At 40.1% G+C, this 144,179-nt stretch overlaps 1 protein-coding gene across 13 annotated transcripts; it reads right to left on the bottom strand.

The window, feature by feature from the left end:
• Positions 1-62,315: 62,315 nt before the first annotated feature.
• Atp6v1h (ATPase, H+ transporting, lysosomal V1 subunit H) lies at positions 62,316-142,551 on the bottom strand. Of its 13 annotated transcripts, none has more exons than XM_030255224.1 (14): positions 141,904-142,551; positions 140,966-141,112; positions 136,418-136,520; positions 132,036-132,166; positions 129,801-129,914; positions 127,396-127,500; positions 124,406-124,459; positions 108,042-108,139; positions 101,060-101,252; positions 92,267-92,445; positions 89,592-89,717; positions 81,678-81,779; positions 75,468-75,581; positions 62,316-63,424 (listed from the first exon to the last, which is right to left on the bottom strand). In XM_030255224.1, exons 4-14 carry the CDS (start codon positions 132,054-132,056, stop codon positions 63,364-63,366), a joined length of 1,167 nt encoding a protein of 388 aa, XP_030111084.1. In that variant the 5' UTR covers positions 132,057-132,166; positions 136,418-136,520; positions 140,966-141,112; positions 141,904-142,551; the 3' UTR covers positions 62,316-63,363. The 13 variants fall into 13 exon arrangements, with proteins under 13 accessions (XP_030111084.1, XP_006495496.1, XP_030111067.1 ...); XM_006495433.3 differs by having other exon boundaries at positions 132,077-132,166; XM_030255207.1 differs by having other exon boundaries at positions 132,077-132,166; positions 140,949-141,112; positions 142,251-142,551.
• Positions 142,552-144,179: the final 1,628 nt, after the last annotated feature.

Here is a 144,179-nt window from a genome sequence, read left to right as displayed (position 1 = left end):
TATGCATAAATAAATAAATAAATAAAAGTACCTGATGCTCTTATATGGCAACTCAATTAAATTACAAGGAATTTTTCTTCAGAAACCAAGAATACAGTCTATAAGTTGATGTGTAAAGTGTCAGGAGAGGGGGATGTCAACTAAAACTTCTGAATCAGGTAAACTTTGCCTTTAAAGCTAAAAAATAAGCTGGATGTGGTGGGAAAATCATTTAATACTTACATTGAAGAGTCTAAGACAGGAGAATTGTGAGTTCAAGGCCAGCCAAGCTACGTAGCAAGATTCAAATATAAAGCTAAAAATTTGTTAACCAAACAAATGAACAATAAACGTATATTCCCAACAAACAAACTTTGAGGTAGTTCATTTTTAGAGATGCCCACAAACAATATCAACCTGCCCCTGTTGTGGTGTGAAGGAGAAATGCCCCCAAAACAGACAGCTGCCAGTACTGTTTGGGAAGGTTATAGAACCTTTAATAGGTAGAGCCTGGTTGGAGGAAGCACATCGCCAGACTGAGCCTTGACCCACTGCCAGTCTGCTTCCTGCTTCAGGTTGACAGTTCTGACCTCTCAGCTTCCTGCTTTGACTGTTTTCTGCCACGCCTTTTTTACCATTACAGACTCTCCTCTGGAAAAATGAACTGAAATAAACTCTTTATTCAGTATCACTTTGCCCATGGTGGTTTATCACAGCAACAAAAAGAAATTAATATATTCCCTTCAGATGTAATGACATGACAATATACAGTTACTTGAATCCATATTGAAAAAAAAATTAAAGCACAGTAGTAAAAGCATTCCTACATAGGCAAAGATAAAACGAATACTGGCTGGGCATGGTGGTGAATGCCTTTAAGCCCAGAGCTAGAGAGGCAAAGACAGATGAATCACTGTAAGTGAGAGGCTAGCCTAATCTACATAGGAAGTTCCAGGCCATCCAGGTATATACAGTGAAACTTTGTCGGTGGAGGGAGGGGGGGGGAGACAGAGACAGAGAGAGAGGGAGGAAGGAAGGAAGGAAGGAAGGAAGGAAGGAAGGAAAGAGAGAGAGAAAGAAAGAGAGAGGGGGTAAAGAAAGAGGAGAAAGAAAGAAAAAAAGACAATAACTTTTTATTACATTTTTTACTCGAACTTCTTTTTAATTTCTAAATTATCTAAAACAAAAATATTATAAGCAATAATTGTAACCATATGTTAATTTGGTACATTGCTTGCCTAGAATGCACAGGTCCAGTGTTCCGTTGCCAGAACTGAAAATATGCATGCATAAATTTGTACATATGGCATCAACATCTAACCTAAATGGGTTAATTGTGATACCAAAAACATCAAGAAGGGATTGTGGAGCTATATGAGTGAATATTTTTAATATGATTGAAAATGAGTTCATTTCAATTCAAACTAGAGGATCATACATTTCAGTTATTAACTGCTATACTTAGAATAACTACTCAAAAAAAGGACCTCTAAAAATATACATAAAAGATAGTGAGGAAAGAATGGACATAAAAGTCTAGAAAGAATCCAAGCACAAAGGAATCCAGAGGGAGAAATTGAGGAGCAGAAAAGATATAAGGCAGAAGACAAAAAGCAAAAAACAGAAGAGCCTCCCATTCAGTCTAAGTCCACTGTTTAGACTCTTCCATTTACATAAATATGCTGCCAGACCAGGCAAAAAACATACCCAACTCCACGAGGTCAGTTGAACATTTCCTCAAGCAAACAGTGTAAACAATAGAGTGTGCATGGCCATGCTAGCATCACCCAAGAAACTAAAAGTCACAAGTTGTTAAAAAACAAAACAAACAAACAAAAAAGGACAAGATGCATGGGTAATTGCAAACACATGCATATCAAACAGCAGAGCCACAAGTACATGAAGTGACCATTAGCAAAATTGAAGGAAGGTGTCTTAGTTAAGGTTTTTATTGCTATAAAGAGACACTACAATCATGGCAACTCTTATAAAGGAAACCATTTAAGTGGGGCTAGGTCTCAGTTTCAGAGACTTAATCCATTATCATGATAGGAAGCATGGAGACAAGCAGGAAGACATGGTTCTGGAAAAGGAGTCAAGAGTTCTACATCCAGATCCTCAGATGCATTTGGAAGCTCGACCATTTCAAACCTCAAAGCCCACCCCTAGTGACACACTTCCTCCATCAAGGCCACAACTTCTAATAGTGCCTCTCCTTATGAGCGAATGCAGGCCATTTTCATTCAAAATGCCACAGAAAGAATAAATAGTTCTAACCTAATAATTTCAGACTTAAGTGCTTCACTTTCAATAACTGGACAGAATGTCTACACAGAGGGTCACTTAGGAAATAGCAGGTTTGAACAATGGCACAAGCCAGCCAGGCATATCAGACCTCTGTGCAACACTCCATCTAACAAAAGGAAAATAAACAGTCCTCTAAAACACACAGGGAATGTGTCCAAGAAGAATCCATTTTAACAGACTAAAATCAGGCAAGCATTTTTCTTGTTTTTTGGTTTTTGGGTTTTTTTTTTTTTCTGGCCATAATTCATCAAAGCAGAAAATAACAGAAAGAAACTAAAAATTATATAGATATGCAAAAATTAAACAACACAGTCTTAAATCAATGGTTAAGGAAGAAATCACAAAAGATTTAAATAATTCTTGGAGGCTCGCTAGCTTCCAAGGTGACAGCAGATTAGGGCACATGTCACTAAGCTAAACACATGAGTTCAAGCCTCAGAGCCCACATAGGAGAAGAAAAAGAAGCACTCCCTCAAATTGTCCTCTGACATTCACACATTGCTGTGGTAGGAGCACACACACATCTCTCTCTCTCTCTCTCTCTCTCTCTCTCTCTCACACACACACACACACACACACACACACACACACACGGTGGGGGAACAAATAAATGTAAAAATAAAAAACTTATAGAAGATTAAAAATAAATGTACAAATACTTGAGTGAGTTTATGGAATGTTTCTTACAAGCACAGTGCTCAACAGAGAAATTTATAGCTTTGAAAACATATACTAAAGAGCCCAACTCACTAGTTAAGCAATCTAACTTTTCACCTTAGGCATGAGTGGGTAGGACAGAAAACAAACTAGATATAGAGCCAGCAGACTGAAAAGCACAAAGATCAGAGTATTTAAAAACAGCATATATTCACAAAACCTAAGTTGGCTCATTGGGAAGAGCAACAAGGTCACCAGCTCTATAGTGATGTTCAACATTCATGACTTTCAACACTCTGTTAAAGGTCATGAAGAAATAACTAATGGAAGGACTTTGGGCCAAGACTATTGAAAGTGCTAAAAATGAACATGCTTCTAGGCCACCTTGCCTCTCAGTGTCCAAGACTTGAGAGGCCCATGACCTTTTGTCCTGTGTACCCATTATTCCCTAAGTCTCCAAAGGGAAAGTTAGCAGTTGACTTGGCAGCATATGCTTTGAGATAAACTGAGGGACTGAGAATGAACAGAGCACACATGAACAGAAGGGACCCTTAATCCCTGCTACCAGAAGAACAGCAGTTCCTGGCCTCATCACTGGGTTTTTTTAAGTCTGAGTTTCTGAGACTAGTACCCAGGTTGCTGTATTTTAAAGAGTATAGAGAATCTTTTAGAAATAACAGTGATATTCACCAAGACATGAAGATTTGATATTTCTGTTTTGAATCAAATATTAATTTGTTTTCTGTGATTTTAATCCCTTTAGATAAAAATTCTGTGCCCTAAACCTCTGACTATAATTACCTCAACTTATAAGTTAAAAGAACATATATATGGTTTCCTCTACAAATTCTTTTATTATAGAGTGACATGAAAACTATGTGAAATGTCTGGCTTTAATCTAAACAGTACTTGAAGGAAGACTTAGGGGCATCATTATTAAAGGAAATTAAATCAACCGAAAAATGGATGTGTACAATAGTCAGAGAAAAGGAAATGTACACGTATTGTGTTGATCATTGTTTATGTATATATGAGAATACCCCTGTTCACATGTAATATAGATCATATTTAAGCCTTAAAAATCATGATGTATTAACCCTAATGAATAAATAAAAATGAATCCTACATTAAGCCAACAGACAAGCCAGTTGAGAACAGAAGATGTTGATCATACACACTATTTTGTGGTATTTTAGTTCCAGCTTCTCCAGAGGACTGGGTGGAATCACCTGGATATCAACCTATGAGGACTTTCAACAGTCCTGGCTCAAAGCCTGATCTGTTTAGTTGAGCTGGAAGACCTGCCCACTATTCCTCATTTGCATCCTGGACTGGGAAAATGAAGAAAGAGAGCAGCATGGGTTGAGCATGCTCTGTCTCTGATAGTGAATGTCAGGAGCTGTTTCATGCTCCTGCTGTTTTTTGACTTGCTCTCCAGGATGAACTGTGAACCAGAATAAATCTTTTCTCTCAGAAATGTAATGATGTGTGTCCCGAGTGAAAAGAGGAAGTCGAATCAAAACAACTTTTAAACTTCATCTTACCGCAGTCAGAATAGCAAAGATCAACAAAACAACTGACAGAAAATCATAGAGAGGATGCTGGGAAAAGAGAGCCCCCATTCACTGTGAGTAGGATTGCAAGCTGCTAAGCAACACAGAAATCAGAATGGAGAATTCTCAAAAGGCTAAAAATAAACCTACCATGTGAGCAAGCTATACCACTCCTCAGCATGTGCCCAAAGGACTCAGCATGCTGTTCAGAAACTTGTTCATCAATGCTCAGTGCTGCTCTGTTCAACAGAGCTAGGAAATGGAAGCAGCCTAAATGACCAACTGATGAAGGGACAATGAAAACATTGTATATACAAATAAATACACTTGCAATACTATTCAACTATTAAGAAAAGTTAAATCATGGATTTTGCCAGCAAATGGACTGCATGAAAAGATCATACTCAGTGAAGAAACCCAGCCCTCGGGAGACATACATTGATTGCATTTTCTCTTTCATTGAAAGATCCTTGCTAAAATCTTCAGATATAAGTATAGTCTTCACCCTTCATCAAGGAAACTTCTCTTTGCAACAGACAGAGACCATTACAGAAGACAACAACCAATCAAAAGGTAGAGTTGTGTCAGTGCCAGTGAGAACATCTATCAAACGCTCTCACGCCTAAGGTTAAGGAAGCATTGCAGCAGAAGGAGAAGAAACAGTGTAAGAGCCACATGATCAAGAACGGTGCTGTGGGACTGTGTGTCCTGGTAATATTAGAAGCTACATCTGTAAAGTCTCACCAACATAAGTGCCCAAACATGAGCTGAACCAGTGGACACGTTAAACTCAACAGCGAAAAGCCAACAGGGCCTCAACCTTACACAAAGAACTATTGGCAAATGAGTAAAATTGTCTTCTCTTCAGGGAAAAGATAATTGGTTATTCAGTGACAACTGGACAACCCTGAAAACATACATATAAATGGCATTATATAGGCTGAATAGGCTATATTTAGAAATACCTTTGTATATACATATACACATGCAATAACAGTGCAAAAAGAGGCTATGGACTTAAAGCAGAGTAGAGAGGGGTGTATAGGAAGACTTGGAGAGAGGAAGGGGAAGAGAAAGTATTTTCATTATTTTATAATGTCAAAAAATAAATGTAAAACTCCTGATGTGTACAATTTACAATCATACTTCTAGCGGGGAATGCGGGGGTGGGGAGGAAGCTGGGTGTGATGCCTCATGCCCACTATTACAACACTTGGGAAACTGTGACAGGGGGATTATTAGTTTGCGGCCAGCCTAGGCTAGTTCTAAGCAAGTTTTAGGCTTGTATGGACCCTGTGCGTGTATGGACCAAGTCTCAAAAAAATTAAGCAAATTTATGTTTAAATTTTGCACTATTTTTATTTCACAACTTTTTATATACTTGAAGTTGTTTCCAAAGAGAAACTAAGGGAAAACATTGATTACCTGCTCAGTAAAGCAGCCTTTTGCATCAGTTAAGCTTTTCACACACTAAGTACACTCATACTTATTTTATAGTCTCAAAAAAAATAAATTTAAAAATCACGATGTATATAATTTACCATCATATGTTTAGGGGCAAAACAGGGTGGGAAGGAAGCTGAGCGTGATGGTTCATGCCTAGTGTCTCCATTCTAAACGGACTGGCTGAAGGAACCCACCGGTAGTACCTGAAAATACCTCCAGAAGCAAAATAGTTACAACTCAAGCACCTCGCCCTAACAAAGTCAAGCTTTCCTTATCCCTTTCAAAACCCATCTAAATAAAACTAGTTTATATACTTCTATTTTCATATTATTTATGTTCAAATCCTCCTAAGTCTTTCTCTAGTTAGTTTACATTTTGTCCAAATCATCGTTTGCCCATAGACTACTGTAGACAGGAGCCTACATTCGGTGCACGCAGCAGGAGGACTATCAGTCTAGGGCATGTTTGCTTTAGGTCACCTATTCAGACTGCTTTCTCCCTAGCTGCAACTGTTAGACCTTCAGGAGCATGGGTAGACATTCACCTGTGAGACAAAACACAGACAGGCAGACAGACAGGCAGATAGGCAGACAGACAGACAGACACTAACACACCATCGGAGAATATTTTTGCAAGGATTAGAGAACAGCCACTGCATTTCATTAAATAAAGAACCTTGGAAGGACCTGGGTAGCTAAGAAAGCAGCTTTGGGCCTATTCAGAAAACACTGATTGGTCCTGGAGCCAGGGACTGGCAGGGAACCATCAGTTCCTGCACATGTGCATGACCCAGGCTCTCTGCAATCTCTTCCCCTCTTCTGGTCTCATCCAACCCTACCAATAGCCTATGAAGTAGGCATCATTGTAATGAAGGGATAAATGAAGTTATGATCAATCTAAACAACAATCAGATTTTCCACAGAATGTTGTTCATGTTAAAGGGAACTTGTGTGTCATAGTTAACCTCAAGGAGAACTGAGGCTAGGGACATTGTCAGGGACATTAATTTCTTTAATCTACTAGGATACAAGTTGACTGGCTTTAGAAACTTTGAATCAGAATTGGCATCACCTTGTGAACAGAGGTGACCCTACTAGAGCAAGAGTTGTTTTAGAGCATCTCCTCTCAATTGTGACAATCGTAAAGGATGTGAAAAACAAGCCCCAGAAACCTTGCATGGGTAGAAGTGTACAGGGTATGGAGAGCATTTAAAACAAGGAAAAATATTCCTGGAGCCTGTGAGAAGTCCTGGAGAAGGTATTTATTTCAGACAAATAGACATGAACCTGTCCCTTTCATTTCCCAGTTCCAGTTTTGTCTGACTTTGATAAGAATATTTTTGTTTTGCTAATCATCGGCCTCCTGGAAACGAAGTTGAAAAGGAAGAGTTTCGGCTTCTCTCACTTCCGCAGCCCCAAATTAAGGGGGGTGGGGATATTTGGGGGGAGTTGTTTTGTTTTGTTTAGTTTTTTCCTTTTGAAAATTTTCTAAATATTTCACCACTTGGATTTAACTACGAAACTATAGCATTGGCCAGGAAGGATTATGGTACATTGCCATAACCCCAGTACTCAGGCAGCAGATACAAGAACATTGCCACAGGTTTGAGGCCAATCTAAACTACACAACAAGCACTAACCAGGCCTGCATAGCAAGTACCAATGTCAGAAACAAAAACAAAAAAACCCAAGCCAAAACAACAAAAACCCTCTATAGTTTAGCAATACTTTTCCCCCCTTCTTAACAAAATGCCCTTAGAATCTCAACTCATATTGTAACCTGAAAGATCACACTCAAATTGCTGTCAGGAATTTCTCTTCTTTCTTGGGTTTATTTTACTGTCCAAATTAAGTGATATTACTGCAATAGGAAGTTCAACTGAATACTGCTGGTGGTACAGCCTTAGGAGTCCTCCTCAGAGTCAGCCAATTCTGAAGGAGGGGTGTCACACTGGAACAAAGTCAGCCTGTGTGCTGACTGAGCAGACAGGCAGGATACCTGTCATGGAGTCAAGCTCGAGCCTTAGAAGAGCGACACACTCAAGTGACAGGATCTGCAGCTACTTAACATGAAATAAGTTCAGATGTTGAGGGAAACACTGCACATAAATCACACTAAAGCTGGGCTTGAGCCACACTCATTGCCGTTTGAGTAAGCTCATTTGAGATGCTACTTAGAACAGGGAATATAGGTTTTTTATTTTGTTTCTGTTTTTGTTTGTTTTGTTTTGTTTTGTTTTGTTTTGTTTTGTTTTGTTTTGTTTTCAGGTGGTGTAATCAGTTGTTGAAATTCCTGGATGTCTGTCAGAAAGATGAAAATTGTAACTTGGAGAATGAGGAGCCTCCTTATTCTCTGTTGTTCGTGTGATTCTTCACCAGTTCTCCATCCTCTGTGTCACTCCCAACCACAGGAAGCTCCATCTCCAGCATCCTTTCTGTTGCTGGCTTCACCTCCATCATCCTGTCTACATGCTGGCTTATGTCCTGGTCCTTACGCTTTTCCTGTACTGTCTTTGCTGCCTCGATATAGGCTCCACTTGTCATGCACCTCACTTCACTCCTTCAATAATGCTTGGGCTCTTATAGTTTTTGACACATCCATTCTTGATTGGCTTGCAAATGTCCTTCAAAAACCCAATGGCCCTTCTAGGAGGGCTGCAATGAATCTACAGTCTGACGGGAAGTCAAAATCACACATCCTCTGACCCATGGGCATGATGTAACTCCACCTCATTTTCATTTATTATCTTTCACTATGGCTTTGTGGTTATACTGCTTAGCATATATATTTTGTTTGATTTTGGCAAGTATTTCATACTTTAAGTTAAATTTTAATTTCTAGTTATTGGTTGCTACAGGAGAATGCATTTGTTTCACTATATTCACTCCTTTACTAGCCCTAAAGTGTCTATATATTTCAGATTTCTACATATGTGAATAAATAAATTTTCACATATTTTTATTCTACAAGCTTTCTTTCTCCATATCATGTGTAAACTAGGACTCATTCATAACACGATGTTGAATACACAAGAAATAGCACTGACTAATTTTGAGGAAAAACCATTTCCACCATTTAGCTTGTTATCTCTAATTTCTCCATAAGTATTTCTTAGGACATTGGAAAGTTAATTGTGTCCATAGTTTGTAAGAAGTTTTTATGGTGAATAGAAATTGAATATTGAGCCCAATTTGGAGAAAATTTCCGTGCTCTTTCAGAGGCCATGCAAGTGACCAGAAGTACAGGTAGGCTGCCTACCTGTGACATACCCCACTCTTTTCAGTCTCCCCTTTCTTCAGTCTACCCCCTCATCACCATGTCCCAGCTCACAACTTAGATAGATACTCCCTGCTTTATCACAGGCCACATGAATCAACCGCCAGAAGTCTAAGCAGGCCGCCCACCAGCAGATTGCCCCAACTCACTCTGTGCCCCACAACCCTGACCCAAATCCCCAGCCATCTGTGTCACTGTGTCCTAGCCCTCAAACCAGGCAGAGATCCCTTGCATGGTAAGAGACCACCAGAAGTTTAATCCCCAACTCAGGTAAAAACCTTGTGCTCAACCACAGGTCCCACCAGCCAGAAGACCTGAGGAAAGAGAAACTGAGGAGCAAAACACCGCTCCAATGAAGAGGAACTCAGAAATTGACACACAGACCTATAAACATCTCAAAATCTCAATGCCAGCATAAGAATACATTCAAGAACAACCAGGGCAGTATGGCACCACCAGAGCCCAGCTATCCTATTACAGAAAGCTCTGAATATTTCAACACAGCTGAAGCACAAGAAACAGACCTTAAAACCAAGTTTATGAAGAAGATCAAGGTCTTTAAATGTTAAATTAATAAACGCTTTTAAAAAAGAAAAGACAAAAAATTAGAAATTTTTTAAAAAGCAAAACCTTTAAAAAGGCCAAGAACAAGAAAAAAAAACAAAAAAACAAAAAAACGCAAATAGATGAAGGAAACAAAACAGCCCAAAACCTGAAAATAGGCCAGGTGTGGTGGTGCACGCCTTCAATCCCAGCACTTGGGAGGCAGAGGCAGGTAGATTTCTGAGTTCGAGGCCAGCCTGGTCTACAAAGTGAGTTCCAGGACAGCCAGGGCTATACAGAGAAACCCTGTCTCGAAAAACCAAAAACAAACAAACAAACAAACAAACAAACAAAAAACCCTGAAAATGGAAAGAAACTAAAAAGAGAACACAAACTGAAGAAATGAAAAATCTAGATAAGTCTGGGCTAAAACCATCTGGCCTTGAGCTGGTTTTGGTTGGGAGACTTTTAATGACATCTTCTATTTCACTGCAGGTTATAGGTCTGTGTAAATTGCTTATCTGATCTCAATCAATTTTGGTAAGTAGTACCTACCTAGAAAATCATCCACTTGTTTAAGATTTTTCCAATTTGGTAGAGTACAGGTTTTTACAGTATGTCCTTATGATTGTCCAGATTTCCTCAGTATCTGCTGTTACATCTCCATTTTCATTTCTGATTTTGTCAATCTTACTGATTTTCTCAAAGAACCACCTCTTTTTCATTGATTATTTTTGTTTGTTTGTTTGTTTCTACTTTATAGATGTTGGCCCTGAGTTTGATTATTTCTTGCCCTCTACTCTTCTTGGCTGTGACTATTTCTTTTTGCCCTGGAACTTTCAGGTGTGCTGTTAAGTTTCTAGTATGAGATATCTCCAGTTTTCCTTTGTTTGTTTGTTTGTTTGTTTGTGAATACACTTGGTACTGTGAATTTGCTTCTTAGAATTGCTTTCATTGTTTCTCAAAAATGTGGGCAGAAAGTCTTTTGTTTCCTTCTTAATTTCTATCTTAACCCATTTTTCTATGATCAGAGACATGTGTAGTTTCCATGAGTTTGTAAGCTTTCTGTGTCTCTGTTGTTGAAATCCCACTTTAATCTGAGGTGGTCAGATCCTCTCTTCATATCTATTCTGTTAGTCTTGGTCGTTTTATTGTGGAATTGAGACGATTGTTGTTGAGAGATATCAATGACCAATAACTGTTGATTGTTGACTTCTGTTATTTTGTTGATAGTGGTGGTGTTAGGGGACAGGGTGTGTGTGTGTGTGTGTGTGTGTGTGTGTGTGTGTGTGTGTGTGTGTGTGTACTCTGCCTCCATTCTTCCCTTCCCAACCTGATCCCTCCTGTTCCCATTCCACTCTCTCAGGGAGATCCATGCTTTCCCCACTAGACCTCTCTTCTTTATCTAATGACTCTGGATGTTTGCATTGTAATGTGTTAATCTTTTCTTAACAGCTAATATCTATTTAAAAGTGAGTACACAATATGTTTGTCTTTCTATATTGTCTGTGTTGCCTTGCTCAGGATGATTTTTTTCTAGTTCCATCTGTTTGTATGCACATTTCATGATATCATTTTTTTCTAACAGCTGAGTAATATTTCACTAAATAAATGTGCAACATTTTCTTTATTCATTCTTTGGTTGAGAGACATCTGGGTTGTTTCCATTTTCTAGCTATTATAAACAAAGTAGCCATGATTATGGTTGAACAAATGTCCTAGTGGTAGGATAGGATGTTTTTTGGGTATGTGACCAAGAGTGGTATAGATTCTATAGGTAGATTGGTCTTCAGGTAGATTGATTCTACATTTTCTGAGGAACTGCCACATGGATTTCCAGAGTGACTGTACAAGTTTTCACTCCCACCAGTAATGGAGGAGTGTTCCCCTTGCTCCACATCATCACCAGCATAAGCTGGTGTTGTTAATCTTAGCCACTTTGACAACTATAAGACAGAATCTCAAAGTAGTTTTGCTCTGCATTTCCCTGATGGCTAAGGATGATGAACATTTCTTTTAAGTGTTTCTCAGCCATTCTAGATTCCTCTAATGAGAATTCTGTTTAGGTCTGTGGCCCCAACTTTTTAATTGGATTATTCGGGTTTTTGATGTCTAGTTTCTTGAATTCTTTATATATTTTTGATATGACCCCTCTATCGGATTTTTGAGTTGGTGAATATCTTTGACCATTCTATAGGCTGTCACTTGATCATCTTGACAGTGTTCTTGCCTTACAGAACTTTTCAGTTTCATGAGATGCCATTTATTAATTGCAGATCTTAGTGCCTGGAATATTGGTGTTCTGTTCAGGAAGTTGTCTCTAGTGTTGATTCCTTCAAGACTATTTCCCTCTTTCTCTTCTATCAGGCTCAGTGCATCTTCTTTTACATTGAAGTCTTTGATTCACTTGGTCTTGAGCTTGGTGCAGGGATAGATATGGATCTACCTCATTCTTCTATGTGCAGTCACCCAGTTAGATCAGCACATTAGAGAAGAAGATGTCTCTTTTCCCACTCTGTATTTCTGATTTCCTTATCAAAAATCATATGTCGATAAGTATGGATTGATGTCTGGGTCTTCAGTTCAATTCAATTGATCCACCTCTCTATTTAATGCCAATACTATGAGGTTTTTATTACTGTTGTTCTGTAGTAGAGGTTGAAATCAAAGATGGTGATACCTCCAGAAGTTCTTTTTTTTTCCCCAAAACAGGGTTTCTCTGTGTAGCCCTGGCTGGCCTCGAACTCAGAAATCTACCTGCCTCTGCCTCCCAAGTGCTGGGATTAAAGGCGTGCACCACCACTGCCTGGCAAGTTCTTTTATTATACAGGATTTTTAGCTATCCTAAGTTTTTCTGGTTTTCTATACGATTTTGAGCATTGTTTTTCAATGTCTGTAAAGTGTTGTGTTGGAATTTTGATGAGGATTGCACTGAATTTGTAGATTGCTTTTAGGAGATATATTTTTACTATATTCTTTCTACCAATTCATGTCCATGGAAGCTCTTTCCATTCTCTGATATCTTCTTCAATTCCTTTCTTCAAAGAGTTGAAAGTTTTGTCATATAGGTCTTTCACTTGCTTAGTCAGGGTTACTATAAGACATTTTATGGTGTTTATGACTTTAGTGAAGTGTGTTGCCTCCCTGGTTTCTTTTTCTTTTTTAACTTAGGGTTCTTTTACAGCTTATTTGTAAGGATTTATTTTAAAAGATTTATTTATTTATTATATGTAAGTACACTGTAGCTGTCTTCAGACACCCCAGAATAGGGCATCAGATTTCATTACGGATGGTTGTGAGCCACCATGTGATTCCTGGGATTTGAACTTGGGACCTTTGGAAGAGCAGTCAGTGCTCTTAACCACTGAGCCATCTCTCCAGCCCACTGGTTTCTTTTTCAGTCTGCTTATCATTTGTATATATGAGGACTACTGATTTTTTTTTTAGTTAATATTTTATTCAGCCAAATGACTGAAAGTGTTTATGAGCTGGAGGAGTTTCCTGGTATACTATAATATCATCTGCAATAACAATACTTGACTTCTTTCTTTCCAATTTGTATCCCTTTGATCCCTACTTTTCTTATGCTTATTTTTTTTTCATAGTGTCCCAGGTTACCTGGATGTTTGGTGTCAGGAACTGTTAGATTTAACATTTTCTTTGTAGAATGTATGTATTTTAGCTATCAAATTCTTCAATGACTAAGGTTCATTATTTCATCTCTTGTATTCTCTTAGTGATGTTTGTGTATGTTACCAAGACTTCCATCTCTACAATTCCTTCAATTTGTGTTTTCTTTATTGCTCTTATTTACATTTTCAGGTTTTGAACAGTTTTATTTGTTTCCTTCACTTCTTTGTTTGTGTTTTCATGGATTTCCTTAAGGAATTTGTTCATTTCCCCTTTAAAGTCCTCTATCGTCTTCATAAGATTGGATTTAGGATCATTTTCTTGAACTTCAGTTTTATTGGAATTTGCAGGGCTTGCTGTAGTAGGGCTGCTGGATCTTGATGGTGTCATATTGCCCTGGCTGTTCCTGATTATATTCTTAGCTGGATGTTTTCTCCCTTGCTTTCTGTTTCCTCTCTAGACTTCTTGCCTGAGTGCCCTATGCTTCCAGTGACCAGTGAATCTTCAGGTCCTGTAGTGTATCTCCACTGGGGTTTTGGTATCCTGCATGACCTCTAAGGGTTTTGGTGTTCATATTGCCTTTGGTGTTCTGGGAACTGGTGTCATTCTCTGGGGTTCTGCAGAGTGGTCTCTGCAGTTCTAGGTACCTGGGGTTCCTGGAGTTCCTAGTACTAGTGTGACATCCAGGAGAGCAGGAGTCTTCTGGGGATCCGAGTACCTGCATGGCTTCTGGTAAAGCAGGAGTTGTTTTCTCCTGGGGTTGTGGGCCAGTATTTGGAGCCCCAAAAAGGAGGTGCTTTGGGGGACTTCTGGGATTACTAGTACCAGCTTGGCCTCTGGTAGAGTTGGAGTCTTCTTCAAGTGTTGTTGGCCCAGATATGGAGCCCAAGGGAGGGGCATTATGTTCTTAGGCTAGCATCTAGGCCTTAGGTTCAGGAGGTTATATGTCTAGGTCTCAATTTCTGAGTTTGTCTTCTTTTTTTTGGGGGGGGGAGGATATTTTGTTTGTTGGTTTCTGTTTTCTTTCCAATATTCTCGCTTATATGGACTGTAGTTGAGCAGATATTCTCCACTGGCCTTGGGGGTAGACTTTTGGTAGCTGGCATAGTCTCTTGTAAAGCAAAGGGTCTCTGCCCAAGTAGGGGGCAGGAGTTCTGGTAGGCTGCTTGGCTTCTGCTCCAGCAGTAAGTCTCTGCCCAGGTTAGAGGTTGATGTTCTGATGGTCTTTGTGGCTTGTCATCCAGCAGGGAGTGTCCTTGCAAGTTTTTGACTGGGGTATGGCCATGAGGAGGGGACGGGAGGAGTAATGATCAGGCAGGCAGCTTAACTGGTTTTCTATTAGGTGTGGCCAGTGATTTGACAGGGAGTGTGTGCCCAAGGAAGCAGAAAAGATAGTGTCCACAGTTGGCATGCCTATCTGATCTGAATAACTCCTATTCATTCCCCACTTAATTCCAATACATTCCAAGTTTCTCCTATGTACATGTTCCTAACATGTCCTTCATAAAGTTACTGTCTAATTTTCTATTTTTCTGTCCATTTTAATTATTTAAACAACTTTGTCACCTGTCAATTTCATGGTCAACTAAATTTGTCCTCTGGTACTAAGCTTTAGTTGGAGAATTTCCGAAGATCTGATGAGCAACATGATGACCTCAGTCAATAATAGAGTATCATGTATTTCAAGATTCCTAAAACAGAATATTTTAAACATTTTACTGCAACAGCAGTGCAAAGATAAGAGCTCCTTCAGTGCAAAGGCACGAGTGCTAAGAGCTGCCCCTCCTCGAAAGCGAGCAGCTCACCCACCCCCTTGCTGCTAGAAAAGCAAGCTTCTGCTTAGCTTGAGTCTGCTTGGTTGTAACTGTCAAACCATTGCAGAAGCAAGAACATTGTGAGAGAGAAACTGTGGCTACATTTTTATTAATTATAGCCATCTGAAACTGGTTGACTAAACTTTACAAGACCCACTAACAACTACATTCCAAGCAGGCACAAGCAGTGCACTGCAAGCTCTAATGCCTGCTTAGCTGTGCTAGTAATTCCACAGCATCATGAAAAATGTCTCAGATATGTTCACTTACTTTCTCCACCCTGGTGCTATCTCCAGAAAACCCACAACTTAAGTATCACCTTCTTCTGGTTCCCGGGTCCTAGCCCTGAGGGAGAACCCCTACTTCCACTTCTTACTTGCCCAATGATCACTGTAACCACCACTACCTGCTTTCTGAGTTCAACAACAAGTGTAGACCTCTTGCTCTGAGTTGCTTTGTTTCACAGAGTCCCATCTATCTAGTTCAGTAAGGTCGACAGCTTAAACACCTTGGCTTTACTTATAACTCTTTCATTGTGAAGGGGCTCAGTGTTCCAAGATGCACCATTCCAGGCTCCACTAATGAGAAGTCCCAGAACCTGGAAGCATTGACAAAGTTAAGCATATGAGATCTAGAGAAATCAATGTAACAAGGGCAGCATGGACAGTGGGGGCTTTCATAGCTTTCATAGGCAGCGAAGCACTCTGCCTTTACCTGCCTACTGTGGTGCAGCTTCCAGCTTCCAGGAAGTTAAACCAAAGCAAGGTTGTTTCCTGAAGCTCCCATCAGAGAATGATCCTGCTGATCATTTTAAAACAAACAAACAAACAAACAAAAAAAAACAGAAAAGAAAACAGAAAAGAACAGAACTGAACAAAACAAAACCCATATCCTTTCATTTTTCTTAATCCATGCTTTCCACAGGCCCCAGGAAACCTACCACCAAAGTAATAAATACACAATGTTGTTTTCTGAGTGAGTTGGGCACAGTTCTTCAGGAAGTCTTACAACACATCTTTCCTGTAAGTGTGGAATCAAGGTTCCTTTTTGTGAATTCTTAGTTTTGTTAATGGAATATTAAAAAGCAGTATTAGAAGGAAGCTTGAGGTCCCCAGAGGAAAACAGCAAAATAAGCAAGTTGTAAATCTCAGCAGCTCCTGGGAGGAGAGATGGATTAGAGGAAGAGATAATCATGCCTTTTGAGTCCAAGAAAGGACACAGCTTCAGGAACAGAGGTTGGCAATCAGCTTCATTGGAAAGGAGTGGAGGGACTTCAGAGAAAGAGGGGATGTCTAAAGCCCCAAGGCTACCATGCTGAGATTTGAGCCTGTGTCCAAAGAGGAAACAGAAAGAAGGAAGATAAACAGTTACTACTTTTGAGATACAAGTCAGAAAAACAGTCAGCTCTAGCCATAAAGACCTGCAAGAGAATGTGAAGGAGAAGCTTCTAGAAGCTGTAAGCACATTGTCTCACTAAGGAGATTATTCTGCCTTCCATCTTCTTATAAATTCAGGATAAGACCCTTTGCTTCTAGGTGGTCTTCTAGCCATGTGGCTGACAAGCCTACTTGGACAAATTTCCAGGGACAGGACAATAATATACACTGTTTTAGACCATTTAGAATGTTCCTTCTAATGTTCATGCAGCCAGGTCAGTGGCACAATGCAGATTCTATTGTAGCTTTCTCTTAATGGGTCTAAACAAAGCCCTCACACCCCCACCTTTTTATATGGTGTTTTAAATCTAAGAAAGGGCAAAACTGATAATGAAGTAAGGTTCTATTCTCAATGGACTCCAATCCTGCTAATGTCTTGATCATTGCCTAATATAGACCAAAGACTGTGACAGAAGTCATAGAGATTGTGCATTTGTACTTACATGTTAGTACAGTTATTAAATTATCTTGCCTGAGAAGTTAAGTGAGACTGAAGTTCACTGGGAGAAAGTAGGACATAGAGATCTAGAGGCAAAAGATAGCAAATGAGTCAGAGCTGAGAATTCTGAGCCACTAGGCACTGGCATCCCCTTTATCATTAGAAGGAGTAAAGAGCTGGTCTCTGGCAGAGCTTTCCACAGCAATTTATTACCAAGAATATACTTAAGGCACAATGATGTGCAATGCAGCCTCAGCAGCAGCCTCTGAACAGCCTTGGAACATATGGAGACCCCATTTTGTTAGCTTTCTATTCACAATAAATGCTTGATATAAGCAATTTGTAAAGAGGAAATTGTTATTTTGCTTAATAATTACCAAGGGTTCAGTCAGTGGTATGGCCTAATTTATTTAGGCTCTGTAGCAAAGCAGCACATTGTGGAAGGCCAACCATAGCAGAACAAAGACTCTCCTCATGGCTGAAACATGAAAAGAAGTGGAAGAAGTGAGCAGTACATACCTCATGGTCCTCTCCAAGGACACATGGACATTGACCTAAGACCTCCCACAAGGCCCCACTTCTCACAGGCTCCACAACTTCCCACTAGCAACATCCTTGTGGGGCAGTGGACCATACTAGGAAACTTGGTAAGATTGAGTGAGTTCAGAGGTCCAGGCACCCATCTGCTGATGGTAGGCGTCTCCCTGCCCCCTACCAGATCTCTGGCCTGGACCATGTGACTGCACTCCACACAAAGGGATGTGACCAGTGGTCACATGCATCAGAACAGAGGTTTCCATGCTAATAAGGAATCTAGATGGGCCCTGAGGATTTAGCCAGTATGCTTCTGTTCCTGGTCATTCGGAAATACCTGAAAAAGGTAATCTCTGGTCTACCCTGAAGAAGTGATATGCACTTCCCATTTTTCACAATAAACAATCAATAAACAGTTTGTAATGAAGGATTATCTCTCTCATCAAGAACCACCATGGGAGCATAGAGAAAGCCTTCATCTATATTGCTGTGCCACCTAAGTCTCCCTCAAATGGCCCCTCAGTGCTCCTGGACTTGCTGCTTCCGAGTTCCCCATTCTGGCCCTGGGCTTGTTTGTCATCCTCAGCCCGTAGGCTCCCTCCATTCCCAACTCTCTGTGATATCCAGCGGCATCTGGATGTCCTGGAGTTTGGGAACCTCCAGTCCCGGGTTCCTCCTTGTGGGCCCTTCCCCTTCCTGACTCAAAGGCTCCAGGCTCACCATTCTCAGCCTTCAAACTGCTCTGTTCCCATTCCAGACTCAAGATTTCCAGTGGTGTCAGGAGTCAGGGAGTCAGGGAACCCCAGCTCCAGCCTCAGCTTGTGTCACTTGTGTCACTTGGGCTGAGGCTCCAGCCCAGGCTGCATTCTCCCATCCCCTACATGGTGCATTGGCACTTCCCACGAACCCAGAACCTAGTGGCAGCATAGGGTAAATGCAGTCTAATGTCTCCCATTTTGCCTGCCCAAGCGTGATGTTGCAGGACCACACACTTGAGGACTGTTTACCACTGTGGTGGTTTAAATATGCTTGGCCTATAGAGAGTGACACTATTAGAAGGTGTGGCCTTGTTGGAATAGGTGTGGCCTTGTTAAAGGAAGTGAGTCACTGTGGGGGTGGGCTTTGAGGTCATATGGTTAAGTTCCACCCCAAGTGTGGAAAAGTCTCTTGCTGGCTGCCCTCGGATCAGATGTAGAATTTCTCCAGCACCATGTCTGCCTGGACGCTTCCATGCTTCCTTTCATGATAATAACAGACTGAACCTCTTAAACTCTAAGTCAGCCCCAATTAAATATTTACCTTTATAAGAATTGCCATGGTTATAGTATCTCTTCACAGCAAAGGAAAACCTAAGATAACCACATAGGCTTTTGAGAGAAAGAGATACTTCACTACCTGAGGGTATGGCACCCAAGTTGCCAATGATTCCATTCAGAGATGAGTCGTTCAACATTACTTTCTTTTGTAGTCAATATACTTACATGATAACTGTTCAGGGACTTTTTCAGAGTCCAATTATAAACTAACAAAAACTTCAGCATACTTTAGTGACTAGGAAAGATAGCTACAGTTTTGAGGGGTTGCTTTATTATTAAATACAGCTGTCAAGATGGCTCAGTAGGTAAAGGCTCTTGCCTCTACGTCTGATCACCTGGGTTCTATCCCCAGAACCCACATGGCAGAAGAGAACAGATTTCCATAAGTTGTCCTCTGACTTCTACACATATAATGAAGCAACCACAAACTCACACAAATAATAATAATAGCTTATTGTTATTATTATAAATGTAAAAATGTTTTAAAGTAAGTTTTTGTTTATTGAGATTATGACAATTACATCATTTTCATCTTCTTTTCCTTCCTACAAACCCTCTCTGTACCCTTACTCCCTGTTTTTCAAGTTCATGACCTCTCCTTCTTTGATTATTGTGGCGATTTGAATGAGAATGGCCCTGAATGCTGGCCCCCAAGGATGGTAGAACTATTTGGGAAGGGTTAAGAGGTGTAGCCTTATTGGAGGAGGTATGTTACTGGAGGTGGGTTTTGAGGTTTCAAAAGCTCATGCCCTTTCTAGTAAGTTCTCTCTGCTTCATGCTTGCTAATAAAGATATAAACTCTCACCTCATGCTTCAGAGCCATGCCTGCCTGACTTCTGCCATGCTCCTGGCCATGACAGTCATGGATTTATCCTCTAAACTTTAAGCTCCCAATAAATTCTTCTATTAGTTGCCTTGGTCATAATGTCATATCACAAATCAATAGAAAAGAAACTAAGACAATTGGTGGTGGTGTGTGTGCATGTGTATTTAAAATACAAGCTGCTCTCTTGTATGTATATGCTTTCATGGCTGACCGTTGGTACTGCCAAACAAATCAGTGTACTCTTCCCTAAGGAAGAGAACCTCTCCTGCTCTTAGCATTCCTTAGTTGCCTGTAGTTCTTTGTGTCATATTGAGGCCTCCTGAGCTTCTTCCTTTTTCAAGTTTCACATGGCTCCTGGTGTCACTCATGTTCAGCTCACATTTTGGCAGTCGTGTTGGTAAGGCTTTATAGGTGGAACTTCTCATGTTACGATGAGACACACTCTCACAGAAAACTCCCTGATCCTCTGGATCTTACAGTCTTTCAACCCTTTCTAATGTTTATCTGAGCCTTAGGTTCAGGAATAGTTATATAGATGTATCCATTGTGATGGGCTCCATAACTCTTTTTTCATTGCTTTTCTAAAGTGGAAACTTATAGTTTCTTTGGAAAGTCAGTTATGTCAAGTGATGTTTTGCTGGGGCTCACAGGTGAGAGAATATCTTGCTAAGGCAGACAGGAGAAAGAATGTTTTCCTGAAGCAGCGACAACTGAAATGATGTTTTCATATACCAAACATGTGAAAGAATCCCTGATGAAAAAATATAAATGTGACCCCACAGACAGTGGGAGACAAGCACTAAAGCACTAAGCATTGGTTTGGTTTCTTCTACCTCACTGTTCTTTGCTAAAAACATGCATGTATTGGTTTGCCTTACATAGTGTTGTTGAGCTCAACTTGTGGTAATACCACCATTGAAAGAAACTTGCCCAAGAACTGCTCATGAGGTTCCTGCAGCAGCTTGCTGCTTCCTCAGCCTCTGGCTGGTTGGCAAACCTTGGGGTTTCTTCAGGATTGAGCTATAGCTTCCAGTTTGTGCCTGATGTCTGCCTGCTGAAAGGACTGGACTATAGGTGCCAGTTCATGTGTTAACACATGCCTAGAGGACAGGTATGCAGCTGCTGGGTAGTATTTGGTGTTTGCTACAGAACTGAACTGTTGAGAAAGAAAATCGAACTCATCCCCCAAAGAACTATTGCTGTTGACAAAGACAGACATTTAGAATGTAGTTAGGAATTATGCTGGCTAGTAAAGTCATGGTTGTGGGTTCTCCTCCAAGATCTATTTTTCCTGCCCAAGTTTTGTTTTTAATATCTGTTTTGTTTTTGGCTTGGGGTTTTTTGTTTTGTTTTGTTTTCAGCAAATTGAATCCCATGAACTGGTTCACATTTACTCTAGTGCACTATTTCTTCTGTGGTGGCTTCCTTTTTCCTTTGGCTAAATTCTTTTTAAATGCTGCCTTCCTGGGCCAGTAAATGAGATTAAAAATAAAACTTATGGTTAAACCTTTATAATTTAAATTCAAAGGCAGCACTGAAAACATTCCGGGCCATTTAGAGAAGAAATGGCTAAAAGGAAAGAGTATAAGACCATAGAGAGCTTCAAGAGTCAGCATCAGTTCCCATGATTCCACAGTGAAGGACAAGAACATTCAGTGCATCCAATGCTTTCCCAGAGACTGAGAGAGGCTAACATAAACTCTTAGTGCCAAGCTAATCTAGAACAGTACTTAATGTAACCTTAAATAATAGTATCTTTGTGCTTACATTGGAGGTCTAATCAAGTGCCTAATTTCTGCATACTTGCCTTGAGATTACCAAAAAAAAAAAAAAAAAAAAAAAAAAAAAAAAGATAAATTGGGTTCCCTCTTTGGTTTCTTAAACTTGGTAAAAAAAAATTAATTAAATAGATTCAGAAGGAAGCTTGAGGGCAATATTATTATAGTTTGAGAGAAAATCAATAGGGCATTAAAGCTATGAATCTCAGCAACTAGCTTCTGGGTAGAGAGATGGAGAGAAGGAAGGACGAAAGCCATGTCTTTTAGGGTTAGGCTCCAATAAAGTCAGCACATTCAGCAGTGGAAGTTGTCAAACAACTACATGGCAACGTGGAAAGAGGAGAGCTCAGAGAAAGTGAAAAGGCCCAGAGAGTCAGTCAAGCAAAGCATGATTAAGCTTTGGCTAGTATCTGCAAAAGAGATAGCTAACACCAAGGGCCTTCGGAAAAAAGTCATATGAAAAATTACTGCTTTGGAAGCTTTCTAAAATATACGTGTGTGTGTGTGTGTGTGTGTGTGTGTGTGTGTGTGTGTGTGTGTGATGGTATTACCTCCAATAGAGTAACAGTGCCTCTACTTGACATACCAGAGGTTAACAAATAAGAAGTCCTCCAAATGTCAGGGATGGGTTACCTTTGTTGGAGTTTTGGCCCAGTGAGGTCCCATAGATCCCAAACAGTGAAGAATATTAATACGTAGTCTGCAAAATTTATCAATAAGACACTATTGCCAAAGACATTCCATAGTTGAGTCTTAGAACATGGAGAAATCAGGATTGACTTTACCTGAATGTTTCATCCTTACTAGTTAGCTTTCATAGTTTTGGAAATTGCTATGCATGCTACCAAAGGAGAAAAGTAAGCATGAGTCTTATCTATCTGTGAACCCTGAGAGCTATTATAACAACCTGTTTGGCAAGATACACCCACTGGTACAATAGTGACACAAATGGCACAGGAGTAACCAACTACTTTCTGATTGGATTTAAGGAGGATCCACAAGATTAAAGTCATGCCAAGGCAGGTATCATGGCCAATAACCTGTAACTAGAAATATCATAACCTCTGGAGAAGGATTTCTCTGCTAATGGAACACAGTATTAAGCCAAGTCCTATGATTATTCTTATAGATGTATACATCTCTTAACTTGCGTCAAAGAATCTTCCTTTTACGGTAGATGGCAGCTAACATAGAGATCCACAACTCATCAAGGTACAGAGAATATGTGATCAGGGAGATTATTACTCTAAGTGGAATATATACATCATACCATATCCTCTCAAGGCTTGGTGGAGATGGTAGTGGAAAAATATTAAGAGCCAGAAGCAGTGGATGATCAAAAGGAAACAGTGTTTTCCTGGCATAATAAGGCAGTTGCACTATGAAATTACAGAGATTGTGACAGCATGCACAAGACTTGCACATGTTCAAATCAGACAAAAATCAAAATGCAAAATGTCCTTAGATGAGGAGCTATTGGTAATCTATAGCTGCTAGGAGAATGAGGGTTAAACTTTCTTTAAGGGTCTATTCTCTGGTAGATCTAACATGCTCCAGAGGATGAACACATCCCCAAAAGTATATAGGCTATACTAATTGGATTCAATGGTTTTCTCTTTTTTTATTAGACATTTTCTTCATTTACATTTCAAATGCTATCCGGAAAGTCCCCTATACCCTCCCCCTGCCCTGCTCCCTAACCCACCCACTCCCTCTTCTTGGCCCTGTACTGGAGCATATGATCTTCACAAGACCAAGGGCCTCTCCTCCCATTGATGGCCTACTAGGCCATTCTCTGCTACATATGCAACTAGAGACACAGTTGTGGGGGAGGGGGTTACTGTTTAGTTCATATTATTGATCCACCTATAGGGTTGCAGACCCCATTAGCTCCTTGGTTACTTTCTCTAGCTCCTTTATTAGGGGCCTTTGTTCCATCCAATAGATGACTGTGGGCATCCAGTTCTGTGTTTGCCAGGCACTGGCATAGCCTCTCAAGAGATAGCTATATCAGGGTTATGTCAGATAAATCTTGCTGGCATATGCAATAGTGTCAGGGTTTGGTGGTTGTATATGGGATGGATCCATGGGTGGGGCACTCCCTGGATGGTCTATTCTTCCATCTCAGCTCTGAACTTTGTCTCTATAACTCCTTCCAGGTGTATTTTGTTTCCAATTTTAAGAAGGAATGAAGTATTCACTATTTGGTCTTCCTTCTTCTTGAGTTTCATGTGTTTTGCAAATTGTATCTTAGGTAGTCTAAGTTTCTGGGTTAATACCCGCTAATCAGTGAGTTCATATCATGTGTGTTCTTTTGTGATTGGGTTATCTCACTCAAGATGATATCCTCCAGATCCATCTATTTGCTAAGAATTTCATAAATTCATTGTTTTTAATTGCTGAGTAGTACTCAATTGTGTAAATGTATCACATTTTCTGTATCCATTCTTCTGTTGAGGGACATCTGGGTTCTTTCCAGCTTCTGGCTATTATAAATAAGGCTGCTGTGAACATAGTGGAGCATGTGTCCTTATTAAAAGTTGGAGCATATTCTAGGCATAAGCCCAGGAGAGGTATTGCTGGATCTTCCAGTAATACTATGTCCAGTTTTCTGAGGAACTGCCAGACTTATTTCAAGAGTGGTTGTACCACCTTACAATCCCACCAACAATGGAGGAGTTCCTCTTTCTCCACATCCTTGCCAGCATCTGCTGTCACCTGAATTTTTGATCTTAGCCATTTTAACTGGTGTGAGGTGGAATATCAGGGTTGTTTTGATTTATATTTCCCTGATGATTAAAATTTTTGAACATTTTTTTCAGGAGCTTCTCAGCCATTCAGTATTCCTCAGGTGAGAATTCTTTGTTTAGCTCTGTACCTCATTTTTTAATGGGGTTATTTGAATTTCTGGAGTCCAGCTTCTTGAGCTCTTTGTATATATTGGATATTAGTCCTCTATCTGATTTAGGATTGGAAAAGATCCTTTCCCAATCTGTTGGTGGCCTTTTTGTCTTACTGACAGTATCTTTTGCCTTACAGAAGCTTTACAGTTTTATGAGGTCCCATTTGTCAATTCTCGATCTTACAGCAAAAACAATTGCTGTTCTGTTCAGGAATTCCATATCTTCAAGGCTTTTCCCAACTTTCTCCTCTATAAGTTTCAGTGTCTCTGGTTTTATGTGGAATTCCTTGATCAACTTACACTTGAACTTTGTACAAAGAGATAAGAATGGATCAATTCACATTCTTCTGCATGATAACAGCCAGTTGTGCCAGCATCATTTGTTGAAAATACTGTCTTTTTTCCACTGGATAGATGGTTTTAGCTCTCTTGTCAAAGATCAAGTGACCATAGGTGTGTAGATTCATTTCTGGGTCTTCAATTCTATTCCATTGATCTACCTATCTGTTGCTATACTAGTACCATGCAGTTTTTATCACAATTTCTCTGTAGTACAGCTTCAGGTCAGGTATGGTGATTCTACCAGAGGTTCTTTTATTATTGAGGATAGATTTTGCTATTCAAGTTTTTTGTTACTCCAGATGAATTACCCTTTCTAACTCAGTGAAGGATTGAGTTGGAATTTTGATGGGGATTGCATTGAATCTGTAGATGGCATTCAGCAAGATTTTCACTATATTAATCCTGCCAATCCATGAACAGGGGAGATCTTTCCATCTTCTGAGATCTTCTTGGATTTCTTTTTTCAGAGACTAGAATTTCCTATCACACAGATCGTTCACTTCCTTAGTTAGAGTCACACCAAGGTATTTTATATTATTTGTGACTATTGTGAAGGGTGTTGTTTCCCTAATTTCTTTCTCAGCCTGTTTATCCTTTGTGTAAAGAAAGGCCACTGATTTGTTTGAGTTAATTTTATATCCAGCTACTCCACTGAAGCTGTTCATCAGGATTATGAGTTCTCTGGTGGAATTTTTAGGGTCACTTATATATAGTATCATATCATCTGCAAATAGTGATATTTTGACTTCTTCCTTTCCAATTTGTATCTCGTTGATCTCCTTTTGTTGTCAAATTGCTCTGGCTAGGACTTCAAGTACTATATTGAATAGGTAGGGAGAAAGTGGTCAGCTTTGTCTACTTCCTGTTTTTAGTGTGATTGCTCCAATTTTCTCCCCATTTAGTTTGATGTTGGCTAGTGGTTTGCTGTATATTGCTTTTATTATGTTTAGATATAGGCCTTGAATTACTGATATTTCCATGACTTTTATCATGAAGGGGTGTTGGATTTTGTCAAATACTTTCTCAGCATCTAAGGAGATGATTATGTGTTTTTTGTCTTTCATTTTTGTCTTTCAGTTTGTTTATATAGTAGATTATATTGATGGATTTCCATATATTAAACCATCCCTGCATCCCTGGAATGAAGCCTACTTGATCATGAGGGATGATAGTTTTGATGTGTTCTTGGATTCAGTTTGTGAGAATTTTATTGAGTATTTTTTGCATTGATATTCATAAGGGAAATTGGTCTAAAGTTCTTTTTCTTTGTTGTGTCTTTATGTGGTTTAGGTATCAGAGTAATTGTGGCTTCACAGCCACAATTGAATTGAATTGAGTAGAGTTCCTTCTGTTTCTATTTTGTGGAATAGTTTGAGGACAATTGTAATTAGGTCTTCTTATAAGGTCTGATAGAAATCTGTACTCAACCCATCTGGTCCTGGGCTTTTTGTTGTTGTTGTTGTTGTTGTTTGGGAGACTGTTAATGACTACTTCTATTTCTTTAGGGTATATAGGACATTTTAGATCATTAATCTGATCCTGATTTCAATTTTGGTACCTGGTATCTGTCTAGAAATTTGTCCCTTTCATCCAGGTTTTTCAGTTTTGTTCAGCTTTCTGTAGTACGTTCTGATGGTGTTTTGAATTCCCTCGAGTTCTGTTGTTATGTCTCCATTTTTATTTCTGATCTTGTTAATTAGGATACTGTCCCTGTGCCCTCTAGTGAATCTGGCTAAGGGTTTATCTATCTTGTTGATTTTCTCAAAGAACCAGCTCCTGGTTTGGTTGATTCTTTGTATAGTTCTCTTTGTTTCCACTTGGTTGATTCAGCCCTGAGTTTGCTTATTTTCTGCTGTCTACTCCTCTTGGGTGTATTTGCTTCCTTTTGTACTAGAGTTTTTAGGTGTGCTGTCAAGCTGCTAATGTGTGCTCTCTCTAGTTTCCTTTAGGAGGCACTCAGAGCTATGAGATTTACTCTTAGGACTGCTTTCATGTGTCTCCCTTAGTTTTGGATACCTTCTGGTTTCATTTTCATTTAAGTCTATAAGGTCTTTAATTTCTTTCTTTATTTCTTCCTTGACCAAGATATCATTGAGTCAAGTGTTGTTCAGCTTCCACGTGAATGTTGTCTTTCTATTATTTATGTTGTTATTGAAGATCAGCCTTAGTCCATGGTGATCTGATAGGATGCATGGAATAATTTCAGTATTTTTGTATTTGTTGAGGCCTGTTTTGTGACCAATTATATGGTCAATTTTGGAGAAGGTCCCGTGAGGTGCTGAGAAGAAGGTATATCCTTTTCTTTTAGGATAAAATGTTCTGTAGATAACTATTAAATCCTTTTATTCATAACTTCTGTTAGTATCCATGTGTCTCAGTTTAGTTTCTGTTTCCAGGATCTGTCCATTGTTGATAGTGAAGTGTCAAAGTCTCCCACTATTATTGTTTGAAGTACAGTGTGTGCTTTACTAAAGTTTCTTTAATGAATGTGGCTGCCCTTGTATTTGGAGCATAGATATTCAGAACTAAGAGTTCCTCTTGGAAGATTTTACCTTTGATGACTATGAAGTGGCCCTCCTTGTCTTTTTTGATAACTTTGGGTTGAAAGTCGATTTTATTTGATATTAGAATGGCTACTCCAGCTTGTTTCTTTGGACCATTTGCTTGGAGAATTGTTTTCCAGCCTTTCACTCTGAGGTAGTGTCTGCCTTTTTCCCTGAGGTGGGTTTCCTGTAAGCAGCAAAATGTTTGGTCCTGTTTGTGTAGCCAGACTGTTAGTCTATGTCTTTTTTATTGGAGAATTGAGTCCATTGATATTAAGAGATATTAAGGAAAAGTAATTCTTGCTTCCTGTTATTTTTGTTGTTAGAGTTGGGATTCTGTTCTTCGGGCTGTCTTCTTTTAGGTTTGTTGAAGTATTACTTTCTTGCTTTTTCTAGGGCGTAATTTCAGTCCTTGTGTTGGGTTTTCCCTTTATTATCCCTTGAAGGGCTGGATTTGTGGAATGATATTCTGTGAATTTAGTTTTGTCATGGAATACTTTGGTTTCTCCATCTATGGTAATTGAGAGTTTTGCTGGGTATAGTAGCCTGGGCTGGCATTTGTGTTCTCTTAGTGTTGTGTCTGGCCAGCAGACCAAACCCTGGGTTCTAGCCTGGAAAGGCATTTTAGAAACCTGGAAGAGAAGAGGGGCTAGGTGGCGAGAGAAAGAAATGTAGCCAAGACAGTTATTCTGATCAAAGCTCCATTTTACTAGTTCCGACATTTCAGTTATAAAGGAAGGGGGAGGGAACCCGATTCCCGCCGAATAATCTCGGGTCCAGTAGTAGGGTGAGCATGTGGTGGTACCAACAGCAAAGCGGCAGGTTCCAGCAATGGGCGTGGCAGAACGAATGAGCAGGAAGCTCCACCCCTGAGCAAGCAGGTTTCAGGCTGGGGGAGGGGAGACTACATCTTAGGGTCTGTATAACATCTGTGAGGATCTTCTGGCTTTCATAGTCTCTAGTGAGAAGTCTGGTGTATTTCTGATAGGCCTGCCTTTATATGTTACTTGACCTTTTTTCCTAAATGCTGTTAATATTCTATCTTTATTTAGTACATTTGTTGTTCTGATTATTATGTGTTGGGAGGAATTTCTTTTCTGGTCCAGTCTATTTGGAGTTCTGTAGGCTTCTTGTATGTTCACAATTATCTCTTTCTTTAGGTTTGGGAAGTTTTCTTCTATAATTTTGTTGAAGATATTTGCTGGCCCTTTAAATTGAAAATCTTCATTCTCAACTACTCCTATTATCCGTAGGTTTTTTCCTCTCATTGTGTCCTGGATTTCCTGGATGTTTTGAGTTAGGATCTTTTTTTGCATTTTGCATTTTCTTTGATTGTTGTGTCCATGTTCTCTATCGAATCTTCTGCACCTGAGATTGCTGATGCTCGCATCTATGGTTCCTGGTTTCTATCCCCAGAGTTATCTGCTTTTTGGTTTTCTCTATTGTTTCTACTTCTCTTTTTAGATCTTGGGTGATTTTGTTCAATTCCATCACCTGTTTGGTTGTGTTTTCCTGTAATTCTTTAAGGGATTTTTGTGCTTCCTCTTTAAAGCCTTCTACCTGTTTAGATGTGTTTTCCTGTATTTTTTTTAACATGAGTTATTATTGTCCTTCTTAAAATCCTCTACCAGCATCATGAAATATGATTTTAAATCTGAATCTTGCTTTTTGGGTGTGTTTGGGTATCCAGGACTCATTGTGTTGGTAGTGCTGGATTCTGATGAAGCTGAGTGGTCTTGGTTTCTGTTAGTAATATTCTTATGTTTGCCTCTCAACATCTGGTAATCTCTGGTGTTAGTTGTTATAGCTGTCTCTAGGTGAACCTTGTTCCTCTTGTGATTCTGTTATCCTCTGTCAGCACTCCTGGGAGTCCAACTCTTTCCTGAGTCTCATTGGTCAGCGTACTCTCTACCGGCAAGCTCTCTCTTGCAAGGAGGGTGCACAGAGGTCTGGAGCTCAGCACTGCCTCCTAGCTGAAGATGTAGGCCCGAAAAGGACCCTGCCCCAGAAGCTATGTTGCTTCTGCTGCCTGCATGCTCTCCTGTGCAGACTGGTCTCTGAGGGACCCAGGATCGGGTTTTCTTTTTTAAAAAAATAAAAAAATAAATTTAAAAAGATAGGAGAAAGATAAGAAAAAAAGTTATGCATTTTTACATAGGAATTCAGAAAAGGAGGTAGGCTTGGCCATACTGCACTGGGAAGGAGCATCTGGCAAGTCTGAGGACATTATTTTGCTAAGGTGGTCATTATACCTCCCAGTTCCTTCACATGTTCTCAGATAAGTCAACTTTTCTGTGGGATTGTCAGGCCCAGTTAGATTCGCCCTCACAGGAAGCAACAATAATATTTAATGTTCTAATCTTTGGAGCAGATTAGAATGTCATGCCTAGATAGGCACAGAGGAAGAACTCAGTTTTCATTCTTCTGATCAGGCTTAAACAAAGACCTAGGTAGGTTTCAACAAAGACCTGATATCTCCACCTTTTTTTTTTCTTTCCATTTTTTATTAGGTATTTAGCTCATTTACATTTCCAATGCTATACCAAAACTCCCCCCATACCCACCCACCCCCAATCCACTACCCGCCCACTCCCCCTTTTTGGCCCTGGCATTCCCCTGTTCTGGGGCATATAAAGTTTGTGTGTCCAATGGGCCTCTCTTTCCAGTGATGGCCGACTAGGCCATCTTTTGATACATATGCAGCTAGAGTCAAGAGCTCCGGGGTACTGGTTAGTTCATAATGTTGATCCACCTATAGGGTTGCAGATCCCTTTAGCTCCTTGGGTACTTTCTCTAGCTCCTCCATTGGAGGCCTGTGATCCATCCATTAGCTGACTGTGGGCATCCACTTCTGTGTTTGCTAGGCCCCGGCATAGTCTCACAAGAGACAGCTACATCTGGGTCCTTTCGATAAAATCTTGCTAGTGTATGCAATGGTGTCAGCGTTTGGATGCTGATTATGGGGTGGATCCCTGGATAAGGCAGTCTCTACATGGTCCATCCTTTCATCTCAGCTCCAAACTTTGTCTCTGTAACTCCTTCCAAGGGTGTTTTGTTCCCACTTCTAAGGAGGGGCATAGTGTCCACACTTCAGTCTTCATTTTTCTTGAGTTTCATGTGTTTAGGAAATTGTATCCTATATCTTGGGTATCCTAGGTTTTGGGCTAATATCCACTTATCAGTGAGTACATATTGTGTGAGTTCCTTTGTGAATGTGTTACCTCACTCAGGATGATGCCCTCCAGGTCCATCCATTTGGCTAGGAATTTCATAAATTCATTCTGTTTAATAGCTGAGTAGTACTCCATTGTGTAGATGTACCACATTTTCTGTATCCATTCCTCTGTTGAGGGGCATCTGGGTTCTTTCCAGCTTCTGGCTATTATAAATAAGGCTGCTATGAACATAGTGGAGCATGTGTCCTTCTTACCAGTTGGGGCATCTTCTGGATATATGCCCAGGAGAGGTATTGCTGGATCCTCCGGTAGTACTATGTCCAATTTTCTGAGGAACCGCCAGACAGATTTCCAGAGTGGTTGTACAAGCCTGCAATCCCACCAGCAATGGAGGAGTGTTCCTCTTTCTCCACATCCTCGCCAGCATCTGCTGTCACCTGAATTTTTGATCTTAGCCATTCTGACTGGTGTGAGGTGGAATCTCAGGGTTGTTTTGATTTGCATTTCCCTGATGATTAAGGATGTTGAACATTTTTTCAGGTGCTTCTCTGCCATTCGGTATTCCTCAGGTGAGAATTCTTTGTTCAGTTCTGAGCCCCATTTTTTAATGGGGTTATTTGATTTTCTGAAGTCCACCTTCTTGAGTTCTTTATATATGTTGGATATTAGTCCCCTATCTGATTTAGGATAGGTAAAGATCCTTTCCCAATCTGTTGGTGGTCTCTTTGTCTTATTGACGGTGTCTTTTGCCTTGCAGAAACTTTGGAGTTTCATTAGGTCCCATTTGTCAATTCTCGATCTTACAGCACAAGCCATTGCTGTTCTGTTCAGGAATTTTTCCCCTGTGCCCATATCTTCAAGGCTTTTCCCCACTTTCTCCTCTATAAGTTTCAGTGTCTCTGGTTTTATGTGAAGTTCTTTGATCCATTTAGATTTGACCTTAGTACAAGGAGATAAGTATGGATCGATTCGCATTCTTCTACATGATAACAACCAGTTGTGCCAGCACCATTTGTTGAAAATGCTGTCTTTCTTCCACTGGATGGTTTTAGCTCCCTTGTCGAAGATCAAGTGACCACAGGTGTGTGGGTTCATTTCTGGGTCTTCAATTCTATTCCATTGGTCTACTTGTCTGTCTCTATACCAGTACCATGCAGTTTTTAATCACAATTGCTCTGTAGTAAAGCTTTAGGTCAGGCATGGTGATTCCACCAGAGGTTCTTTTATCCTTGAGAAGACTTTTTGCTATCCTAGGTTTTTTGTTATTCCAGATGAATTTGCAAATTGCTCCTTCTAATTCGTTGAAGAATTGAGTTGGAATTTTGATAGGGATTGCATTGAATCTGTAGATTGCTTTTGGCAAGATAGCCATTTTTACAATATTGATCCTGCCAATCCATGAGCATGGGAGATCTTTCCATCTTCTGAGATCTTCTTTAATTTCTTTCTTCAGAGACTTGAAGTTCTTATCATACAGATCTTTCACTTCCTTAGTTAGAGTCACGCCGAGATATTTTATATTATTTGTGACTATTGAGAAGGGTGTTGTTTCCCTAATTTCTTTCTCAGCCTGTTTATTCTTTGTGTAGAGAAAGGCCATTGACTTGTTTGAGTTAATTTTATATCCAGCTACTTCACCGAAGCTGTTTATCAGGTTCAGGAGTTCTCTGGTGGAATTTTTAGGGTCACTTATATATACTATCATATCATCTGCAAAAAGTGATATTTTGACTTCCTCCTTTCCAATTTGTATCCCCTTGATCTCCTTTTGTTGTCTAATTGCTCTGGCTAATACTTCAAGTACTATGTTGAAAAGGTAGGGAGAAAGTGGGCAGCCTTGTCTAGTCCCTGATTTTAGTGCGATTGCTTCCAGCTTCTCTCCATTTACTTTGATGTTGGCTACTGGTTTGCTGTAGATTGCTTTTATCATGTTTAGGTATGGGCCTTGAATTCCTGATCTTTCCAGAACTTTTATCATGAATGGGTGTTGGATCTTGTCAAATGCTTTTTCTGCATCCAACGAGATGATCATGTGGTTTTTGTCTTTGAGTTTGTTTATATAGTGGATTACCTTGATGGATTTTCGTATATTAAACCATCCCTGCATTCCTGGAATAAAACCTACTTGGTCAGGATGGATGATTGCTTTAATGTGTTCTTGGATTCGGTTAGCGAGAATTTTATTGAGGATTTTTGCATCGATATTCATAAGAGAAATTGGTCTGAAGTTCTCTATCTTTGTTGGATCTTTCTGTGGTTTAGGTATCAGAGTAATAGTGGCTTCATAAAATGAGTTGTGTAGAGTACTTTCTACTTCTATCTTGTGAAAAAGTTTGTGCAGAACTGGAATTAGATCTTCTTTGAAGGTCTGATAGAACTCTGCACTAAACCCGTCTGGTCCTGGGCTTTTTTTGGCTGGGAGACTATTTATAACTGCTTCAATTTCTTTAGGGGATATGGGACTGTTTAGAAGGTCAACTTGATCCTGATTCAACTTTGGTACCTGGTATCTGTCCAGAAATTTGTCCATTTCGTCCAGGTTTTCCAGTTTTGTTGAGTATAGCCTTTTGTAGAAGGATCTGATGGTGTTTTGGATTTCTTCAGGATCTGTTGTTATATCTCCCTTTTCAGTTCTGATTTTGTTAATTAGGATTTTGTCTCTGTGCCCTCTAGTGAGTCTAGCTAAGGGTTTATCTATCTTGTTGATTTTCTCAAAGAACCAACTCCTCGTTTGGTTAATTCTTTGAATAGTTCTTCTTGTTTCCACTTGGTTGATTTCACCCCTGAGTTTGATTATTTCCTGCCGTCTACTCCTCTTGGGTGAATTTGCTTTCTTTTTTTCTAGAGCTTTTAGATGTGTTGTCAAGCTGCTAGTATGTGCTCTCTCCCGTTTCTTCATGGAGGCACTCAGAGCTATGAGTTTCCCTCTTAGAAATGCTTTCATTGTGTCCCAAAGGTTTGGGTACGTTGTGGCTTCATTTTCATTAAACTCTAAAAAGTCTTTAATTTCTTTCTTTATTCCTTCCTTGACCAAGGTATCATTGAGAAGAGTGTTGTTCAGTTTCCACGTGAGTGTTGGCTTTCTGTTATTTTTTTTTTTTGTTATTGAAGATCAGCCTTAGTGCATGGTGATCTGATAGGATACATGGGACAATTTCAATATTTTTGAATCTGTTGAGGCCTGTTTTGTGACCTATTATGTGGTCAATTTTGGAGAAGGTACCATGAGGTGCTGAGAAGAAGGTATATCCTTTTGTTTTAGGATAAAATGTTCTGTAGATATCTGTCAGATCCATTTGTTTCATCACTTCTGTTAGTTTCAGTGTGTCCCTGTTTAGTTTCTGTTTCCAGGATCTGTCCATTGGTGAAAGTGGTGTGTTGAAGTCTCCCACTATTATTGTGTGAGGTGCAATGTGTGCTTTGAGCTTTACTAAAGTTTCTTTAATGAATGTGGCTGCCCTTGTATTTGGAGCATAGATATTCAGAATTGAGAGTTCCTCTTGGAGGATTTTACCTTTGATGAGAACAAAGTGCCCCTGCTTGTCTTTTTTGATGACTTTGGGTTGGAAGTCAATCTTATCAGATATTAGGATGGCTACTCCAGCTTGTTTCTTCATACCATTTGCTTGGAAAATTGTTTTCCAGCCTTTTATTCTGAGGTAGTGTCTATCTTTTTCTTTGAGATGTGTCTCCTGTAAACAGCAAAATGTTGGGTCTTGTTTGTGTTGCCAGTTTGTTAGTCTATGTCTTTTTATTGGGGAGTTGAGACCATTGATGTTAAGAGATATTAAGGAAAAGTAATTGTTGCTTCCTGTTATTTTTGTTGTTAAAGTTGGCATTCTCTTCTTGTGGCTGTCTTCTTTTAGGTTTGTTGAGGGATTACCTTCTTGTTTTTTCTAGGGCATTGTTCCCGTTCTTGTATTGGTTTTTTTCTGTTATTAACCTTTGAAGGGCTGGATTCGTGGAGAGATAATTTGTGAATTTGGTTTTGTCGTGGAATACTTTGGTTTCTCCATCTATGGTAATTGAGAGTTTGGCTGGGTATAGTAGCCTGGGCTGGAATTTGTGTTCTCTTAGTGTCTGTATAACATCTGTCCAGGCTCTTCTGGCTTTCATAGTCTCTGGTGAAAAATCTGGTGTAATTCTGATAGGCTTGCCTTTGTATGTTGTTACTTGACCTTTTTCCCTTACCGCTTTTAGTATTCTATCTTTATTTAGTGCATTTGTTGTTCTGATTATTATGTGTCGGGAGGAATTTCTTTTCTGGTCCAGTCTATTTGGAGTTCTGTAGGCTTCTTGTATGTTCATAGGTATCTCTTTCTTTATATTTGGGAAGTTTTCTTCAATAATTTTGTTGAAGATGTTTGCTGGTCCTTTGAGTTGAAAATCTTCATTCTCATCCACTCCTATTATCCGTAGGTTTGGTCTTCTCATTGTGTCCTGGATTTCCTGGATATTTTGAGTTAGGATCTTTTTGCATTTTCCATTTTCTTTGATTGTTGTGCCGATGTTCTCTATGGAATCTTCTGCACCTGAGATTCTCTCTTCCATCTCTTGTATTCTGTTGCTGATGCTCAAATCTATGGTTCCAGATTTCTTTCCTAGGGTTTCTATCTCCAGTGTTGCCTCACTTTGAGTTTTCTTTATTGTTTCTACTTCCCTTTTTAGGTCTAGTATGGTTTTGTTCATTTCCATCACCTGTTTGTATGTTTTTTCCTCTTTTTCTGTAAGGACTTCTACCTGTTTGATTGTGTTTTCCTGGTTTTCTTTAAGGACTTGTAACTCTTTAGCAGTGTTCTCCTGTATTTCTTTAAGTGATTTATTAAAGTCCTTCTTGATGTCCTCTACCATCATCATGAGATATGCTTTTAAATCTAGGTCTAGGTTTTCGGGTGTGTTGGGGTGCCCTGGACTGGGCGAAGTGGGAGTGCTGGGTTCTGATGATGGTGAGTGGTCTTGGTTCCTGTTAGTAGGATTCCTACGTTTACCTTTCGCCATCTGGTAATCTCTGGAGTTAGTAGTTATAGTTGACTCTGTTTAGAGATTGTTCTTCTGGTGATTCTGTTACCGTCTCTCAGCAGACCTGGGAGACAGATTCTCTCCTCTGAGTTTCAGTGCTCAGAGCACTCTCTGCTGGCAAGCTCTCTTACAGGGAAGGTGTGCAGATATCTTGTTTTTGGGCCTCCTCCTGGTCGAAGAAGAAGGCCCAAAACAGGGCCTCTCTCAGAAGCTGTGTTGCTTTGGCAGTTCCCAGAAGCTGTCAGCTTCTGTGGTGCAGACTCTCACCTGTGCAGACTAAAATCCTAAGTTCCAGGGAGTCCTGGAACCAAGATGGTGACCGCTGCTCCTGAGGCTGAGGCCGCCTCCCGAGCCAGGCAGACACCTGTCCTCTGGTCTGGACGGTGGCCGGCTGTCTGCAGCCCGCAAAGTGTACTGCCTCAGCAGCTCTGTGCTTCCGCCCGTCCCAGAAGCTGTCCGGTTCTCTGGTGCACCCTCTAACCTGTTCAGACTAATTTCCTAGGTCCCGCGGAGTCCCGGAACCCAGATGGCGACCGCTGCTGCTGAGGCTAAGGCCGCCTCCCAAGCCAGGCGGACACCTGTCCTCTGGTCCTGATGGTGGCCGGCTGTCTGCGGCCCGCCAAGGGTGCTGCCTCAGCGGCTCTGTGCTTCTGCCCGTCCCAGAAGCTGTCCGGTTCTCTGGCGCACCCTCTAACCTGTTCAGACTAATTTCCTAGGTCCCGCGGAGTCCCGGAACCCAGATGGCGACCGCTGCTGCTGAGGCTGAGGCCGCCTCCCAAGCCAGGCGGATACCTGTCCTCTGGTCCGGACGGTGGCCGGCTGTCTGCGGCCTGCAAAGGGTACTGCCTCAGCGGCTCTTATCTCCACCTTCTAATGTGACAAGTTAAATCCTAAGGTGCATCAATGGAGATGCTTCTCTTTTTAATATTGCCAGTGAATTCAGGATAGGGGCTCAAAACCCAACTATGGAGAAGGAATCCATTCTCAATATCATCCTCACTCCAGGGCTACTGTGATGGTTTGAATATGTTTTGCCCAGAAAATGTTGGTATTAGGAGGTGTAGCCTTGTTGGAGGAAGTGTGTCACTGTGGGAGTGAGCTTTGAGACCTGCCTTCTAGTCACATGGGACCCAGTCTTCTGTTTGCAGTTGGATCAAGATGTAGAACTCTCAGCTCCTTCTCCAGCACCACATCTGGCTGTACACTGCCATGCTTCTGGCCTTGATAATAATGGACTGAACCTCTAATCCTGTAAGCCTGACTCAATGAAATGCCCTTTAAAAGAGTTGCTTTGGTCATGGTGTCTCTTCACAGCAATGAAAACCCTACGATAGCTACTAATCCATACTTAGCAACTAAGAGACCCAGGGTTAAGTACACGGATAAGAGAATAAGGCAAAGCAGAAGGCCTATGACTCTTGTCAGCTAAGCACAGCCTCATGAGGAAAGCACCTCTCTCTGACCTTACCTGCAACTTGGACTAGATAATGCAATATGTCCATCATACTTAGTAGTATGCTGAGAACATCCTCCTATATTTATGATAAAAGCAAGAAAATACAAAATCAAAATTTTAGAACCTGACAAAAATATTCCAAATTCAGTAAGACATTATTTAAGGGAATAAATAAGCATGAACTAGTATTTGGAAGGTGAGGCATGGCAAGCCAAAGGCCTCAATGTGCTGGATTGACTCAGTCCTGCCAGAACAGCGCTCCTGGACAGAAGGGGGAGGGGTCTGTGATATGCAAATCAGCTGTGGTTTCATGTCCTCCATTTCCTCCCTCAGGGTGTCCAGGTACAGTAGTGGCTGCACACAAGGCTAGAAGGATTAAGCTGAATACAAAAATGGGTGGGGTCTGCAGGACCCTAGTACATCTGTGAGTGAGTACCAGAGGGGAAAAGACCTTATCAGAGAATTTTCGTGTCACAACTCTTGTAGAATATATTCAGTGAAACAGCACTCTTAGATGACAATTAGTAAAACAACTAGTACACATACACTTTATTCAGGGTGACCAAGGGTTATGTATAACCCTTGGAAAGTGGGAAGAGATTCTTCTTAGGATGAAGTTTCATTGTCTGGAGTTTAGTGAGGCTGTGAATGCCTCATTTCTATGGAGAGACATTCAAGTACTTGCTGGGCAGGTTCTTACCAGAAAAGAGAAAGTTGAACTTCTAAGCTTAGCAAGGGCTACATGATCTTCTTTAAGTAGACGGTATGGAAGGAAGTTGGGCTCCCCAGACAAGATCAGAGAAGAGAAATCCCTGCTGGAAAAAGGGAGTCCCCCATTTTGTGCTCACCTCAGAGAAGCTATCTTGACATTGTAGATTTTGACCGTAAGTAGCAGAGTTTCCTGAAAAGGTCCATTTATGGATACTAAATAGAAGGACTCCCTCATTACTCTAAAAATAAACAATGTTGTCCCTGTGTGTAGACTGAAGTGTACTGGTCACTTTGAGTCTTATGCTACATTCTGAGCCAGGATACTGCAACACCAGCCATGGCCCCTCAAACTGGAGGAGCCTCTATGAATGTGGGTCATTCCCTAGCTCTCCCAATACTGCAAAGGGAAAAGAAGCCTAGCTGATTGTTTTTCTCTCTGAATAAGCTACTGCCCTTTGCACACTTCACAACAGTCTGGGAAGAGTAATTATTCCCTATTACTGAGAGTCTCAGAAACCACATTTGAGCTGCTGCTAGCTCTCTATCTCATTTTCCTGGGGCTCCTCACCTTCTTTCTCCATCTTCTAGATACCAAAGACTCCACTCTTGCCACTCAACCCCTTCTCTTAGATCTATGAGAATCTTTTCTCCCCCAAATTAAATTTGACAAGGACAGCCTTGGTTGGCTCTTTCTCTAATTCTGCATTTCCCTGACTCTCATTTCCAGCTCCATTAAAGCAGCCTTATTGCACTACCTCCCTCTTCCAGTTCTAGTATCCAATGAATGCATCCCATGAAAAAACTGCTCAAAATCTTGGCATCCCCTTCCTTAAATCAACTGATCAGTTCCCAGTTCTATAAGTTCTCTTTTAAGTATATAAACAAGTAAGTATTTAAAGCAGTGGTTATCAACCTGTGGGTCATGATCCCTTTGGGGGTTGAATGACCCTTTTGTAGGGGGTCACCTAAGTCCATCAGAAAACACAGATATTTATATTACAGTTCTCAATGGTAGCAGAATTACAGCTATGAAATAGTAACAAAATAACTTCATGGTTATTTTAAAGGATAACAGCATTGGGAAGATCGAGACCCACTGATCTAAACATATTTGTTTACCAAGGGCAAGACAGTGAACAAATAATTTAAGTGACTGACTTTCCCATCTATAAAATGAGATAAACAGTTTTATGTATAAGCTTATTGTGAAACAGAGTTACACAATGTGCTAATAAATCTTGATTGGCAACATGATATGTTTATAATCACCAAGGAGACACAGCTCTGGGTGTGTCTGTGAGAATATTCCCTGCGAGGTTTAACTCAGTGGGGAAGACAGAACATAGATGTGGTGACCCCATCCCATGGAATGAGATCCAGGACTGAAGTTTTTTAAAAAGAGAAAGGAGCAGAGCTGAGCACCAGCCTTCAGCTCCCTGTTCCCTGACTCCAGCCTCAAAAACCAAAGCACAAGATGGAGAAATAGCAGTCAGAAGCTGTTTTCTAGGCTCATACCCACCTTATCTACAGGCAACTGGTATAGGACAGCCCCAGACTCAACATCACCATCTTTATTCCAGGAGCCAGCAATATGTAACTCCATGAACTGAACTAAACAAATTAGTTCTGCCAGGAAGCCATCTAAGGGCAGCTGATACTCATGAGAGATACCTTTGTGACCATCCTCCTATACTGTATGTGTGGGGGAATGATGATACTCTTTGAGAAAAGTTACAGAGATAATGAAGTAATTTTAATGTATAGAGTCATTTCAGCCATCTTCCTCTTACAAAAAACATTTTATTATTTGACTTGAATGTCTATATTCTGAGAGTGTGTTAAAAGATTGTGTTCCATAAGTATTGTTTGATTTGAAAGACCACAGCACCTGAACTTATGAGGACACAGTCCCTCTTGTTCCATCTGCTGACCCCCTCTCCATCTGGACTCACAGTGGTTCAAAGACCCCTCAGATGTAGGGCCCAGACTGATGGAGGAGGGATGATTTTGAAAATGACAAAAAAGTCAAAATTATACTCACCAAGAACATTATGTGTGCTTTTTGCATTTGAGGATGTTAAGAACCCAAGTCCAGGAAAATATCTTAACATATATGAATTATACTCTCCTACCTGAAATGCACCATAGAGTTCGTTCCTAGAATAGATTTCCCTGAATATGAGTACTTCTTGTATAAAAGGATTTAGAAGCTAGAATAATTTGACATATGCACAGCCTCCGCCTTGAAAGCACACAGCACCCTGCTCTGCCCTGCCTTTTCCGCAGTAATAAGATGTCATTCATTGTGCTGTCCATATTGGTGGGATACACAGAATGATCAATGGAAAAAAAGAGAACTACTATGGGATGAGCTCAGGCTTCTTAGAACCAGGGAGATCACCTTTGGAGGGACTGTACACAGACAGCCTCTTTGAAGCTCTCTTTATTGTTGCACAAGAGGAACCATGGCAAATTTCCACGAACCAAAATTTCTTATCTGATCAAGGGACTGTGTTGAAAGACCAATCACTTAAGTAATTCTCAGCCACAGGTGACTTCCTGATTTGCCAGGCCTGTCTCCAGACTAAAATATACAAAGTCTCTGAGAAAACTTCACAGGAATAACCCATAAAATGTTAGATACCAATCACTGACAAAAGGCTACTTCAAAGTTTAGGTGCCATCAGTCCATATTCATGCCAGATACAACCATCTGCTAAAATTCTGCAGTACTGTGTCAAGAAGAGTAAGGCCCTTGGGTACTAACTTCTAGAGTCTTCCTGTGCTTATATGGGGACTCAGTATTGCATTAGCAATGCTTAGAACATTGTAATTATACTAAGGCCTTTTTTTTAGGGGCTGGATATGGGAACTCATCATTGGTCTCTGGGTAAAACCATCTAGGCAGAAAAGAACAACAGCAAGTACTAGAGAAAAGCCCAAGGCCAATGAGTTCTGGCTATTTTTCTATGATCATATGTGATCATTCAAAACCACAAAGTTATATTAGCATTAGGAAATATGCAGATTAATTCGAATTCACCTTAAGAGATCAGAAATGGGTCAAAAATGAACTTCTTTGGTATAATTCTAAAGGTGTTGCAGGACCTTGAAAACTTAACATTTACTTACTGGAAAGAAATGTAGAGTAAATCATAAGCTGTTGTGCTCTTCTTCACATGACAACAAGCCAGCAGCTCTGTCTTACACAAAGAATGTAGCTCTAGGGAGCAAAGAACATACTACTAAAGAGTAGCGTTTCAAGGGTTCAGACCAAAAGACTCCTTAGTAAGGAGCACCTTGTCCGGCAGTGGGCACACACGCCTCTAATCCCAGCACATGAAGAGGCGGGTGGATCTGAGTTTGAGGCCTGCCGGGTCTACAGAGTGAGTTCCAGGATAGCCAGGGCTACACAGAGAAACCCTGTCTCAAAAACAAAACAAAAAACAAAAAACAAACAACAACAAAAAAAAACAAAAGTAAGGAGCACCTTGAGTGCTTAGCCTTTCATTTCCATATTTCAGGGGGTTCTATTGTTTTTATTTTATAAACAATGAAGCTAAAGTCCAAAGAAATTGGTAGTGACTGGCAAAATAAGGCAGAATATATAGATAACCTGGATTTCTCTATTAATGACTCAAAAAAAAAAAAAACGAACAAACAAACAAATCAAAAAAAAAATCTGTTGTAAGAAAGGAAATGGAAGTGTCATCACTTTAAGCATATGTGATTGTATATCAAGGAAAACACCAAAAATCTGTTCAATATCATGCACAGGTGGTAAAATGATTAGATCCTAGTAGTTATCCACCTATAGTACTGAAAAGTATATTAGAAGATCATTTTCACAGCAAAATTTTCAAAATAAGAATCACTTCAGCAAGAATTTATAGACCCTATATACCAAAGCTGGAACAACTAACAGGAGAGACATTACATTTGAGGGTTGTATTAGTTGCCTGTCTAAAAAGGCAGCTGAAGAAAGGACCGGTATAACTTGCTCTCAGACCCAGGAGATACGCTGCATCACAGCAGAAGGGATAGGAGGTAACATTGTGCCCACTGTAGTGAAGGAGACAGCAGCGAACGGTGGTGCTCAGCTAGCTTTCTACATTTTATGCAGCCTGCAACCCCCAACTCATACAATGCTGTCACCTAGTGGGAGTGTGTAAAATCAGCCCACAAAGGCAGGGAGACAAAAGAGGTCCTCTGCAGAAGCAGGTAACCCTGAATCAGAGCCCACAAAGCAGCAGAACGATTCTCATCAGCTGCGGTGTTCTAGACATGCTGCTGGCTTTTCACCAGGCTTTGTGTTGGTTCGATTCCCTTGTATCCCTCTGCTGTTCCCACTGAGTGTCATGTAGCTCCTCTCCCCTTTTGCTTTTCTCTGTGTATTGCTGCTTGTGATTTCTATTGCCTTTCTCTCAATGGATCTCTTGTGTCTCCTCATTCCAGTCTGACTGCCTACCACTTTCAGCTAAGGAAAAGGCTGAAACCAATGTCGCTGAGGAAATGGCTGATTAAGCTGAGACATCTCACCTGCATGTATCCCTGACAAAATGGTAGTTCTGTTTGCCGGCTGTCAGGCTTCAACCAGGACCCATCTAGAGGTGCCAGTGCAGGGGGTCAGTGGGCAGCAATGCCAATGTCTCAGCACAGTCTTGACAAGGCCAGTCTTAAGGCAGTGCACGGTGGTCTTCACATCTCTTGTTGTAAAGCCATTTTGTGGAGTACTGCTTAAAGTCTACTTCTGAAGTAATTTCATCAAAGAACTCAGGAGAAGCATCATGCCCACATGCTTTGACTGACAGCACATGACATACAACTTTGTCTCACCTTTATATGTCCAAAGATGACCTAAACTTTTTAGTTCTGAAATAGAAATATTTCAAATGACAAAAACAAAATCATAATAAATGTTTTAAAAGAAAGCAGAGACATTAGGTTGAAACTTTTTCTATTTAATTCTAAAGATAGATTTGAACCCCAAAACTGAAAGTCATAAGAAACTAATACAGGCTCCAAGCAAAGAGCTTTCTAACCAGAACTGTTTACAATAAATTAGGATGCCTGCCACTGGTGTGTGTCAACTAGAAGATATGTCTCCTGCCACAGTGCAGGAAATAGTTACTGTATGTATACTTCTAATAGTTTCAGTCTACTTGCAGCCTTTTAAGACATGCTAGAAGCTAAGCATTGTTAGTATGCTTAACGTCTTTCCAACTCTGCATCCATGTACTCTAATATATCTGCCTCCTGGTTCCCAAATTTATGCTAGGCCTATCCTTACCTGGATCTAGTATGACAATATTAATTAAAAACTCCACCTTTGAGACTCAGCTGGACCTACATGTGAACACACATGCTTCTTTCTGCTCCTCTAAAACTCTACTTGAGAAAATAGAGAGTTCAAAGAAAAGTAGACACATAGTAATAGCACAAAACCAAAGATTGAAGAAGTGATTACATATGCTATCAGCCCATGGGCAACAGTGACAGACAGGTTTCTTTCTGCTTTTCCACTCTGCTAGGAGCCTGCAAAGAAGCAGGCTCCAGATCAGTGGCAATCCCAATTCTTGAGAGCTCCTAGGTGTGGGAGGGAGGCCTGGAGCTCACATGCTTCTACCACCATTGTTCTCTCTCTTTTCTTTTTGCAAGTACTGGGGATTGAGCCTAGGGCCTTGTGCTGCTAGACAAGTGCTCTCTCACTAAGCTACAGCTACAGCATTGTCACTACTGTTATCGTGGGAGTAAGGTCTACATTCAATTCTTGATTTCATTTTTGTCTCATCTTTTCTGGTCTTGGCCTTAAGTAGTTTCAGTATTTCTGTCACTCCTAGAGACTCCCAGGTTCACGATCATTGTAGTAATGATGGGTTTAATAAGTATGCACCCTGAACTCACTGCCGTCTATTTTATGGTAATGTTATTTCACCTCAGGTAAAACATAAGACAGTGGTCACTATTTTTTTTAATTGGATATTTTATTTATTTACATTTCAAATATTATCCCCTTTCCTGGTTTCCCCTCTCCAAACCCTCCATCTCATCCCCTCTTACCCTGCTTTTATGAGTGCACTCCCCCACCCACTTAACCACTCCCTCCTCACCTCCCTAGCATTCCTCTACACTGGGGCATCAAGCCTTCACTAGACCAAGGGCCTCCCCTCACATTGATGCCAGATACGGCCCCTTCAGCTCCTTCAGGATCCCTGTGCTTGTCCGATGGTTGGCTGTAAGCATCTCCATCTGTATTGGTCAGGATATGGCAGAGCCTCTCAGGAGACAGCTGTATCAGGCTCCTGTCAGCAAGCATTTCTTGGCATCAGCAATAGTGTCTGGGTTTGGTGTCTGTGTGTAGGATGGATCCTCAGGTGGGACAGTCTCTAGACAGCCTTTCCTTTCTGTCTCTGCTCTACTCTTTGTGTATTTCCTTTAGACAGGAGCAATTCTGGGTTAAAATTTTGGAAATGGGTGGGTGGCCCCAACCCTCAACAAGAGTTGGGGGGAGAGGAGCATGCCTAACCTCTGTATATGGTCTCAACAGGTTCTCCCTCCCCTTTGTAGGGTATTTCAGCCAATGCCATCCCTGTGGGGTCCTGGGAAGCTCTTGCTTTACTGGCATCTGGGACCTTCTGGTTGCTACCCCCAGTTTCCCATTCCCCATTACTACATACCTCTGTTCAATTTCCTGACCCATGCATCTACTCCATCTCCTCCCATACCTGATTCTTCCCCTTTTTTCCCCGTCACATTCTTCTCTTCCTCTCAAGTCCCTCCTACCCTCTACTTCCCTTGATTATTTTGCCCCCCCCAACATTGAATGTTTTGTAGGTGGGTTAGTATCCCAATCCCTCCACTGGGGGGGGGGGCTGTCTGACTACTGGAGGTGGTCTTCTCAGCTTCCATATGCCCACTGTTGGAATTTCAGCTAAGCTCACCCAAAATGAGTCCTGGGACCCCTCACATCCCAGATCTCTGGGACTTTCTAGTGGTTTTTGTCACTCCCATGCCCCCATTTCCCACCCCTTTCAGCTCATATTTCCATTGATTCTCCTGGCCTTCCTGGCTTCTCTCCTGTCTCGTGCCACACCTTTTCCTGCCCTCCTTTTTCCCCTCCCCTTTCCCACTCAGGTCCCTCCCTTCCTCCTTCTTCCATGATTATTATGTTCTCCCTTCTCAGTGAGCCTTCCTTCTTGTTTAACTTCTTAGGGTCTGCAGGGTGTATCATGGGTACTCTGTACTTTTTGGTTAATATCCACTTATAATGGTATATATTGTACCCCTTTTGGGTAACCTTTGGGTTACCTCACTCATGATGATACTTTCTATTTCCAGCCATTTACCTAAAAAATTCATAACGTCCTTGTTTTTAATAGTTGAATAGCATTCCATTATGTAAATGAACCACATTTTCTGTATCTATTCCTCAATTGAGGGTCATCTGTCTGGGTTGCTTCTAGTTTATGGCTATCATGAATAAGGCTGCTATGAACATAGTGAAGCACATGTCCTTGTGATATGGTGGAGCATCTTTTGGGTATATTCCCAGGAGCAGTATAGCTGGGTCTTCCTGTCAAATTATTTCCAATTTTTTGAGGAGTGACCACAGTAGTTGTACAAGTTTGCAATCCCTATGCTGTCACTTGAATTTTTGATCTTAGCCATTCTGACTGATGTAGAATTTCAGGGTGGTTTTGATTTGCATTTCCCTAATGACTAAGAATGTTTAGTGTTTCTCAGCCATTCAAGAGTCCTCTGTAGAGAATTCTCTGTTTATCTCTATACTCCATTTTTTAATTGGTGTTTTGGAGACTAACTTCTTGAGTTCTTTATATACTTTGGATATTAGCCCTCTATCAGATGTAGAGTTAATGAAGACTTTCCCCAATCTATAGGTTGCTGTTTTGTCCTATTGATAGTGTCCTTTGCATTACAAAAGCTTTCCAGAGCTCCTATTTATCAATTGTAATCTTAGAGTCTAAGCCATTGGTGTTCTGTTCAGGAAATTGTCTCCTGTGCCAATGCATTCTCAGCTATTTCCCACTTTTTCTTCTGTTAGATTCAGTGTATATGGTTTGTGTTGAGGTCCTTGATCCACTTGGACTTGAGCTTTCTACAAGGTTATAAATATGAATCAATTTACATTATTCTATAAGTAGACTGCCAGGGAGGCCAGCAACATTTCTTGAAGATGCTTTCTTTTTTCCATTGTATAGTTTTGGCTTCTTTGTCAAAGATCAAAGTATTCATTGGTATGTTGGTTTATTTCTGGGTCTTTGATTCTATTTCATTGATGGCCCTGTCTGTTTTGCTATCTTTGATTCTTTGTTTTTCCATATGAAGTTGAGAATTGCTATTTCAATGTCTATAAAAAATGTGTTGAAATTTTGGTGGGAATTGCGTTAAATCTATAGATTGCTTTTGATAAGATAGCCATTTTCACTATGTTAATCCTACCAACCATGAGCATGGGAGATATTTCTGTCTTCAATTTCTTTCTTCAGGGACTTGAAGTTCTTTCACTTGCTGGGTTAGAGTTACACCAAGATATTTTATATTATTTGTGGCTATTGTGAAGGGTGTTGTTTTGCTAATTTCTTTCTCATATCATTTATCATTTGTATAAAGGAGGACTACAGATTTGTTTGAGTTAATTTTGTATCCAGCCACTTTGCTGAAGTTGCTTATCAGCTATCGGAGTGCTCTGGTAGAATTTTGGACATTTCTTCTTCCTTAGAGTGGAGACATGAAGTAGAACAGTTTGGACAGATATTGCTTCCAACCAATAAGGGATTTCTCTCCTTACTGTATGTGATAGGATGCAGTAAAACACATTGAACAAGGCCACTCAGTTATTAGGGGAAAGGTTTTTATTATGAATGAGGGAGAGAAAATACCCAAAAGCATCTAGAAAAGACCAGTACAGAAAGAGGAAAAAAAAGTAGATTAGACATTAGACATGGCCAGAGCTAGGAAATTGTGAGAGCCAGAGAGAATCTTGTATGTAGATATCTCCATTTTGCTGTAAGGAATAGATAGAGATGGGTTATATGGAGGATAAGTAGGTGGGGAGGGCAGCAAGGACTAAGTACTTGTGAATAGGGACTGTGGGAGCCTGGAGGCCTGCATGGGCTCTGATCTGCTGAGAGGGGTCCATGCATATCCCATATGTCCATTCTGCCAGAGGCAAGGGAAATGTTTTCTTTTAGCAGATGGAAATCATTTTCACAAGTTCCTGAGGAGTGCTGACTTTGATCTAACTGCCAGAAATCCTCCTCTAGATGGCTTGAGCTCATTTCTGGGTATACATTGCCTGGGACCTAACAGCCATTTTTATCCTGTTTTGAAAGAATAATCAACATTTTTTGAAGTGCTGGAAAACAGTGTGTACCTGTTATAATATTTGCATACAATGTTTTAAAAAACACAAAAGTATTCAGAGCTCTTTTATCATTCCAACTGACTTTGCCAGGGGTAGCTGGTTAAAGACCTCTTAATCAAAACAGAACATCCTATGCAGCAAAATGAGAGAAATTTCAAACTGAAAAGATTAGATCACAGAGTTTAAGAAACTTTGCAACCTACTAATAGTGATTTCAAATTTTAGTCTCAAATATTCTCCATTATCAAAGGCAAATAATGAGAGCAGAGAAAATTTTAAGTAATTTTCACACAGATCAAAAGCATTAATAATTAGCACTGTGCTTTCCAATTTTTTACAGCTGGAGGTTACAAACTTATTGAAATTTTAATTATATGAGAGTTAAGATCAATAACTTAGAAGTAGATAAATGGGAAGAAAAGGAGATGATTTTAAGTGGAGACCGTCTGTTATCTAATATTCATGATGGCCAGGTACAATGTGGGGGTGGAAAGATCATTGCATGCATCTTTTAACCTAGGAAAGTCAACAAGACCCAGCAGGGCCAAGGAAGGAAGCAAGACTTGATTTTACTTTTCCTCCTGTGTGAATGCTTGTCTCTTAAATTTTAAATCCCAAAGCTGTCTTCCTGGAAAATAACTGTGAATCCTTGCTCAAGAAAATGTTATTATAAATGATGGGTGACATTTTAAAAACTGGCTTTTCTTGAGTTTCCTGTCAGACTTTAAAGAATCTATTATGTCTTTAACAGGAAACAATAAAATGCCTAAATTCTTGTCTATATGTGGAGTATATGTGCAACGGCTAGAAATTGACTTAAAGTGTCTTCCTCTATCACTATACATCTTATTTTTATTGTAATGATCTCTAGGTTATTTTTAAGGCAGGGTTTCTCTACTCAACTAAGTGGTCAACAAGTTCAGAAACCAGCGACTCCCCTTGTCATCCCTACCTTCCTCCCAAAACTCCTAGGATGATTATACAGGCCAAGTAGTGTACTGTTTCTACATAGATGTTGGAGACAAAAATTGAAGCCCTCCTGCACAGAAAGTACTTTACCCACTCAACCATATGTCTAGCCTCCAAATACCAAATTTTATATTTAGTTTTTTTTCCAGTAAGGCTGGTAGTCAGAAACACAAAAGGATTTTAAGATTAGAAGTGGAGGAAATGTCTCCTAATAAGGAAGGCATGCAGCACCTAATCCAGGGCAAAAATATCATGGAGATGGATGATGCCCAATTACTTGAAAAATCTCATGAAATACTAGGCTGCAAGGGGATGGGAGGACTTAGATTCTGATTAGAGACCAACTTTAAAGCAGGAATTTAAAAATTCAGTAAGAGCCAGAAATTGGAAAGCTCGAGGGCAAAACAGTGTCTTCTGGATATAACGAGACTGTTGCACTCATGAACTCACAGCAGCTATGGATGGCTGCACAAAACCAAGCCAACCAATATTCTAGCACTGATGGGGGGCACATAAGTCCCTACCCATAGCTGAGAAGCTTAGATGATAGGCACTACAGGAAAGTCAGTCTTGTTTAAGATGTAGCCCAGGTAGGACTGACCATATTCCAGTATATAGCTCCACATTATGTATATATGGGTAGCATTAATTGAACTGGTTTTTGTGGTTGCTTGTGTCTTGATGAGATTATTTGCCAAGATGGAGGAGAGCCATATGATTGCTATTTAAGTATTTAAATAGCAATATTTAAAATATACCTATTTTGTTAAACAACAATTCAGCACCATATGAATAAAAAAATAAATGAGGAAGAAAAAAGAAATGGAACATGACTGTTCCTAGGTATGGTGAAGGAAAAAGTTTATTAAACATAGGTGGTAAAGCATAGACAGAAGCACACACAACTGCTAGAGTTCAGAGTGGACATGAGCAGAAGGAGCTGTGTCATGTTGGGAGAAGAGGAAAATAGAGAGGAGAAAAAGGGTGACCAGGTGCAGCAGCCAGGAGGCTCAAAGGTACAAAGAGAGCAGGTAGCCAAAATGGTTGAATTATACAGAGAAGAGCAGCCCAGTTCCTGGGCTAGAGAGTTCAGGGTAGTGGGTGGGGTATCTTAGTCAGGGTTTCTATTCCTGCACAAACATCATGACCAAGCAAGATGGGGAGGAAAGCATTTATTCAGCTTATGCTTACACGTTGCTGTTCATCACCAAAGGAAGCCAGGACTGGAACTCAAGCAGGTCAGGAAGCAGGAGCTAATGAAGAGGCCATGAAGGGATGTTACTTACTGGCTTGCTTCCCCTGGCTTGCTTAGCTTGCTTTCTAATAGAACCAGCCCAGAGATGGCACTGAAGAGCTCAGCTCAGAGCTTTAGAATTTTCCAAAATTCCATTGGACCCCTCCCCTCCTGGAAGAGACAGGTCAGAGAGCACATAGGCCAGAAGGGAGAGGCTGAGTAAGCCCCTGGTACCTCACTTCCTAAAGACCAATCAGTTTAAAGGGTACACTATTCCACCCACCACATTGTGCCTAGTTGCTGATGCTCTATTCTGCCCCTGGAAACCATATAAAAACTTGCTGAATGGGTCACTGGGGGGTCACCGCCTCTCCTTTGGGTCTGGAACGACCCCAGTGCACTGGAACAATAAATTCCTCTTGCTTTTTGCATCGATTCTGGCTTCTTGTGGTTCACTCGGTCCCCAGTAAGCTAAGGCTCACCAGAGTCTTACAGCACTACCCACAATGAGCCACAATAATCTCTGATCTTTGATCACTAATTGATCTTTGATCTTTGATCACTGATTGAGTGATCAACTAATTGAGAGATCAACTGGATCTCATGGAGGCATTTTCTCAAGAGAGGCTCCTTTCTCTGTGATAACTCCAGCTTGTGTCAAATTGACACACAAAACCAGCCAGTATACCGGGTATGCCAGCCAGAAGGTCCCTGTAACAGGTAGGGACTGAAGGATTGCAGGAGAGCATGGTGGCTGGGTCTACTTTGATATGTTAAATAAGACCCTCAGTAATTTGTTCCGGGATTGAAACTTTGCAAATATGATCAAAATATATTGACTCCATATATCAAATTCTCAAAGATTAAAAAAATACTTAAAATAAATTTAAAATCTCAATTTACAAACAAAAGAAAAAAGTCTTGCCACAGAAAGGTCAGTGGTTGGATTGTCATATGTTTATGATTTACTCATGGAGGTCAGCCTCAGGCATTCAACTTGTTTTATGATTCTCAAAGACTTAAGCCAACCTAAAATATTAGGAGCCTGTTACTCCTGGTTAGATGCATATTCATGAAATGTCTAGGAAACATAGACATGAATCTACTGTTCCACAGCAACTGATAGAATTAATCATTCTTGCTTGGGAGGTAAGAAGCTGTTCAGTTCAACATTAGTTACTTCAAATAGACTCTCCAAAAAGGACCAGAAAGAACCAGTTTAAACTAGACAAAGCTACTCAGACCCTACTTATGTAATGCTAAATTCTTATTCAAGAGGAATTTTTGCTAATGTTTTATTTTTATTTATGTGTATATGTGTACAGTGCCAACCTGGTGGTTGTGCCATCCTGAAAAAAGTTCTAGGACCCCTACTTGGTTCCTCTGGAAAAACATCAAAGTTTTCTTAACTGCTGGGCCATCCTCTCCCCAGGGGAGTTCAAGTCTATCATTTCTGAACTTGCAATGAAGCAGCATGATCTACAATTGTATGGGTGGGTACATGCCCCTGTACATGTAATGACAAGTCTCTGGAGCATGTGGTAATGACAAGTCTCTAGAGTATGTGGTAATGCAGTATTTATGAAAACATCTCTTACTTTCTACAGATTGTAACTTTTCCTGGGCCTCACAGCCAGAGTTAATAATATACCCAAGATTTTTATCCTACTATGTACTTAAGCTGTTTGTTTAACCTGCCTTTAAGGTAACAATATAACAATCAAGCTTGCTTTCCTTGGATTTCCAGTGTAATCAACCCTTACAAAACTAAGCTAATGCATAACTGTGATCTCAAATTACTCTTCTATGTCAATGATCTAATTGTTAAATGTAAAATTTATAAGCACAGTGAAGACATAAAAAGAGGTTGAAGAAGCAGATAAGGAATGTTGATGGGGATTACATTGAATCTATAGATTGCTTTTGGCGAGATAGCCATTTTTACTATATTAATCCTGTCAATCCATGAGCATGTGAGATCTTTCCATATTCTGAGATCGTCTTTGATTTCTTTTTTTTAAAGATATTTTCTTTATTTACATTTCAAATGTTATCTCCTTTCCTAGTTTCCCCTCCAAAAATCTCCTATACCCTCCCCCCAACCCCTGCTCCTCAACCCCACCCACTCCCATTCCAGGTCCTGTCATTCCCCTATACTGGGGCATAGAACCTTCACAGGACCTAGGGCCTCTCCTCCCATTGATGACCGACTAGGCCATCCTCAGCTACATATACAGCTAGAGCCACATGTCCCACCATGTGTTTTCTTTGATTGGTGGTTTAGTTCCAAGGAGCTCTGGGGGTACTGGTTAGTTCATATTGATATTCCTCATATAGGTCTTCAGACCTCTTCAGCTCCTTGGGTATTTTCTCTTTCAATGGGGACCTTGTGCTCCATCCAATGGATGATTGTGAGCATCCACTTCTATATTTTCCAGGCACTGACAAAGGCCCTAAGGAGACAGCTATATCAGACTCCTGTCAGCAGGCTCTTGTTGGCATCTGCCTAGTGCCTGGGTTTGGTGGTTGTTTATGGGATGGATCCACATGTGGGGTAGTCTCTGGATGGTCATTCCTTCAGGCTCTGCTCTGAACTTTGTCTCTGTAACTCCTTCTATGGGTATTTTGTTCCCCTTTCTAAGAAGGATTCTGAGATTCTGGGCTAATATCCACTTATCAGTGAGTGCATACCATGTGTGTTTCTTTTGTGACTGGGTTACTTCACTCAAGATAACATCCTCCATATCCATCATTTGTCTAAGAATTTCATAAACTCATTGTTTTTAATAGCTGTGTAGTACTCCATTGTGTAAATGTACCACATTTTCTATATTCATTCCTCTGTTAAAGGACAGTTACCTAGCAATAGCCAGGTAGGCCTGACTTGCCAGATGAGGCACTTGGAAAAATGGGTAGCGTGATTTCTAATACCATAGAGGAAGTGGCAATGGAAGAAGAGATGAATATTCTGTTTCAAGATGTCAGCAAAAAGTTTCTTGTGGCTGCTGCCACCCCACCCACACGGCTCCCACTTTGCTCCCAGAGGGGATTTTCTATTTCTTTTTTTTCATCTTCTTATACTCAGTCACAAAAATAAATAAATAAATAAATAAATAAATAAATAAATAGGTTAGGAAGAATGGTTGAACAATTGGAAAAGTTGCAAATGGGTATGGAGGGATCTGAGAAACAACAACAACAACAACAAAAAATGGCTGAAATGGGAAAACCAGAAGGGCCGTTCTATTCTCTTGTGTTTGAAAGGGTTTCACAATTGGCTGTGCAGCTGGAGAGGTTACTAGTAGAGGGGGAAGTGCTTAGAAAGCAAATAGTGCCAGAAAAGGGAAAACAAAGGGGCTCAGACCCTGTGATTGAGAGCAGAAGCTTCCTGAAGGATTAAAAAGGGAAGCCAACTGGGCAAACCAGGGCCCTGCCTGGCACCACACACTTTCAGTTTCAGGTGTGCAGCCAGGGGTGGGAGGGTGGAGGTAGTGAAAGACCCTAGTGGGGAGAACCCCACTCAAGTCCTGAGATGGCATGCACCCAAAGAATCACGAGAGACCGTCTTGATGCAAACACACGAAGTAGTTTAATTGTCCCTGAAACTCTTCCCAGGAGTATACATGGAGTGTACTGCATTAGTCATAGCTCAGGTCTTGCAGCTTTTGACTATTTCCTCTGCCAAGTCAGAGAGTCCTATAACATAGTAGTCAGAAAACCTAACCACACCTTTTAATTTCTTGGCCCCCAAGTGGATCAAGTAATGTAAGTTGGTAACATACTTGTGTCCTTCTTCCCGTGGGAGAACTAGTTTTCCTTCTTCTGTTTCTACTACTCCATACAGGATTTCTTTTACCAGTCTTAATTTGTCCATAACTTGATAGTCTTCAGGGGTGTATCTAAAGCTGGTCTCTCGGACACCATAATAATGTAGGCTCATTGACTGCCAGAATCATTGTTCCTTGGGCCGCCTGTTTGGCGGTTAGATTTGCCATCTGATTTCTTTTAGCCACGGCATCTTAGGTCTTTCTATGCAGATGTCAACAACCCTCTTTTTCTGTATATTGCTCCGTACAGTGGCAAAAGCATACCTGCTGTCAGTGTAAATGTTGATAGACTTCCCTTTTGCCATTCGTAGAGCTTGTATCAAAGCCACAAGTTCAGCTTTCTGGGCCGACGTCCCTTCAGGGAGGCTGCTGGCCTAGATCACTTGCTTTCTGTCCACTATGGCACTGCTGTCCCCACCTTCTGCTTATCTTTAACCACGAAGCTACTGCCATTGGTGTACTAGCTCGAACTCTCAGGCCAAGGCTGATCTGATCCTTCAAATCATCTCAAGTACCAGTTTCTTCTGCCAGAATGTCAGCACAGTGATGATTAGGTGAAGTCTCAGGCAGTAGGATAGTGGGAATGAGGACAGCAGGGAGAGCGAAGGCCACTCGTTCAGTCAACAAAAGCTCTGATAATGTGTCATATGAGTGTTGGTCATCTATCGGTCAGGGTGACTGTTGGATAATGCTTTTAAGAGTGTGGGGTGCCACTACAGTTATTTGCTATCCCAGAGTGAGCTTATCAGCATCCTTGACAAGCAGAGCCATGGCAGCAATAGCTTTTAGGCAAGAAAACCACCCACTGGCAACAGGGTCTAACTTCTTGGATAGGTAAGCCACTGGCCTTTTTCAAGGTCCCAAAGTCTGAGTAATGACTCCTCTGACAACCCCTGCTCTCTCTTCCATATAAAGAGTGAAAGGCTTGGTTAGGTCAGGCAAGGCCAAGGATGGACGTCAGTAGGGCCTTTTTAATTTCTTTAAAGGCTTTCTGGTGATCTGGGGTCCACACAAACACCTCCCCTTCCTTGGTTAGGAGGTACAATGGGGCAGCTAAGGTCGCCAACCCAGGTATCTAGAGTCTGCAGAAGCCAGCAGTGTCCAAAAGTTCTCTTACTTGCCTTGGTGTAGTTGGGGTGGGAATCTGAGTTACAGTCTTTTTTCTGACTTCTGTAATTTCCTATTATCTTGGTCAGATTGTTGGGGCACTTTTTAGCCCCACAGAGACAAGATCTCCATTAGAGCCTGGTGGTTAGACTCGCAGGTGCTCCTTACCTGGTATAGGAGAAGCCCCAAGTGGGCGGATGCCTCTCTCGCTGGAGCTTGGAACAGACTCACTGCCAGCAGCAGGGCCGCCAAAGAAGAGAAGACACATGGTGCAGGGAAGGGAGCCCAGCTCTAACGTGGTGTTGGGCCACTGACATCTCAAAGTGAAAGCACTTCTGCTAACAAGAGGCACTCTGGTACTGCCAAAGCCTGGAGATGGGCAGGTGGGATGCAGGGGAAAGGGAAACACAATTAGGCAAGTATGAGAAGCAGCCAGGGCAGTGAACATGCAGTGCTCCTGGCTGGCCACTCTCACAGCCTCCTCCTCTTTGTCCATCCGTATTGGTGGTGGTGGGCCCGGAGTCAGGGGTGGGGGAGGTCAGCTCTCAGCTCAGACTCCGGGGCGGGTCTAACCCCGCGGGGGTTTGGAGTGGGAGGAACCAGGGGGCCCCAAGGGGGGGGGGCGGACATTCGGGGGTGGGGCAGCAGCTGCGACTCTGACACGAACCAGGCCCTTCTCATGGATCGCCTCAGCTGCGGTGGGCAGCCCTACAGGCCTCTCCCCGGGAGGTGTGCGGCGGTGGTGGGTAAATCGAACTATCAGACACAGCTTGCTCACAGGGCCCAGCACGCTGGGGCCGCAGGGCCGCACAGCCAGCCTCTGTTCAGCCAGAAGTGAACAGTATGTGACCCAGAAGGTTTGCGTGCCGCACTGAGCCCCAGCTGTGTGCTGTGCGCTGCCACCACAGTCTGGCCTTGATCGGACCACCGGGCTCAGGGCTGTGGCCGAGTCCCAGAGCGCCGGTAGCAGTGCCAGGTCCGTGCAGGCCAGGGGCACTGGGGAATGGGCCCGCCTGCAGGAAAGAAGCGCTGAGTTGTTTTTCTTAACTATCACTGACAAATTCTATCCTCTCGCCCTAACTTACATCAGTCCAATAGTCTACAGTCAGAGACAAAGGGGTTGACACAGTCTGTCCCATAACAAAAATCAGAAAAAAAAAAATCAGAAACAAAACTAAGACACAAGACACTAGTACATCTAAACACATGTGTCTGCAGAGCAGGTGGGATTCCACATCCACTCCCTTCCCGGTAGAAAGAGCACTCTGTCTCCTTCGTTCTGAAAGACAACAGCCAGGCTCTCCTGACTTTCTTGATGGGCTGTGGGATTCCACATCTACCCTCTTCCTGACGGGGTGGGATTCCACATCCACCCCCTTCTACCCGTGGAACATCTTCCAGGGTTGCAGCCTGCTGCCCTAGGACATCTCCTTCCGCAGCCATTGGGTCCTTACAGCCCACAGTGGCAGCTACCAGAAAACCAAAATCAAACACAAACTCAGCAGCTCCACACTCAGACAACAGACAACATATAAGACTCACACAAACGTACCTCCAAGGGGTCTTCAGGGTTTCTAGGTATCATACAAATCTCGGTGGGACCTCCAAATGAAAGGCCCTAGTGGGGAAACCCCCACTAAGTCCTGAGATGGTGCGCACCCAAGGAATCACGAGAGACAGTCTTGATGCAAACACATGAGGTAGTTTAATGATGGAGCTCCGGCCAACATATATCTCACACAGGAGACAGAGGAGTCGACCACAAGGCTCAGAAGCTAGGGGTTTATATACAAAAAAGTTGGGGACAGGGGAAGAATTGGCGCGGTAACACACAATTGGACAGTTTAAACATCAGCAAATTGTACATGCAGAGCAAGGTAACAGCTGAGATAGTCCAGATGTCCTTGTATGCCTCTCTTATCTTTATGGCTAGCCAGTTCCTGGAATGACTTAACAGCAACAGCCTTTGTTCTTTGCCCTTGGCCCCAAAAGCCCTCCTAAATAGTAAGCCGCATGAGTCATGGACCTTGAATTTAATTTTCTTTCAGTAGGGGCATGCAGGGATACGGGTTCAAAGAAAAGCTGAAACAGCCTGTTTTGAGAGAAAGAGTTCATCTTGAACCAACTATGCTGTGCCAAGAAGTGTTAGTGAATCCCAAAAGACCACCAAGGAACCCATTCCAATTCAGTCATGATAGGGTCTTTTCATTCAAGCTTGAGCTTGGGCCACACCACAATCTCAGAACAGGAGGGTACAGCCCCAAGTCTAATTTTAAATGGATACTTATAGAGGCAAGAAGTGGGTATCTATCCTAGTACACATCTGACTTGGGGGCCATTGTGGCCTTTAGCAGGAAATGAAATAGGGGGCCCAGTTTGAGGTAAAAGTAACTTTTATTCCTGCCTAACAACTGTCAGTTAGAAGGAAAGCAGAAGTTAAGTTTATGGTCTGGCTCTCAGCACAAGGCAATTATGCTAAAGTCCACAATAACACCCCAATTAGATGCTTGCCAGACTAGAAACATCCACCCCTCACTTGTCATTTCCTATAAAACCTTGTCCAGGTGAGTGTTCAGGGCTTTTATCCACTAGAACCATCCTGTGGTTTAGCAAGTGATTTAGGCCCCAGGTTTGAGCTTGTGAATAAAGATCCTGGTTTGCTTGCATTTTATCAGCTCTTGATTGGTCTTTCGGGATTCACAAACACTTCCTTGGTACTACAGGGACTCTTGAAGGAGTATGAAAAGGCTAGAGCCCTGAGAGAAAAGAGACAGTGAAAGGGATTAGGGTGGAGAAGGGTGGTAGATAAAAGAACCCAATAAAGTAGCCAAAACTAGTTACAAGTCCAGGACCAGATGGTTCTAACACAGAATTCTACTAGATTTTCACAGAAGACTTAATGCCAATACTCCTCAAATTATTCCACAAAACAGACACAGAAGAAAATTTGCCAAATTCATTTTATGAGTTCACAGTTATCCTGATACCTAAAAGAATTACAGACCAATTTCCCTTATGACATAAATGCAAAAATACTCACTAAAATACTGGCAACTTGAATCCAAGAACACATAAAAGAAATATGAAAGCTTCATTCCAGAGTTGAAGGGATGTTACAATGTATGAAAATCAATAAATGTAATCTACCATATAAAAAAGCTAAATGATAAAAATCATGTGATCACCAACATCCCTTCATGATAAAAGTCATAGAGATTAGAAAGATAAGGGACATATCTAAATATAATAAAGCCCGTTTACAACAAGCCCATAGCCAACATCAATTTAAATGGAGAAAAAAAAAAAACTCAAAGCAATTCCTCTAAGATCAAGAATAAGACAAGGTTGTCCACTTTCTCCACATCTATTCAATATAGTACTTGAAATCTTAACTAGAGCACTAAGTGAAGAAAATCACGGGAATACAAATTAAAAAGAAAAAGTCAAAGTATCTTTATTTACAGATGGTAGTTAGTATACATAAATGATACTAAAAATTCCACTGAGGAACTAATACAGCTTATAGACATTTTCAGCAAAGTGGTTGGATATAAAATTAGCTCACAAAAAAAAAAAATCAATTGCCCCCACCGTTTACAAATGACAAATGGACTAAGGTAGAAATCAGGGAAATCCTATCTTTTACAATAACCTCAAATAATATAAAATATTAGTGGGTAACTCTAAGCAAATTTCCTGAACAGAACACCAATGGCTTATGCTTTAAGATCAACAATCAACAAATGGGACTTCATAAAATTGAAAAGCTTCTATAAAACAAAGGACACTGTTAATAGGACAAAACAGCAACCCATCGATTGGGAAAAGATATTTACCAACCCTACATCTAATAGTGGGCTAATATCCAAAACATACAAAGAACTCAAGAAGGTAGACTTCAGAGAACCAAATAATCCTATTAAAAAGTGGAGTACAGAGCTACATAGAGAATTCTTAACTGAAGAATCTTGAATAGCTAAGAAGCACCTAAAGAAATGTTGAACATTCTTAGTCATCAGGGAAATGCAAATCAAAACGATCCTGAGATTCCACCTCACACCAATCAAAATGGCTAAGATCAGAACCACAGGTGACAGCAGATGTTGGCAAGGATGTTGGAAAAAGGAACACTCCTCCATTGCTGGTGGGAATGCAAGCTGGTAAAAACCACTTTGTAAATCAGTCTGGCAGATCCTGAGAAAAATGAAAATAGTTCTACCTGAAGACCTAGCTATAACACTCCTGGGCATATACCCAAAAAATGCTCCAACATATAACAAGGACACATGCTCCACTATGTTCAGAGCAGCCTTATTTATAACAGCGAGAAGCTGTAAACAACCCAGATGTCCCTCAACAGAAGAATGGATACAGAAAATGTGGTACATATACACAATGGAGTGGTATGCAGCGATTAAAAATAGTGACTTCATAAAACTCGCTGGAAACTGGATGGAACTAGAAAATATCCTGAGGTAATTCAGACACAAAAGAACACACATAGTATATACTCACTAATAAGTGGAAAGTAGCCCAAAAGCTCACAATGCCCATGATACAACCCACAGACCTTTTGGAGTGTAGAAGGCAGGAAGACCAGGGTGTAGATGCTTCAGTCTTGCATTGGGGGGAGGGGGGGTCAGGAAGATGGAGGGAGAGGGGGACCTGGGAGGGAGAAAGGAGGAGGAAATAAGCGGGGAGGGGGGGCAGGAACTGGCGATGTGAGAGGGGTACAGAGGGTCAAGAAATTAAAAAAAAAAAAAAAACATGTAGCAGGGGAGATGATGAACTGGGGATAACCACTGGAGGGTCCCAGACACCAGGGAAATGTCAGGCTCCCAGAACCCAATGGGGATGATTTTAGCCAAAATGCACAGAGAAGGGGGAGATAAAACCTGTTGAGAACACCTCCGGAGGACAGGCATGGCCCCTGGTCAAGGGATGGGGCCACTCACTGACCTCCAAGTTTTTAATCTAGACATGTCCCTGTCCAAAGGAAGAACAGGGACAAAAAAATGGAACAGAGACTGAAGGAAGGGCCACCCGGGGACTGCCCCACCTGGGGATCCATCATGTCTGCAGACACCAAACCCAACACTGTTGCAGTGGTCAAGAGGCGCTTGCAGACAGGAACCTAGTGTGGAGGTTCCTTGGGAGGTCCTGCCAGCAACTGGCCAGTGTAGATGTGGATGCTTGGAGCCAACCATCAGACTGAAGGAACCTGTTTGGGGAGCTGGTGGAAGGACTGGAGCAGAGGGAGATTGCAACCTCACTGGAAGAACAATATAGGCTGGCCTGGCCACCCAGATCCCCCGGAGTCTAGACCATCAACCAAGGAGTGTACCTGGAGGGATCCATGGCTCCAGATACATATGTAGCAGAGGATGGCCTAGCCTGGCAGCAATGAGAGGGGAGGCCCTTGGTCCCAGGGAGGTTTGATGCCCCAACGTAGGGGGATGCTGAAGCGGTGGGACAGGGGAGTGTGGTTGGGTGGAGGAGCACTCTCAAACAAGCAAAGGGTGAGGGAGAAGGGCAGACGTAGGATGGGGGTTTGGTGGAGGGGTAACTGGGATGTGGGATATCATTTAAGATATAAATGAATGGAATGATTAATAAAATATTTTTTAAAATAATAAAGGACAAAAGGGACCTCATGAAACTAAAAAGTGTCTGTATGACAAAAGACACTGTTGGTTTGAATATGTTTGGTCTAGGGAGCGGCACTGTTAGGTGTTACCATGTTGAAGTAGGTGCAGCCTTGTTGGAAGAAGTGTCAATGTGGATGTGGGCTTGGAGACCCTTTACCTAGCCACTCAAGAACCAGTCTTTTCCTGTTTGTCTTCAGAATAAAATATAGAATTCTCAGTTCCTCCCACACCATGCCTGCCTGGGTGCTGCCATGATCCCACCTTAATGATAATGATCTGAACCTCTGAACTTGTAATCCAGCCCCAATTAAATGTTGTCATTTATCAGAGTTGCCTAGTCATGGTGTCTGTTCATAGCAATAAAACCCTAATTAAGACAAACACTATCATTTGGACAAAGCAGCAGCCTACAGAAATGGGAAAAGATTTTTACCCATGCCACATCTGATAGTGAATTAATATCTAAAATATATAAAGAACTTGAATAATGAAAAAATCCAATTAAAAAGTGGGGTACAGACTTAAGCCTAATTCTCTATAAAGGAAATTCAAATGGCTGAGAAACATTTATGTTCTTTAGCCATCAGAGAAATGAAAATCAAAACTACTTTGAGGTTTCATCTTACACCTGTCAAAGTGCCTAAGGCTAATAACACAAGTGCCAGACAGCTCATTCTGGCAAAGATGTGGAATAAAGAGAACACTGCTTTATTGTTTGTAAGAGTTAAAAACCTATATAGCCTCTATGGAAGTCAGTATAGCTGATAAGAAAGTTAGAATTCACTCTACCTCACGATCTAGCTATACTACTCTTGGACATATACCTAAAGGATGCTCCATCCTACAACAAGGACACTTGCTCAACCATGTTCTTTGCTACTATATTCATAATAGACAGAAATTGGAAACAAGTAGTTATCCCTCGACAGAATAAAAAAGCAATGTGGTACATTTATACAATCAAGTATTAAACAATATGTATTAAGTATTTTCACAATCAACTATTTAAAAAAAGGTATGGAATTTGCAGACAAACAGGGAGAACTAAAAAAACAAAAAAAAACAAAAAACAAAAAACAAAAACAAAACAAAACAGAACATCCCAAGACCCAGACCCAGAAAGATATGGTATATACTCACATTACCCAGTAAGCAAATAACCAAACAGACCCAAAGAGTTTAGGTACAGAGGAAAATACTGGAACAAATTATATACCTCCCTGCAAGGGGAAAACAGTTTATGGGTAGACTGGGAGCAGAGGAAACTGGGAGAACTGGAGGATCTGGTGTGGAGGGGGAGGAAATGTGGGAGAACAGCTGGAACTGAGGGATATTTCAAGGGTGGTATGGAAACTGAGGGCAGTGATTCTAATGAAAAATCTTCAAAAATTCAGGAGACAGAGAATCCCAGCTGGCTGTCTCTTATCACAAAAGAAAACTTCGAATACCAGGACTGGGTTACATATAATTTAGTTGTTGGCCATAGGGTACCATGGAAACCCAAATACAACCCAGGCTGTTGTCAAGATAATAGTTTGTTTTCCACAAACTGATAGCAAGGCCCCATTGCTTAAGCCTACACTCATACAACTCATTGAATATGAAGAAGTCGATCTGATGCCTACATAGAACCTTCACCACTATGTTCTAGTGTCTTTGAAATGGGAAAGTACTCAGTAGGCTACTAAGAAAAACATATACACCAACCCAGCTAAAGCCTAAAGCTTTAATCTACTATGCTGTCCTGCCTACAAAATATGCCAGGGTTATGGTGGCATATAGCTTGTGGGTAATTTGGCTTAAGGCACACAAGATAGGATTCATTCCAAACACTGCTTGTGTGCCAACTATAGCCCAGAGACCTAAGGTAAAACCAAATACTACTGGTCTTTGAAATAAAAAAGCATGCTAAAATGACTCCTAGTGATATTCTATTCAGCTATCCTCATGTATCAGTGCCTTATAGAGCCATCATCAGTGAAGCTTGCTCCTGCAGCAAATGGGCACAAGTACAAAGATCACAACTAGACATTATGAAGAGAGAGAGAGAGAGAACACTCAGCCCTAAATGGAATATCTCCATCAAATCCCTACCCTCAGAGCTCAGAGGACCCTGAGGAAGAGAAGGCAGGAGTGTAAGAGCCAGAGGAGATGGATGACACCAGGAGAACAAGGGTTTCTAACCAACTTGAGTACAGATCATATAAATTCATAGAGACCAAAGCAGCACAAGGCCTGCACATGTCTGCAGCAGGTCCTTTGCGTATATATTATAGCTTTCAGTTTAGTGTTTTTATGGGAGTTCCAAGTACATGAAAAAATGGGTCTCTGAGTTTTGTGCTTTCTTTAGGGCTCTTTTCCTTCTTTTAGTTTGCCTTGTCCAACTTTAGTGTGATGTTTATATTATTAAATTTTAGTTTCATAAAAAATAGATCTTTTTAAAGTCTAAAAGAAATAAAATATACAAAGTCTAACAAAATTTATTCAAGGTTTAAATTTTTTAACTTCACAGTCATTCATGAATAACACACTGCATATACCATGATAATGCCATAAAAATCACAACGGTGCAAAATGTTCTAAACACAGCAATGTTGTAGATACTGGTACTGGAGCACTTGGTCTTGCTCACCTGTGTGATGCTGCTGATAATGAGAGTTAAGTGCTGACTCGCAGTGGTATAAGAATACAAAAAAAAAAAAAAAAAAAAAAGAAAAAAAGAATACAGAACAATGTATAGTACACTACAGTGGGTAGTGGTAATAACCATGTGTCTATTTACTTATTGTTACTATATTAAAGTGTACTCCTAAAGTTTACTGTGAAATAATCTCCCATATTTTGACAGCAACAGCCTCATCCACCTTTTACTGTCTTCACTACATCAAGAGGGCAAATCAAGAGCAGGCTTATGTACCTATATTCTGTAATGTTTGCAAAGTGACTAAATTGCCCAAAAAATGTATTTCTCAGGACATACCTGTTATTATGTAATGTCTTGAAGGTGTAGAATGTATGTGTGCATATGTGTGTGTCCGTATGAGTGAAAGAGTAAGAGAGAGTGAGAGCAAAAGACAGAGAGAGGGGGAGGGGGAGGGGGATGGAGATGATCATTTCAAAACATTTACTTCTCATCATCACCTGGGAACACTTCTCCCAATTTTTATTTGAAATAAATGATGTTTATTCAAAGTCCACAATAGGAATAAGCAAAATTTAAGAACATGTTTGGAGTGAGAATCCTTTAATTATATTCATTTTCAGAGGACAATAAATACAAAAATCATAAAGAATATAAGTAACAGTAATATTTCTCTAATACAGGCAGTATCTAATTTTATACAATTTAACAAGCAAACACTTTTATTCTCCCAGGAATTACCATAGGGAAAAGCTATACAACAGAAAAGAAGTAATCATTAAATTAAAAACTATTTGCTTTTAACCCTAAAGACTGAGGTTCTCACTCCACTGGTCCATGGGAAGTGCAGAAAGGCTGAACAGGTCAGCTCAGCTCCGAGCAGCAGCAGTCTGAGGCTGCTCTGACTGTAGTTGTTTACCAAGATATTCCCTAGAAAACAAGAACATGGTAACATGGCAAATTAGTATTTCAATATAAAGAATCACTGACAAGACTCAAATTTATTAATAAAATAACCCCTGGAAACTACACATTTCCAACTTTCAAAAGCTTGGTTCACAGAGATGATAGGTCTTCATGCAATGCCATTTGCAGGGTTGACTTCCCTCTTTACATGAAGGACTTACTCTAACATCTGCAGTCTGAGCTTAGCAACCAACTTAAGATTCCAATGGGCTTCTTTATACCATAGAAAACACATTTCTTAGTGTTAGAAAATACACACATGTATAGCCTGGGATGAACACAAGGCAATAAAAATAAATCCCTAACAATAACAGCAAAAGTCAGGACTCTATCAGGAGCTCCTCTTGTGGCCTACAAAGACCACAGTATTGCATGCCCAGCTATCACAGAGGCTAAGGAGTTTTCTCATTCTACATACGGGGGTAAATGAATTAAAGTGATAGTCTCCAAACTGTCTAGATCCTTCGGGAAATAAACTGACAGCAGGTTAGAGGTACAGTCCTACAATCACAGCACTCAGTAGGCAGAGGCAAGAAGATTGTGAGTTCAAAACCAGCTTGAATTACATAATTAAATACGAATTTTAGGTTACATGTGAGAAAAGAAATAGAACATGTACCTACAATATGCATAGCTTTAGCTTAAAATCACATATAGGAACCACTGAGACAGAGGGAATGGGTATGTTCTTTACTCTTCCTGCCCTCTCCCACCCCATGAATTGCCTAAACTTTTTTTTACAATCAACAAATAAGGAAAAGAAACTATTTCTAAAGACTTCTAAATTGTCATTTTCTCCAGGAAAAAAAGAAAAGAGCTTTAGTTAAGAATCAGGTTTGCACTCAAGCCCCTTCCTACTCTACATTACTCTGAGACTGGAGGGTGCATCTTCCTGCAAGGACTAAGGTAGACATTTTGTGTGAGGTACATGGCCTGACAAGGAAGCAGCATACCCAGGATCAGAAACATCTTCCCCACCTCCTACTGCATCGAATGGTCACTCAACTACTCCTTGGGTGAGCACCACCAGGAAACAATCTTTGGGTGTCACCAAAAATGTGCTTTATTACCATTTTTGCCCCCAATCGAATGTTCTTAAAATTTACTTTGGATGTTAAAAGCATGTATTATTCTTGTGGTCTGAGGAACTACTCTGACATATGAGGTTATTATTTCCAACAAAAGGCAGTTGTGTACCACTAATATAAATAAAGGCAGCGACACAGGAATGGCTTTGAAAGAGCTTATGCTGAGGTCTTCATGACCACAAATGTCAATGCAATCTACATGGTCCTAAAATCAGGTCCATCCAGGTCAGCAGGGGTGGGGGGGGTTTATTGTGATTGGTATATACAAGGGACAATGTCACAAAAAGTGAATTGCCTTTCATTTATTTGTTCAAAGGTCTTCTCTGGTTGATACACTCTTTTTAGTTATATAAGGTAGCTATTTGATCACTTTGGGAGTGATACCTTCCTGAGCTACACTGGTGGTACAACAAGTTCAATAATTCTCTCAAGTGATCTTTTCTCTGCTTTTGATCTCCTTAGTGGTGTGAGCTTAGCAACTGATTTGATATGATATGAAAGACAGGTGCTATAGCAGCAGAAGTAGCTGGAAAATTCTGTAACATAGCCAGGTATTTGTCTAGCAATGGCAGAAACAACTAAGAAAAGCAGAAGTAAAAAGAAGGCAAGAGAGAGTTGAGAGTTGACAATAAAGAACAAAAGACTATTAAGAAGAGTAAAGGACAAAAAAATGAAAAAAACCCTGGAAGTTGGCAGAGTTTTAGGGAGCTGCTGGGCATTAAAGGTCAAGGATTTCAGACTATGGCCCAGGAGCTAAATCACTAGTCATTGTCAGGGGCTAGGGACTCCCACTTCCTTGGCCTGCACAAGAGTTTAACACTACCATGGTTCCCACAGCCCAATTCAAACCTGTAACATTCACTGTCACATGTTGCTGTTTACAGCTATTTTTGGTTGCCACCAACTGCTGCCAGAAACCAAGGGTGACAAGAGCTTGTTCTCACCTACCCCCTATGCCCATGTGGAGAGAGTAAAGGACCCCAGCTAGTTTATAACAAAGTTAAGAGAGTACTAAAGTACAGCAAAGGTGAATTGTTCTGACATCTGACAAGTTCATACAGTTTCCTCTTTGCTTCTTTCCTGTGACCATCTGTCATCAGGAAAGCTATTCCATTCCTAATTCTCACTTTTTCATACATATAAGTTGACTGGGAATCACCCAGTTCCTGACTTTTAGTCTGACAGAGATCAACTCTCTGAGCATGGCAATGCCTACCTTTAATCCCAGCTCTTGGGAAGCAGAGATTTCTAAGAGTTTGAGGCAAGCCTAGTCTACATAGTGAATTCCATGCCCACCAATGCTACACAATGAGAACTTGTCTCAAGAAAAAAAGGAAGACTGACAACCAGTGATGCTTCCTCTGCCATCTTCTGAGTTTTCGTTGTTTAGGACTTGGGGAAGGATTAGGACATGTACAGATCTAAAGGCCTTGGGAGGATCTCATAAAGGCCTCTAAGCCTCCTGAGCCATACCCAATACCCTACCCTGCACAAGGGAATGTTGTGGTAAATAATAACAGGAACCAGCATGTTCCTGCATTTGTGCCTCTGCCCCGGTGGCCTGGCCAGCCTTGCACTGGAGGGCAATGGCCGACCTGTTTTTATCTTGTGGAGACTCTCTGGTCCAGAGCTTCTGAAAGATGTCCAACCAGCTCACTAAATTCCCATTGGTGGGTCGCTACCAGCCAACCTCAAGCCAACCTCATGCTTCAAATCCCCCACAGCCTTTGTGGTGCATCTCAGGCAAACCCAAGCTTTGCCACCTTACCTTTCTCTCTCAAACCCAGACAAGCCACTGACACGTGAAGGAAAACGCAACACAAACTTAATTCAGAAATGATGGTATCTCAATCGCTGGGCGCAACAACTAAAATCCTAACTTGAAAGCCTTATTAAATCTAAATCCTCTGTTGGCGAATCCTGACAGATCCTACTGAAACTAGGAGACACTTGTAGCTACATCTTGTGCTCATGCTACCCCCATCCAAAAGGACCCCTCTCTCCTCTTGCCTCCTCCTCTCTTCCCCACTCGCCCAGTGATTGGCTCCTTTATTCATTAAGGGGATTGGTTCACAAGAAGTCACCTGACTCACTCCTTGTCTGAAACCCCTCCCAGGAGAGTGGAATTAGCATCAAAGTACAAACAGCACCAGGCCCATTCACAACAAGGGAATGTTAATAGGCCTAATCAAGTGAGGGTCTCTTGCAGGTGTTCATAGCTAATCTAATTCAAGAATGCAAGGGTCATGCCCAACCCAGAGGAAACAGATCCAATATACCATATGCTCCATAAGACTTCACAACAGACTAAGAAATACTAGAAACTGTGTTTAGAAATGAGGTATTGGGCTTCAACTTTTTGAACTTCAAGAGGTCCAGGTCATGTGAACATTCACAATAAAAATCCCTTTACTTTGTCATAATTAAAGCATATTTATTTGTTTCCAGGAGCACTGTTCTTTTTTTTTTTTTTTAAAGTAAAAACAACTTGAATATACTGATAGCTTTTTAAATGAATTCAATATTTTTAAATACTTTTAGTTTTTGAGAATTTCACACAATATATTTTGATTATATTCATCCTTTCACCCCTCCTCCTCCCAGACCTACCTCTATCTCCCTACTCCCTCAACTTCCTGTTATCTTTTCATCAATAATCTATTTAGTCCAACTTGTACTGCCCATATACTCCCAAGGTGGGGTCTATCCAACCATATGGTGGTTTACCTACCAGGGTCATACCCTTAAAAGATCCCAACTCTCCAGAAGCCATCAACTGCCCATGCTTCCTCAGATGGGGTGGAGGTTCAAAACAAGCCCCAGCCCCATCCTACTCCCACCACAATGCTATAATGTTGGCTAGCAAGAAACAGTGTCTTCTGGAGTTCTGAAGATAATAGGGCATCTGCATACAACCACAGCAGCTGTGGTTTCCTGCACAAGACATATTTTTAAATATAATTTATATTTTTATTTTTAATTTCGAGTATGTGTACCCAACATAGGCATTAGAAACTGAACTTGTGTTCTCTCTCCGAGCAGAATGCATTCTTAACCTGCTCACCATCTCTCCAGCCCTACTCTGGCAATTTTGACCACACTAATTTCTCCTATATAATTGGAAATACTTGTAACCTTACCTATACAAATTAATGCCAGGGAAATGAAATTTTCACTATAAGTGAGCAGTAATTATAATATACTTCTCACCATTTACCTATCCTGTTTGGAGAATTAAGCAGAAATAAATGTTAATAAAATGTTCTCTTCTGTCTATATAAAAGGAAATTTGTCTTAAATAACAATCTTTGGAAATTTATCTTAGGCAACAATCTTTATTGTTGTAATGCAGGTATCTGTAATAAAAAGAAAAATAAATTTGAAATGTTTCAAGTAGTCTTTTGATTACTAGATTGCTATAGTCACAGAGTGATTTTCCAGCCTTTATAATGATTTTATTTGTTTGCTAATCATGATCTTGAATGTCCTCAAACTTGCTATGTAGACCAGGCTAACCTCAAACTCAGATGTCTGTTTGTTTCTGCCTCCTGGTCCCCACCAAACATTCAGTGTTGTTATTAAGAAGAAGTGTACTATAATGTTTTTTTTAAGTGTATGGGTATTTTGCCTGTATATACATCTGCATACCATATGTGTGTGGTGAAAGTGGAAACCAGAAGAGAGTGTTGGTTCCCCTGGAACTGAAGTTAGATGGTTGTAAACCATCGTGTGAGAACAGACTCATGGGGTGTATTACTAAAGCAAGACCCATGGAAGGACACATGATGTTTTGAGGGCTTATAAATAGGACTCAATGGACAGTAGCCTCTGGCTTGCATAGCTAGCTTTGTAATGCTTCATTTGTCTCAAGTTTTCATCTTCTCTGAACTTCTCCTGTCATCCCAGCTATTTCTGGTCACTCCTGGTGACTGTTTCAGATTCAGCGGAGGCCTGGCTGGTGCATACCACCACTGCTGATTCTTGTTTGCTATCCTAAAAATTTGAGATTAAAATTGGCCCCAAGTATCTACTTCTAAACAACATATAACAGAGTCTCATGGCTTCTTCTGGATCAAGCTGCCACTGCTGATATCCTAACAATGCAGATTGGATTTGCTTCAAAGAACTATTTCTAAACAGGTACAGTTCCCCCATATCCTAATAATCTTTCTTTTCCACTACCTCTGGTGGGTGGTAGGCTAGAAGGGATGTTAAAGCATTTAAGAACCCTTGTTAAAAGTAGAGCCGGGCGTGGTGGCGCACGCCTTTGCACTCGGGAGGCAGAGGCAGGCAGACTTCTGAGTTCGAGGCCAGCCTGGTCTACAAAGTGAGTTCCAGGGCTATACAGAAAAACCCTGTCTCGAAAAATTAAAAAAAAAAAAAAAAAGTAGATTTTGAAAAATCTAAGCCTACAGGAACTCTTAGCTCCTTCTCTAGCACCAATGTCTGCCTGGACACTGTCATGCTTCCTACCATGATGATAATGGACTAAACCTCTGGAAGTGTAAGCCAGCCCTAATTAAATGTTTTCCTTTATAAGAGTTGTCTTGCTCATAGTATCTCTTCACAGTACTAAAACAATAATTAAGACACTGTTCCACAAATTAGAAAGAGGAATATCACTGAACTCATTGTATTAAACTAGTACTACCCTTCATGATAAAGGTCATTAAAAAAAAATTGCAAAAAGAGCTGAAGGATGTTTGAGTGGTTAGGAACAATTGCTGTTGTTCTAGAGGACCCAAGTTGGTTTCCCAGCAATCACGATCATGCATCTAATAACCTGTAACTTTAGTTTTAGAGGATGTGGATATTCTATTCTGGCTTCCAACATGCGCGCACCTCCCTCAAAATAAATTAGGATTAGATAGAACTTCAACATAATCAAGCCTATATATGACAATCTTACTACCAATAGACACTAGATAGATAGATAGATAGATAGATAGATAGACAGACAGACAGACAGGCTGACAGACAGATAGACAGACAGAAAACATGAAAGCACTTCTTTTATAATCTGGAACATGGCAAGGATGTCTACCCCCCCCCCATTCCTATAGTGATTGTAGTCTTATCTATAGCAATAAGACAAGTGGAAAATATAGAAAGGATACACAGGAAAAGATGAAGTCAAATCATCCTTATTCGCAGATAACATGATACTGCTTAAGCAAGGTCTTATAGATTTCACCAGAAAACATTTCTACATGATAAACATTTTCAGTAAAACTGCAAGATACAAAACCAACATGCAAATGAACAATTCATATTTTTAAAGTGGTCTACTTACAGCCATAAAGAAAATGCAAATTAAAAATACTCTAAGAGTCTACATTATCCCAAGTACAATGGCTTTCATCAGGGGAAAAAAAAGACAAATGCTAGTGAGAATGGAGGAAAAGAAAAACCCCCATTAGTTGGTAAGAGTATAAAGCAGGCATAACCACTATAGAGCTCACTTTGGAAGCTTCTCAAAAACAACTACTGTGTGTAATCATACTACTCCTGAGCATATAGTCAAAATTTTCCATTTCCTACCAGAGATTATGGCTGCTCTATTCACGATAGCAATGAAATGGATAACTGAAATGTGGTACATATAAACAATAATATTTTCATTTAGCAGTAAGTAAAGAAAACTAAAATTTTCAAAAAGCCAGATGCATCTGGAAATTACTATATAAAGTAATCTATACTGAGAATGATAACTCCTACATGTGCTCCCTCACATGTGGATTCTAACTTTCCGTTTGTGTATGTGTAAACATGTAGGTCATGATATTAGAAAAGTGTCCTAGAGAAGAGACAGAGATGCTTTGAGGAAGAGTGTGAGGGGTTGTAATAGAAAACAAGAAAGATATGAAAAAAACAAAAGCAACAACAACAACAACAAAACTTACACTGCGTGTAGAAGAATGCAAAAGTATTCTTCCCCTGAGTACTTCTAATTCTGGACTGCCCAGCCCACAGTTTTTTGTGTGAGAAAGAAATAAGAATCCATCTTGTTCAAGTTAGGTCAGGCATTGTAGTGTACACTTTTGATCTCAAATTGCAAGTTTGAACACAAAAAGTTAAAATGTTTAGTTATGAAAAAAGCAGATTTGGTATGAACTAGACAGTCTATCTACCCAACCTCACTTTATGACTACATTTTAATAAATATTTTCTAAAAATTACTCTAGACAGATATTCCATATATTAAAATAACTGGGAAAGAAACTGCTCATTTACTGGTAGAGAATCCCCAACTTATTTCCCTTCCTGTTAGGAATTCCACTGCCACATCTGGGCTTTCATTTTATTTATTGCCTAGTCTTGAACTCTCTCATTTCTCCCATTCTAAATCACTTCTGCAACATTTAAATCTCTATCTTAAAACAAATGATAACACAAATTCAGCAGAACTCTCCCATCTCTACCTCCATGAATCTCTTATGAAGAGCTACTGTTTTAGGATTTACTGTTGTGAACAGACACCATGACCAAGGCAAGTCTTGTAAGAATAACATTTAATTGAAGCTGGCTTGCAGGTTCAGAGGGTTAGGGTTAGGGTCCATTATCATCAAGATAGGAGTATGGCAGTGTCTAGGTAGGCATGGTGCAGGAAGAGCTAAGAGTTCTACATCTTCATCTACAGAATCATCCAATATCTTCATCTACAGATTCATCCAATCACTTAACTATAATCCCCAAAGCAAGACAGGAAATCAATTAGGCAAACTCAAAACTCTGCAGTTCCATATCTGATGTCAAAGTTATCTTCAGATCTCACAACACCTTTTTCATTTGTTGACTGCAACAAATTTTTTTCTCCAGGGATGGTTCCACTCCCCATTACCAGCTCTTGTCAGCAGATATCATGGCTTTGGCATATTGAACATCTTGGGGTTTCCAAGGCCCTAAGTTACACCTTCTTGGTCCAATATCTGGGATCCACACATGATCTGGGCTCTTCCAAAGGGCTTGGGTCAAATCTCCAGCTCTGCCCTTTGTAGCACTTTAGGCTCTAGTTGATCCACTCCACTGCTGCTGCAGTTCTTGGTAATCATCCCATGGTACTAGCATCTCTAATATGCTGGGGTGTTTTGCTGCAACTAGGCTTCAACAATAGCCTCTCAGGCTCTCTTCATGGTGCCAAGCCTAACCTTTTTTACATGATCCTTTCTGTCCTGGGCAGTCAACTGCAACAGAGGCTATACCTTCATCAATGGCCTCTCATAGTGCCGAGTGTCAGCTACTCTCCATGACTCCTTCATATCTTCATAAATCAGAGTATCACTTCAGTGATTCTTACATATTACTAATTCCAACTGCAGCACAAGGTACAACCTTAGCTATCTCTGGAACACAGCTTCTTTGTGCTCTAAGAAAGCACTTCTCAGATTTCACCTCAGTGATGCTGGTCTTCTAAATCACTGCTAATTTCTTAGCTCCAGCTAACCAGCATAAATTGTTCCAATAGTCCTTTCTACTCTGAACTCTAAAGCCAGAGCCACATGGCCAAAGCTGCCAAGTTCTCCTGCTTCTGGGCCTAGAACATGCCCCCTCTTATTCTATTATCAGCTTTCTGTTTTCCAACTCTCTCACTGCCTAAGCTTGGCTGTCCTGGAACTTGCTCTGTAGACTGACTTTGAACTGAGACATCTACATAGCTCTGTCTTATGAGATTAAAGGTGTATACCACCATACCTGGATTTAAGCTTTTCTTCACCTAGAATTTGCTCTGTCCCCTGCCAGCCTTGAACTCAGCGATCTGCTTGGCTTTGTCTCCTGGGATTAAATGTGTATACTATCATGCTGGGAACTAAACTTAGCTTGGTAAAATCTAGCCCCAAGTTCACCACTCCCTTTATCTGTTATCTCCTTGAACATAGGATTAAGGAGATTCTACTTACTGGTGACCTTTTAATAATTGAACCATATATTTTGTACTTTTCCTTTCTCAGCTTGCTTTTCATTAGAATGCTCTTCATACAACATAACCAAAGAACAAAGACTCTGCTGAGCATTTCTAAAACTTCCTTTGTCAGTGCAATTAATCTGAGTCTCTTCACCTTAGCCTCAGCCAGACTCTTCAGACAAGGGCAAAAAGCAGCCACATTCTTCACCAAAATACCACAAAATCAGTCTCTCTGCCATATATTAAAATTATTCTCCTCTGAAACCTCTAGAGCCAGACTTCCTTAGTTCAAATCACCCCCAGAAACAAAGTCTTCCATAATCCTACTAAGATGGCTATTAAGCCTCACTTAAAACATTCCAAATCCAAAATCCCAAAATCCATATACTTCCTAACAAAAGCATGCTCAGGCTTATCACATCAATACCCCACTCCTGGCATCAACTTTTAGAATTTTACTGCTGTGACAAGACACCATGACCAAGACAAGTATTATAAAGACAGCATTTAATTAGGGCTGGCTTACAGGTTCAGAGGTTCAGTTCATTATCATCAAGGCAGAAGCATGGCAGCATCCAAGCAGGCATGGTTTAGGAAAAGCTAAGAGTTCTACACCTTCATCTGAAGGCAGCTGGGGGAAGACTGGCTTCCAGAGATCTAGGATGAAGATCTTAATGCCTATGGCCACAATAACACACTTCCTCTAACACGGCCACACCTCCTAATAGTGCCACTTCCTGGGCCACCATATTCGAACCACCATGAATGACTTGACTTGACTTTGATACCATCTCCAACATGCTACAATCATGGTTGCCAAGGGCCCTGGTCTAGGTCACCAGCAGCATTTATGCTTCCATGGACCTCCCTTTCATGTCTCCTCAGCTTTGTTTTAACATTGCTCACCTCAAAGTCTTTCACCAAATATACTTTTTCTTTTGCTTCTCTAATACCACGGTACTGGTTTTACTCCAAATTTCAAGTTCACTGCTCTTCCTATGTAATACTCTCCTAGTTGGTTTGCCAACTTGGCACAAACCAGATTTATCTGAGAAGAGGAACCTCAATTGAGAAAGTGTCTCCATAAGACTAACAAGTCTGTAGTGGAATTTTCTTGAGTAATTATTGATATAGGAGGGCCCAGCCCAATGTGGGTGATACCTCCCTTGGACACATAGTCCTGACTTGTGTAAGAAAGCAGCAAGTCACAGAGAACAAGCCAGTAAGCAGCCTTCCTCGTGGCCTCTGGCTTAGTTCTTGCCTTCAGATTCCTTCCTTGACTTGCCTCAATCATGGAGTATGAATAACGTGAGATTTATAAGATAAAATAAACTATTTTTCCCAAAGTTGCTTTTAGTCATGGGGTTTATCACAGCAATAGAAAAACCAACTAAAACAAAAATTGGTATCAGAGTGGGGTACCACTATAACAGATTTGACCATGTTGTCTGAGAGGATTGTTGAAATCCAGAGGACCTAGGCTGAGTTCCCAGAACCCACATAGCAGCCCACAACCTTCTGAAGCTCCAATTCCCTTTAACATCCCCTTCTGGCCTGCATGCACATATTTACACAGACAAAACACTCATACACATAAAGTAAAGATGAATAAATCTTCAAACAACAACAACAAAACCCATTTCAATTGCTTTAAATTCATCTAAGCCTCATACAACAGCATACAATAAAAAACACCCTGCAGGTGCACCCCTAAATGTAGGCTTCATTACTGGTGCTTACTCTTTACCTTCAAGTTATTTCCTCAGTCTTAATAAAAACATAGAGCACCACAGTTTTCCACTGTGGGAGCTGTCTGTGCCCTGAAGAGTATTTCCAGCACCCAGTATCTCCTTGCAACATCTCAGTACCATAAAGGTACTAAAACCTTTCTCCATGCATTGCTTTAAACAAGTGATGCTCATTTCTGCTTCTGTATTTTCTGTCTCACCCCTCACACCTGAATTACTAATTAATCCCAATAAAGAGGCTGCATAGCTGGCTCCTAACCACTGTCACCTCAGCATAACTATTTTGACCTATCAGAGAAGCCTGTATAATTTACCTATGTAAACTTGCACCCACTTCTAGTCTATCTTCAGTCCAACACTTAACAGAAACAATGTAAACACTCAAAAAGACACTGTTGTAAGCCTGGATAATGTGTTTATGGGAAAACTGCTTGCTGGCAGGACTGTAACATTTCACATACAAGGTAACAGCAGCACAACTAGATATTATTCTGTACTGTATTTGACTGAACCATTCTAATGTACCATTATTCTTTCCTCTGAAAATATTGATGACATTTCTGTCAGTTATAAACAATTTATATTTATTCCTTGTACTTTAACAAAAATAGCCTCAAGCTAGAACACTCTTCAGTATAGTACAACCATGTGATGATGTGTTCCAAGTGCTGAACAACCAACCCACAGCTGAAACTAGCTGTTCCAAAAGGGAATCATTACTTTTTCTATATAGTGCCCTAAGGGCTGACCATTATGTTCAGTCTTTAGAAAGAATACAAAAAGATCAATAATGTGAATTTAAAAAAATAAAAGGACAGGAAAAAATATGACTGCTTACTTCAAAAGCAAACCATTGTCATTAATGAAGCATGACCACGGAATTTGAATAAATCAAAAAGCTTCCAGTGTCTTTCTATGAACTGGTACAAGGCAGTCTAGTTAACTTTACACTTTAAACATCTGGAGAGGCATCTGCAGTCCAGCTGTGCCCACACAACTCCAAGGAATCCGCATTTGTTTTGTCACAAGGGCCTCAGTTACAGCTGAAGTAATTTTGGGGTATCAGAAATCTGTACCTTTCATAAGACTATTAATGCAGCTCATCTCTTAAAAATTAAGTCTTTGCTCTATACTAGCAGTATGTGCATAGACTTTTTTTATAAAATCACTGATAAGTCACTGAGGTATTTATTTCCGTAAGAGCTTGTAGGATAAGCATGTGAAAGTTCACAGAGCAATGTGCAGGTGAGATAGACACCAAGACATACCAGTTGTGCACCATGAGCTTCTGCACGGCCAGAAGAGCATTGTAGCGAACCTGCTGGTCTTCATGGTGCATGTGGTTCATCACCAACTGCTTTCCACCAAGCTGCTCAATAACCCTACAGAACAGAAAAGACTTGGTGAAGATGTCATTCTTTGACACAGGTTACAAGTGTAAAGTCCAAATACTAAGTGCCCAAAGGATTTCTAAAATAAAAGTTAAAACTAACTGAAGTAAGCTAGCATTACATCTTACATCACTCTCAATGAATTATAGACTGTAGTGGGTTGAATGAGAATAGACTACGAAGGTTCATGAATCCACAGCTGATGAAACTATTTGGGAAAGATAGGAAATTTGTCATGAGGAGCAGGATTAAGGTTTCAAGAAACTTGTGTCATTCCCACCATGCTCTCTCTGCCTCCAGTCCTGAATGAAAAGGTGAAATACAATACAAACATTGAATGCCACTGAAATTTGAAATGTTAGATATATCACATTAAACAGGTAATTTTCTGTAATTACCAAATACAGAGAGCATGTATAAATCCATTATAGCACCATTGGTATTGATCAAATGATACACAGCCCGTGCTCTTTAGTATGGCAAGCCCTGCTGCTTGGCTAATAATGGTAGGGGCTGTTCCTGCTCAATCCACTCTCCACCCTGTCATCAAAGCAATCTTTGCAAAACCTTTAATATAATTTTCCCCATTTAAAGTTCAGTGAGTCTGCTCATTAACAAAGGTACCAAAATCCTTAACACTTCCTTATCACATATTTTGAGCTCCTATTTAGTTTCAGAGAAAAAGGCCTTATAGCCCTGTCCTGTGGCCTTGCTCTGCGCCCTGAGCTCATAACCAACTGGAAGTACTATTATTCTGGCCTGAAAGCAGCTTATCTGATACATGCGTTTTCTCCAAGTGTCATAGCCTCTTAAACTTGGAAACCTACACAGCACTTTAACACCATACTCACAAGCCATTTTAAACAGCAAAATTAAAAAAAAAAAAACCAGTGTGGTGGCACACACCTTTAATCCCAGCACTTGGGAGGCAGAAGCAGGCAGATTTCTGAGTTCCAGGACAGCCTGGTCTCCAGAGTGAGTTCCAGGACAGCCAGAGCTACACAGAGAAACCCTGTCTAAAAAAAAAAAAAAAAAAAAAAAAGGAGACAGAAGATGCAAGCATGGAAACAAACAGACCATGTAAACAGCTTTTGTTTTTTTTAGAAGAAGGGAAAACACAAGAAAGCAGAACTCAGCCTTGTTCTACCTCAGCTAGAAATGTGTCTTTCAGGGACTCCATGTTTCCCACAGCTCTACCCATGTTCATGAGTGACTGCAGAAGTGGCATATTTTTATGAGCCTTCAAATGATGTAATTTTACCAAGTAAGCAAATTCACTAGTTTGGAATCCATGAACATGAAAATCAGCAATATACTTCAAAGAGCTGACATATTACCTATATAATTATAAGCATAATGAGCATAATATGAGGCACTGTGCTAACTGCCAAAGTAGAAGAAAGCACTTCATGTAGGTTTCTGTGAAGAGCTCCATGAAGCAATGCTCAGAGCCCAGGTCAAAACCAACATTCAAGAGAATACCCACCCTTAACACATCTCACTATTATTCACTAATGTATGATAAAAAGCATAAAAGCTAATTTAATGTATGTCTAATTTAATATAATAATTGTAACACTTGACATATTGCAAACAGCAAGCTTTACCAGTGTAAAAGTGGATTCCTAGCCTATCTTAAATAACCAAAATATAAGTCAAAGATGTAAGATGCTATGTTTTCTTTCTTACAAGATTAAAAAGAAACAGTCACACTTCCTGATGCTGCTGGTAGATCATGAAAATGAAATTCTCACATACTAGTAGCTGGAAGTCTGAACTCATCTGCGCCATAATAATGTTTTTAAAACCTCATAAATATACACTTTCTCTCCTTTTGTCTATTTCAGGGGATGGCAGAAAGTAATCAAATTGTACAACAGTTCATTCTGTTTTCACAACAATGAGAGATCAGAACCCAAGCAAATGTCGGTTTAACAAAAAAATTAAAGTAAAAGAAAATGACAAAGCATGAGCTATGATATGACCAGTTTCCACAGAGCTAAACAAAGAATTCTCAACTGAGGAATACCAAATGGCCAAGACGCACCTAAAAATGCTCAACATCCTTATCATCAGGGAAATGCAAATCAGAACAACCCTGAGATTCCACCTCACACCAGTCAGAATGGCTAAGATCAAAAACTCAGGTGACAGCAGATGCTGGCGTGGATGTGAAGAAAGAGGAACACTCCTCCATTGCTGGTGGGATTGCAAGCTGGTACAACCACTCTGGAAATCAGCTTGGCAATTCCTCAGAAAATTGGACACAGTACTACCTGATGACCCAGCTATACCACTCAAAAGATTCTCCAACATGTAATAAGGATACATGCTCTACTATGCTCATAGCAGCCTTATTTATAATAGCTAGGAGCTGGACAGAACCCAGATGTCCTTCAACAGAGGAATGGATACAGAAAATGTGGTACATTTACACAATGGAGTACTACTCAGGTATTAAAAACAATGAACTCATGAAATTCTTAGGCAAATGGATGGAGCTAGAAAATATCATCCTGAGTGAGGTAACCCAATCACAAAATAACACACATGGTAAATAAGCACTCACTGATAAGTGAATGTTAGCCCAGAAGTTTGGAATACCAAAGATACAGTTCACAGACCAATGAAGCTCAAGAAGAAGGAAGACCAAAGTGTGGATACTTCGATTCTTCTTAGAAGGGGGGAACAAAATACCCATGGAAGGAATTTTAGAGACAAAGTGTGGAGCAGAGACTGGAGAAATGACCATCCAGAGAGTGCCCCACCTGGGGATCCATCCCATGTATAATCACCAAACCCAGACACTTTTGTGGATACCAACAAGTGCTTGCTGACAGAAAAGTCTGTTACACCTGTCTCTGTCAGTGCCTGACAAATATAGAGGTGGATCCTCGCAGCCTACCATTGGACTGAGCACAGGGTCCCCAATGAAGGAGCGTGAGAAAGGAACCAAGGAGCTGAAGAGGTTTGCAGCCCCATAAGAGGAACAGCAATATGAACTAACCAGTACCCCTCAGAACTCCCAGGGACTACATCACCAACCAAAGAGTACATATGGTGGGACTCATGGCTCCAGCTGCATATGTAGCAGAGGATGGCCTACTTGGTTATCAATGGGAGGTGAGGCCCTTGGTCCTGTGAAGACTCTATGCCCCAGTGTAGGGGAACGCCAGGGCCAGGAAGTGGGCCAGGAAGTGGGTGTGGGTGGGTTGGTGAGCACGGGGAGCAAGGAGGGGGTAGGGGGTTTTCGGAGGGGAAATCAGGAAAGGGGACAACATTTGAAATGTAAATAAAGTAAATATCTAATAATAATTTTTTAAAAAGACAATCTGAGAAGTCACTGTCTGAGACTATGGTGCTAAAAGCCCTGCTTCTCTTCACACTTTCTACAAATTAGCATCTGTAATGGTCAGAACTATAATTTTTAGGTGTGCTAAATAAAAAGTGTGTGCCACTATAAAAATAATTTATGTGCTTTGCTAAGCGTTGCATACTGAAGACCCGTGTATCTGATGTAAAAATCTTTTTTTTTTTGAGAGAGAGAGAGAGCAAGCATGAGTTCTCTAGATAACTCTCTCCAGATTGACTGTGCCCTGCTGAATGGTGAATACTTTTCCTCAGCAGATAATCATTTTCAGAAGTTTACAGTCTAATTTTAAGAAAGAACAGAACCAGATCACTACTGTTATTGTTATAATAAAATTTAACAAAGACTTGGACACTAGTGTTTTAGTTTCAAGATAGTATATTGTGATTTATCAGCTTTTTAAAAATAATCTTATATATCCATCAGTATTTCTACTCACATCTTACAGAAACCTGAGTCTGATTCAGCAGCCAAAAAACCGACAAGAAAGGCAGGAGCAGTTTCGAAGCTGGAGAGGCATCTTTGAAAGCATGTCAAGATTAAACCGCTAATTCAGACAGCCATGATGCAAGTGTTGTTCAAGTCTACTCATGCCCAGACCTGAGCCTCAAGCCTGCTGCTTCTGTTTCCTTCCCCAGCCATTCCTATGGAAGACTTAAGCAGGAACATCTACTGTGATGAGCTCAGGCCATGGGAGTGTGCCTAAGTTTATGGATTTGGAAAAGGGAGCACTGCCATCTTGACCAACTACAGTGAGGGTACAAGATATACACTTATTAAAATGATTTCTTCAACTCTAGGAAGATGAGTTTTGATACTGAATTGTTTTAAGAAAAATAAAATTAAAAGCCCATTATGGCATTCCAGGTTTTTCAGCTACACTAGCCCCTTGTAAAGAATTTGAAAGGGTGTTCAAATTGCTGGCACACTGCTGTATTGACTGGATAATACTAATTATGCAAGATATGAGTGGAGGACTAGTTATGTCCAGCAGTTAATGCTATGTGGATGAAGGGGTGCCTAGTATTGAAACTGTCCCAAGTATAAATATGGCTAATCTACTATTTCAATTTATTGAGGACATTTTGCAGTGGGTGGGTGCTATAGATGGAAACCTTATATGCTAGGTATATGTTCTGTCACTAAACCCCACAGCTCAATAACAATTATTAAATTTGTAATTTGGGAGCAATAACTACCTGTTATGTTTTCTATCTGAATACACAAAACAGGCTACTGTTTCAAAAGTATACCTTCTAACCACAAAAGCAACTATGAAAATAACATATAAAATATCAAGAATACCCAGAAAACAAGGGCCTCTAAATCAACATAATCAGAGCTCATATAAACTCACAGAGACTAAGGTACCATGCACATGGCCTGAATGGGTCTACACAGGTCCTTGTGTATATATTATGGTTTCCAGTTCAGTTTTTTTTTATAGGATTCCTAAGTGTCCCAATGAGTGGGTTTCTGTTTCTGTACATGCTCTTGTGCTCTTTTTCTTCTGTTTACTTGATTTGTCCAATTACGATGTGTTAATTTTGTTTTATCTTATTATATTTTATTATTATCCCTTAGTAGCCTGTTAGCCTTCTACTGGGAGAAAAAGGATTGGATATGGATGGGAGGCAAGGTGCAGAGCAACTGGGAGGAAGAGAGAGAAGAAATTATAATCAGGACATTATATGAGAAAAAAACTATTTTCAATAAAAGGAAAAAATAAAAATAAAACAAACAACCATATAAAAGAGGAATAAGCAGCAATCCACATTGGCTCCTGTTAGAAACAGTGAATGCTGTCTGAAGGGTTGGGAGGTGTGAAACTGGACCTTTCTAACCAAACATGTAACCGATTTCCTCTCTCTCCTTCCTTTTATTTCTTCTGAATTTGATTCCCTCAAAAATTCAAGGTCTTTGCTGAGATTTTTTTCACTGAACCAGGAGAAAATGTCCACTTCTTGTTTTTTATGGCTAGCTAATAAATGAGGCAACTATCTTTTGATAATGACTAGTAAATGAATCCTGGCATTTTATGATGAGATATCCTAGCAGCTGTGATTACCTTAGTAAGTTAAGCCCATCACCCAAATGTCAGCAAATGTGACATACCAAAGCAATTTTCTTTTCTTTTCTTTTTTGTCTTAAGTGGCATAGCTATTTATTTATTTACAGGGTATTTATTCTTTTTGTTCTTTTTCTTTTTAAAGAAAAATAAAGTACTGAAAGTCTTCAGATTCTACTTTGGCAAATAAACATATATATCATTGTTTTGTTGTCAGTATATCTAAGTACATTTAATTATATAACCACACCTCAATATTTTGAAATGCATGATTATATTACTATGCATCTACTGTAACTTTTCCTTACAGACTCTGTATTTAATTCTATGGTTTGTAACTTCCGTCAATAACAACCTCTCATTCATGTCCCTAACTATGAGTAGTAGGGGAAAACAGTGTTCACAAAATGGCTATGGAATTAAAGTTTGTAAACAAAGGAAACTTTTAATAAGAAACTTCTAATAATCTCCACTGATAATTACACAAAAGTATTAATGCAAGTGTATTTATATTTTTATAGTAGTCATTTTAACTGAGTTCATTTTCTTCATTAGCTTCTCTCCTGAATTACTCTGATTTGGTAAAGAACATTACTTTGGATTGTTTCAAGAAACCAAAATGAAACATAGGTTTGTCCTTGTCTTTTACCGTTTTCCCCGGGGATAATGCCGGACATATTCTCCAACATCGTGAGCAGCAACAGCTAAGACTTGTGGATCATCTGATACCTCCAGAAGTTTTGTCAAGATTCTGAAATAAATTTAATTCCAACATATCAAGCTGTTTATTTTTCTACAGAGTACAATTAACATAGGTATAATATAGACATCATAAAGCAGACATTTCTAAGGATTTCACCATTATATCCATGTTAGCACTTTTCAAACCTTTATACATATATACAGATTACCCTCCCCCCAGCTTTATAAGCAGTTGTATTTATATACAATTCTAAAAGCATAACCTGAGTCTAGATAGGTCATGGGTCTAGGAGAAAGCCTACTACTATTATTCTGCTAAAGATATATGGCAATAAAATGACTCCTAATAACATACTATTATACTCATAAGTCAGTGCCTTGCTCCACTCACATCAAAGAAGCTTCTTTTAGTAGTAGATGGAAGTTAATAGAGACCCATAACTGCACAATGTGCAGAGAATGAGAGACTTTGGAGCACTAAGTCCTAAATGGTATGTCTTCATCAAACTTCTTTCCTCAAGGCTCAAGAATTTGAGGAAGAGGAGGCAGAAACACCAAAAGAAACGGAGGTGATGTATGATTCCAAGGAAAACAGTATCTTCCAGATACAGCAGGACTGATGTACCTATGAGGTCACAGAGGCTGTAGCAACACACAGAAGACCTGCACAGATTCAAGCCGGACAGGGTGCCAGCAACGACAGTTAGGAACAGACACAGGGTCCTACCCCTAATCAAAAAGCTACTTGTAATTAATACCTTCTGGCAAAGGGAAAAACCTACTCCTAACATGTTTTAGGTCCTGGTCTTTATCACAGGGATATAAACCTAACTGAGACACGCACACACACACTCACACACACACACACACACACACTCACACACACTCACACACTCACACACACACACACTCACTCATACACACACACACTCATATACACACACACACACACACACTCACACACACACACTCACACACACACTCACTCATACACACACACACACTCATACACACACACACACTCACTTATACACACACACACTCACACACACTCATACACACACACACACACACACACACACACACACACACACATTTTTTTAAAGGTCATCTAACTTTTCTAAGATACTCAACTATTACTCTCCCTTAAAAATTGCTTCTTAAAGGAGGGCTCAAGAAATGACTCAATGGAAGAGGTGGTCCTCCTCTGAGAAGAACACAAAAGTAAGTTGTCCAATGACCATCAGCTCTGCAAACAAACTTGCAAGTAACATTATGAAGACTGAAGAGATAATATTTAGTACTATTATCTCTATATATATGCATGCATAGCAACTTAGTAAAAAAGAAGCTATTGAGTTTGAGTATTGGAAAGGTTTTGGAGGAAGGAGTAGGGGGACGAAATTATATCATAATCTCAAAACCAAGTGTATTTTTTAAGAGATGGCTCAGTGTTGAGAACATTTACTGCTTTTGCAGAGGACTGGGTTTTAGTTCCTAGCATCCACCACATAGCGGCTCACAACTCTCTGAAACTCTAGTTTCAGGGGATCTGACACCTAATCTCAACAGGCTTCTGCATGCCAGACAAACATATAGGCACAATTAGCTCACAAATAAATGTTTACTTGTAATAAAGTACTAAGATTTCTAAAATTTTCTGTTATTCTAAACTAGATGTAATGCTCCATCTCTATAATTCTGTCACTGGAAGGGAGAAGCTAAGACTAGGAATGCAAGAGTTCTAAGTCAGCCTATGTCAAAAAAACAAACATGTTCAAATCTACAAAAGCTGCTTAGTTTCTAAATCCCATTATATCTGACATTTGCTAATACTAAAACTTAAAAGTCTACCCATAAAACTTTTGCAACCATCTCAACCTGTCATCTACCTGAAATCTGTAAATGATAGGAGTACAAATGAAGACGCTGTCAATCAGAGGATCTTTTTGTTATGCACTAATTACACACCTTCTATCTTCTGAATTAACTGAGAAATCTGGATTCCCAAATTACCAAGAAAAAAGAAGCATGATGGTAATACATATTCATTTTCATATTGATGTGCATACATTCTTCACAAATGCATGCATAGCAACTTAGTAAAAAAGAAGCTATGAGTTTGAAGGAGAGCAGCAAGGAGTATATTTTCATTTTTGATTAAATGAAACTCAGAAGTTAATGTGTCTCAGGATATTACAAGTTTTGAAAATGAATCAAATTATTTGCTGCCTGCCTATCCATATTCTACATACAACAGCACATTGATAATAACTCCTTCAGTGTAAACACATGAAAATCTAGAAGATAAAAACAAAATACACATTCAGCTTTCCAAAAATGTATTTATATTTTGAATACTCTAAACTGTCCATGTTCCTCTTTAAATTATTCTATTTTTTTTCATTTTATGTGTATAGATGTTTTCCCTGAATGTATGTCTATATACCATGTACATTCGAAGCCTGTGGAAGCCATAAGAGAGAGACAGAACCCTCAGAACTGGAGTTTTAGAAAGCTGTAAGCTGCTAACCAAAAGGAGGACTCCATGATACAGTTTCCATAAGGTCATCAGCACTGATGGCGTACCCACACTCCTAGAAGCAACCTCTCTTCCTATAATCTATAGGATTCTAGAGATGGGGTATTAGCCCATGCTGAGTAAGCCAACAAAATGAACTCATCAGTTCACTATGCTAGACTTTGATGGAATGGTACTCTGGACTGTCACTAGAACACTATTTGGCGTGAGTAAATATTTGTTTGCATATCACCAAGAAAAGTTAGCACAACTCTGCACCCAACACACAGGGTGTGATAAAACTAAAGGTAACTTTGGGAGGCGCAATTGCACTGTCCTTGCTTTAGACTGCAAGCTGAGGGTAGACCACCCATGAAGGCAGTCTCAGCAAGTAGCTTCTCTCTCCCTTTATGGAATATAATATCTTGTTGTTATGGCAGAATTACATGGGCCTTCCTATGGGGAGAAAGACATATAACTAACACTAAGCCATCTGAAGTTGGAGTGTCTACTGCAGGAGGCATAGATGGTTGTCTTTTATGTAATATCTGGTAGTGTCCCTGCTTGATGAGTAGGGTCTGTTCTGTGAGTATGGGAACACGCTAACAGTTGTTCAAGGTCTACACTATATGATACATTCTTTGAAAATAGCAAATACGGGACAAAACTGCCAACAAGCACTAGTTACCCATGGCAGTTGCAAGCTGCTGCTATGTGTAATAAAACATACAACTGAACTTGGCATGGCTACCAGCAGAATCTCCCTTTATATAAGGAAAGAATTCCAATGGCAAAAAGACATATGGCTGTCATCCTCTACTTCAGCCACTGATTTGATGGGTAAGCTGTAAAGGAGAGGATGAGATATAGGTACTAGCTTGACATTTTCTATAGCTGAAGATTTCTGAGGGACCAAAAAGGAAAGGATACACATCAGATCTGTGGTCAAGATCTCCCAGGGTATGATGTGGTACCCAGTGGAAGAACTGAATAAAGAAGGGAAGAAAGCAAAGTAGAAGTGATAGAAGATAATCTTCAACTTTTAATACAGAAAAGGAAAAATTACATGATTCTTCGTGCAGGTGAAAACCTTAACAATGGGCACATGCAGGAAATCATGATAATTAGAGAAGATTTTTGCCTCTGAACTGCTTAATTAGGCAAAGCTTATGAAGTAAGAATGGACAGAACCACTCAGAGGCAGACTAGTGAGACTGTGGGACGTGGGAACAAATGATAGATTTTATCTGTGTACTGTAAAAGCAGAGAAAATAAGCACTGTGACTACTCATCCTTCACTGACTGTAGTGAATGCATCACACTAATGCGATATAGGAAATTAACTGGGAAAGGTGGCACATACCTGTAATTCTAGCATTTGTGAGGCCAAGGGAAGAGACTCTTAAGTTCAAGGCTAGTCAGAATTATACAGCAAGACTGTTTTAAAAGTACAAAATATGCTAGCAGAAACTGTGTGCTGACGATGAAGAGAATTTATGAGGATATTCTTTGTGCTCAATTTTTATAACTTAAAACTGTTCTAAAGTTGAAGTCAATTTTAAAAGCGTATGTATTATATGACACTCTGTGTGTGTGTGTGTGTGTGTGTGTGTGTGTGTGTGCATTTGTGCATGTGCAGAGGAGGGAAGAAATGAAAGGAAAAAGAGAAATTCTTGGAAACATTTTTATAACTTGAGTTTGACCATAAATCCTTTGTGATGATACCAAACGTAGAAGGAACCAATACAAGTCAAAAGTAAAGTTTGATTTTAAAGATTTTGTCCTTCAAAAGACACGATAAGAAAATAAGAAGGCAGCATAAAAAATTAGACAAATATTTCCAGTCAAATATGATGGGTATTTGCAGCCAAAAAGTTCAGATGTCCTCCTCTCAAAAAAAAAAAAAAAAAAAAAAAAAAAACAAACTTACAAGGGTCAACTCATCATTTGAGCTTTTACTTATAGCCTTTGTCAGGCTATCAGCATATACTAAGACATTCTGCTGTAAAGTGGGTCAGACAGAGAACCACAGCTTTCTCATGATCATAAGGGTAACAACTGACTGTCAACAGTGCACTGTGTTACTAAAGCTATAATGACTGGTGCTTAAGTGTTTAAATAAATTTTCAACATACAATGAAGTTTCTTAATATGCAACTCCATTATAAATTAAGGGGCATCTGTATGAAGAACTCTTACAACAAAATACCAAAAGGCAACCCAATTTTAAAAGAAGAAAAAAAAAAAATAGAAGCCAAGATTGAAATAGGTGCTTTTCCTTAGAAGACAGACAAAAGATCAGTAAAAGATACTTGAGATAATTAACCACCAGGCAATAAATCCCAGTGTGTGTGGGAGGGGGTGGCAATGAAATATAACTACATATCCTAAAATTCTTAAAATATAAAGCCCATATCCAAATAATTATAAGTCTCAGTGTTCAATAGTACAGAGCTTGCCTAGTATGAATAAAGCCCTGATTCAATCCCCAATTTTGGTTAAAAGGTACAGAAACCAGAATCCCTTTTTATTTATTCATTTATTTATTTTTTAATGTATGCAAGTATACTGACTGTTGCTATCTTCAGACCCACCAGAAGAGGGCATCCTATCACATTACAGAAGATTATGAGCCGCCATGTGGTTGCTGGGAATTGAACTCAGGACCTGTGGAAGAGCAGTCAGCCCTTAACCACTGAGCCATCTCTCCAGCCCAGAAACCAGAATTCTTATATAATGATGGTAGGAATATAAAGCTGTACAGCCACTTTGGGAACTAGTTTGCCAATTCTACAAAGAGCTAAATAAGACTCAGCATCCCACTACTAGGCTGGAATTCTGGATTGCATAAAAAATGGAAAAGTAGGCTGAACAAAGAATTCATCCCTCTCTTTTATTTTGTTTTCTGATTTTTTTTTAAATGTGTTTGGGTATTTTGTCTACATGTGCACCCACTGCCTGCAGACACCAGGAGAGAGCAGTCAATCCTCTGGAACTGGAGCCATTATGTGGATGTTAGGAATTAAATCTGGGTCCTCTGGAAGAGCAACTAGTGTTCCTAAATATTCAGCCATCTCTCCAAGCTCCCAGTCTTCCTCCTACTTCTTGACTGCAAATGCAATATGACTAGCTGCCTCAAGCAAAATATATGAAAATATATGTTCCCATATCAACTTGTACAGTAAGTACTACTAGTGGAATCAAGCTTGTGCATTAAAATAATCAACAGTCTTGTATGTACACTGGAGTACTATTCATCTATATGAAGGAATACGTACTCACAAGCGCTTCAACTTGGATGAACCATGAATACACGGTTAAATGAAAGATACCAGTATCCAAAGGACAAAAAGAACATGATGGGGAGAAAGGGATTTGTACAAAGGAGATAGGTGAGTTAGAGATGAGAGGGAAAAAAGACAGGGTGATGGTATGAGCAATCAGAATGCACTAAATATGTACAAAATTTGTCAGATATTTAATAGAAGATTTTAAAGACAAATAGATTCTTACATTTACATAAGATTTCTGTAATAACCAAATTCATAGAAACATAAAACAGACGAAAGGTTAGTTAAGGCTAAACAAATGAGTTGTATGGAAAGGTAATAACTAGGGGCACTGAAATATCTTTTTGAAGTAACAAAAATGTTTCAAAACTTTGATTACTAGAAGTCCTACACTATTGTAAATATACTAAAAATTCACTGAATTATATTTTTAATAGATTATAGTATATAAATATTTCAATTCAAAAGGAAGGAATATACATTTAGTCATGTTATCATGAGAGAACAAAGCTACAGAACCCAAACGGAAATGCTATTTTGGTCTTTTAATTGTGTGTGCATACAAGCCCAGAGACCAGAGACAGCCATATGGGTATCTTTCTCTTATCACTCTCTGCCTTATTCCCTTAACAATCTTTCACTGAACATAGACTTGCTGAGCTTTTGTTTTGTTTTGTTTTGTTTTGTTTTGTTTTGTTTTGTTGGCTACATTGTCTGCTGGTAAGTTCTAGGAATCTTCCTGTCGGTCCACCCTGCCACCCCTGATCACACCACAATGGAGGTTAAAGGTGCATGGACCACACCCAGCTTTTTATGTATGTGCTAGGGATACTAATGGCTGTGCGGCAAGCACCACTTGTAGCCATTGAGTCAGACCCCTAACCTAAGAAGTACAATTTTCAATTAGATATTACATAAAGGGTAAATGTTGATTTCTACTTCACAACCATAATTCATGACCATAACTTTGGATACATTGGAGACCAAAATATAAGGTCAAACAACAAAGCTATGAATAAAATAGCATAAAAAGGTACCTTCGCCGGGCGTGGTGGCGCACACCTTTAGTCCCAGCACTCAAGAGGCAGAGGCAGGTGGATTTCTGAGTTTGAGGCCAGCCTGGTCTACAAAGAGAGTTCCAGGACAGCCAAGGCTATACAGAGAAACCCTGCCTTGAAAAACAAACAACAAAAACAAACAAACAAACAAAACAAAAAAAAGGTACCTTCATTGTGTAAATATCAATTAATAGGTTGTTTCAATGTAGAAACTGTTACATAATTAATTAATTAATTATTCATTGCCATAGCCAACCTTGGAAATACTATTTAGTAAGGATCTTCCAAAAGAGAAAGGAAGAGAAGAACAAGCAGGCAGAGATCCGTAACACACACTTGTAATTCCAGCATGTGGGAGGCTGAGTCAGGAGAACTGTCATGAGTTCCAGGTCAGGCCTAGGCTACAGGAAAAAAGGGGACACTGAGGAAAAGGGGAAAAGGAAAAAAAGAAGAAAGGAAAGAGAAAAACTTTTTTTTAAAAAAGATGGAATATAGCCTAGTGAGTAGAAAACTTACCTGGCAATGGTCTAGGTCCTAGGGTTAATCCCAGTACCACAGAAAAAAAGATCAAAACAAAAAAATACAAGGATATCTCTTTGCCCTTGGTAGGCAAAATCTTAACCAAGACAAAGAAAAGCACTAGCCATATACAGAAATATTAGGAGATTGACTCTTAAAATCAATAGCTTGTGTTTATCAAGATCACAGTTAAATAGTAAAATGGCATGAAACAAAAGGTAAAATAGTCTCAATGAATACATGACAAAAAATCATGCTCAGAATATCACATTCTCATTAAAAAAAAAGTTTATCAAATTGACAGGTACTTCTCTTGGAAAAGATTAACACCTAACTGATCAAAAGCATAAAAAGTATTCAACACATTACTTAGCAAGTAAACATAAATGAAAATGACAGAGCACCTAATAACAAAGCTAAATGTTAATGAAGATCTGTATAATTATAGAGCAGAACATGGGATCCTAACTTACTTCAAGAGTTCATAGTTCTTCTCATTCAACCTCACGGCATTTTCTCTCCAAAATTTCTCAGACTTGTGTACAGGGCTCCATTCCAATCTTCCAGATTTAAGTTCTGAACTGTATTCATCAAATGAGCTATAAAATTATTTTAAAATTCCAGTTATAAGAATCTAAGGGCTACTACAAAATTAAGCAAATTAAAATATGACTTAGTTACAAAGACTGAGTCTGGTCTTTATACACACTTAGAATCCCAGCACTCAAGAAGCAGAGGCAGGCAGACCTGTTAGTTCAAGGCCAACTTGATCTATGTACCCATTTCTAGGTCAGACAAGGCTACATAGTTAAGACCCTGTTTCAAAAAATAACAAGAATAACAACTACAATGACTCACTGCCCTCTAAATATTAACCACTACTATATAAACTTCAACAGTTTAATCACCAACAAATCATAGAAACTAAGGTCCAACATTGCCAAAGTTGAATGTTTGGTGTGAATATTAAAATCTTTACTTGCTACCAAAATCTTTATTCCCAATTAATATATGAATATGTATTCGTATATTTTAGAAAATAGACAATTTCTACCCTGAGAGTCATAGCAGTGTAATTTGCCAAGTCAGTAGATATATTATTGTAAATATATGTAAAAAGCAGATATCTTATTATATCACAAAACAGTATCACACATGTATTCATATAATACTAAGTATGACTATTAATATAAACATGACTTGTGGAAATAATCTTTCAAAATTAAAACAAAAATTCTATATGTTAACAAACTCAATACATTGTAATTCAAAACTCAGTAACTAAACTTGTATGTAACTTGGTTGTTTTTAAGTGTGGTTTATTTACTGTGGGTGGATTTGTCAACTTGATTTGAAGTTTCTGGTGTGAATGTTAAACGGCCCATTTAGTCTCATCTTTAACACTTGGTCCCTAGGTAGGGGTGCGGTCTGAGATGACTGTGGGATCTTTACAAGGTGGAGTCTTGGAAGAAGTAGGTTACTGAAGATGTACCTAGAGGCTTTTCAGATTCAAATTTCCTGTTCACTGTCTGCTTTCTGAATGCAGATGTAATGTGACCCACCAGACGCCTGTTGCTGCCTTCCCAAGTCGTTCTCATCATTGACTTTCTTATCCCTTGACAACTGTAAGCTAACATAAATAAATACTTTCTTCCTTAAATTGCTTTTGTCAGGGTATTTTATTACTTTATCACAGCAACAAGAAAGCAATGAAGACAAGGCACAAAGATGTGTGCATTTTTAAATGGCACTCATCCCTATGCTGGGTCCTGGACTGCATAAGGAGGAGAAAGTGACAGAAGCACAACCATTCATCCTTTCCTATTTCCTGACTGCAGATACAATATGATCAGCTGTCACAAGCTCCAGCCACCATAACCTCTACACCAGAAAAGAAGGCACACACTCTGGAACTGAGTTAAAATAAACAAACTTTTATCCTTTGTCAGGAAATTTTATTACAGGAATTGATTGACCAGCCTGACTCCAACTTAAGGATGGACCATTTTTGTTATAAGATTAGGTAAGTTCATTTCTTTGTACAGCAAAATTCAAGTTGACTGTGCTTTAGCCTGTTGCTGGAATCTGACATGACCCCCACCCTCTGGAGTTTGATTCATACCTTGAATGTACCCAGATGCTAAGATGTTCTGCCAAATCATTCTGCAATGTTCAGCCAAGCTCTGGTGTAACCAAAATCCCTCTGGAAATCTCCCAACCCCTGAAAATTCCCTAGCCTTGTAGTTTTTTAGACTATATAAAGCCTACTTTTCCTATGTTAAATGCTATTTTTTTTTTTCAAACCCTGCTTTAGGAAGTTAGCCATGTCTGACAGAAAATAAAGCTTGCTTAATTTGGCCAAAGATTTTGGGTAATGATCTTTACTCTCATTTGCTGGGATTAACACTACTGACATTCAGTGTGAGTAGCAGAATGAGAAAAATAGCTAATAGAGCCACTAAACAGACTGTATCAAGACATGCTTGGACTTACTTTCAAGTAAAATTTTAAAAGATGGAACCATTAATGTTGACAGACAATTCAGTTTAACCAGGATAGAGAGGGTACATTGACAAGAATATCCTGTTTGAATAGTTACTTAATGCAGACAAGTGAGTTTAAGTAAACTAGCATTTTTAAATAATCATATCCTAAGCCTAATAATGAAAACAGATATACATATGATATGATAAAATATACATATCACTCAACTAGTATTCTATAAAGAATGATAGGAATCTCTCCAAGTAAGAATAGCCAAATGCTCTAAGCTACAGTTAACAATGTAGAATGTTTCAGCAGAAAACAGAATTTGTAGGAAAATATGATTTTCATACTTTGTAATCAATTCAAAGTTTCTTTAAAAGTTATATAACCAACCACACACACCAATAGTGTCCAACCACTAAAGAGACTGAGGCAGAATCACTTCTGTCCAGGAGTTCAAGGTCAAACAAATCTCAAGAGATTTAGTATATGGCAATTTTAAAAAGCATGTTAATGCCAGGACAGGTGGTACACATCTTTAGCCCAGCAGAGGTGGCAGATCTCTGAGTTCCAAGTCTACACAGGGAGTTCCTGGGCAGCCAGGGCTACAGAATGAGCTATCACAAGTAATTATGTGACAATGATGAAGATGATAACACACCTAAGGTCCTGGACACTCTCACCAAGTTTTTCCAAAAGAAATTTGATGTCTTCACTGATATCTTCATCATCATACTTCTGCTGCTCCAAATTCTCCAACTGTTTCAGTACTTTGCATTGAATCATAGCCAGAGCATACTCTTGGCGAGTTTCTCTTTCCGTTGATTTTTCTAAGAAATTCTGAGTTAGACAAAGAGACATGAAGAAAGTACATGATATTTGCAAACATCCATACTTCTTTACACCTTTCTTTGAGTTTCCCATTTAACCAGTACTCCACTCTGGAAATCAATCTAGCGGTTCCTTAGAAAATTGGACATAGTACTACCGGAGGATCCAGCAATACCTCTTCTGGGCATATATCCAGAAGATGTCCCAACCGGTATGAAGGACACATGCTCCACTATGTTCATAGCAGCCTTATTTATAATAGCCAGAAGCTGGAAAGAACCCAGATGCCCCTCAACAGAGGAATGGATACAGAAAATGTGGTACATTTACACAATGGAGTACTATTCAGCTATTAAAAAGAATGAATTTATGAAATTCCTAGGCAAATGGATGGACCTGGAGGGCATCATCCTGAGCAAGGTAACCCAATCACAAAGGAACTCACACAATATGTACTCACTGATAAGTGGATACTAGCCCAAAACTTAGTATACCCAAGATATAAGATACAATTTGTCAAATGCATGAAACTCTAGAAGAATGAAGACCAAAGTATGGACACTGTGCCCCTTCTTAGAATTGAGAACAAAACACCCATGGAAGGAGTTACAGAGACAAAGTTTGGAGCTGCGACAAAAGGATGGACCATCTAGAGACTGACTGCCTTATCTAGGGATCCACCCCATAATCAGCTTCCAAACGCTGACACCATTGCATACACTAGCAAGATTTTGCTGAAAGGACCCAGATATAGCTGTCTCTTGTGAGACTATGCAGGGGCCTAGCAAACACATAAGTGGATGCTCACAGTCAGCTATTGGATGGATCACAGGGCCTCCAATGGAGGAGCTAGAGAACATATCCAAGGAGCTAAAGAGATCTGCAACCCTGTAGGTACAACAACATTATGAACTAACCAGTACCCCGGAGCTCTTGACTCTAGCTGCATATGTATCAAAAGATGGCCTAGTCGGCCATCACTGGAAAGAGAGGCCCATCAGACACACAAACTTTATATGCACCAGTACAGGGGAACGCCAGGGCCAAAAAAATGAGAATGGGTGGGTAGGGAAGTGGGGGGGAGGGTATGGGGGACTTTTGGGATAGCATTGGAAATGTCATTGAGGAAAATACGTAATAAGTAAATAAATAAATAAATAAATAAAAGGTGACTATCTATAATCATACAATCAGAAACCTACCTCTGAATATGAAATACCTCTGTTTAAATCTGAAATGTCCTCCAAAGTTTACTATTACATAGTTTAGCTGCCAGCCTATAGTATTTTTGTGACATGGTAGAATTATTAGGAGATGCAATCTCCTTGAAGAAGTCAGCTCAGTCACTGTCTCCCCAGGTTCCCATGTCCCCTTCCAGGTTTACCCTAGTGAGTCCCCTTACCTCCACATACATGTCTTTCCCTCAATAAGCTAGATACCTAAGTCCAACAACCTGTGTGCCAGGCTAGTCTGATGTCCCAAGCCTATGCCGCAGCCAACCTGGAGGCTTCCTGCAGGACACACCCTCCTGTATCCATTTATACCACTCAACTCAGAATCCAGGCATCTCAGTCTCACTCAAGCCCAGCTCCCTCACCTGCACAACAAAGGAGTTCTAGGCTTCAGCAAGGATCCTTTCTGCCTACTCCCCAAGCCATAGAACTCTTCATATCACAGCCAACATTCCTATCCAGCAAGATCTACCTCTCCACACGTGAACTGTCAAACAAGGAGTACATCCTGTACATCAGACCAGTACCTTCTATCACCTGACTTCATTTCACCCAGTTCATTTCTACCCTCCAGACACAACCCATCAGAATATCCACTCTTCTGGCCACAACCTGCTCCGTCTATAAGAAACTCAGAACTAACAAAAGAGGTCCACATGCCTCAAGTCAATTCTAAAAGTATGAAACATGAAATATTTCAGAATATTCAAAGAAATAAGAAATATGAAAGAGCAACCAAATATCTTCTCTCCAAAGCCTACCAGTCCTGTAGAAATCAATGTTTATCAATGATCAATACCTAGGTAAACTCCAGGACACGGAATTAAAAGATTATAAACCTCCTCAAAGAATTCAGAGTTTAAATGAATTCAATGAAATCAAGGAGAAAGGACTTGAGAATAAACACCTGAGTGATGCCCAAGAAAACACAAACGGAAATTTGAGATTTGGAAAAGACTAATCAAAGACTTGAGAACTGAATCCAATCAGGACATAAAACCATTGAAGCTAAAGCTTAAATGAAGATGGAGCTGAAAAACCCAACTGTCCAACCAGAAAATTCAAAGGAATGCCTCGTAATTAAAATGAATCAAACAGAAGACAGAGAGAATCAGGACTAAAAGAAAAAAAGGGCTTTAGAGCAAATAAATAAGAAATATTAAAAGAAACATCTAAAAACACGGAAAAGAACAGATAGGGAATGTGAGACACCAGAAAAAAAAAAAGCAAACCTCTGAATTATAGACATAGATGACGGAGAAAAATCCCAAGTCAGTGGCATAAATCTAAAATAAATGGATAAAATTAAACTAAGAACAAGTATATTTAAATAGACCCATAATATATGAAGAGACTGAAATAAAAATAAAATCTTCTAGCTTAAAAAAAGTCCAAAGTTAAATAAATTCACAGCAAACTTCTATCAGACATTCAAGGAAGATCTACAATAAATCCTTCTTAAATTATTCAAAATACTAAAAACACAAGGAGCATGCCCAATCTCCTACAAAGCATCATCACTCTAATAACCAAACCATGTAAAGACACAACAACAACAACAACAACAAAAAGGAAAACTTCAAGCCATTGTCCCTGATGAATACTTAAAATACTGTGAAAATAGCCATTCTCCAAAAGCTATTTACAGATGTAATGCAATCCCAATCAAAATTTCCATCTCATTCTTCATAAAAATAGGGGAAAAAAACCTATCCTAAAACTCATATGGGAGCCGGGCGTGGTGGCACACCACACCTTTAATCCCAGCACTTGGGAGGCAGAGGCAGGCGGATTTCTGAGTTCGAGGCCAGCCTGGTCTACAGAGTGAGTTCCAGGACAGCCAGAGCTACACAGAGAAACCCTGTCTTGAAAAACCAAAATAAAAAAAAAAACAAACAAACAAAAAAAAAAAAAAAAAAAAACACAAAAAAAAAAAACCAAACCTCATATGGAACCACAATAGCCAAAATCCTAAGCAAAAAGAATGTGCTGGAGTGATTACCATTCCAGGCCTTAGCATCTGTCCTGACATAGAGTTACTCATAAGCGCACTACATATATACTTGCATGTATGTACCCACAGCAGCTAGGATGATTCCAAAAGACACCTCTTTGGAATGTTAATAGCATTATAAGCATACACAAACATGAAGGCTTCCTGGGTGAGTCACACCTCCAGAGGCAGCCTTTACCCTTCAAAGCCAACACTGGTACTGCTTTTGCCTGAGCTCTTTACCACCATCTGCATTCCCTTGCCATGGGGACCTTGGTTGGGTCTTAGGGCTCTTGCACCTCAACTATGGCCAGTCTTACATCTCTCAGTCTGGTCTATCTTGGCCCTTAAGGCTTTGACAACTCCTAGGAATTTCTTCAGTGACCATGGTCTTCAGGTTCTCTTCTTTGACTCCTAATAAACATTTTTCAGTTCTTGCCATCTATCCTCACAGATGCTGCCAATGCTGTGTTATTTATATGGTTTCTTTCTTGGTATTACCAATTTAACCCAAACTACTTAAAGTGGGCAAGAAAAAAAAAAAAATCATTCAGGTAGAATAGCCTTTAATGAACCTGGGCTACAATACAACAGAATTACCACAGGAGTTGGAGGCCCAAACAGTTTGCTTATTTAGTTCGAGAAGGAGTGCTCTAACCAATCACCAACCACAAAGATTGGTGCAATTTTCTTTGCACTAGACACAGTCACTTACTTGGACTGTCACTTGTTTGGTCCAATCACAACCTTGCTTCCTAGCATCAATCACAGTAGTCCTTCCATCAGAATTGTACCCACTCTAGCCAAGACAGAAAATGGTTCATCTGGGCTGGTGAGTACAGTGCAAAACTGCTTCCAACAGCCCTGGCTGTGGTTGTAATCAGCTAGGCTCTTTGCCTCTTAAGACAATCATGACATATTTTGTTTAAGTGGCTGGTACTGGCATAAACTGTGCCAGCTGTTTTGTCAACTTAACTCAAAAATAGACATTTCTGGGAAAAGAAAATCTTAACTGAGAAAATGCCCCCATGAGACTAGCCTGGAGGCAAGTCTGTAGGCCATTTTCTTGATTAATGATTGCTATGGAAGGGCCTCTGGGCAAGTAGTCCTGAATAGTATAAAAAGCAAGCTAAAACTAGCAAGGCAACACACACCTTTAACCTCAGCACCTGAGAGGCAGAGGAAAGTCGATTTCTGTGAGTTCCAGACCAGCCAGGGCTACAGAGAGACCCTATCTCAACTTGCACCCTAAAATAAACAAGTTGAGCATGCCAGTTAGCAGCACTCTTCCATGCCCCCTGCTTCAGTTCCTGCTTCCAGGTTCCTATGTTGGCTGAGGCCCTGACTTCCTTTAGTGATAGAGTGTAACCTGACAGTTGTAAGCCAAAATAAACCTTTTGTCCCTACATTGCTTTTGGACATTGTGTTTACACGGTAATAGAAATCTTAACAAAGGATAAGTCCTTCTATAAGAACAAATCACCAACAACTGCAAGAAGTTCTTTCTTCACTTAATATTAAGCAATCGCTCCTAAGTTTTGAACTTCTCAACAATTATTCATCCTTCAAAGGTCTTCAAACCCTCCATTTTTTTCTGTAACTTTCACTCTTGCACACTACTTAACACTGTATGCCACCAATATTTATTTACATCATCTGTCTTCAGACTATATAACTATTAAGACCTTCAATGGCAAACTATATTTCATCTGTATTCTCCAACAATTATCAAAGTGTCTAACACAAAGCAACTCAAAGAAAGTCATTAAGAAGAAAGGACTTAAGGATAATAGGACAATTCTTATATTTAAAAGGATGTAACTTTTTGCACCCTCAATTGGTCAAGAGAGCATTACAGATCTTCAGCAGGTCACCATTAGGTTTCATTGCCCACCTCTCCAACAGTAAATACTACAGTGAAAGACCCTCCCCACATGACCTCAATTTTCCTTAGACAGCTTGGAAAGGCACTGGATTTAACACAGCTAGTGAGCATGATAAGCAAAAGTTGTCCATTCATGTTAAAGAAACCAAAAGACAAAATAAATGAGAGAAAGAGATGGTAAACTACTTAAGAAGGCTTTATATATTTATATCAAACTATTTTTTTAAGTAAGTAATGGAGGTTGGGGAAGGCTGACACATGAAAATGACTCAAAATAAAATAAAAAAAAATATTATGCTTGGTTTAGCAGTTAAGTGTATGAATCATACTGAGTTGAATCCCTGCTCTGTGTTTCCAGGATACTTTGGCAAATCAATTTACTTACAACGGAGTTCATAAATATGTTAAAGTGATTAGGTCAGTACCTGATACAGAATAAATTCTAAAATAAAGTGTAGCTATTATTAACTCCAGACTTCTAAGAAAGGAATTCCTAAACCAAGTTTTAAATTGTTAAGACTGACAAATGCTATGAATAGATAATATAAGATAGACAGACAGACACACAGACAGTGAATATTAACAGATATCCAGCCTCTTTTCTTTCTGTATCCTCACCAACTACCTGAAGACCATGTGTCCACTGGCTGTCTTCCTGCACCCCTTCTGAATCCTCCCTTAAGGTAGGGAAACCAACCTTGATTTACTTATTAACCTTGTTCATCCATGCTAGTGCCCTTGTCACCCCTGTCTCTATGCAGGGAGACAAGCGTACATTTACCTCCACTAACCCCACCCATCTCTCCCTTGCACCCCTCTCCAATTAGAAATACTAGACTTTCTTTGCAAACTCTACCTATCCTGAGGACTACTCCACTATAAAGAGGGACACTAGGCCTAGACACTTCGAATACCATTTTGAATAAATAGGGAGAGAGTGGACAGCCTTGCCTAGTCCCTTATTTTAATGGGATTGCTTCCAGTTTCTCTCCATTTAGTTTGATGCAGGCTACTGATTTCCTGTATATTGCTTTTATTATGTTTAGGTGTGGGCCTTGACTTCCTGATCTTTCCTAGATTTTTAACATGAAGGGATGTTGAATTTTGTCAAATGCTTTTTCAGCATCTAATGAGATGATCATGTGGTTTTTTTCCTTTGAGTTTGTTTATGTAGTGGATTACATTGATGGATTTCCATATATTGAACCATCCCTGTATCCCTGGGATGAAGCCTAATTGATCATGGTGAATGGTCGTTTTGATGTGTCATTCTCCAACATATAACAAGGACACATGCTCCACTATGTACATAGCAGCCTTATTTACAATAGCCAGAAGCTGGAAAGAACCCAGATGCCCCTCAACAGAGGAATGGATACAGAAAATGAGGTACATTTACACAATGGAGTGCTACTCAGCTATTAAAAACAATGATTTCATGAAACTCTTAGGCAAATGGATAAAACTAGAAAATATCATCCTGAGTGAGGTAACCCAAACACGAAAGAACACACATGGCATTCACTGATAAGTGGATATTAGCCCAAAAGCTCAGAATACCCAAGATACAATTCACAGACCACATGAAGCTCAAGAAGCAAAAAGACCAAAGACTGGTGATTCCCTTAGAAAGGGGAACAAAACACTCATGGGAGCAAATTCGGAGACAAAGTGTGGAGCAGAGACTGAAGGAAAGGCCATCCAAAGACTGCCCCACCTGGGAATCTATCCCATATACAGTCACCAAACCCAGACACTATTGTGAATGCCAAGAAGTGCATGCTGACAGGAGCCTGATACAGCTGTCGCCTGAAAGGCTATGCCAGACCCCTAGAGCTCCCAGAAACTAAATCACCAACCAAGGAGTACACATAGAGGGACCAATGACTCCAGCCGCATATGTAGTAGAGTATGGCCTTGTTGGGAATCAATGGGAGGAGAGGCCCTTGGTCCTGTGAGGACTTGATACCCCAGTGTAGGGAAATTCAAGTGCCGGGAGGCAGGAGTGGTTGGGTGGGGGAGGGAATACCCTCATAGAAGCAGGAGGAGGGGGGACTGGGTGGGGGAAGAATCTGAGAAAGGGGACAACATTTGAAATGTAAATTAAAAAAAATATCCAAAAAAAAAAAAAAAAAGACTAGGAAAAAAAAAGAATAAAGTCATAGAGGCTGCAGGTGTAACTCAGAGGTTAAGAGCATTTGCTGCTTTTCTAGAAGACAGGCCCAGGTTCAGTTCCAAGCACTAACACTGGACAGCGGACAGCCTGTAATTCTAGCCCCAGGGGATCCAATGTACACTTCTGGCAACCTACACATGTACAACCCCTCTCACGTATACACATAATTAATATTTTTTAATTAATAAAACCTGCATAGCGGGCCAATAAGTGGGAGTGAGTGGGTAGGAGAACAGGTCGAGGGAAGGGCATAGGAGACTTTTGGGATAGCATTTGAAAAGTAAATGAAGAAAATATCTAATAAAAAAATAAATAAAATTTAAAAAAAACTAACCTGCATAGCCCCATAATATGCCATCTTTATGTTTAAGTCGAAATCATACACTTATTTATGTATTTATCCCTACATGACCATAAATGCCTAAAAAATATTAGTGACTATTATTTGACAAATCTGATAGTAATACTTCTTAAATTTTTTTTATTTTTTTATTAGGTATTTTCTTCATTTACATTTCAAAAGCTATCCCAGTTTGTTTTTGACTTCTTGCTGTTTACTTCATCCAAACACAAAAACAAATGGTCTAAAGCAAAGATTCTGAAGCAAACCACCTGCATTTGCAAACTGGATGCCTACTGGAAATGCCACATCTATCTAACATTGCCATTTGCAAGGCGAAGACTAACCCAAATACCAAAATTCTCACATGTTGACAATAACATTATAATAGGGCTCTGGTTAACTAGTTAACAAATAAAATCCCCGAGACTACCTGCCACCACCAAGTAATAAGCAGCACATGATACATGTTCAGCAATATCACTTGGGTAGAAATCTCCCAGAAACCCATCTGAATCCTAAGGCAACCAACAACATGACTAATCAAACAACTGATTAGCAGAACATAATGGCTTTGAGAAACCTTACATGATATAACAAATCTCCTTTCTTGCCCTCAGGCTTCATCATCTTTTGTTCATTTTTATAACTGAAAATTCTAATATCCTAACAACTTAACTGTACTGTTTATAATAACTGGAAGTCTCTGCTGTTGACTCAACATACTGCTAGCCAGGAGACCCAGAATCTGAAACAACTGCAAACTAAAATATGGACCCTGAGTGATAAACTCCAGTAGTCCTGTAGCAGGCACTGTAGCAGGGTACTTTCTCCATCTGAATATAACCAAAGTACACTTCTCTACAAGTATTCACAATTCACACATTCCATTCACTTACAACACTTCCCACCTTTCAAAAATAGTTTACAGCAAAAAAACTCTACACACACACACACACACCAGCAACAATAACAATCTCCTTCACTGAGCACTTACCCGGAATGCTGCAAGAATGATTCTTGTTACTTTCTCTTTGACAGATTCTTGAAGGATGTCTGATAGAACAGGAATGATATTATAGCGACGAAGGTGCTCACACATTTGAGGACTGAATGCCAGGAGCCATATTGAAAAAATCATTTGGTATTGAAGTTGAAAACCACACTTGTTACTCAAAACGCCCATTATACTGAAAAAGAACAGAGAAAACATTTTACACAACAATAAAACACAAAATGAGAGTACATTAAAAGAGTAAATCTCTATACTAAGTCTTCAATTTCTTTTATACCTGCCTATAGCACTCACATAGCACTCAGCTAACTCATAGCTAAATTATAAACCTCCCTCTGGAAGGCATGGAAACTTGGGAAGATGAGGGACAGGAAAACAATGAGAAATGAGAACCAGAACCAAGATTAGAAGACAGAATGGTACAAGGAATGTAACAATTAAAATCAACAGGAGTGGTGACAAAAATGAATGTCTTTGTGATTTTTATATCAATGTTTTGAGTTTAGACAACAAAGGGAAGAATTTTTAAATTAAAAAAAAAAATTCCAGAAAAATAAGGTGGTAACTTTTGGAAAATATAGCCAGCCAAAGAATTTGGGGATCAGAAAAATGTCAAAAACTTCTGGAAAACTGAGAACATTCCCTTAAAATGAAAGGGGCTGTCCCATTACTGTGAAGGAGAGAATTTATAAAAGAAACAAACAAACAACAACAACAAAAAAAAAAACCACCTAAATATCCCTGAGGAATTTCTACATTCCACAAAGAGCAGAAGTCACCAGATAAGGCAAATAAAATGACCACTGGGAACTAAAGAGACATAAAATCCATAGAATTTCCAACACAGTGCCCCCATAAAAACTACATAGCTTTTAGCAAATACTGATTTGTCAGTTTGAAAAAGTGAATCATACTATCCCAAGATGTCAAGATGAGAAAATGGTGAGGAAGGAAAGTCATTTGTACTTTATTTTTTTCTTTTAATCTAATGTTGTTCTAATAAAATTCTTGAGTTTTTAAAATCTAGCAATTATTAACTTAGCAGCATATATCTGTGACGATTCTATAGTTTTGTGATTTGTATATACTTCTGAGTTTATTGGATGATTCCTAAGTTTCTCATGCATTATTTCTTCTGCCTAGAGAAGCTCTTTTCAGTTTAGTCTGTTACATTAAAAACTTGTTTATATTAAATACTATCAGTATTTCAACTGCTGCAAAATTCTGTTTTTATAGTATCAACATCCTGATCACTGCCTGATACCTTTGCTCTCTTCTAGTAACTAAGTCAAGCTTCCTACACTTTGCTTTTCTGATGCCCTAGGTACCAGCTAGTTAGATTCTAGGTTCTAGGAAAGGGAGCTAGATGCTGACTATAACCATAGACAAAAGGTACTCGCAATGAGCATCACCTTAGCCAATACTTCTTCACAAGGTAGCCCATCTTTCCCATGGCAGTACCCAATTCAGATGCAGTGTTTCAGGTCTAACAGACTAGGTCTCCTTGAACAGACTCAGAGGCACCATCACTAGCCATGTGTGCCCCTACTCAAGAGGACTGGGTCTCTGCATAAGGTTCTTCCTCAGAAATCCAACAGGCAGCATACACCAGCTGATATGAGGCCCCCAACATGCATACAGTAGAGGATTTCTCGGTCTGTGTTATTCAGTGATGAAGCACCTAACCCTCAAGAGACTGGGGGCCCCAGGGAGTTTAGAGATCAGGTGGGGGGGGGGATCCACGTGGAGACGGGGTGGGGTGGGGAGGAGGTGTCGGATGTGGAGCAGTAGGATGGTAGATGGGGAGGGGCAGGGAATGGAATATGGAGTGTAAAAACTGAATTACAAATAAAATTAAACTAAAAAAAAAATAGAAATCACAGACACCAGTATCAGAGGAACGTTACTCAGTTCTGCAAGCATGTGAGTTTCTGTGATCCTAAACCCAGACCTAGGGATGGTACTATCTTTTGCTTTAGTTTCAAAAAAGAAAAGTTAGAAAATATATATCTAGTTAATTCTTCACATCCAATTAGCTTCTAAGAAAAATTTAATTGTCATCACTGGAGCTGTGGGGAGCACAGAGCAAGGACACAGCTGCTAAAACCAATGTACAAAAGTTTCCAAGGAACTAGGCATCAACAATGATGAATCCTTTAGGAGTTGGGGGGAGCTTAAAATCAATAGGCAAAAAAATAAAAAATAAAATAAAATCAGTGCTAACCTTCAGATGTCTAGTCCAGTCAAACATAACATAGTGAGAAGGACAGTCCTTATATACAGATAGTCAGAAGACCATGCATGCAGTGGTTTTAACTAGAAAACTCCATGTGCTGATTAAAGTGTAGAGTACTTTTAGTCATCAGTGACCAGGTCTTTGAACAGACAACACTTGATTTTTTTTTTTCTCCTCACATCTTTCCTGGTTATAATTTGAAAAGCGTCAAAAAGAAACAGAAACTTGCATTGCAAAAGAAAAATTATAAAGTTATTTCCTTTCTGAGAACAAAACACTTAATACTGTCAACTGTCCTTCCAAGTTGTTTAATACTAATAATGATGATATCAAGATTTGATCTACCTCTATATACCAAAGGGATCCAAGGCAACAACTTTTGTCATTTGAGGGGGAGGGGGCACGCGGTGGAATAAGAAAAAAATACTATCTGTAGACAAGCTGCTATTTTGTAACTTTAATTCATTGTTACAGGTCCCTTATTTGGGGTAAGGTATCTTCTTTTAGCTGAGTAAAATAAAACTCACTGTACCTTGCAGTAATAATATAGGCTAACTAGACATTTTATAAACCTATAACATACTATGAAATTATAGTGGCATTGTGCTATTTCATCTTAATAGATATTATTTCACTAATTATATTAATATCTTATTAATTATAACTCATTTGCAATTATATAATTATAAAAATGAAAGCTACAGTCATATAAAATTCCTTACAAATATGATATAATAAAATCATTATCTTTTCTAATTTTACTGCCCCAAATACTGCAGCACCTTTTAGGAATGTAAAAGACTTCTTTGGTCTCTGTACAGAAAAGAGCATTATACCCGAGACTGCCAGTCTTAGTACCTTTCCAGTTTGCACAAACCATATGGTTTATGCTTGGCAGCTACAACTATGGTCTGATAGTCTGTGTCCCTCCCAAATTAATAAATTAAAATCATAATCCTCAAATTGACAGTATGGTGGCACAGAGCTTTGGGGAAATTAGGTCACACATGGGACGCCTTCAGAAGCATCAAATAAATAAGCCTAAGAGAGACCCTTTGCCCTTCTATTATATGAAATTACAGCTCACCAAACACCAAATCTTATAGAGCCTTGATCTTGGATTTCCCAGCCTCCATAACTATAAGAAATGAATTTCCCTTGTTTGAAGCCACTTAGCCCTCAGCATTCTGGTTTAGGTAAGGGCTTTCCAGTTAGAAGTCTGAAATGTTTCCTGTGTTGTGGCTGAATACTTTGTTCTCAGTGCCTATATGGGAAGGATTAAGAGTTGTGTGGCCCCGCTGGAGGAGGTCTATCACTCGAGGCATATTTTAGGGTTTTAAAAGCCTCTTAAGATCTCCAGGGCCTCTGCTTCCTGCTTGTAGGTCCTGGTGTATGTTGTTAACTGCTGCTACAGTACTGCCATGCTGCCTACTTTTGAAGGTGGTGGACTCATCCCTCTGAACTGTAAGCCCAAATACACCCTTCCTCCTATAAGATATCTTGATCATGGTGTCTTATCACTGCAGTAAAAGTAACTAAGAAATATGCTATCAGCCCAGAGCGCCTACATAACTAACCTCTGGTGAGACCCTGAGGAGCTAGTTTGTAATAACCTTCCAGAACAGATCACAAATGTTCACTGCTCAAGAAGATGCAGCCCAAGAACTCATGGAAGAGAGAACATGAGGAGGATACACATAGACTCCTCAGAACTCAGCCATGCCTTTGTGCTTCATGGTCCAGCAGTATATTTTTAGCAATCCCTATAATAAATCTTATATCCCCCAACACAGTATAGTATAACCATACCTGAGAACTCAAGTTTTACTTTCCATACACAATAGCAACTAACAAAAGGCATTCCAGTGAGTTAACAGAAGAAAAAAGCAAAGAGTAATACTTTCTTATTCTCTAACAATGATGGAATTGGCTTTATAAGCATGCCTTTACGTGGTGGCGCACGCCTTTAATCCCAGCACTTGGGAGGCAGAGGCAGGTGGATTTCTGAGTTCCAGGCCAGCCTGGTCTACACAGTGCGTTCCAGGACAGCCAGGGCTATACAGAGAAACCCTGTCTCAAAAAACAAAACAAAACAAAACAAAACAAAAAGCATGCCCTTAAAGCTAAGAGAATGTAGATATCATACCAAATTCAAGAACTTATTTAACATAAAAATATTAAAATTGAGCTATTCTATAATAGATCAGCAATGTCCCTAATACACACAAAAGTAAAAACCCCAGGGCAGGAATGGGCTTCTTTGTTTGGAGTTGAAAGCCAGTGAGGTTCCATGGACCCTCAAACATCATAGGCTATTGCCAATATTCTTGGTAACCCTCCATAACTTGATAGTATGAGCCTGTTGCTGAAGATGCCACATACCTGAATCATATAACATAGCAATATCAAGCTGGAAGCTACATCCATACTGGCTAGTTTTCATAGTGCTAAAAGGTGCTATGCAACCTAACAGAGAGTCATCAATCATACCCAGCTGTGAGCCCTGCAAGTAATAACAATGACTGGCCTTGCAAGATGTCTACCAGTGCAATAGTGACATGAACGTTATGGGAGTAACCAATCACTCTCTGACTAGACTACTCAAATCCCTCTCCAAAAAATAAAATCCATACCCACCAACACCATCAGACTACACAAGACATAGTTCCTATGGAAGAAGTTACCACTACTATTCTGGGAAATGGACACAGTACTAAACCACTCCTAATGACTTATCGTTATACCCATACATTAATCCACCTCTCAACCCTCAGCTTAGAAGCTTGATGCTTGCTGTATATGGAGATTAAGACAGAGACCTACAATTAACCAAAGTGAAGAAAACAAGAGATTCCAGAATACTCAGCCCTAAAGGGAAGCATAGTGTACATGTGTCTATGTGTGTGTATCTATAAATTTAAAAAATAAATACATAAAACTGAAATAATAACAAGAAGGAAGCACAGTATCCTTACCCATTTGACATTCAAGATGAAAGACTTCTAGGTAATATTATTCAACAAGAACACAGGGCCAACAAGATAGGGTTCAACAGGTAGAAGCACTTGCCACCAAGCCCAATCCTGAGTTCAATCCCCAGAGGCAAAGAACCAATTCTCATAGGTTATCCTCTGAGCTCTGAACATGCTCTTTGGAACACATGTGGAACACGCAATACATACATACACACACACATACACACACGCAATAAAGTTAAAATACAATAAAACTGCAAGCAATATTTTCATTAATTCCTTGAGAAATTAATCCACTGTTATTTTGATCATATTCATATTCCCAACTCCTCCCAGATATAGTCCCAGTTAGCTTAGGTCAGCTAACTCACCTAACTTTGATTTTCCTTTAAAAAATAAAAAGTAAAAAACAAAAAAACAAAAACATCAACTCTAATTTGCTTTGCCCGAACTATTACTGGGAGCAGGGCCTGCCCTGGAGTGTGGTCGATCGATAGGGATCACATCATTGAAGAAAACTGACTCTGTCTCTCCCACTAGCTATCAAATGTCAATAGTACCTCAGTTACTTGTGAGACTTTAGACCCACATCCCCACTTCATGCTGAGATTATGTCTGTCTTGAGCAAGAACAGGAAAACACTGTTTCTTTGAAGTTATTCAATACCTCTAGTTTGTCTAGTTTGCATGGTAGTATACACTACTGGACCATGAAGCACAAAGGCATTTAGACAGAGGGCTAAATAATAATAAATAGTAAAAAAAAAAAAAATTGAAATGGTATTACTGTATCTGTGGCTGGCCTTTAGAGATCTGCTGTCTCTGCCTACTGAGTGCTGAGAGCAGTGTATACTACCAAGCAAGCTCAACAGATTAAAAATTTGTGAATTAAAACAGCAATAACTATTCTAATTTATTAAGTCAATCAATAAAGATTGAATAATTTGTGAAAGTAACGCTCTAAGAAACTGCATGTACCTGTCTGCTGAGGGGATTTAGAGTAACAGTCTGTCACTTTAATTCCTCACCAAACTCTACTGTTGGTTCTGAGCATTCTATATAGATTTTACAAGAGAAACAATGCCCTTCTCCTAACTGAACAGTACCTGCTTTAAATGCACTTAGATTCTCACTAAGCAGGAAATTAATTGGCTTTCAAATGGTGACATACAATGTCCGTTGGTGGCTATTTTATTTTCCTTATTGATTTCTGCCTGCATTTGCCACAAAATACTTTTATAATTATCTTATTATCTCAGTGCCAGAGTTTGTTTTGTCCAGCATTAGGTTCTTAAAAGGCTAACTTAACCTCTTATAAAAATTCACAAATTTTTAATCTGTTGAGCTTGCATGGTAGTATACACTACTGGACCATGAAGCACAAAGGCATGGCTGAGTTCTGAGGAGTCTATGTGTATCCTCCTCATGTTCTCTCTTCCATGAGTTCTTGGGCTGCATCTTCTTGAGCAGTGAACATTTGTGATCTGTTCTGGAAGGTTATTACAAACTAGCTCCTCAGGGTCTCACCAGAGGTTAGTTATGTAGGCGCTCTGGGCAAAGCAAGGGATAGGGAGAGATGTTCTGTTTGATAGATATTGATGTCTAAAAAAGATAATATAATCCATTTTTAAACAGACATGAAGATAATAGAATGCTTCTTTAAAATGATTAAATATATTAGCTTATTTGAAAAATGTCAAGGAGAAATGTTTTTAAATGTCATTCTATAATAAAAGTAAAGGGCACTCACTCACCAGTTCACTCCATCTGCTTCTACCCAGGCAAACCGGTACTCATTGACCCGGAGCATCAGCTGCAGACAGCCAGCAACACACTGCACATACTGAGAACTCTACACAGGAAAAGTGTACAGTGTTAGAATGAAAAGCACTCTAAGTCATGAGATCAAGCACACACATTTCTATAGGAAGAGTCTATACTATAATTTGTTAGATTTTGAGCACCCAAAGTAGGTCAATTCCTGCATCTGTTTTTATCTTTGCCTCTTAGAAATTAAGGTGATTGTTGTTTCCCAAAATAAATCTACACATTCAGGATGACATAATATATTTTGAGGAATTAATTAACAAAGTAACTGTACCTCTGATATTGTTTAATAAGTACTTACTTCACCTTGCCATTTACAAATCTTGGAAAGAAAATCTACAAACAGAAAATGCTCTATGCAATTACACAAATATAAAAAAAAATCAAAACAATAAAAAGAAATAAAAAGATAGGCCTATACTTGAATAATTTTCAGCCTTATAACCCTTTACTGTAGACATCAGTTTCTTCACTGCTATAAGGACACTGCTATCAAGAGGACAACACCTGCAAGGGCACCACCAGGGTTGAAGGCAGTAATCCATGCAGCACACAACTAGAAATACAAAGAAACTTGGGCTTTGGATGTAATACAAAAAAGATCTAATTAAAGCTGGGCATAGTCGTGCACTCAGGAAACAGAAGCTAGCCTGGTCTATAGAGCAAGTTCCAGGACAGCCAGGGCTATACAGAGAAACCCATCTTGGAAAAAAAAATCTAAATAACATTGGTAAAAGACAACATGTATTTTTTTTAAACTTAGTTCAATAGCTGTATTTCATAAAACTGTGTTTAAATCTATAACTTGAAATGAATGAAAATCATATCTTCTAGACATCATAAGCCCTTCCATTTTACCACAGCTAGTACGAATTTCTGGTCTAAACTCTTGTCTAAATATTTAACATTAGATTTATGTCTTTAGAAAGTGGACAAAAGAAAATTGAAGCTCTAGCCTTCATAATTGAACAAATAAAAAATTTAAAGGAATCACAGTTATCATGAAAATTTGTAAATCTTAAAATATAATACTATTAAGCTTAGTATTCTAATTTAAATAATACATATGAGCTGAACACTCTAAGAAATTTACAGCAGTCAAACATAAAACACAATGATATGCGTATATTTGGTAAAAACAGATAAAGAAAAGGGAACGTTATTTCTTCCTAGATAGTAGTGGCCAGATAATATCCTCACAGATATAATTTAACATACAACATTAACAGAAGCTGAATATCATAGCTCATGCCCATAAGCTCAGTACTTCAGAGACTGAAACAAGAGGGTGAACAGCCTGAACTGAATTCTTCATTCCAGGCCAGCCTAGGCTAGAGTGGAGTCTTATCTCAAAAGTCAAACACAAGCAAATGACAAAATTATTAATTTTCATCTCGCTTTCTGCAATGGAAAAAATATGAATTTTTCCAATTACATTAGCAGTTAGAAGCTTTTACAGAAGAACGCAAATCCCATCTTGTTTAGGGAGAATCTCAGACATCTAGATACAAATGCAACAAAGGAATCTTTTCTCTTCTATTAATTTTACTCTATTTTCTCTGGATACAAAAACGTCTTCATTCACCCAAGTCTTTTGTGTGCCTGTTCATCATGCTATGCGCTAAGTTAGACAGTACACACAGTACACAAAGACGGCATGGGCTCAACAGCATCAGTTACAACCTGACTACATATACAGCATGAGCATATTAAAGAACTGGTCCTACAGGTTACAGGACTCTTTCATACACAATGCTCAGACCATGCCACTGAGGACAGACAGGATACAAATGACCCAACTCTTGTTTTGAGACAGGGTCTCTCTGTGTAGTCACAGCTATCCTAGAACTCACTATGTAGACTAACTAGATTGGCCTTAATCTACCTCCCAAATGCTGGTGTACACCACTACACCCAACTGAACTCTTGCCTTCAATTAAAATGAAAAGCATCTATCTGCTCCTTTACTTTACATTAAATTACCTTTTAGTTTCTTGTATAAATTTTAAATTTTTTTAAAAAAATAATAATCCTTAGGTAAATCAATTCAACCAGTCTTACTTTTAATCCTACAAAAAGATGCTGGGTGACAATGGTGCATGCCTATAATCCCTGCATTCAGGAGGCAGAGACAGGTGGATCTCTGTGTATTCAAGGTTAGCCTGGTCTACAAAGCTAGTTCCAGGCTACAAAAAGAAACCCTATCTCAAAAAAAAAAAAAAAAAAAAAAAAAAACCTACAGAAAGGCAATTCAATAAATACTACTAGAGAAAAATCACACAACCATAAAAACCATAGAGACTACTCCTTAGAGACACACTCCACTTCAAATACCTCACCACCATCCCCAAGCTGATCTACATTGTAGCCAAAAGCTCATGGCTTTGGCAAGATATCTGTCTCTGTTTCTGTTTCTGTCTGTGTGTCTCTTTGTCTCTCTTTGTCTCTCTTTGTCTCCCTCTCCCTCTCTCTCCCTCTCTCTCTCTCTCTCTCTCCCTCTCTCTCTCTCTCTCTCTCTCTCTCTCTCTCTCTCTCTCTCACACACACACACACACACACACACACACTCACACACAAACACGTTTTGCCCCATTGTTCTCCACCACTCAGAGTCCTTTCCTACAGGCTTACCCTCTCCTTCCTTATACTTTTGTGAACAGCTTAAGGAAACTAAGTTTCTGCACGTGATCATTTATCGTACCCTGGCAAAGTCCTATGCCAATGCCTTTATGGCAGTATTACAAGAGGGCAGTGATAGACAAAGCGAGGCTGACTTCATGAAAACTAGCAGTTTGGGAGACTAGGCCAAAGTTTCTGTTTCCCAGAACTGGGAAAGTCCAAGTCAATCCAGGGAAAACCAGCCTCATGGGCAGCAAACCAGGAAGCCGCTCCACCACCTAACCTGAGCCAGCCTTACGGACACCAATCAGGAGCTATAGAAGCTGCTCCACCACCTAACCTGAGCCAGCCTTACGGACACCAATCAGGAGCTATAGAAGCCGCTCCACCACCTAACCTGAGCCAGCCTTACGGACACCAATCAGGAGCTATAGAAGCTGCTCCACCACCTAACCTGAGCCAGCCTTACAGACACCAATCAGGAGCTATAGAAGCCGCCCACCACCTAACCTGAGCCAGCCTTACGGACACCAATCAGGAGCTATAGAAGCTGCTCCACCACCTAACCTGAGCCAGCCTTACAGACACCAATCAGGAGCTATAGAAGCCGCTCCACCACCTAACCTGAGCCAGCCTTACGGACACCAATCAGGAGCTATAGGAGCTGCTCCACCACCTAACCTGAGCCAGCCTTACGGACACCAATCAGGAGCTATAGGAGCTGCCCCACCACCTAACCTGAGCCAGCCTTACGGACACCAATCAGGAGCTATAGAAGCTGCTCCACCACCTAACCTGAGCCAGCCTTACGGACACCAATCAGGAGCTATAGAAGCCGCTCCACCACCTAACCTGAGCCAGCCTTACGGACACCAATCAGGAGCTATAGAAGCCGCTCCACCACCTAACCTGAGCCAGCCTTACGGACACCAATCAGGAGATATAGAAGCTGCTCCACCACCTAACCTGAGCCAGCCTTACGGACACCAATCAGGAGCTATAGAAGCCGCTCCACCACCTAACCTGAGCCAGCCTTACGGACACCCATCAGGAGCTATAGAAGCCGCTCCACCACCTAACCTGAGCCAGCCTTACGGACACCCATCAGGAGCTATAGAAGCCGCTCCACCACCTAACCTGAGCCAGCCTTACGGACACCCAATCAGGAGCTATAGAAGCTGCTCCACCACCTAACCTGAGCCAGCCTTACGGACACCAATCAAGAGCTATAGAAGTCGCTCCACCACCTAACCTGAGCCAGCCTTACGGACACCCATCAGGAGCTATAGAAGCTGCCCCACCACCTAACCTGAGCCAGCCTTAGGACACCAATCAGGAGCTATAGAAGCCGCTCCACCACCTAACCTGAGCCAGCCTTACGGACACCAATCAGGAGCTATAGAAGCTGCTCCACCATCCAACCTGAGCCAGCCTTACGGACACCAATCAGGAGCTATAGAAGCCGCTCCACCACCTAACCTGAGCCAGCCTTACGGACACCCATCAGGAGCTATAGAAGCCGCTCCACCACCTAACCTGAGCCAGCCTTACGGACACCAATCAGGAGCTATAGAAGCTGCTCCACCACCTAACCTGAGCCAGCCTTACAGACACCAATCAGGAGCTATAGAAGCCGCCCACCACCTAACCTGAGCCAGCCTTACAGACACCAATCAGGAGCTATAGAAGCCGCTCCACCACCTAACCTGAGCCAGCCTTACGGACACCAATCAGGAGCTATAGAAGCCGCCCACCACCTAACCTGAGCCAGCCTTACGGACACCAATCAGGAGCTATAGAAGCTGCTCCACCACCTAACCTGAGCCAGCCTTACGGACACCAATCAGGAGCTATAGAAGCTGCCCCACCACCTAACCTGAGCCAGCCTTACGGACACCAATCAGGAGCTATAGAAGCTGCTCCACCACCTAACCTGAGCCAGCCTTACGGACACCAATCAGGAGCTATAGAAGCCGCTCCACCACCTAACCTGGGCCAGTCTTACGGACACCAATCAGGAGCTATAGAAGCCGCTCCACCACCTAACCTGAGCCAGCCTTACGGACACCCATCAGGAGCTATAGAAGCCGCTCCACCACCTAACCTGAGCCAGCCTTACGGACACCAATCAGGAGCTATAGAAGCCGCTCCACCACCTAACCTGAGCCAGCCTTACGGACACCCAATCAGGAGCTATAGAAGCTGCTCCACCACCTAACCTGAGCCAGCCTTACGGACACCAATCAGGAGCTATAGAAGCCGCTCCACCACCTAACCTGAGCCAGCCTTACGGACACCCATCAGGAGCTATAGAAGCTGCCCCACCACCTAACCTGAGCCAGCCTTAGGACACCAATCAGGAGCTATAGAAGCCGCTCCACCACCTAACCTGAGCCAGCCTTACGGACACCAATCAGGAGCTATAGAAGCTGCTCCACCATCCAACCTGAGCCAGCCTTACGGACACCAATCAGGAGCTATAGAAGCCGCTCCACCACCTAACCTGAGCCAGCCTTACGGACACCCATCAGGAGCTATAGAAGCCGCTCCACCACCTAACCTGAGCCAGCCTTACGGACACCAATCAGGAGCTATAGAAGCTGCTCCACCACCTAACCTGAGCCAGCCTTACAGACACCAATCAGGAGCTATAGAAGCCGCCCACCACCTAACCTGAGCCAGCCTTACAGACACCAATCAGGAGCTATAGAAGCCGCTCCACCACCTAACCTGAGCCAGCCTTACGGACACCAATCAGGAGCTATAGAAGCCGCCCACCACCTAACCTGAGCCAGCCTTACGGACACCAATCAGGAGCTATAGAAGCTGCTCCACCACCTAACCTGAGCCAGCCTTACGGACACCAATCAGGAGCTATAGAAGCTGCCCCACCACCTAACCTGAGCCAGCCTTACGGACACCAATCAGGAGCTATAGAAGCTGCTCCACCACCTAACCTGAGCCAGCCTTACGGACACCAATCAGGAGCTATAGAAGCCGCTCCACCACCTAACCTGGGCCAGTCTTACGGACACCAATCAGGAGCTATAGAAGCCGCTCCACCACCTAACCTGAGCCAGCCTTACGGACACCCATCAGGAGCTATAGAAGCCGCTCCACCACCTAACCTGAGCCAGCCTTACGGACACCAATCAGGAGCTATAGAAGCCGCTCCACCACCTAACCTGAGCCAGCCTTACGGACACCCAATCAGGAGCTATAGAAGCTGCTCCACCACCTAACCTGAGCCAGCCTTACGGACACCAATCAGGAGCTATAGAAGCCGCTCCACCACCTAACCTGAGCCAGCCTTACGGACACCCATCAGGAGCTATAGAAGCTGCCCCACCACCTAACCTGAGCCAGCCTTACGGACACCAATCAGGAGCTATAGAAGCCGCTCCACCACCTAACCTGAGCCAGCCTTACGGACACCAATCAGGAGCTATAGAAGCCGCTCCACCACCTAACCTGAGCCAGCCTTACGGACACCAATCAGGAGCTATAGAAGCCGCTCCACCACCTAACCTGAGCCAGCCTTACGGACACCCATCAGGAGCTATAGAAGCCGCTCCACCACCTAACCTGAGCCAGCCTTACGGACACCCATCAGGAGCTATAGAAGCCGCTCCACCACCTAACCTGAGCCAGCCTTACAGACACCAATCAGGAGCTATAGAAGCCGCCCACCACCTAACCTGAGCCAGCCTTACAGACACCAATCAGGAGCTATAGAAGCCGCCCACCACCTGACCTGAGCCAGCCTTACAGACACCAATCAGGAGCTATAGAAGCCGCCCACCACCTGACCTGAGCCAGCCTTACAGACACCAATCAGGAGCTATAGAAGCCGCCCACCACCTAACCTGAGCCAGCCTTACAGACACCAATCAGGAGCTATAGAAGCCGCTCCACCACCTAACCTGAGCCAGCCTTACAGACACCAATCAGGAGCTATAGAAGCCGCCCACCACCTGACCTGAGCCAGCCTTACAGACACCAATCAGGAGCTATAGAAGCCGCCCACCACCTAACCTGAGCCAGCCTTACAGACACCAATCAGGAGCTATAGAAGCCGCCCACCACCTAACCTGAGCCAGCCTTACAGACACCAATCAGGAGCTATAGAAGCCGCCCACCACCTGACCTGAGCCAGCCTTACAGACACCAATCAGGAGCTATAGAAGCAGCTCACCACCTGACCTGGGCCAGCCTTACGGACACCAATCAGGAGCTATAGGAGCTGCCCCACCACCTAACCTGAGCCAGCCTTACGGACACCAATCAGGAGCTATAGGAGCTGCCCCACCACCTAACCTGAGCCAGCCTTACAGACACCAATCAGGAGCTATAGAAGCCGCCCACCACCTAACCTGAGCCAGCCTTACAGACACCAATCAGGAGCTATAGAAGCCGCCCACCACCTGACCTGAGCCAGCCTTACAGACACCAATCAGGAGCTATAGAAGCCGCCCACCACCTGACCTGAGCCAGCCTTACGGACACCAATCAGGAGCTATAGAAGCTGCCCCACCACCTAACCTGAGCCAGCCTTACGGACACCCAATCAGGAGCTATAGAAGCCGCCCACCACCTAACCTGAGCCAGCCTTACGGACACCAATCAGGAGCTATAGAAGCCGCTCCACCACCTAACCTGGGCCAGCCTTACGGACACCAATCAGGAGCTATAGAAGCCGCTCCACCACCTAACCTGAGCCAGCCTCACGGACACCCATCAGGAGCTATAGAAGCCGCTCCACCACCTAACCTGAGCCAGCCTTACGGACACCCAATCAGGAGCTATAGAAGCTGCTCCACCACCTAACCTGAGCCAGCCTTACGGACACCAATCAAGAGCTATAGAAGCCGCTCCACCACCTAACCTGAGCCAGCCTTACGGACACCCATCAGGAGCTATAGAAGCTGCCCCACCACCTAACCTGAGCCAGCCTTAGGACACCAATCAGGAGCTATAGAAGCCGCTCCACCACCTAACCTGAGCCAGCCTTACGGACACCCAATCAGGAGCTATAGGAGCTGCCCCACCACCTAACCTGAGCCAGCCTTATGGACACCCAATCAGGAGCTATAGGAGCTGCCCCACCACCTAACCTGAGCCAGCCTTACGGACACCAATCAGGAGCTATAGAAGCTGCTCCACTACCTAACCTGAGCCAGCCTTATGGACACCAATCAGGAGCTATAGAAGCTGCTCCACCACCTAACCTGAGCCAGCCTTACGGACACCCAATCAGGAGCTATAGGAGCTGCCCCACCACCTAACCTGAGCCAGCCTTACGGACACCAATCAGGAGCTATAGAAGCTGCTCCACCACCTAACCTGAGCCAACCTTACGGACACCCAATCAGGAGCTATAGAAGCTGCCCCACCACCTAACCTGAGCCAGCCTTACGGACACCCAATCAGGAGCTATAGAAGCCGCTCCACCACCTAACTTGAGTCAATTGTTAATTGTCAGGAGCCATCAAGGAGAAGCTAAAATCTACCAGGTGATCTTTCTGAGATGGTTCCACCATGGACTGTTAAAGTTAATGATAGATTTGCTTCTCTAGCCAAGGCTAAAAAGATTTCATCTGAGGAAAAATTCCTGTTATTAATATGCTTTTCCTGTTGTTATTAAAAATATATAACAATCACTAGGTATTAGCCCACCCTTTTGAGCAAGTCTTTGAATGAAGACGCACTGTCTTGTAGTGATGCTATATAGACAGACTGATGATTTAATTCTTAATGAGGATCCTATAAGAATTATTATATTAGTAATTATTAAGCTCTTTTATAACAGACTGCTCTTAAGCTTTTTCTGAAATGAAAACTACAATGAGAACTCTGCCAGTCTTTAGTGTCACGAGTTAATTGCTTCTGAAATAGCAAGCAGGCATCTACAACTTAGAGCACATTCCAAGAGGTTGTAAAACCATTAACAAAAGGTCATAAAAAGGGAACTAAGTATGAGGAGCCGCCCTCACATTCGCCATTACAAGATGGTGCTGACATCCTGTGTTCTAAGTAGTAAACAAGTAATCTGTGCATGTGCCCGGGGTAGTTTTCCACTCCATGTGCTCTGCCTTCCCCGTGAGGACAACTCGGCCGATGGGCTGCAGCCAATCAGGGAGCGACGTGTCTGAGGCGGAGGGCAATTCTCCATAAAAGGGACGGGGTTTTGCCATTCGGGGTCTTCGCTCTGTAAGCTGATGCTCTCCCTCTCAAGACGCATTAAAGCTTTTACTGCAGAAGGATCCTGTGTGCCCTGTTAATCCTGCTGGCGGGAGGTAGCGTGGGACAACTAAGGATATACTATAGGTGCAAGGACCAAAGATAAAATATTGACTGGGTCTATCTATATGAAATTTCACTTAGTCACAAAAAAATATGGTTTTTAACTATCCTAGAACCGAAGAGCTGGTAACAGATAATGTTTAGCCAGATAATTACTCTTAATGGATATGCATATAAACATGACCTCTTGTATACTTCATATTCAATTTATGATTTGAATTTATGTTTGAACTTCTAGTGAACTTTTGTAAAAAAGGGATACTTGAAAAACAATTTGATCTCTTCTAGAAATGGTACAAAAGACTAGGAAAGATTTCATTAGCAGGCATAGCATTAGGAACATAGTATTGGGAGTAAAGGCATTTAGGAGTAAGGCACTGGGAGCAAGGCATTGTTACATCAGAGCAGGAAGAGAGAGCAAGATTAGAGGGGGAATGCAGAGTAGAATAACTTAGAATTATAAGAAAACTTTAAAAATTAAGAGAGCAATATGCAGAATGCAAAGGGAAAGGGAAAAAGAAGCTACAGAGAGAGCAGAAAAGCAGGCAGTCTTCTCCTTACCATGGGACAGAACTCATTTTTTCTTAACAGCAAGGCAGGCTTAGTCTTACTAAAGAGTACAAAGCTTTTTTCTTTCAGACTTGGGTTTAATTCATTAGCAATAAAAGGGTAGAAGCTTTTTCTTTCTCTATGCAATAATGATTGGAGCTCATTTTTCATCCAGAATGAGTGAGTTCTTTCTGACTGGTGCTTGGTCTTTTGTTCCATATACAGATAAGTATGTAGCTGAACCTAACTGGTTTGAATGGAGATGTATGAATATGTAAGCATGAATTTGTCTATGAATTTATGTGTGTTTATATTTGCTTGTGTAAAAGGTTTCCTTCTGCAAGTGTGACTCTCTACTCCAAACCTCTCCCCTAGCCTGACAAGTGAGAAGCACCTGGACAAGCGGGAAAAGGCTCTAGCAATTAATCCCCTACTTATATTTATTTAGCTTCTATCAGACAGTTAGTCACTAAAAAATTACACAGAAGCCAGATGTTATGGTGTATGTTTATAATCCCACCACTTGGGAGGATGAACAAAAAGTTCTCACGTTCTAGGCCAACAAGGCCTGTCACAAAACAAAATATAAGACAAGCAGCAACAACCATGAAGATCCAGGAGTTATCAAGAAACTAGAACAAATGGAATTCTCATACCTTGTTGAAGAGTCATAAAGTGGCTTAGAAAACTGACTGGCGATTCATTGTAAAATTTGCATAACCCCATTACTTAAAATTCCACTTTGGATATAGCTATTAAGTAGAAACTTGATGGTTCTTTGGAAAGTCAGTAGGATGGTGTTTTGCTGGAGCTAACATGTGAAGGAACATTTCATTAAAGTGGACACAGGTGTAAAAGGCTAAAGCAGACTCATGAAGGAACATTTTGCTAAAGCAGACACAAGAGACAGGATGTTCTGCTAAAGCAAGCAGATGAAAGGACATATGATGAAGGATTCTTTGCTAACAACTTGCATGTATTGGTCCACCTTACACTGCATAGTTGAGCTGCATTTTTCAGGAATCCATAGAGAGAAATGCACCAAAAAACTTCTGGTGGTGTGCTGCAGTCTCTTGCCACTTCTGCAGACTCAGGGATTGAATGTACATGGTGAGGCAAGACCCATGCTGAGGCAAGGCACATCAAGGACATGTGATGTTTGGAGGGTATAAATAGGAGTCCACCGAATGACAGAGACAGTTAGCTTGCTGGTACAACTAGTTGTGTAACACTTGTGAACCTCCCATCTTTGCTTCCCTGAGAAGGCACAGCTGAGAGCAGTCTCCTGGATGGTCCCTCCTGCTGACTCAAGCAGAGGCTGAGGCCTAGCTGTCTTTGCTAGGTCAGGTCAAGGCTGTTGCTAACCCAGCTCTACTGAAGGACTGCTGGTGTACCTTTGAAGTGATTGCAAGTGGATCAAGCTGCTGCTGCCTGCTAACCTGTGAACTAAACTGCCAATTTCCAGACAACATAGCTGGAAGCTGCTCCAAAGAACCTTTCTAAGCAGGTCCACTTCCCTCGTATTCTTTTTTCTCACCACCTCTGCTGGGTGGTGGGCTACAAGGGAGATTAAAGTGAACCATCATTAAAAATAAGGTTTAGGGCTGGAGAGATGGCTCAGCAGTTAAGAGCACTGGCTGCTCTGCCAGAGGTCCTAAGTTCAATTCCCAGCAACCACACGGTGGCTCACAACCATCTGTAATGGGATCCGATGCCCTCTTCAGGTGTGTCTGAAGACAGCTGCAGTGTACTCATAAATAAAAAATAAATAAATCTTTACAAAATAAAATAAATAAGGTTTAAAAATTAATGTTACATAGGTATAATAGATATAATACACATATCTAACAAAAGACATGCACAGACAGTTCACAGCCAAATTATTCACCATAATCAAAAACTTAAAGTAACCCAATAATATCAATAATAGATACTAAGGTGATCAATCACTACACAGCGAATGTAAGGCGTATTGATAAATTCAACACGATACAATGCTGTGCTAATGAATTCAGATCTCTTTATATGCAGCTCAAGATCAGTCCAAACCAAATCTACACTAACAGATCATAGTAATCACCTTTGAAGGAGGTATGGTGAAAAGGCCCTAGTAGAAAAAAAAACAACATGTATAAACTCATCTCAGGGGAGAAATGGTGGCAATGCCGTTACAGACTACTTACTTAGCAAACGTGAGACTCTGCTTTTATCCCCAACACCAGGATGGGGGAGGAAGATAAATACTAGAACAGGAATTAGAAGCTTTATCTTGGTATCTTGAGGAAATCACTTCATCAAAATTGTGTTATTATCATTAAAGGAAAGTAGTGCCAGCTATATCAAAATTAAAAATCTATTCACTATAATTAGTTTCTATAAAACATTAAATAAGTTTAAGGTATACTATTATTGTCAGTACATATTCACAGACTAAAATGCATATAGGCAAGAATTTCTTAAAATAGGGTTAATAAAAATAAACCCCTTAGTCAATGTACAAAAACATCAGTATCAGATTTCTAGCCAGGTGGAGGTAGTAGTGAATGCCTTTAATCCCAGAGCTACAGAGTTCCAAAACAGCCAAGGCTACACTGAAAAACTTTTGTCTTGGAAAGAGAAAAAAAAAAAAAAAAAAAAAAAAAAAACAAAACAGTGCTTCACTATTATTCACAACTTTAACACCTTCAACAATTACAAGGAAAAAGTATTATTGCTACCACTAAGAAAGCATAGTTTGCTTTATAAATCAATGTTTTACATACAATTCCAAAAGCATATTTAGTACTTAGTAATAAGTTACCTTATTATTGCTATTGGTGCTATACTTTCAAAGACACATTAAAAGTAGTCTTGTACTACTCAAATACCTGATTTCATTTTCTTTTATATACCACAATATAACCCCAGGCAACCCTTCCAAAATCCTGATCAGAAAAACAAAAGTTGAGTATTATATCTGTACTTTTATACACATACACACACACATTTCAATGCTCCCAATGCTTAAAAGTGTTAACTTTGTGATAATAATTTAAAAGAATGAAAAGCCATTAATAATTGCCCTGGGTAAGAGCAATGCTCTTTAGGCCTACACAGTAAGGTAAGTATCGTGGTCCACTATGCTCCTAGACCCCTGACAGACCCAAATACTAAAAAGCACTGAATCAGTTGTATTTCCTCCTATACACACAGGCCTATGATAACTTAATTTATCATCCAAGCATAAGCAATTAATACAAATGAAAGAGCAACTATAACACGATAAAATATTAGTTATTTAAAACTTATGAGTTGTTTATTTCTGAATTTTTCATTTAATATGTTTAGACTACAGTCGTCTCCTAATAACTACTGACTGTAAGTTGCTCTGGGTTCCAGCCAGGGCAGCCTACAACTTAAGAGCAGGCCTGTGCTGTATGAACAATATAAGCAGCACTTTTGATGGGACCACACCATTTAATAAAGACAGAGCCAAAGCAGCAAAATCAATCCCCACTAGTAAGGACATCAGAGCTTCCATGGAAATCACTGAAAAAATGTGGCTGAAAAACAAGTAAACTAGACTTTCTAGGTTTATCTATTTCTTATTCTAAAATGCTGCATGCTCAAACATGCATGAACCTTAAACATACTACACTAGATGATGAGAGTCTGTCACACAAAAACCAAAGCACAGAGTTTTATTCACATTACAATCCACAAGAGGTGAATCCAGATCCAGAAATTAGATTAGTAGCTGCCAGGGGTTGAAAGAAGAGGAGTGACCAAGCAAACAGTTCATATGTACAATACAGTTCTTAAGTTCCTGGATTGCTGAAAATACTATAAATTTAGATTATAGTAATGGTTGCACAGTTTGATGAATATAAAACACTGAGCTGCAAATGCATGAGTTTCAGAGTACACAAAATATATTTCAAGAAAGTCTCTCAATCACACTAGTTACATGTGGTGAGTGGCTACTTCCATAGACAGGCCAGATGCATAGAAGACTTACAAGACGTCCTGTTAGAGAGAACCACTCCAGAGTGCTGAGAAGCAAGTCAGAACAAGCAGGAAGGTAAACCTAGCCACTCTATCCATGAAATGACATCTCAAGAACTAATGGGGATCGGTCCACAACAAAGACACCAGAGACCAAGACACAACAAACACTGACGTAAGCTGTCATTTCCTCCTGCACTCAGGTAACAGTGAAAAGAGGACATGGAAAAAGGAAAATGAGAAGGAAGTAAACAGAAATTTCCAGTCATTCTCAGTCTTCCTGATAGAGCTCACAGCACATGGAGAGATGACAGTACTCCTTAGTCAGGGCCTCAGCCCAGAAGTTCATTTCCAAGGTAACACTGCTCCTCAGAAGACATACTCTAAATTTGCACTAAAATCAGGAAAGACAAACAAAGTAGAGAAACATAATCGGATACTTCCAATAACTGTGTGAAAACAATATCCACACATTTTAAGCGAACTTCACTTACTTATTACAAAGTGAAAATGTCTTTAACAACCAACCCTTCACTTATCGATGAAGCCTCTGAAAATAGAGTCATGGATCTCACTTTGCAGTGTCAACTGCTGCTTTATACTGCCCTCAAGAGGCAATACTGAATTGTACCGCCTAACAAACTCTTCACACTAACAGTTTAAAAGCTATCCAAAGGCATAATACAGATATAATAAACGTCATAGTATGCAGTAGGTTGAAGCAATGTCTAAATAGTCAATTCCAGTTCAGGTGCCTCTAGAAGCAATTTTCTCAATAATCAATGTACTGCATTAGTATTTCTGACACTCACTAACTATATGATGTTCAACAAGATTATGTTTCTTGTCCAGCCTCATTGCTTTTGCATAAGATGTAACCTACACCAAAAAAACATATAAAGCTATATAAGACAATGTAAATATAAAACTAGTAACATGGTAGTTACACAGTAACTGCTCAATAAATACTAGCTCAGATTTGCCCTTTAAAATACAATCAAAGAACAGGCTGGTATGCCGGGCGTGGTGGCGCACGCCTTTAATCCCAGCACTCGGGAGGCAGAGACAGGCGGATTTCTGAGTTCGAGGCCAGCCTGGTCTACAGAGTGAGCTCCAGGACAGCCAGGGCTATAAAGAGAAACCCTGTCTTGAAAAACCAAAAAAAAAAAAAAAAAAAAAAAAAAAAAAAAAAAAAAAAGAACAGGCTGGTAATATTCTCAACTTGAGGTCTGCTTTTGAAATCAGTACCTAAGTAAAAAAGAAAAGAACTCAGGAAAAATTAAGGGTCTACCCAAGATTGAGGAAAATTAAAGACAAGGTATAAATCTTACAATTACTATTTAGGGTGTGCGTCAGAGTGTATGGATCTACTAGATAAACCATTTACACTAAGCCAATACCAGCTCAACCAATTCTGCCTAATACAATGAATAAAAAAGTACAAACTGAGACTCTCATACAGCTCAGCTTACCTCTCCTTACATAGGGTTTAACGTATTACAAACCCTAAGTTTATAAAACAAATTATTCTAAAAATACCTAAGATACAATACAATCACCATTTCTGAACTTCCTATTAATAGGAACTCCACAAGAATTAAAAATGCCAGTGGAGGGTGGTAAATGACTCAGGAGTTAAAAGAGTCCTGGTTATTCTTTCAGAATATTGAGGAATTCCCAACAGCAACATGGCAGCTAACAAGGGTCTGTAAATTGAGTCCCAGGGCATCCAAATCGCTCTTCTTGCCTCCACTTTGTAGATAAGGTATATAACATGCAGACAAAACTCCCACACACATAATAAAATAAAATAAAATAAAATTTTTATTACAAAGAAATAAAGGTGCCAATTTACATATTCGTTTAAGTTAACAACTAAACCTTCAGGCAGTGGTGGCACTCACCTTTAATTCCAGCACTCAAGACATGTTCATCTAACTATATACCTTGTTCTGATGACACTTCAAACTCCTTTTTCTGGTTTCACACAATATTCATCACATCTTTCAACCCATGACCCAAAGGGAAGCTTGTCTACTAGCTTTCAATGTAGATTCTGAGACTATTTCCATTTTTAGACTCAAGTAATATAAGTTACAATAATCAATACAGCTGTTACATGGATTAGACAAAGCTTCATTTACAGAAACCTCTGTCAACACCCCATAGGTATTTCCATCACATGTAGCTGCATCTACCTCCTGTTTCTCTCCTTTGTCCTGAAGTTTTTGTCCCCTGGCTCCAACCATTATCTGTCCTTATTTGTTTAAACTTATAGTCCAGTCCCTGAGCTACTCAAATACAGCAAAGTTAAACCATTCCCAAATGAGAAAGATGATGTTAGCTAAGAACCTATGGTCCATAACTAGCATTAACATTTAAGCACTTAAAAGTAGGAAGAGACTGGTTGAAGAAGGGATGAGGAGGCGCACGCTGTCTACAACGTCTACAAAGGCTTGAACACAAATTTGGTTTTGTGTCATCAGTTAACTGATGCATCGTTTATACCCAGGCTAGACAGATACAAGACAGTTCACAAACTACTAAATTGTGACGCAAATGACATGATTGTGCAGTGTACAGCAATTCTAACTCTTGCATTGATTTGGAGGTCTAAAGTAGGATGTCCTGCAAAGACAGCGACAAAGAAGGGCAGGATTTGTATCTCCCAGAAAAGGGGCAATAGAATTAACTTCACTGTGGGGAGGTGACAGGTCAGATCCAAGGATTTACATTTGGGGAACTAGTAAAAATCTTCACATTTGTAAATGCCTGAGTCAAAACAATGTATTTTCAAGGTGTTAAGAAACCAGTCAATTGGAAGGAACATACTTACATCACTTGAAGAGATTGTTCCTGTTTCAACAGCAACACCGCTGCCACGAAGTTTCTATTACAAAATAAATGACTTAGTACTTACTTTTGTTTTTTATTTTATCCTAACCTATCAGCTTACAAAATGGGTTGGATGAATTTTATCATTTTCCCTAATCTTACTTTATAAAGAACATGAAGATGATATAAAAGTTATTATCCTCCACCAAATAATCAACAGACTACTACAAGCTGAACAGTAGTCGAATAAACACAAGATAAGCTTCAAAGGTGAAGCTTGCAAATATTTCTGCTTCAGTATTTGCTAAATGAATGTTGTTTTCAGATGACTGCCTACCCTACTACTCTCAACATTTTTGATAAAACTTCTTTAAACAGATGCTTAATAATAGGAAGATAAAGCGATGCTATGGAGTAATCTCAATATTCACCATCACAAATGTTACAAAGAAATTACCAAACTGAATAGCATGTAACAAATCAAGAGAAAACTAATAATGAACTTTGAGGGAGATGTTTTTTCTTTATCCATACCTATTAAGTATAAGGCAAAAAAATGCTATTGTAAAAATTAAAAAATTACAACCTAGACAAAGTTTATTTTCACTAGAATCATGAAATTATAAACCTTTTATGAAAGAGAAAATACTTTTGACAAGAAAAAAGACTTTTCACATACTATTAAAAACATTTGAGTAAGATAGCAAATAAAATTTCAAATAATCCTACCTTTCTTTAAACAACACATTTACAATTTAATCCTGATAAAAGGCTATGGAAGAATTTTCTGCCAGTAGCAAGAAAGCCAGTGTGATCAGAACCAAGCAGAGGCAGTGCCCAGACTGAGAAGCAAAGCCAGGCTGAGCTTGGGACTTTCAGTAGGTGCCCTAGAGCAGGACTTGCAGAGGATAGGCATCAAGCCACATCAGAAAGCCCAAAGATGATGGCAGAGACAGAGCACTGAAAGATACAGAAAGATCTTAAAGAACATCGACTCAACACTAAGAAGCCCAACTCTGAGGAAAACTGTTTTGGCCTCTGAAATACTTCATGCACTAGTGATGAGAGACTTCCCCATGTTGTAGGAAACGTTTACAACTGTGCAAGCATTAAATGAGTGTTAATCATCTCAGGAGTGTCAACTCATCTCTGAGGCGCAATAGAAATGGTCCTACTCTGAACAAATGTCAAAGGTAAACTGCCCACTAAGTATGCAGTAGTAAGCAGTTCTTTCATACCATGTTTCTTGTAAATTCAGGTACATCTGTATCTTACAAGAAAGCTAGCATTAAAGCAGAATGAGATTCATTTAAAAGGACACTTAATTTTTAAACCTTTTTTTTTTTTCATAAAGGGAGAGAGGAAGTGTTTCCTGTCTACCAAATAGAGTATTCGGATTCCAAATGACCTACATTTAGAAACTTAAATTTTTATTTTCATGCACCCAATTTCATGTTTTAAATACATTTTAAATATCTCACAAGCTCAGGAAAACCTACAGCTGGACGATGTCATAAAGAATTTCATTCAAAACATCATCTAACTACAAATTAAGTTCTCTAAGGTAGGAAGCGAAAAATATCTAAGCAGAACATTAGGTGTCTCTCACACCTTAGGTTAAAACCTATCAAGTAACAGTTATTTTTAGGGGCTGAAGAGATGGCACAGCTGTTAAGAGCGACTGCTCTTCTGAAGGTCCTGAGTTCAAAACCCAGCAACCAAATGGTGGCTCACAACCATCTGTAATGAGATGTGTCGCCCTCTTCTGGTGTGTCTGAAGACAGCTACAGAGTATTTAGATATAATAATAAATCTTTTTAAAAAAATTTATTTTTAATTTAAAGTTGACAATACAATAACTGTCAATATTATTTTCCCTGGTTTAGCTCCTCCACATCACCCACCCTTACACTGAGTTCTGGCTTTTGTTCTCCAGAATACTCTTCTCCAGGCCAACCTTTATTTCTTTTCTTTTATAAGCATCAGTCCTAACGACCATCTAATAGTCACTGGAAGCCTAAAAGAAACATTCCAAAAGCCATCATAAGTATCCTATTTTTGTCCCATTCTACAAATAAACAAAGATAACTGACATTTTCCCAGTTATTACATCAGCAAGCTCTCTTCTCCTTGGAAACATGGTGCTAGAGAAACCTGAACTCAACCCAGATGATCAGTAAGCAGGATGTTCCCATTGTACCTAAGTATTTAATCCCAAAATTCCATCTAATACTGTGGAAATGAGCCACTATGTAAGACAGAGTTGTATGACAGTTGGATTTGGCAGTCCCAGAATTCCCAAAAGGTACCTAGAAGCCTGGTACAAACTCTTAGCCAAGATAAGGACAAGCAGATTGCCTAATGGTCTATAATGTATTACCTGCAGTTTAAAACTCCCCTGGCAGCACACAAAATCAGTTTGGTTTTTGTGTAACCACTTAAACAAGATACTTTAGTTATGTAATCAATAGGGTATAAAAGACCCCCTAGAAGACCTCTAGAGTTCTCTCCCCAAAACCAAGATTTCTCATAAAACGTTGGTGGTTCAAACACCTAGGCCAAGGCAGATGCTGCACCTGAAAGTCTCTGACCCCAGAGCCTGTTCACATGCAGTCTCCTGATGGACCATTTGTTTCCCTACATGGAGACTCTCTGTGAGCACTCACTAAATTGCTTCCTTTAGGTCCTGACAGTTCTATAAGTTGTGTAATCCTGGCAGCTGCCTAGAAGGAACCTAAGTCCCTGACTTCTCAAAAGCAAGGAGAGAAACCACAAGTGGCAGAGAAAACAGAAGGTTTGAGTTGTAGCCAGTGAAAGAACAAACAGTTAAGATGGCCTTCACATCAGTAGTAGTTGGGTTTACTTAACAAATTCAAAGCAGAATTATTTTAATACATCTTTTGTAACTTAGCATATTTACCATAAACAACATATGAAAACATAAATCCTAATACCACATTTCTTTTGGATAATAAAGGAAATTTCTGTTACCTGTGAACTCAGCTGAGTTTTTATCCAATTGAAATAGTAATTTAAGTCACTGCCTTCCATCAGTTCTTTCCCCCAAGCAGCTAACTTGGCGATAATTCTTGCTGCCTGAAAATGAATAAGAAATACATCTGAATACCAATCACATCCTATACCTCACATCCTATACTTTAAGAGACAGCTCTTGTAAATCACTTTGCTAAGTGGTTTTCAAAACAATTCCTGGGGGACAGGGGGTTGGGAGGATGGGAGGAATAGGATTCGTTTCTTAAAACTATTTTAAAACATATCTGTGCCTTAAGAAATTACAGCATTCCCTAGATTATTTTGCATTTCAAAATAAGATTTAAAGCCATAGTGGTGACATAAATCTGTAATTCCAGTACTTTGGTACTGGGGAGTCTGAGACAGGAGAATCAAGTATGTGAGACCAGAATGGGCTACACATTGAGAAACTATTATAAAAAGAAAAAAAAATAAGATTGGGAATTAATCTTAATACCAATATAAATTACCCAAAAAATAGCTAAAGGCTGGCATGACATCTAAGAAGGCAACGAAGCTTACTTACAAGCCTTAAAATCTGAATTCAATCCCAGGACTCATGTGGCAAGAGAGAAACAACTGCCAGAAGTTATCCTCTGACCTTCATTTGCACTAGGGCACATGGGCCGTGAAATAAATAAATAAAGTAGTTAAGTGATTTAAAAGGATTCCTATTTGGAACCCATAAGCTAAGGATGTGACTAGGAATGACACTCCAGCATACTCCAGCATAAGCTAGGGGCAATCATAATAGCAAATAATCCAACAATAGGCTGACTGACCCTCCATTTGAAAACTTAATGAAGAGCAATTTAAATTAAGAAGATTATTTAGGGACCCACAAAATATAGTTCAGTTGGAAGAGTACTTATTTGCCTAGCATTCAGGAAGCCCTGGGTCTAACATCATAAAATGGGTATGGAAGCAGGCTTGGGGTCTGGGGAGACAGCAGCAGGAGGATTACTTGTTGAAGATCATTTGCAGCTATTTAGGTAGTTGGAGGCCAGTCCGGGTTACATGAGACACTATCTTTAAAGAAAAAGTTATCTGTGATCTGGAAATTTAGCTCAGTGAAAGAGTACTTGCCAAACATGTACAGGCTCCAACAATATAATATCAAAAAGTTTACCTAGCTATGTCTTCACTTTTAATATGATGCTCTAGCCAGAGCTACATCAGTTTAAAACAGTATGAAGACGTTCAAACTACAACAGACAATGGAAACAAACCTCTACAACTTAAAGTGGGGAAAAGAAAATATATTATTGGTTTTTAAAACATTACTCCTAAAAAAATGTAGCTTTCTTGTGACTCTTTGGTTTGTTTTGAGGTTTTTTGGTTTACCTTTTTTTTTGGGGGGGGGGGGGAGTTAGTTAAATGTCTATAACATGTAAAGTATGAGTAGACAAACATATAAATCCAGGTGCATATACAAGAACACACATGTGGGTAGGCAAAGAACACACTTGCACAGAAATGTTTCACTGACATGGTCCTTGACTTTAGAATGGAAGATATTTACCAAGGATCCTAAAGCCCGCTCTACAGGGGAAACAAGGGGCTTGCTTGGGCCCAAACCAATTCTCTCAGCCTTTTTTCTTACGTTTTCACTGACACCATAAAAGACTTTTCAGTACTTTAGTTCTTACTGTAGTTCTTAAAGCTAAGTTTAAAGCAAGAGGTTCAAGATACTAAGAATAACAGATTAAAACACTAGTTATTTCAAAACATTTAATTTCTACATATTAAAATGTGATTTTTCTTGCTGTAGGCAATCTTGAGCTGTTTGTACATGTAAATTCACCATGTACAATGACATAATGAATGCATTCATCTAGTAAACTTTATAACTGAATCAGACCAACACAAGTTCCCAATCAGCCCGTTTACTCAGTACCATTAAGAAAGTATTCACTCCTCTGGGAACAGGTAAGCTATCAAGTCACAACCAACCTATGTTTATTTCTTATGTTTGCCAGTTTAAAAATAATAAACTATCTTCTTATATGGTATATGCGTAGTGTGAATATGAAATGTCCCCCACAGGCTCCTGTGTTGAGCACCTGGTCTCCAACTAGATGTACTGTTTTGGGAAGTTCTAAAACCTTTAGGAATGGGAGTCTCACTGGAGGAAGTAAGTCACTGAGGGTAGGGTTTCAAGTTTTATAACCGGACCCTGCTACCTCTTCCTACTACCTGAGAGCCACTTACCGTGAGCACTATGATGGGTTGTAATTCCTTAGAACACTGAGATGAAATAAACCTCTTCTCTCTGATGCTGCTTCTTTTCAGTTATTTTGTCACAGTAAAAGGAAAATAATAAAATATACAAAGGAAAAGAATGTGATCAATTCAAAATTTACCATATGAACAGTAAAGGGATCCTGGCGATTCAACATTGGCAGGAAGTATGGCCAGGCAGTGCTCTTGCTTCGTTTCGCATAGTCAAAGAAAATGCTGACACGCTGGTGATTTTCCTAAAAGAAAACCAAGCACATAATGATTATATACTGCTTCTCACTGCTTATTGTATATTCCATTAATACGTATGATTTTTTTCTACTGTACATATATAATTTGTCTCTGTCATTAGATCACAGTGGCAAGAACTTGAAAAAACTGCTCACATATCCAGAGTCAAGAACAAGAGAATAAATTAAAGCGTGTGTACTAGTGTTCAACTTACTTTCTTCACTAATAAATTTCAGGATTCCCTACCTAGGTATGATCCTCAGTGGGCAGGTCTTCCCAGCTCAACTTACACAACCTAGGTAATCCCTCACAAACATGTCCACAGGCAAAAGTGATCCAGACAACCCCTCAATGAGTCTACCTTCCCAGGTGAGTACAGAATGTATCAAGTTAGCAGTTCAAACTAACCTAAATAAACAAATAATAAAAATTTATAAAAACAACCATCACAATAACATGAAGTATACTGTATTTATAGCAAACTTCATACACAAGCAACTACAGAACACCAACAAAGAAAGCATTAGTAAATTTCATAAAGGAACATATTTTCAAAATATGATAATTAACTGGAGAGATGGCTCAGTGGGTAAGAGCATGTTCCATATGGTGGGTATGACTGTGCCGTAAGACAGGGGTTCAATTCCCAGCACTAGCTTAGAAGTTCATAACTCTAGTCCCAGAGAATGCAATACTCTCTTCTGACCTCCACTGGCACCAGGCACCACATGGTACACAGACATACATGTAAGCAAAATAAAACAAATAAATATTTTATGTATATATATATATATGTGTGTATACATATGTATGTATGTGTGTGTGTGTGTATATATATAATGTATATAACATATATATATGTGTGTGTGTGTGTGTATATATATATATATATATATATATATATATATGAATGATAATTACATATATTGTTGAGGTTTGCTCCCTCCATTTGGTTCCATGCCTGCCAGCTATTTCACATTGTTGCTATAACATGCCTGCCAGTCACTGACACAGAAAAGTAACTGGACTCAGAACAAGGTCGTGCTGATCACAGCAAGAGAAGGGAGTTGGAAGGGGGTAAGGATATAGAAGTGAAGAAGAAGGGAAGAAGAAAGGAATGGGAAACAAGGGGGGGAAAGGACAAGGACAGAGACTGACAGACTAATGTTAGGCTGGCTAAGATGGCACACACTTTTCATCCCAGCATTCACCAGATTCAGGTAGGACCATCTAGAAGTTGAAGCTAATTTGGGCTACAAAGCAAGATCCTGCCTCAATTAAACAAAACAAAAAGTAATCACTAGACTAAGATCCAGGTATGTTTGACTCACTCCTGTAATCTCAGTACTTAGAATGCTGAGCAGAGAACTGCCATGAATTCAAGGCTACACAGTGAAATCTCAGACCAGATACAAAAGGACCCTTCTCAAACAGCCAAAAAATAACAACAAAATTAGACACAAAATAATTTTTTACCATGCCAAAAAAAAAAAAAAACCACCATAAGCATAGACAAAATTAAAATACAGATATACTACTCATGATGAATTCTGCAAATTTATAGAAGAAGCAAACAACTTGGGACTGGAGAGATAGATGGCTGCTAATAATCCACAGGACATTTCCAGTTCCACTGATTCAAACACCCTGTTCTGGCCTCTGCAGTCATATAAGTGAGGCACAAATATATAAACAAAACACCCATATACATAAAATAAAATAAAATGGACCTAAACAAGACAGAAATATAAAGTAGACAAAGACAAATAATTCAAAGATTGTATTTTAAAAATATCAGAAAATATTCAACTTCATGTATCATTTCAAATAAGGAAAAATGAAACCACCTGACAATGTCCTCAGCCAGCAAAGCTGCAGAGAAACAATCTTCTCATTTGCTGCTAGTGAGAATCCGAAGTAGAACACTGGACCATCTCTTAACACAAATACAAATGCAGCTATCCTTTACCTAGCAGGGCAACTTTTGAAAATTGTACTATAAACAAAATTTGAAAGAATATTTGTAAAAGGTTACTCTTTGCCTCATTAGACCTGAAAATGAAGCCTTTTGAACTGTTGTTACTATAGAGTATAAAACTGCAAAGGCCCCAAAGGAGCACACTCACCTGCAGCATATCGTCAACCATGGTTAGTATATCACACTCACCTGCAGCATATCGTCAACCATGGTTAGTATGTACTGCACTGTCTGTTCTTTGGAGATGTGCGTCATCAGATTTATAAATGTTTTAGCACACTGCAAGACATCAAGTTAATGTTATTATTCTCTTCTTTTTTTCATTTTAAAACAGCCTCTCACTATGTAGCCCTGGCTGTCCTAATCCTCACTATGTAGAAGAGGCTGGCCATAAGCTCAGAGATTCCCTTGTCTTTTCCTCCCAAGTACTGGAATTTAAAAAAAAATCTATAAAATATTATTTGTTTCATAGAACAAGACAGAAATGCTATTAGATAGCCAATTATAGAAAACATGTACTTTTTATACACATTACAATAAGACCCGAGGACTTCACCATGACTTGTGTCAGATTTTTGACTGTTTATAATGATAAGCTTTAAAATAGTTGCTGTTTTTAAGGATACCTACCTAGCTATTATCACTCTTGATTACTCAGGACAGCATAACATCTTATAGACAATTAAAGTCTAAAATGATTCTAAAATGTATTTATTATTTTTGAGATTAACTTGGAAGCAAAACACTTAAGAGTGCCGGAGGTTGCAATCAAAAAGCCTTGGTCTACTATACCCTACAGCATATCAACAATATGGATCTCTCTGGAACGCAATAAAAATTGGAAACAAAAACATGGTTCCTAACAATTTTCCTAAGACCATTATAATAGTCTGAACTGTACTTAGACTCTTTCACCCAAGCATAGCTCTCCATCAGAAAATGTGATAGACAGTCAAAGAGCATCTTACTTGGGTACCAGGTTCTAAATTCAGCATGTAAGTCAATTAAAGCACAATTAAAACTATTTCATATAAGTCTTTTAAATCATCCCAAAAAGTATGGCTTTGAATAAGTAACACAATTCAGTAACAAGTTTGGAGTCACAGTTGGAAAATCTTTGCCTACTCTAAGGCAGAACAGAGTGACAAGATTCTATTCAGTACCCACTCATTCAGTAACTCCTCCATGTAAGAAGCAACAAGAAAGTGTCTTATCAAAGTCATACTCTTCCAGAATTTTCCGTATCTAATGTGCGTCTGTGTGCGCACATGCGTGCGCGCGCGTGCAGGTATATGGTGTGTCTGAGATATACACACATGTACATATGTATACATATGTACACATACATACATCCATACTATCTGTTTGGAATATACATATATTCCATGGACAGATAGTCCACACACTATATGGAACAGAATTTTTAAATTATATAGCATGAAGTGGAAATTTCTGGTCTCTTTGGAAACTCGGTTGTATCATAGGATGTTTTCTGGAAGCTGTCTTGTGACAGGTCTCGTGATGATTTTCCTGGAAGCTGTCTTGTAAGAGGATGTTCTGCCGAAGCAGACACATGAGAGGGCACATCGTACTTTGCTGGATCAAGTGCTTAGAAAGAATATAAATATAACCCCACAGACAGTGAGAGAATGCTCTTGCATTGCTACACCTTGCAACACTTTTCTGGTCTCTGCTAGCTTCACTGGTCTTTATTAGTCATGCAACACTTTGCTGGTCTTCACTGGTCTTCGTTACATAGAAAGGAATGCACCAAAGAACATCTCATGGTGTTTTGACTGATTCTTGCTACTTCCACTGTCTCAATTCGGTGGAACCTTGCAGTTTCTGCTGGATAAAGCAGCTGCTACTGGCATGGGTTTGGTATTTGCTATTGGACTGGACTGCCGCTACTGATTTGTGTTTGGGGTTTGCTATTGGACTAGACTGCTGGTATCCTGACAACAAAGAGTGAACTCATCCTAAAAGAACTATTTCTAAACAGGTCAGGTCCACAATCCCCTTTTCCTATAAGCCTTCTTCTTCCCTTACCTCTGGTCAGTAGGCTAGAAGGGAGGTTGAAGTGTTCTAGAACCCTAAGTAAAAGTAGGTTTAGAAAAATCTAAGCATACAATAGCATTTCTAAAATGACCTTTACAATACTGTCAAAGTTAAAAGTAAAAATACTTAGATAATTTAATCAAACATTAAACTGTAATCTCTTAGCAAAAAATAAATTTCACATATAATTTTTTTAACATACTGCCATTTTCTTTGATTAACAGCAGGTGCTGATTTCATGGCATTAACATAAAATGCCCAGTACACCAAATACTGGAATCCAAAAGAACTAGTTTACTCCTTTAATGAGGATCTTCATATATTAAGACCTTTCCCCACTCTTATAGTGATACAGTGATTCATATAGTGCTGGCAGGCATGAAAAATTGGGGTTGATCAAGAGGGAATCTTTATAATGTATATCAAAGCCTTATAAATGTTTAAATTGTGTGATCAACAATCATGTTTATAGAACTTATTATCAGGCAATTATTAATATTGTTCACCTCAAACTCAAAACTCCTTGTAACGGGAAAAAAAAGCCCAAAATTACCAAAGTATGTAAAGTATTAGTTTCAAGCATTTTATGATTCACCCACTTAATAGATAACTCCAGATTTTTGTTTGTTTTGAAACAGAACTTCTTCCAAGGAGAAGACAGAGCTTCTCCTCGGAATTTCTTTTCCTGTCAAACCTTTCAATAAATTCACAGTCTTCAGTAGAGCTATGTAGCTCTAGCTGTCTTAGAACTCAGTATGTATGAGATCTTATAGAGATCTGCCTAATTCTGCCTCCTGAGTGGGGCAATTAAAGCCACGTGCCACTGTGCCCAACTCAGAATTACTTTTAAAAGCCATTATTTGCATTAGCAAGAGTGTAGGCTGAAGTCTTGAGACTGAAGTGAAAGCACTAAGTGATAACACAGATCTCTTGAACCGAAAAACTATCAGGTTAAATAATACTTTTTTATAGTTGTTTAATAATATAAATTACAAAAGCATATCAACTACATAAATATCTTAAATTATCATACATGAAAAGCTCTAAAACAGTTTTAAAAAAACAATGAATAGAAACCCATCTTTGATATAAATATGGCAAATTATCAATGGATGTATCTATATAGAGACAGTATGAGGAGACCATGAGTGCAGCTCAGAGGCAAAACAAGAGCTTAGCATACATGATGTCCTAGGCTCAATGCCAGCACCACCACCTCTTTAAGATGGAAAAAAAAATTTAAGTGTGTGTATATGTAAGTATAAGTAAGTGTGTGTCGAGTGTGTAAGGAGGAAGAGGGGGCAATACCAAAATATTTTAGATTACAATAGAGGGGACTCAAAAAAGCTCAGAGTAGTTATAAATATTTAATGAGAAAAAATGTAAGTCCCACATAATCAAAGTAATAGGATGCCCTTTTCAGCTACAAATTCAAATATTCAAATTAAGCATTTCAAATACTACTACTGATAATGTAATATAAAAAAATTAACAAGTTTGAAAACTGCATATATTTCAAAAAAGTGCCTTCCATTCCACAAAAGGTTATTCATCTGGCCTTAGTTATACAAGCACATAATCACAGCCACACAAAAGACTAAGCTAGGAGGATTTTAGGTTCAAGAGGAGCCTAGACTACAATGTGAGTTCAAGGTTAGCCTGAGCAACTTAGTAAAATCTTATCTCCAAAAAGAAAATAAAATTTTAAACTAAAAAAGGAAGGGGGGGGGTAAAGACTGGAGAGAGGGCTCAGAGGTTAAGAGCATTTGTTGCTCTTGAAGAAGACCCAGGTTTCATTCCTAGGACCCACTCAGCAACTTAACTGTTTGTAACTCAGAGAATCCAACATCCTCATCTGGGCTCCATGGAACCATGCACACATGAATGCACTGTAGTTTCATGCAGGCATAACACTCATACACATAAAATAAAATAAATCTTTTTTAAAGGTTTAAAAAGAGGCCTAGAATACAGTGTGATTGTAGAAAACTTGCATGGGCATGTTTAACCCTCAGTACTGCAAAAAGTAAAGAAAACAGGAGGAATTCAAAATAAAGAGATTGCTATGATGCATAGCGCTGCAGTTCCAGGTATTTTGTAGGAGGATCACAAACTGGAGGCCAGCTAAGCACAATTTAACAGAATCTTGCCTCCTAATAATAAAGGCTGGGATATAGCTCACTGGTAGAGCACTTGCAAGTGTCTAAGCAAAGAACTAATGGGTTTTATCCCTAACATGGCAAAAAGTAGTTAGTACTAATGTTAATAACGTACAATCAATATCTACATAGTCATGAAACGTTTTCTAACATTTTAATTTTTATGTTGCGGTTTGAGACTGGAAGTTGACTCCATGGTCTTTCTTGTCCAAGCTAACTGGGTACTCTAACACTTGAGCTACACCTCAGGCCTTTCCAGACTTTATAATGATAGGGACATGAGTGTTCATTATAAAATAAAAGTAAGGATTACCTGGCTGCCTTCAGTTTGAAGCATCTCTTGCTTGTCCTCGGAACTTCTTTTCATTTCAAACCTTTGAATAAATTCACAATCTTCAGCAGAAATCATCTGCCCCCTAGAAAGTAAGAATGAATTATTCTGTTCATTAAGTCCTGAACAGCCACTGTGAGAGACACAGAAATTCGAAATACTTTTTCTTGCTCCTTGGTGTGTTCTAGAAAAATTACAAGAGGCCACTGTTTTGTACTAGGTTCCTGTATTGGTCCCCATAGAACTAAAGAGTCTAACATAACCAGAAAAGATAGCAGACTAATTTCCCAAACCAGGTAGTGTCAATGGGCAGAGTAAAGAGCATCCTGTGCTTAAATCCTAACCAAAAAACCAAACTTGACTAACCTAACCATAACCAATTCTACTATTCTGGCTCTCCATCCCCACCTTAAGACAATAATTTAGACACGAGGAATGAACTTTCTGGTCTTTATGCTCACCTTACCCATTAAACTATCCTCCTGTGGTCAGTCCATCAGAAAACACTCCATTTTATGGAAAAGTATTCCCTGACTGTAGAAACACAAAGGAAACTAGTAAACATCTTTTAACTCTTAAAATTTGTCTTTTGATAGTTAATAAGGGGTAAATGCTGACTAAGTGCTGACTAAGAGCCTTGTTATTATCCATAAGTTTAGCTCTACCACTTAGTGACTGACTCCATGTAGTCTGGATTAATTTACGTAAGCAAAAGAACAAGAACCGCATGACTTTTGAAGGGCTTGTATAAAGGACAGAACTACATAATCAAGATGCAATTAATATAACACCTGGCCCACTGCAAGGATTCAATAAAATGTTACCTCTTTTACTCAGTCTCACTCTTAATTTCTCCCTATCGCAAGGCCAACATATTTCCTTGGCCTTCAAACTCATTACACTCAAAGCCACTTTACAGTCAAGTTCTACAGTCATTTCCTGACATTTTTTTTCCTTCCAGTTGAGAATACAGACATCTTCCTTCTCTTTAAAAAATAACCTAGCTGGGCAGTGGTGACACATGCCTTAAATCCCAGCACTTTCGAGGAAGAGGCAGAGGCAGGTGGATTTCTGAGTTTGAAGCAAGCCTGGTCTACAGAGTGAGTTCCAGGACAGCCAGGGCTACACAGAGAAACCCTGTCTTGGAAAAACAACAACAACAACAACAACAACAACAACAACAACAACAGAAAGAAAGGAAAGGAAAGGAAAGGAAAGGAAAGGAAAGGAAAGGAAAGGAAAGGAAAGGAAAGGAAAGGAAAGGAAAGGAAAGGAAAGGAAAGGAAAGGAAAGTCGAGTCTCCTTAGCCAGGCATAATGGCTCATGCCTTTAATCCCAGCACTGGAAGGCATAGGCAGAGTCAGCCTGGTCTATATAATACATTTCAGAACAACCAGAACTGCATAGTGAGACCCTGCCTTAAAAAAGGAAAAAAGAAAAGAGAAGAAAACTAACCTCTCCATTCTGATCTCTGTCCTCTCCAAAATCATCCTAGATACCATTTTCCTCCCACTAGAGTTCCTTCACCATTGGCTTTGTGTTCTTCATAGTTTGTATCCAACTGTTAACCATTAAAACTTTGCTTTTCTTCCTGAACTCCTTTCTAGAGATTCAAGTCAAGAGAATCTAATCTTCCTCTCTCCACCAAATCCCCTCCAGCTATCTCTTACTTCCAAGTAAAAACAGATTCAGCAGCAGCATCACTAAACCTGTAATCTCCAATTCCAAGACAGCTTAATTAACCCTTCTAGCTGCTCTATTCATCAAGGACTCAGGTATGTCACGATAACCATCACCACCCCCAAATATACGGTCTAAATCCTCCTTGCTAAGACATGACAGCAGAACAATCCTGCAAGTCACCATATGACTCACTTCAAGACACATACTTGCCTTAAAAGAAACTGAACCACTATAAGCTACTTGAAGCCCTCAGTCACTACACATTCAAGCCTGAGGTAGCCAGGGCTCCCTACACTGCAGTCCCCATTCCTTCTGCTTAGATTACTTCTGTAAGGCTCTTCATGTGTTCTGTGAAGACTACCACAATAGCTCCTACAGAGCTATTTATTCCTTCCTTGTCATGTATCTCCTTTTGCTTTATATCTACATATGTGTGCATGTGTCAGGTTTCTTCATTCAATAAATAGCATAGTTTATATTTAATTTTTAAGAGTCTGTTAGTGTATCATGATTCTTGTACCCTCAACATCACAAACCCATCCCCACTTGTATTTTTATACTGCCTAGTTAAGTAAAAGCTTAATAAAATACAAATACAGTTTATTAAATTGATGAACATTCTTTTTTTTTAGATTTATTTGTTTTTTTGTAAGTATATTGTTGCTGTCTTCAGACACACCAAAAGAGGGCATCAGATCCCATTACAGATGATTGTGAGCCACCATGTGGTTGCTGGAAATTGAACTCAGGACCTCTGGAAGAGCAGTCAGTGCTCTTAACCTCTCAGCTGTTTCTCTAGCCCACAAATACATTGTATTTTCATAGTATATTAATTCATGAGGGCAAAAGCATATTGGACTTTGGCACAAGATAACTCCCCTACAGGTTTTATATCTTCTGTAGATGTCCTAGTACAAGATCCACTGATTATGTATGTCATATCCAGCACATAACTGTTCTTTACCCACTAGTGTCCCCATATCAGAAGGCTCAAGAATATTTGGCTATATTTGAGGAACATTTGCACATAAACATGCAGAGCAGAGTGGGCTTACAAAAGGAATCTATAACTCAGTCAACAAAATAAAGGTCAAAACAAGAAAAAAAGAAAATAAGATGTATGTAGGACCAAAGCCTCAGGACTGGAAAAGTACACAATTGAAAATCACTCCAAAAGCAAGCCAGAAGTTCTGCTGCCCTGCTAGTGCTTTATGGTCAACACTCCTCTGTTTACATCACAAACAGTCAGGCTCTACAAGCATGCAACTCCTTGTCCTCTAATCTACAAGCTTTCTAGACTAAAGAAGTCAGGAGTTCACAGGATTTACACATTGACCAATGGCGAAAATTGTGTGTACATCTTTCTTTGTCAGACCCTTAGTGGCTGGCTCCACAATATACTAGGTCCTTTTAAACAGGAATATGGATGTCATCCTAAACATCTTTCATTCACACATGTCAAATTGAGCACTATCATTCTCAAATATGTCCAGTTGTGAGCATTCTAACAGGCTTAACACTTCCACTACAACTTCTCCCTATGACTCGGCTAGTTCCCACAAACCTACCTTACACTGAATGTAGACAATCCATCAAGCAGTGAACTGGGTCATCTACTCCAGGCTAAGCAGCCTTAGCAGTGACTTTCAGGAGACTCAGCATTTTGGTTCTTGTAGTGGCACAGTGCATCCCACATTCACACTCACTGTACAAGTACTCTACAGCAAGGCTCCTCAAGGCTCCCCCATGAGAACAGACTGTTTTGAAAAGGCAATTCTACAATATGAACTGCCACCTATAACTGACTATTTCTTTCATGTGTTGTACAAGTTGACTCTTAGACTTCAAATACATTTTGGGTTTCTTAACTTAAGAATCATCTTGAAAAGCACCAAGTAAACAACCCCAACTCCTCCCAAGGGTCCCCAGGTACCCAGAATATCACAGCCATCCCCTGCTGCCCTGCTGTGAGCTTCAGCTCTTACCACTGCTTACCTCCAAACTATACATCACTTCCAGCACAATCTTCCCTTTATGACACATGGTCAAATAGCACTCATCCTTGAAAACTCAATTGAAGGATCTTCTGATGGTGGAATCAGCTACCCTTTTTTGTACACTCATAAGCCTATCTTCCTATCATCATAGCTAACAATAAAGGTCTGTTTTGATACTATGAGTTCCTTTTGAAATGCTATTCTATATAACCTTTGTATAGGCAAGACAAAAAATAAGCAACAGATTTCTTAACTGATTTTTCAATGTGCATATTCAAATCTGACCCTCAGTAACCCAGTTATAAATATGCCAAAATAAAGTCATATGAAATAAAATGATGAAATATTACTAAGAATAAATGCGGGCTGACGAAATGGTGGGGGGGTGGGGGGAGGGTGAATGCACCTGCCACTCAAGCCTGACAACCTCACTTTCATCCCCAGTGCCAGAGAACCAGTCCTCCCATAGGTTATTCTCTGATTTGCAAAGGCATGGCATGCAGAACACACATGGTGTATACAATCATCTGTTACTCCAGTTCCAGGGTATCTGAGACCCTCTTCTCAGCTCTGAGGGCACTCGCATTCAGGTGCCACACATACATACATGCAGGCAAAAACAGTCATACACACAGTATAAAATAAAATAACTGCTATGAACTGTTCTATTTTCCCAAGTGGTTCCTACCATATCTGTCACACTCCCTAAGACAGCTAGCTATGGAGAGAAGGAAATGTTAAAATTAATTTATTAGCATTTTTCCAGTATTTCTCTCATAGAAGCATGACCATGAAAAAGCCTGATGGAAAAGCACATGACATCCATGACTCACAACAAACCAGTACGCACTGAAGATAAGACTGCCAGTTCACTTTGTTGGCACGAACTTCAGCAGCCTTGGCCGCAATGATGTTAGTTGGGACAGCAGCATCCACAGCACCTCGAATGTCCATCTTGGTCATCTAAACTTTATGACTTTGAATGTTTCCCACAGACCTTCAAGATAAAAACAGGATAGCAGCCATTTAATTTTTTGAACTACAAGTATTAATATAACCATATTGATTTCACTTAGCTTGAATATTAAATATCCTAGGTCTGAAAAGCATTACCGTATTTCAAATTCTGTCTACCACCCCATAAAAGGCTTTCTATTGACTTGTTCTTTTTCCAGGGAAGAGTTTTTAATTCTTAGCCTCAATAAACACTGAGACGTTTAAAATGACCACTTAAGAGACTGACAGCAAAATCAGAACTAAACTGAATATTAAGCCAATCTCTTTGACCACCTTAGTGCAATCATACCCAGTGCTTAGAATACATTAAAAATAACCCAGAAGTCCACTACTTTAAATCTATTCAATCACGTTCTAATCTCTTCTACAAAAAATAAAATTAAAAAAGGGTCAATTATGGTATTTATGGGCATCTATTATGCTTCGATTTGCAAAGACACTATATTAATTCCTTTCTTTAAAATTACTGATTCAAAATAAAATACACTAAGAGGTGTGGTATACCAGGACCTTCTTTTCAAACAGAAATTGACAAACATTTCCAAAATCAATATTGAAAGAAATTTCTGAAACAACGTATGTCCAACCAACAATAGGAGTCTATTCTGACAAGAAAAATATACAATAATGTGCTACTAAAAAAAAAAAAAAAAATTCCCAGTCCTCAACGTAATAGATAAGTTACATCTCATTCTACTACGATGCAAAAACCATTCCCAAAACGTACGTTCTTACCTACGAGCAAAAGGAGGTTTAAAAATAAAATCATACCCAAATTCTATTCCGCGTTGCCGAAGTGCTTAGTCAGTGTGGAACTTAGATTTCTCTTTGTGGGAACTCGCTGCCTGAACAAGCAAGGTCGGCGCAGACTGCGGGTCCCAGGTAAAACCGGCTCCATCCGGGCAAGGCTGGCACCAAAGGCACAGCGCAGCCTTCCCGGGCGGCCCGACCCCCGCGGCTCTCCCGGCCCGGCCCGGCCCGGCCCAGGCCTGCCCACCCCCGCGCTCTCTGCTTCCCTCCGAGGGGAGGAAGGCCCTGCGGCTCCGCAGACCCTGGCGCGGCCGGCAGGGAAACCAGTCGGCTCTCCGGAGCCGGGGAGGGACCCCAGGCGGCCTCACCTGGATAGCCTCGGGGAGTGAGGGCCGCACGGGCGGGCAGGCGCCGGTCGAGCTCCGAGGTCTCAGTGGCCACGGGAGACCCAGAGCAGAACGAAGGCGACTCCGTGGGAGACGTTGCGAGCCTCACTCAGAGGAAGCCGGAACAGCTACGAAGTGACAGCAGCGTCTGGCACGTGAGCAGCCGCACGTGACCGCAGCTGAGGGCGGAAGCCGAGAGCGCCCAAAACTGCTGGACCGCGCACCAAATGGCCTTTCCCAGGCCACTTAACTTGGTCACTTCAAACTGGCAGAGCTCGCCACCCTGCAGGCCACTGGTGCCAAAAAGCCAAAAATCTTTGAAGAAGCTTGGTTTATGACCTTTGAGTGGTTTGGGTTTGTTTGAATTAAACATCTCAGCGGGCCAGGCATTCATACTCCGATTTTAAGCATAAGACTCAGACTGAGAAATGAATCATAGACCCATGGTATAAGTATATGTAGACCCACCAGTAATACATGTCTCAGAAAAAGTTATTCATTGTTTACCTAACTTCATTTTTCTCTAGGCTTATATGATGAACAGAGACAGTCTATGAATTTAGAGCTTTATTGTAGGAAGATAAAGAGAAAAAGAGAAGATAAAAGAAAGAGAGGGGCCGGCCATAGCCAAGTGGAGAGAGGGGGAAGGGAGAGAAGGAGGGCTAGAGAGGAGTAAGAAAGGTGAGAGCTTAAGAGAGAGAGGAGGTCCCAAGCAGCCCCTTTTATAGTTGGCTGGGCAATCTTTTAATTTTTAATATTTTTATTAGGTATTTTCCTCATTTACATTTCCAGTGCTATCCCAAAAGTCCCCCATACCCTCCCCCCCCCCACTCCCTTACCCACCCTCTCCCACTTTTTGGCCCTGGCGTTCCCCTGTACTGGGGCATATAAAGTTTGCCTTTATATGGGCCTCTCTTTGCAGTGATGGCCGACTAGGCCATCTTTTGATACATATGCAGCTAGAGTCAAGAGCTCCGGGATATTGGTTAGTTCATAATGTTGATCCACCTATAGGGTTGCAGATCCCTTTAGCTCCATTGTGTAGATGTACCACATTTTCTGTATCCATTCCTCTGTTGAGGGGCATCTGGGTTCTTTCCAGCTTCTGGCTATTATAAATAAGGCTGCTATGAACATGGTGGAGCATGTGTCCTTCTTACCAGTTGGGGCATCTTCTGGATATATGCCCAGGAGAGGTATTGCTGGATCCTCCGGTAGTACTATGTCCAATTTTCTGAGGAACCACCAGACTGATCTCCAGAGTGGTTGTACAAGCCTGCAATCCCACCAACAATGGAGGAGTGTTCCTCTTTCTCCACATCCACGACAGCATCTGCTGTCATCTGAATTTTTGATCTTAGCCATTCTGACTGGTGTGAGGTGGAATCTCAGGGTTGTTTTGATTTGCATTTCCCTGATGATTAAGGATGTTGAACATTTTTTCAGGTGCTTCTCTGCCATTCGGTATTCCTCAGGTGAGAATTCTTTGTTCAGCTCTGAGCCCCATTTTTTAATGGGGTTATTTGATTTTCTGAAGTCCACCTTCTTAAGTTCTTTATATATGTTGGATATTAGTCCCCTATCTGATTTAGGATAGGTAAAGATCCTTTCCCAATCTGTTGGTGGTCTCTTTGTCTTATTGACGGTGTCTTTTGCCTTGCAGAAACTTTGGAGTTTCATTAGGTCCCATTTGTCAATTCTCAATCTTACAGCACAAGCCATTGCTGTTCTGTTTTTCCCCTGTGCCCATATCTTCAAGGCTTTTCCCCACTTTCTCCTCTATAAGTTTCAGTCTCTCTGGTTTTATGTGAAGTTCTTTGATCCATTTAGATTTGACCTTAGTACAAGGAGATAAGTATGGATCTATTCGCATTCTTCTACATGATAACAACCAGTTGTGCCAGCACCAAT

Source organism: Mus musculus, chromosome 1 (assembly GCF_000001635.26).
Source record: "Mus musculus strain C57BL/6J chromosome 1, GRCm38.p6 C57BL/6J".
NCBI classification, from domain to species: domain Eukaryota; kingdom Metazoa; phylum Chordata; class Mammalia; order Rodentia; family Muridae; genus Mus; species Mus musculus.
The sequence above is the reverse complement of the archived record's forward strand: the minus strand, read 5'-3'. Positions and strand labels throughout refer to the sequence as shown.

Excerpts from the sequence above, each read along its gene's own strand:
- Atp6v1h (XM_006495433.3), bottom strand. The coding sequence starts at position 141,078 with ATGACCAAGATGGACATTCGAGGTGCTGTGGATGCTGCTGTCCCAACT. Across the intron at positions 129,915-132,076 it reads TGGTTGACGATATGCTGCAG|GAAAATCACCAGCGTGTCAG; the intron begins GTGAGTGTGATA and ends GTTTTCTTTTAG. Across the intron at positions 81,780-89,591 it reads AAGAACTATGAACTCTTGAA|AATCTTGACAAAACTTCTGG; the intron begins GTAAGTTAGGAT and ends AATTTATTTCAG.